The 101,201-nt window shown below is 42.0% G+C and overlaps 2 protein-coding genes across 3 annotated transcripts; one reads left to right on the top strand and one right to left on the bottom strand.

The window, feature by feature from the left end:
• Positions 1 to 27,205: 27,205 nt before the first annotated feature.
• Positions 27,206 to 51,288, bottom strand: MOGAT1 (monoacylglycerol O-acyltransferase 1). Its single transcript, XM_049803683.1, has 6 exons — positions 51,131 to 51,288; positions 40,126 to 40,304; positions 39,503 to 39,704; positions 36,689 to 36,863; positions 32,933 to 33,132; positions 27,206 to 29,833 (listed from the first exon to the last, which is right to left on the bottom strand). Exons 1-6 carry the CDS (start codon positions 51,222 to 51,224, stop codon positions 29,679 to 29,681), a joined length of 1,005 nt encoding a protein of 334 aa, XP_049659640.1. The 5' UTR covers positions 51,225 to 51,288; the 3' UTR covers positions 27,206 to 29,678.
• A 1,159-nt stretch (positions 51,289 to 52,447) lies between these two features.
• On the top strand, positions 52,448 to 93,643 carry FARSB (phenylalanyl-tRNA synthetase subunit beta). 2 transcript variants are annotated; one of them, XM_049803658.1, is made up of 17 exons: positions 52,448 to 52,542; positions 53,787 to 53,842; positions 55,030 to 55,184; positions 55,728 to 55,800; positions 56,287 to 56,402; positions 56,845 to 56,995; positions 58,232 to 58,340; positions 60,717 to 60,787; positions 62,113 to 62,174; positions 62,262 to 62,313; positions 63,828 to 63,889; positions 64,302 to 64,509; positions 64,933 to 65,013; positions 67,967 to 68,059; positions 70,209 to 70,326; positions 77,078 to 77,230; positions 93,370 to 93,643. In XM_049803658.1, exons 1-17 carry the CDS (start codon positions 52,485 to 52,487, stop codon positions 93,519 to 93,521), a joined length of 1,770 nt encoding a protein of 589 aa, XP_049659615.1. In that variant the 5' UTR covers positions 52,448 to 52,484; the 3' UTR covers positions 93,522 to 93,643. The 2 variants fall into 2 exon arrangements, with proteins under 2 accessions (XP_049659615.1, XP_049659617.1); XM_049803660.1 differs by lacking the exon at positions 77,078 to 77,230.
• Positions 93,644 to 101,201: the final 7,558 nt, after the last annotated feature.

Here is a 101,201-nt window from a genome sequence, read left to right as displayed (position 1 = left end):
CCTCACTGTGCCTGCGCGCCCTCCGCCCCGCTCTCCCGCCGCTCTGAGGCGCGGGGCCGCAGCCCGCGGGGCGGCTGTGGCCGTGGGGCGGCCTCCGGGGCTGGGCACGGCGACCGCGGTCACGGCCGTTAGAAGTCACCCGGTCTCCTCCTGCCTGAATCCGGGTGTCTGTCTTCCCTGTTAAAACGCCTGTTAATTACCTCTAGCCCGCCGTTAATTCCACTGCTTTGACAGGAGCTCCCGCAGCGACGGGTAGCTGCGGAGACGTGCGGGCGATGCGAAATGTTAATTTCTCCCTGGGCGCCGGAGCGTGCGCTGCTCCCTGATTCCGGCTGGAGCCCTGGTGCAGGGCCACACACCTTCTTCTGGCAAGCCTCCTGGCCAAAGTAGCTCATGCCGAGCGTTGAACTTGCAGCGCTCCTTCCCAAGAGTCGGTCAGAAGGGCAGCGGCGGCAGCGGGCCGGAGGCGTGCGCCTGGCCCGGGCCGGACCTCACCCGCGGCGCCGGCGGCGGGCCGCGCCGGAGGACGCAGGCCTGGGCCGAGCCCCAGCCCAAGCCCCAGCCCCAGCCCCAGCCCGCCCCTACCCCTGCGTGCTGGGACAGCCGTCCTCCTCCGCCTGGCTGGCTGCTTGGGTCCTTGTTTTAAACTGCTGCGAGAACGTCGGGGTTCGAGGCTGCCTGCCGTTAAGATTCTACCGAGTTGCAGGTTTTAAACAGAGGCGTCATTAGCGGCAGCTGCTGCAGCGGTTTGTTGCGTGGATCTCCGCTGACAGAACTGAACAAAGGCCGCTCGTTTCACCTCGACTGTCACCAAAGCTGGCGTCGCTTGGAGCAAGTTTTTGGTTAGTGCTGCTTAAGGCTAGGTTCCCTTTGAACAATTACCGAGGACCTCTTCTATCAATAACGGACTCATCCAGATCCTGCAAATATGCCTTCAGCATTAACAGTTTTAATTTAACCGGCGTAATACAATGCAGAAAGACAAAATAAATGAGCACCTGCCAAAGATAAGGAAAATGAAAACAATAAATGGGAAGGTTTCAAAGCCCAGGAGAAAGACGTAGTTACAGCAGGGTGTGCGGCTGTGTCTGCAGCGGTGGCAGCCGCCATTGCTAGCCAGGGTTAGGTTTGCTTCCCTCCATTCGTGCCCGTCAACTGCTCCTGTCACACAGCCCTTGGGGCCAAACAGCCCAGTGAGCTGAGTGGCACAGCACAAGGAAGGGGAGAGTAGGGTTGCAATGCTAAGGGCAGTAGTCCGAACATACCCTTACCTACAGATTATCAGGCAGCGAGTTACTTTGTACCATTTATGAACTGTGCAGCTGACCACTGCACCTGGCGTATCTCCCACAAACGGTCCTTCCTCCTTTCCCCTCACAGATAATGATGCTTCAGAGGAAGAAGCGCTGTTTGTGTCTGCAGCCATCTGCAGAGTCCTCGGGTGGCAGGGAATATACTGACTCTTACTAAAAGCAAATTAACAGGGTACATATTTCCAATCCAAAGACCAACTAAGTCAGTCACCTCGGTTACTGGAAAAAACGCTTCCAAGTGTTTAGAACTGGGACAGAAGAGATGGCCATTGACAGTGCTGAAAAGCAGGAAAACATCATCCACAGGAGTTATCTGAGCTACCCAAGCAAAAGTGATGCTAACCGAAATGTGGGTACGAGTATGGAGAGGTTATATTTAAAACAGTTTCACACTCGCTGGAAAAAGTGAAAAAGGATAAGCAGACGTGGAAGGAGAAGAAACTTATTTTTTAAAGCCGGAAAATGTGGGCTTTTCTGCAACAGGAGAGAATTCAGGTGGCTTTCTGCCAAAGGATTCACTTACATCGGTAGAGACAGAGTAAACTTAATAAATACAATGTGAACATTGGCACAAGGAAAGGAATCCTAGATTTGTGTCATGCAACCTTTCACGTTTCATTCAAGGCAAGGAAGTTTCAGGATAAAACTACAGAAGCGATTTTACATAAAGGAAGATGGGGAGATAAAGCACTGGACAGCTCAGAGCTCATCTGCTCAGTGTCAGATCTCTTGCTGAACTCCCTATTCTCTTGCTTGCTCCCAGGTAATCATCAGCAACTGAGCGGTAAAATACCTTGGCAAAAGCCTCACTTTCAGAAATGCATGGAATCCACAACTTGAAATTAAATGTGACCCTTAATAAACTGATGGATCTGAATACTATCAAGTTTTATGAGCAGGACATTCCAAAGAAACTTTAACTCCAAATATGGATTTCTTGTAAATGTTGTATTTCAGCCTTACGTTTATTACAGGGTGCATCAATGTACACGTTTTAAGTTTGCCTGAACTTTTGAGTTCCTTGAAATCCAAAAGCTAACTGTGTAACTAGCTATATTTATTCCAGATAGACATAGCTATTGGCTGTATCCCTAATAGTCTTCAGGGTAAATGAGGAGTTCATGATGACATATCACCCCAGCAAGACATTTTTTGAAGAATTGTAAGGCCTTTGCATGTTGATGTCCCCCCATTCTTACTGACTTTGTCTGGAATGAGGTAACGGCTATGTTATCCAAACTAGTATTCCATGCCTGTTACTGAGGAGCTTGCAGGCTTGTTACAGACACCAAAGCAGCTGAAGTACTTTCATTGCCCTGCAAATACCAGCCGTCCAAGCCCATCAGGATCTTCCTGTGTGCTGGTCGGCAAGTCAGACACTCCTCACAGAGCACTTGTTATGTCCCAAAAAAGCTATTCAGTGCATTCCATACCTTAAGATAATTTTAGATAAAAGTAAACTATTTAAATAACTACAAAAATACTGAGAACTAATAAATCCTAACAGGTTTTGAAGCTTTCATTCATTAGTGTTTAAACCAATTTCTAAGGAATTATGATTAAAAAGACTAAACTAAACAATCCATTAGTCTACAATGACATTTATTAAATTTTCCCTTGTACCATTTGGTGCTGGCGGCTCCTGGAGACAGTACCCCAGGCTGGATAGCCTGGTCCCTGGCAATCCCTGTGGCTCCTAATTCAGCTCAACATCCGAGGTAAAAGATTGTCTGCAGCCCACTCTGATTAAGCAACTTCCAATTTAGAGACACCTAAGGTTTAAAAACATATATATATGTACACAAAAGCCAACATACTGATTTAAAGAGATTCCTACATGTATTCAGTATTTTCTTGAGCTTCTTCATAGATTCCTGACATTGCATATAGCATAGGCAAAGCTTTTCATGATATCAGGGATTTTTACCACATCTTTTTGCTTAAATGTAGTTTTTTTACGGAGCAGGGCTTTGGAAGATACTGGTGTAATGTGTCATTTACACTGTAACACTTTTCTTATATGAGTCTCTGCTGAGTATCCATAAGGAAACCGATGGATTTGGGGATTTATAGCAGACACAACAGCCACCTATAAAATGATTGATAACCTATGTTTATAATTGGAAATTTAAACTGCACAAGACACATACTGTGGGAGACAGTGACCTTTCCTACACAAGTTATGCACAATGATAGGAAATGACAAGTTAAAATAGTAGCTGATTTATATTTTAAATAAAATGCACAATAGCACAATTAAAGGCAGGAAAGAAGTTCTTGTATCACCCTAGAGCATTCAGGTGGGGAAGGACTATCTGTGAAAACATTCCTGGCTCCTACTAACCACATTCATGTATTCACAAATGCTTGTTTATTGTTTTTTTAATTTCCAGAAGGAAAAGCTCATTAACTATTCTCACCTTCCCTTTTAAAAAGTTTCAGGCATCCAGTCAAGGGGGAAAAAAACACTGCCCAAGGGGGAAAAAAACCACTGCCATATGTTTTGATAAGCAACAGAGAATGAATAGCAAGTAGTGAATAGCAGGGAAGATTGCAAGTGATCTTATGAAAATACTGATTTGGAAGTACAGTCAACTGACTTACCAGGAAAGAAAACAGAAAGCCAATGTTATATTTGGCCAATTCTAACTAATATCCAGGGGGAATTAATAAAAACAAAATCACAAGCCACACTGAAAGAGGAGAGTCTATGAATGGGCAAATATGTGTGGAAGGTTGGCATTAATCTTTGATGAGCAGGCTGCTGCCTACTGATACTCAGGAAGAAGCTAGAGGGGGAAGCACCAACAGTGTCACAGATACAACAGATGTGAGAGCTTTTAGCTAAAAATCCCTGGAGGGACACAAACAAAATTAAGTGCTTCAGGAAGGTACATATGGTTAAACTAAAACCAAATTGACTTCTTATGTGAAATAAGAGAGACAATTAAAGAAGGGCTTAGGTTGGACAAAGCTCATGGTTTGCATAGAATATATTTCATTGTAGCCTTCAAACTTGTGAAAAATAAATGACTCTATAATTAGCAAACTTTCTCCATGACTCATTAAATAATTGAACACTACAATTTAATACATTTTTACTCTAAATTAAATTAACTTTAACTAAAAAGAAGATAACGTTTTTAAACTATTTGCTTAGAACTTATTTTGCTTTAGCTACAAACAATAACCAGTTCAACAAAGGCTCTTATGCCCCTGGACATTTTTAATGAAGCACCCAAACTGGCATTGTAGTATTCTATTTCTAAAGATATCCTGGTAGTGTGGCATTTTGAGTGCCCTCTTAAAACGTGGAGAGGGCTGAGCTAATAATGACAGGGCAGGGAGAGCCAGCTGGGATGCAGGTTCTGGCAGCAGAAACAGATTGTGTCCCAAAGTGATCATTCCCAGAACTGTTAATTTTGGGGCGTTGTTTTAAAAGATGGAAAAACATTTCTAGAGCAAGCAGCATGAGGTTTCAATGCTAAATAGTCTTCACGTACATATCAGTACATTTGACTCATTTTTATCCCTGAAGCTTTTTGTTTCCAAATAAAGGAACAAATGAGTATGTTGCTAAGATTAAATTGAAAAGCAGTGAACTGGCAACATGCTCCAAATGATTAATTATTTGGTAGAACATTTCGTAATATGGGCATGCCCAGAGTCACATTTCACAGAGAGAGATTGATGACATTCATAATAAGGTGATCAAGGGTATAATGTAAAATTTATCACCACTTGACACAGTTCAGCTTTGTTAAGGCTTGACTACTTCTTTAAATTCCTCGCTTGTATTTTCTCATACCACAGATGCATTGCCAACCTACTGCAATAAATCAGAGTGCCATTCAGGTATTAATGGTATGATAACCCCCAAACCTGAAATTTCCAACTAGGGGAAAGGATTTAAATGGGTTAGGATCTGTAAAACAATCTGCAAGGTGTACTCTGCAACACCGCCGCACCCTGGAACTGCCACGCTATGAGAAATTGTGTCACCTATGGAAAATCAGAGGCAGGATTAAAAATAGAATTTATTTCTGCTCTTGAACTTCCTTGCTCAAAAGCCGCCTGTCATTCTCTAGGCCAACAAAACATTACAGTGGAGCTGCCAACGTCAAAGGCAGCCAAGAGGAATCAAAAGCATCAAACAATGAACAGTGACTCGAGCCTGCAGAGAAAAGGTGATCCCTAATGAGTCCCAAAGACAGTGATGTCCTGAGCGACCAGTGTCTTACAACACAATTTAATAATCAAATAGGCCATAAAAACTTCCAAGCCCAAGTCCAAGTCCATGTCTGAGCCCTCCACACTGGCAGCCGCCCAGACTGGGCCCCCGGCACCTTGCTGTGTCCCCAGGTGTTATGCTGTGGGCATGGATGCTTTGGGTGTGCTGCAGCTCAGTCCACCAACACCCCTTCCAGCCTTGGATCTCCTGGGGACAGCACAGATTTAAGACTGTGTCTTCATTAAAGCAGCACCGGTCACAGTGCCCTTTTGCTTTTTATACCAACGTAGTAAGACTCACCAGGTTCATCTGGATCACCCTGTGTCCACCTGATATTCGAGAAGGAAGAAGGAAAAAAGCCACTTCCCAGGACAAATTGCTTTCTTCTGTAATTCTGAATAAACACACACAGTAAAGAAGTACTGTTACAGATAGAGCCCGTAGTTATAAACCCTATAATGTGATAGTGAGTGGCTAAAACAATGTAAGAGCTCTTTCGTGCTGTAGCAGGTGAAGGCTGAAAAGGCTTCTGATAGTTTGCTTTTATTTAATGGGTTTTGTTAAGTCAACTACTGTGCAATGTTTTCATAAAACAAAACCATTTTACTGTCTAAGACTTCAACCAGGAAACAAACGTGGCCAAGGGTTTCCAAAAAAGAAGCTTTAATTCAGGCTCTCGTGCAAGTCAGATGTTTGGGGTTATTTGAGAAATTTGAGGTAAGTTACCGAGTATTTGGCAGCTTGTGAAACACCATGACTTACTTAGGTGCCCAAATGTACCCAAGACGTGTTCTGGGAAAACGTCCCCCATTTATCCTGTCTCCTGTGCAAACTGCATTCGTGGTGGAACTTCTCCCTCACATTTACAATGTGCTTTTTTGTCTTGAGAGGGTCTTAGTCTGTTTAACAATTTCATTAAATAAGTCACTACTACTCCATTATATTTGTATAACATTACTTCCAGTATTTAAATCTGAGAATCCTAACCAGCAGGAAAATTTCCAAGCTGAGCAGCAGAAAGAGGGTGAATGAATGCATTTTCTTTCTCTGGGATATTAGGTGGAGATAAATAACAAAGATGCTTCAGAGCAGACCAAATTTCAGACACAAAGTTGAGACTAAGTGTAACAGTACTGTACTAATTTATACTGAACTTGGTTATACTGGAAATTAATACAGAAATATAAAAGTTAGGAGTGAAAGGATTTGGAGTCCTGCCTAAAGTATGAAGAAAGCTGTGAAATCATTCAAGCAATGGATGCATGCACTGCAGGTTCATTAGAAGATGAACCTCTAACTATAGACAAGTTATTCCAATAAAAACAAAGGTGAATTCTGTTCACAAACAGGCAGTTGGGATGTGCAAGAGCCAAAACTGTAGTATACATTTTGAAAAAAAAAGCTATTGCACTAAATCCCTGGTCTGGTGTGTAAAAATCAAGCGTTTTGCGAGTCACAGACACCAAGCTGCTGTTGGTCAATACAGTAAGAGATTGATTATTCAAACTGCATTATGCATTCATACATGAAATTGATTTTGGATCCAGCATTGTTTGAATCCTAACACCTGCATCTGATTTCATTTTGGCATAACAAATCAATCATTTTAACACCCGTGAACTTTAGTCCGCAAAACTTTAAGTTCATTGAATACACTTGCATTTCCTTTGTAGTGCAGTACAGCAATGCTTCAATAAAATTGTGAAACTTCAAAAGAATGGCTTTCAGTGTGCTTTGTATAGGAGGGAACAAGTCCTTTCACCCTGCCAGAGATATGCAAAGGAAGCCATCCCCCTGATTTCACTAAGCTCAACTAGGGAGTCCTTAAAAAAGTTAGGGATATGGCAGAGGTATCCAATTTTGCAGGCCATGCTGATCACTGCCAGGTTGACACCTGCAAGGCAATGGTTTGTTGTATTTAGTGTAATTTGTGCATCAGACTTCTGTAGAGCACTTTGGAGACACTGCAGCTACACAGCAGTGGAGTAGTAGACCTGAGACATGCTGGTAGCAGATGGGAGGGGAAAAAAGTTAACTATTTCCTTAAAGCCTCATTTATGACATTTGTACATGTGTAAAACCAGGGATTATTCAGGGGCTTACATGTCCACGGGTTCTTCTGGGCAATGCTGACCAGAATGTCAGATCTGCTCAATTATATATTTACAGCGTTCCTTACTGATTGCATCAGACAACCCATACAACCTACTGCTTAAGGGAACCTTCGCTCTTCGCGTTACTCCTCAGTAATGATAAGAGGAGGTTTATTTAAGTTTTGACTGATGGACATACTCCTTTGCTTCATAGCTATTACTTAATGACTAAAAATCTGGTATTTACAGAAACAGCAGACAATGAAGTAGAACTTCTCTAGCAGCTAGGTTTTATATGCTAAATAAAGTAATTGCAAAATTCAATAAATTTTAAGGCTATCCCACTGCAATACTAGAGAAGGGGATCACTGATTAAAAAAACACAAAGAAATAAATTCTAAATCAAATACTAATATGCTTACATACACTAACAGTCCATTCTATACTATAAAAGCATATTAGAAAACATATTAGAAAGCATATAGAAAGCATTAGAAAGCATACAGGACTGAGCACTCACAGTAACAAGTAAAATCAGAAAATATACAGAGAATAAAAAGAAAATATGCAGAGAATAAAGGCAGGAGGATTTAAGAGAAAGGTTTAATTCAAGAACTCATAGCTGAAGGTGCAGTAATGAAAGTATGATTTTATAATCCTCCTACGTCTTGGCATCATTCTGAAGTAAATCTATGAAGACATAAATAACTGAAACCAGTGTGATCTCTTTGATGATTGAAGTGATATACAACACTCTTGAGTTCAGATGTAGGGTGGTCTGGGTTTAGGGAAAATAGGCCAGTGATATCTGGGAGCACATGGAGCATTCATCCTCACCTGACACAGGAAAGGTCTAAGAATTAGAAGGATTAAGATTAAGGAAGACAGTTCATGCGTGAGGAAAATACAACTACTCTTGCTTAACAGCACACACAGAGGACATCTGCATACCATGATCTGCATCATTGCAAAATGTTTGCTTCACCAGCTAATGGATCATATGCATGTTCTTCAAAACAGTGCATTCTGTACTGCTTCACTCCTCTGGTATTTCAAAGACATAAGCATTTCTAAGAAATGAAAGTAGAATACATGCAAATGTGTATAAAAATTAGAAACAACAAATACTTTGTGTTTGCAGTGAATATTTTTAAGGGGTTGTCCCCCTGAATCTTTCCCATATGAGATCAAAACTCTATTACATTTGCAGGAGAACACCATAATTCAAGGAAGTCTTAAGTCCTGAAAGGGTGGTCCAGCTCAAACATGAGTAGTATTTCCTTCTGAATACTGTATGCTGGACCCCTCTGGAGACAACCCATGCCAAGAAGTTCGAATCCCAGTACAGATATCCATTACTGTTGGCAAGAAGACAACGAACATGAATTTTTCCTCTCAAACTACAAATCACTCACAAAATACACTTGGGGTTGGTCTTTGCTAGCCACTTAAGTTACTGAGCCAATATGCTCAGTGCGGACAGGGACCATTGCATTCCTCTGCAGCCAGCTGTCAGCCGACACCACCACAGTACAGGTATTCACAGAGACCTCCTATAAACAAAAAAAAATGTGTGTTTTTAATACATTAAGCTTTCATCCTTATACCAGCTTGGGAAAAACTGAACATACTTTAGCTAGTGATCACCTAGTTACTCACTGTAAAATTTTTGAATTGTATCTGCACTTTTTTTGGTGTTACTTGGGTTGTTTTTAAAGGCATTTTGTCTCATCTATTTCTCTAGTTGAGACAAAAGCCTGGAATTTTAAATCATAGTCATTAGCACAGCTCACCAAGGTCATGTTCTCACATAACTTGTTTTGCTCCTGGGAGACAGTTCTGAGAGCTCAATTGCATGTACTGAGTCAGATCCTTTTCTTCCAGAATAGGATGTTAACACAGGCAACAGCATTATTTTTGCTTGTAGCAAGGTATTGCTGTTTACTATGGGAGGGTTTGGCAATAATTGCTTCTTATGTAAACAAGTAGAAATGAATGATATTTTCTGGAGGCCTAAATAAAAGTCTTATTAATTTCTTGAAAATAGGCATGGGTGTAAAATCTTGGACCTGATAAATATTAAGTCATTATACACTTAAAGTTCTATTTCTTCTCTTATGTTGAAGTAATAAGAGCAATTAGTTTCGTAGTATGCTGACGTGTTAGAAATGTCTGCAAACTATAGGGCTGGTTTAGCGTACAGTATTCTTAGAATAAATTAGAGCACAGTTTTTTCAATATTTAAGTCTGTAATAGACAACCAGACTACTCTGGTTATACTGTAATTAACAGTGATGTAAATGTAACAGTGAATAATGAATGTAGTTACTGAAATTGTGGAATATCTAATCAATGTGTGAAATCTGGATGCCTTTAGGTATGATCAGCTAGTGGAACTGCTATTAGGTGTCATTTGCTTTGTTCCTGCCAAGGCAAAGAAAGCATGATACAAACCATTGAGAACTAATATTTATTAAGAAAGATATTTTAAAAAGCTCTAAACACTCCTTATTACCTCCTTATTTTTCTTGTGCAAGAAATACCAGATTTTATAGCAATATTAAGTTTCCTCTGACTATCTCAAAGAACAAAACTCCTGGAAAAAAACCTGATACGTCTTTATTTCTATCTTTAACAGTTTGCAACACCAATTCATTAAGCCCTTTATACTTTTTTACCACTCCATCCACCTCCTCCTCTGTACAGAGCACGGAAGGCAACGATCAACATCATAGTCATTATGCCATGAAAAGAGCAGGATTTTTTTAAGCGAGAAAAAAATCCAGCTTGCAGTTTGGTTTTAGAAATTGAGTAGTACTATTGTGCAAATATACAAAGAATCATGCAGCATGGAACAGATTGCACCCCATCACACTTATTTAATAGTTTGATACTATATTTAGCAATGTCTTTTGCCTGAAAGAATACTGAATAGCCACAGTCTTAATTCTAAGGCACCAAATGATCTCCCAACCTGCTGAAAAGCAGCACTCCCGAAGTGCTTCTAGCCCTCACAGTCAGCCTGTGGTTTTCCTACATTTAATTTACCAGAGTCAAGTACAAAAGAAAAACTAGTCTTCATCTAAAAAAACCCCAGCAAATAAGACATCAGTGCTTGTGTAAACAAAGCTTGAAATCTTGACAGGCTCTGAATCCAGAATGCAAAGGATACAATCTTAGATTTGCTATTAACATTTTTTAGATTTTCTGCAGTGCAAGTAAAGAGTTTTTAAAGAAATTTGTGCTTACAATGTGGCTTTTGAGAGACACTTATTCCCTACAGAACACAGTCTTGATTTAGGAAATACATATATGCTATGATATCATGGAACTTGGCTAACATAAGTCCCAAAGAAGTCACGTTTGAAGAGCCAGGTGCAGAGCAGCCCAGCTGTGCCCAGCTGGAAACGCAGGCAGGAGAGCTGCCACTAACATTTCAAGAGGAAGGTGTTATATTTCAATGACAGCAGTTTTAAAAGAGCACAACAAAACTGGTGCCAGGGAAGGAGAGGCCAACGTGCAGGTCACCCTCCTGTTGAACTAAACTTTTGGGTCCCCTGAAAATTCTAATTTTTCCCTTCCTGCAAGAACTGTAGTCGTCACGTACAACTTTATCTGGAGCAGGCTGTTCCCAGGACGTAACTCACATGCTCCGACTCAGCTGCTGTAACCCCTGCTCTGCATCACCTTTGCCCTTTTTCTCCATCTTCATCGCTTGTGGTACATGGAACACAGCCCTTGATCTTACAGCAGTTGCACTAGACTAGGATCAAAGTTTAGAGGCTGGCAAATTAGCATGGGAGACTCCAGCCACAAGGAAAAGGCCTTTTCATACTTGAAAAACAACATGCATACTTCTGCTGCCATGTAACTAAAAACATAGTTATGGTTAGACACATGAGGATGAGTAACAAGGATACAGATTACTAGCTCTTGAGCGCATGGAGATGTGTTCACGCCATCCAAAATGCTGACAGTACCAGGATTCATCGCTTGCTTTTAGTGACACCTCCCCCTACATGCTTTTATTTTTACATCACAAGCTAAAATTTCAAAATGTGACAGTAAGAGCTAGTTATAGATGTCCTGAACTGACAAACAAGTGGTTATCCGCAGAAAGCCAGATATATTTAAAAAACAGTGGGAAGTTCATGCATCTGTATCCATCTCCTCGGCACTAGTTGTGGTAATAGCCCCTCTTCATGACAGGTTTAACGATCACCTCTCGAGACCTGCATTCCCTGCCCCTTAGCTCGGCTAACCGGTGGCTGACCGCTTGTGCTGAAATGACACAGGGAGGGGAGTTAAAACCGAGTCCGGTTCTCCAGGTCTTGGTGGTTCAGAGCAGCTCTTGCTGTTGATTTTCATTCAGTCCTTCAATGGGTGACAGAAAAGATGGGATAGTGGGCCTTTGACGTCATTCTCGGTGGTAATTCTGGGACCTGCAGACAGTGTTGGCAGGAGGACACTGCTCGCTGGGATCAGCGGAGGCATTGCTGCTCCCCAAAGCCAGTTATTTTAAGTCCCATCTAAACAAGGAATTATCAGCTTAAGATCAGCCTTTCTCCCCTGCAGCAGGTTCAATTAGATGCAGTACTTGGTAACTAAAAAGCAAAATTACATCCCTCTCGCTTGAGCCAGACTCCTGTTGGCTTCGGTGGGTGTTGGCTCCTGCTGACCTGAAGAATTCACAGCCTGGCCATAGGTATGGGGGCAAATACCTGGGAGGGTGACGTGCCCTGTGCGCCTGTTTGCATAGCTGGATACCAGCCACGGAGGCACAGCAACCTCACTGCAGACGCTACTCTGTGTGCTAATTACTGACTTCCTCGCCTGCAGGAGGGTAGGTGACTTCGCACCATTTCTTCTGCCACCTGCCTGACACAACCTTGCTTTCTGGTGGTAGTTATTTGCCTTCTCTCTAGGTCATCCCCTGAGCAAAAATAAACAAACGCACCACCAAAAACTATCACTTAACGTTTTACGCTTCACAGCCTGCCCCATGCACGCTCATTTCCCTCCTTCCTGTCCATACCCTGCATTTTCAGTGGGTATTTGCTGCTCCAGCCATTGCGTATTTAGAGCCAGTGTATCTGCACCGGTGGTCTGCATGAGGTACACTGCTATAATCCAAGCAGAGGCTATAAGCCCACTGCAGGCAAGGTCTTAGAAACGTGAAGAGGCTTGCAGTAAGGAAAACAAAACAAACCAAAAATGCTCTGAACACATCTGTGGGGTTTTTTCTATGAAGCTATTTCATGGGGTTTTTTTTAAATCCATCACTAGGTTACCTATAGAGCATTACTGCCCATTAAATAAAAAGATTTACGTACCAAAACAAAAAGATGTATTGTATTTGCTTACAACCAAAGCATCTTTATTTTATCCCAACATCTTTATTTTTGCCAGGCCCAGCTCAGGAAACCTCTTGCTGGGCTGAACGAGTAAGCACCAACCAGGGCCCCCAACAGACATTTCTATTGTCGATACCACCGGATGGTGATGGCCAGCTCCAAATAGTGAAGCTAGACCCTCCTTTTCTCACCGCTGAATAAAAAAACACCATGGGTAAACCCCCTTCCCCCACAAGTCAGAGCACTTCTATTAACATTTCTATTAACACCAGTTGGGTGAAGACTTCACTCTATATCCAAATACCTCTGGAGTTCAGGCAGGTGCAGATCCAGGGGTGACACTCATGTCTTACTGACATCCATGGTAGCGCTCCTCAGCTTCCTTGCAGCTTTACCGGCCCACATCTGAGACTGCGGCTCCCCCGAGCATCTCCTCCAGCAAGGGACGCTCACCCCGAGCCCCCCTCCCAGCTGCTGTGCCCTCAGCCCCCGTGAACCCCCTCAGCTCCTCCAGCTCACTCTGGGTATGTCCGTCTTCTCCGCCAGATTTCTGAAATGACTCAGTTTAGGAAATAAACAAAATGGAGGCCCCCCCCTGGGGAGAGGCATGAGCAACAGGTGAGCACAAGAATACCAGCAACTCTCCGTCACAGCCTATTACCTTACGTTGCATGTAATTAAGGCCACGATTTAGCCTCGCTGAATTAATTTGTTCAGTCCTCATTCACTTGCTTTTATGTGGGGGGAATGATCTGAAAGCGGCTGAAATCACGGCATTGGATCACCGCATTCAACTACACATGGGCTTCAGCCGAGAAGTCAGGTTCCAGATTTGCACTCTTCAAACTGAAAAACCAGAAAACTCCCGTCCAGACTCCTCTCCTCTAGTTCTTTGTGCCAATTTTTTTAGTTGCAAAGATTTCTTTGAAACTGATGATGAACAAGGAAACTTCTGAAGAATCTGACCAGAACAGGAATCCAGGTGAATTTTGTATATATATACATTTTGAAAGATTTCACTTAATTTCATCAATATTGCTGTACTAAGCACAATACTTTTGAGAATTCAGGTATGCACTTCACGTAAAAAGGTGGAACAAGCCTAGGACTGATGATGAGAGTGTTTATGGAACTAATGCACATTTAAAACACAAACCCCTTCCCTTCACTATTAATTTGATCTGGGGTATAGTAGAGCAGAGCAATGACAACCCTCAGATTGCTTTCTACACCAGTGAGTTAGACTTCAAGTGCTTTACAAGAGAACTAAGAAAGCTCATGAAAAGAAAAGCCATCACTCAAAATTTCTAAGAGGGGTGGAAATTAGCTACAGAAAGTTCTACCATTTTATTACATACATGCACACATATGTATAGAAGTACATGTATGTGGAACTGCTTATTTACTCATTAATTAACTTTTTACATCTCCCATCCATTGTCGCTCCTTTGCTGCGAGCCCCTAACCAAAACTTAGGGGTGGCTGCAAAGCCCTTTTCAAACATTAACAGGACCCGGACATTAGGTTCTAATTCTTTTTATTTCAAATGTTTATAAATTATTAAAATAGAAGATCTAGCTAACTGTGCTGTAGGGAAATCATGTTTTACCTAAGCTCAGCCTGCTTTTTTAACAATACCATTTATTTCAATACCTGATGAATTCAAATGTATTGGCAATGAACACACACTGGAAAGCTATTTTTCTGTTGAAAATTTAATTGAAAGTTACCCCAAGTAATAATGAAAAACCACAGAAGCATTGGCATTACACCAAACGTCAGTCCTGGTGCATTAAAAATGTACCTCTGTACGGTTCGCCATCAGAGGAAAGATCAAACGATACAGAGGGTCGGCTGGTGGGTTTTTAATAACTTCTGGCAACTGAGTTACGGCTCTGGACAGTGGCCAAGAGTGCAGTTTTCACATGCAATCAAGGCTACAGCTTAAAACGGAGAAGGAATCAAATCCGCCTGTGCAGGCAGGGCTGGAGAGTGAACAAGCCAGCAGGTAGTCATGGCGGAGCCCAGGAACTGGGGGCTGGGGCCAGCTGTACCTTACACTCCAATTCATTTTCATATATTGTTTTAATGCAAGCGCTTAAAACCACAGCTGTCCACCTGCACGCCCCAATGACAGCTGGTTTTGCCGTCTCACAGATTAAGTAAAGCCAATCAGTCTCCATAACCCATTGCGACCACTGCCCATTGATGTCAGTGCCTGGCTCAGCCCCGTTCTCACTCCACCCGTTGGCTGTGAGCACAGGTGACTTCAGTGGGACACCAAGTGTGATCTAGATGCCTTTGTAGATAGGCCAAGCTGGGGAGGCTATGCCCGGCTGCTTCTCAGCCACCACAGGGCACAGCAGCCCTCCTGTTGCACAGATAGGGTCAGGAGTGGCATCAAGCTGAGCAGGAATTGTGAATGAAGCTGAAAACATCGTACCCAACAGCCTCGCCTTGGAGGAGCATCTTAAATCTCAGCACACAGCTAAAATTACGCCCTTTTACAAATACCACTTTGCCTTAAGCAAAGAAGCTGCATTTGTATCAGAAGATGTCACAAGGGCCCTGCAATACAAACCTTCATTGGAAGCAGAATCAGATGGGTTTTGATGCAACTGTGCAAAAAGTACAATGGCATGCGATTAGCAATTGTACATGGAAAGAGCCAATTTCAGGCTTTTCTCTATTTTTTCTACCTCTTACCACCTTGCACTGTGAAATCCAACACAGCAAACATAGCAATATAGTCAAGCATATCAGAAGAATATCCTTCCAATACTGAAAAGGATACATCGCGTACAATGTTAGCAAAATTGGTAGGAATACCATATAAATATGAAGTATGTCAACAGTACAGCTGCTGCTGTGAAGGACTGCAGACAAACAGTGTAACAAACATTTTTTAAACTGGGGATTTCCATGCAGGTATCCAAACCAGTAACCTTTTTCCCAAAGGTTTAGAGTGCCAGGCTATCGTCATACAAAATCAGGTGAAGAGATTCTTGTAGAAACAAGACATGGGGTTTAGGATTCCACTTCGTGAAAGAATTAGTTGAACTTCAAAGTAATTTTATGTTGTTACATTCATACCTTTGGTTTTGTTCGTTCAAGTGTGGATCATTTTCTTATGTACTTTTTTTTTTACTAATGGTTTCACTATAAATAATGTGTCCGTTTCATTTTCCCATCTCTTATAGAAAAGATCAATTATGGCATTTATACCAGCTTTTAAAACAAAAATTATTGTCTAAAGGAGGAATCTAGGAACTGTCTCTTCTGTGAAGGTAAACTTCAATGCTTAAAAAAGAAGACCCAAGTTGGTGACAATATCAGTTACTAGTTTTACCTCCACCGACAGCATGCCCAGCCTGATAAAAATCAGAGCTTTTCACACCCACAGGTGGCTTTCTTCAGAGGGAGATGAGCTTCTGAAGATACTCTTGGTAGGGCTACTCACCTTGCAGGGAGGGGCAGGTTTTCAGCACTGGATTTTGAGACACAAGGAAATTTAGCATTTGCTGAGATCGGGCCACTAAAGTACCTTATTCTCTTCCACTCTTTATGCCAGTGTTTGTACAGATCGGTTATTAGAAGTGGGGGTCCCAGGTGCCGCAGGGGGAGCAGCCTGTGACACAGCCGTACCCTCCAGTGAGTGCCAGCAGGCTTTGGTACCTAGCTACACTTCAGCAGTTTGCAGCAGTAAGACACCTGGGAAGCAGTAATGATGCTGTGGCCAAAGAGGTAAACCGAGGCACAGAGGACAAGGGCCCAGTCTGAATCCCAAGGCAATCAATTAATGAACTCTGATTTGTTTATTACAAAACGGTCAGCCCTTTGTGAACCCGTTTCCTGTTTGCCAACCCACTGTCCTGACTTGTGGACCACATTGAGACTACTGGATAAGACCCCCTTTTACCTGGTTGAAAGGACTAAGAAGCCAGCAGATCAATTTTCCCATTTGAATTTGGTCTTAAATGCACGAAGGAAGTTGTTGCACTGTCAGTACCTGTAAGTGGAATCCTCTTGAGCTGATTATCCATTGCCGCAAGTAACTTCTCCCAAGGTTACTACCAGTTTTCAAGACTGAGCTAGGACTCTCTGAAGTGCTTCATTCCCATAGGGTTTGCGGTGTAGCACTGAAGTCCATCGTACCTAAGGTTTCTGTTTACTTCAGCAGTATGCATTTTCTCAATGGTTCCTAAGACATCTGGAGTGGTCTGGGAGTATCTGGGTGATGAGAAAACTTCAAGTGCTTTGCTCTGAAACATCCAGTCTCCAAAGACAACACTTCCTGAGAGGCAAAAAGGTCTTGAGAACACATTCCTGTGAGGCTTGCAAGAGGACCCTGAGTCTGCAAGTCAAACAAACAAGAAACCCATGTGGTCTACGAGGCAGACTGGATCAGCCTTTTTCCTTAAGCCCTACAAATTTCAGATGACCTGCTGGTGACTCCTCACTTTTGCCTCATGTACAACTGAAACAAGCTTCACACGTAAGACCCAGGATAACATGCTGTCTATTGGGGGAGTGAAATCTTCTCAAGTTTTCCTGCTGACTTCAAGACCTTTCCCCTGGCACCGTATGTTTTCACAGAAAGAGAAAGTGCTACAGGCAAACGCAATTCAGCCTTCCCTGTTGTTCATCTGATTCAAAGCAGATCTGAATTAGCTGCATCAGATATGTTTAAGAGTTGCAGTACACCAGTGAAAAGACACGTTGCTTTGGACTTAGTTCTGTAGTGTTTCTCAGGATGGATGTCTTAAAGGCTACAGATGCTTGGTCACAGCAGAATCCAGAACCTGAGAATAGCAGCTGGCGGAGATTATTGACACGTCTACATAAGCATTTTAGTTTAGCTTAGGGATGCGCATTGAACTGAATCTCCCAAGCATAACAGTAATAATTAAAGGTACGATTTGTGGTGAGTAAACAATGTAAAAGTGAAGGAGTAAATCCCTAGGTAGACCTTCACTTCTCACCTGGGAGTAACACCTAACATAGGACTGGAAATGGAGCCATTTCTTCCACAGCTGTGTGGATTCAGTGAGAGCTATGGATACCAGTGCCCATACTGCCTTTTCAAGACACATGTAAGATATTCAGCATACCGTGACTCCTCAAAAAATGACAATGACTATTTCAGCTTGGCTGTGTGCGCTTTCTTTCTCCTTCTCACTGTTTGCGGCTGAAATTTCAGCTTCATTTTCTTCTCCCCAACTTCCCACCGTGCTGTTCCCACCTTACGGAGGCTCCGCACCACAATATACAGGACATGCTGCAATTCAAAGGCCAAAAGTTGCTAAAGCGCTTATGCAAGTTAATTACTGTGCCTGTTTAATCCCACGTAATGCAGATTAGCGCTGTCAGCTACTGTTCGGAGAGCAGTTGATGTAACAGGCTGGCCTGTCAGCCGGGAAACCGCTCTCTTCAAGAGCAGCAGAGTTGCTTCCAGCAGGGAAACGCTGACCAGCACTGGGAACAGAAACCTCCCACGCTGTTCCCCGGTTGCTGTCAGGATGCAGGAGGCAGACGCAAAAGCTAAATATGACAAACAGGCAGGTTTAAAGAAGGTATCGCACCCCTCATTTCAAGGAAAAATTGTCAGCTTTGACCCTGTGCACGTTCAGATGAAAAACCTGTAAGTTTAAGAGAACAGTCCCACAAAAGACATCCTTACGTCAAGCCACTAACCACAGTGAAGTCAAGCCACTAGCCTAGCCACTATTTTTATATCAAACTAAAAAACCTAATATGGGTTTCCATGAAAATGAATACCAATTGGCCGAAGAAAGCCGTCCAGTTTGAAGGGCCAGGCATCCCTATGGACAGGAGAAGGTGGAAAGCTGGAGGGCTTCCTGGGAACTTCAGCTTCTCGCGACTTGAGTCCAATCTAATTGGATTAATTTACAATCGTTACTTGGGTAAAATGCCCTTTGGCAGCAACGTATGTTTACATAGGGCCTGCTTATTCCCCAAAAGAGTGCAAATACAACATGTTCAGATGGCTCATTCCAGAAATTAATGGCATGTAGTATTTCAGGATTTCCAACAATGCTTTTCCTGTTCTGGAGGGGTAAATAATACCGGTTATCTTGATTTGTAAGTGGTAGCCAGGACTGCAGCGTTTCATACGACACCATTGGTAACTGAGCTACAGTAATAATGCCCATTTCCTCCACCCATGCGTTATACAAGAGTTAAGCAAATATTTTCCACCTCAGCAGATTTTATGGTCAAACTACAGACTTTTCTCTCTCTGGTTCGCAGCTGACAAAACTTTGTTTGATGGAGGTAATAATGACAGAATATGTGATAAGGCAGTCTACCGCTGGCTGAGAGTCAAGGCACGGGATACTATACTTGCATGTTTCTAACAGCCTTTCTTATTCCACGTGACTTATAGATGCAGTAAAATGGAATCATTATTAGAAAAAAAAAAAAGGATAATATAAATCACATCAATACCTTTTTTTACATTAGAAATCTAAGTCTTTCATATTCTAAGAAATGAGATTTTGCAAGCAAAAGAGACGCGAGATTAAAAGATGAACAAGCGTCTAGAAATTTTAACCTCACGCTCAGCGTGATTTGGCTGTTAGCCCCAATGCCTGCGCATGGACAGAAGTTTCTCTTAAACTTGCAGCCATCTACCTGGAGCTGAAGCTGGTTCCCTTAAAATCTGCCAGCAGGGACCCCCCCCCCCCCCGTGTGTGGCATCGCAGTGACGCTCTCCGGGGATGATGCTCACAGGTGAATAAGCACGAGTCTCAGTGGCAGCCAGGGACGTTCCTGCCCACACCTGCCTCTTCCAGTTGCTGCCAGCCTGGGTTTCAATGAAGACTTGAGGTAAGATGCCAGGCTGAGATGTGGACACGCATCTTGTCCTACCAGCTCTGCTAAGGGAGTGCTGACATCTGTCAGGGAGATGGGGCAGGCGGCAGAGGGGTGACGTCTCAAGCACCACGGCAAGACCAGCAGCAGCTCAGGTACCAGACACCCCTCTTCTCTCTGCTTGTCCCCAAGGACGGTGGGTATGCAAACAAAGAGGGGGGCTACCTCTGACTTCACAGGAAGGGCAGGCAGGCAAACGTATCAGTCAATCATTAGCCAGGTCACTCACTTCACAGGGCACAGGAACAGAAAGATGCAAATGAGGAAGGCAAGAGCATCTCGCAGAGGCGACGTGGCAAGCACGGGGCAGCAGAGCGGGGGCTGGGAGAGAGGCTCAAAAGGATGAACACACCGAAAAATAAACCCTGCTATAGGATAAACAAGTTTCCAGTTTGAGAATATTAAATATTTTTTCACAGGGTCTTTTTTTTTCGGCTGAAGATCAAAAAGCGATGATACCTTTCAAATAGCTTCCAGAGCAGCCGCAGTTGTGTTACCTTTTCTTTGCCCTCCTTCCTCCTCGCAGCCTCAGGACTAAAAACGTCAAGCTACGAAGTCACATAGAGCGCGAAATCTTTCAGGCAAAACACTGAGCCAGAAGGAAAAAAAGATGGAAGAAGACGAGCTAGTAGCAGGGAATGAAGGCATTAGAGCAGCAGCACCTTCCTCAGCACAGGAACAGAAACATGCCAAGTCCCAAGCCCTCCAGAGGCAGTCAGTGCATTTAAGTCTATAAAGCTTGAGCAAGCATCAGCCCCGCAGCTCGCCCAAGCAGGACGAGCAAGACCAGCTCGCTTCCTCCGCTGCTCCCTTTCATCCCAGCTGCCTTGGCTTCCTGCCCTGGAAGCGAGGAGAACAGGGAGTCACCCCGCAGCCACGCAGCGCAGCGCAGCGCAGCCCACGCGGGTGCGGCGCGGCCCAGAGCCCCGCCGGGGCACCCTTCCGTCCGCCTTTAGAAGCGTGAGCCGGTACGGGCCTGAATCGCGGTACCCAGGGACAGAAACCCAGGAGTATCCCACCCCCTCCTGTCCCTTGGCACCGAGGACTGGCCCTTGGCTAGGCTCAGCACCCCAGAGTACCTATTTGTGACGCTAGCGACCAGGTTAAAGCCAAACTTCGGCACCGTTTTGAAAATTCGCTCGCTGGTGTCGGAAAAACCACCACGCTGGGCTCGTGGGAAAAGCCGCCTGGCTTCTAGGTCTCGATCTCCACAGGTTCTGAGGAGTCGCACGTTACGCTGGCCTCACCCGGAGCTCGCTGCAGCGGGCGCTTCTGGAAGCCCGCCCGCCGCACTCGGCTAAAAACACCCGCCGGCGGAAGCCGGGCGAGCAGCGGACCGCGCCGGCAGGCGGGGCAAGGGCAGCACCTTAATCCTCCCGCCGCGGCCTCTGCCTCGCCTTTCGGCCAAAGCACCCACCTCCCAGCGACCTTCCGATTGCCTGCAACGGGCTGTGCACCCACAGTTAGGTGCCCGAAGGGTTCTTCCGGCCGCAAAATCCACGGCCGCGACGCGTGCCGCCCGTTGTCGGAGGCACGGGCGTGCGAGCGTCGGCCTTTCCCGGCGTTACGGGCCCTTCGCTGGGACTCGCCGCCGGCGGGAGGGGCTGTCCCCGCAAGCCGGCGGACAGCGGGGCTGATGCCCCCCCGCCCCGAGCGGGCTGCGAGCGGCCGGGGTCTCCCGCAGCCGGCGACGCCCGCCCCCGCGCCACCGGCCGCGGCGCGGCGGCGCCCCCGCGCGGCTCGGCCGGGCGGCGCCCGCGCTGCCCCCGCGGAGCCCCGGCGGCCGCGGGCTCGGGTGCCCCCCTCCCCCCCTGCCGCTCTCCCGCCGCGGGCTCCGGTGCCCCCCTCCCCCCCTGCCCCCCCTCCCTCCCGCCGCCGAGCCCGCGCAGACCCCGCGGGAACCGGCGGGCCCTCAGCGAGCCCTCAGCGAGCCCTCAGCGAGCCCTCAGCGAGCCCTCAGCGAGCCCTCAGCGAGCCCTCTCAGCGAGCCGCCGGGGCAGCTCCTTCCCTGGCTGCCCAGGGTTTCCTGCCTTTCCGGAAACGGCTAAAAAAAAGCCAGCACTACGTGACTTACCAAAACCAGCTACTTTTAAACGGTAAAGCCTTAGGCCGTTGTCTAGCAGTACACGTGCCTCGAGCGTATCGATCAAAACACGCGCGAGGAGGCAGGTAAGGCTCGCCACGTGCCCGCCGCGACGCCGAGCCCTCTCCCGCGGGCCGGCACCCAGGTGCGCGGCGCCGGTTGCCCCGGCCACCGCGGCCACCGGCTTCCCCTCGGGGCCAAGCCCCTGGGGTAGTGAGTAACGTCCTCGCCCGAAACGTGTTTTTCCGGAGCTGAACCGAGGTCACGCCTAAGTAGCTGCGCAAGCAAACCGGCACGGTTCGGCCCAGCCTACCTCGTCTTCTGCAAGAAGTACAGCCCTACAGGGTACGCCGGCTGCCCTGTTTTAACCGGACTCTTCGTTTAAAGAGGCTCCACTGGGCGGGAGTCATTTGGGAAAAGTAATGGGAAAAAGTGCTTGCTTTAAATAGAAAAAAGGGGGTTTACTCTGTACACAGGCAGCAAACAACTTTAGAGAAACGGCACAAATTTTAGCGACAAAGAAAACTCCTCCGTTCTGCTGTAGCGTGGACTTCTACGACGCCTTTTAAAGCACGTATATGTATGTATTATTATGTCTAAAAATTAGCCGTAAGCAATTTCCCCAGGAAAACACTATAATTCATGTCGCTGCAGGACAGTCTCTGCTCTACAAATAGTCAGAGAGAATGTGTTTTCAGTCAACAAACATATTATCTATATTTAAATACTGCTTGCTGACTGCAGAAGGAAAAGATTAGACTACTGTTGATTCACATTAGCCAAGAAAGGCTCACAGCCAATGTGCCAGGCTCGCTCTTTGTCTGGTTATTAAATTTCATCGTAGCTGTTCAAAAAGCAATGGGGCTCCATTCGTGTCAGTAGGAAATTTAACGAAATAAATTGCACAGACAGGTGTCACGTGGCTAACAGCTGTAATTTTACCACTGACCAAGATGGAAAAGAACCCCCGTTAGATGTTGGCCAAACCGAACATACAAAGGCCACAAGTGTTTCTTGATCGTAGCACGCTTTAAGGGAACCTCTTTCCCATTGTCCTGGTTTCGGCTGGGATGGAGTTAATTTTCTTCCTAGTAGCTGGTATAGTGTTTTATTTTGGATTCAATATGAGAAGAATGTTGATAACACACTGATGATTTCAGTTGTGGCTAAGTAGTGGTTATACCAAGTCAAGGATTTTTCAGCTCCTCATGCCCAGCCAGCAAGAAGGCTGGAGGGGCACAAGAAGTTGGGAGGGGACACAGCCAGGGCAGCTGACCCAAACTGGCCAAAGGGATATTCCATGCCATGGGATGTCACATCTAGTATAGGAACTGGGGAGTGGGGGTGGGAGGATCACCGCTTGGGAACTAACTGGGCATCAGTCGGTGGGTGGTGAGCAACCGCATTGTGCATCACTTGTTTTGTATATTCCAATCCTTTTATTATTATTGTAATTTTTTATTGTTATTATTATCAGTTTCTTCCTTTCTGTCCTATTAAACTGTTCTTATATCAACCCAAGAGTCTTACTTCCCACCCCCCCCCCCCCCCCCCGATTCTCTCCCCCATCCCACTGGGAGGGGAAGTGAGTGAGTAGCCGCGTGGTGCTTAGTTGCTGGCTGGGGTTAAACCACGACATCTACGCACTGCAAAAGGCTCTTGCCAAGCTTCTGCTATTTGTGAAACTTGCTGTTGGGGTATAGAAGGCAACCATAAAGGATATCGTTCCTCACTTTCTTTCTTTTAGCTACTTTTTTAGATGGATATATTTCTCCAGCATAGGAATACACTAAGGAAACAAATTTCCTCCTTTTTCTCTTCTCCTCTTCCTATTCTACAGCTCTATTCTGTCTGTTAAACTGAGAAAAGAGGAGGGACTGATGGGAATCTGCAATACAGGCACTGCCTCAGCAGTTCAGCTGACATGAAATTGGTATCAGCTTTAAGAAACATCAGCTGAAAAGCTGTCTACATCCTTCAGTCCACCCAATTCCCTTCAGAGTCAACTACTTGGGTACAGAGGTAACATCACTTACCTATCACAAGCAGCTGTGATCAGGGTTAGCATTGCTACAGCACTTCAAGAAGCATAAAGATTCAGTTGCTCTCCATTCCTCATTTTTCTCCACTTCTTGCTTTACGGGTATAACTTGCTTCTTTTTAGTATTTCAGCAAAACCAGGATGCAATGTTGATCCATTGATAAACCATGACACACCTCCCATTTACACACACGTGGGTATAATGAGACTATTTCAAAGCAATCCAAGGCCACTTTACTTTTTACCCATTTTTCCCCTTTGTACTATACTGAGATGCAAGGTGGGATTGCTCCATAAAGAAAGTATTAGAACAGTAACAAAACACAATTAGCCTTTCCCAGGCTTGGGAATTTGTACTTGTCACCGCAGCTGTTAGTATAAACATTGCCATACTTCTAAAAAAACCTAAAGTACATTAGTGTTCTAAGGTGGCTGGTTTTCCTCTTCCCAACAGACAAACGCAACACTTTTTTACTCCAAGCAGCTCTTCGGTTCCCTGGTTCCTAGAGTTAAGCAGAGCCTCTGCAGGGTTTGTTCTTCTTTCTAGGGTACAGATACTAAGACTTGGACTCCTTGATGCAAGTTTCACTTAAAATTCAAAAATTTAAACTTCAGTTGAATTCAGCTCCAAAAGCTATTATTGCACCAGTTCCTCAGAGGAGTTGCCCACCCTCCTGTGCTCTAGCTTCCCTGCTGTGCCCCCCGTTGGCACTGTGGTCCTGGGTGTGGGCTGCTGCAGCCCAGCCCTTCCCTGCCATGGATCACTTCTTCCTCAGACCCTTAGGGACTGCCAGCAGGAACCTGGCTTCACGTCATTCCCTCAGGAGACTGCAGCGAGCAATGCATCCATCTTCCCTGCCCCCCTGATTTCTGAGCATGTTATGACCATGGCCTTATAGCTAGTCTAATACGAGCTCTGGAGTTCAGTCAGGCTTCTAAGGTCTGAGGGGTGAAGCCCTTACCCAATAGCAGCGATTCATATTTGAATTCCAGTCAACACAAGCAAACTTTGGTACAAACCTTTATTATCTCACACCTCCTTGCTGCAGCTATCATTGAAACAACTGACATTCATATTTTACAGGTACCATAAAAAGTTACAAAGTGTAAAATATGCTTTGTAGTCCACAAAGTAAAAATCCTTGAGGATTGACTTTCTGTCCCCACAAGGGAACAGGCAGGCATCGTCATCGTGAGCACATTGGAGAGGCAGTGTTTGTATGATATACAGGCAGAGCATCTACCTTGTTAACAGATGACTAGCTTCCCTGGGATTACCTCTGTCATTAAAAGGCATGAAGAGAAACAGAGCACAAAGCAGGCCCCAGTAAGTGTGGACATCCCACCAGAAATCTGAGCACTGCCTGATTCCGCTCATCACAGCTGGAGGAGGGGGCTATCACCATTCCTACTAGCTGCTTGCTCTTGCTTTGTCCAGCATGAACTGCAGCTGAAAACTTGTCTTGATATTTACTCTAACAAATATGGGAAGCCTCCTCTTGGCTGCACCAGTGGTAGGATTAGTGCCTGCACCAGCCACAATGGGGCTACAGCTTCCAGGGGTCTTTAAGCTCAGTATTGCAGGCTGTTTTACAAATCCACCTACTAATACAGAGGTAAATGTCTCAGGTGACACCATGCCTATCAGGTTTAGAGACTGATATTCTCCTTTAAAATAGTCCTAGATATGCTAGACAATTTGTTAATAAAAGGTAGTTTGGAAGGACCATCAAAAGTAATATGCAGCAGTTACTGAGCAACAATATATAATTTAAGCAGCTTGGAGATTTTGTTTTCTTTTTTTTTTCCTCCATCTTCCTGTGTTATAAAGCAACGAAAATTTCAGTAGTCAGAGTAACACAATCCCTATTTGTTCTAACTGTGCCAGTTACGGATGATATTCAGACCCCACAGATAATTTTCTCATGGAATTCGGAGGTAAGCCTGTTTGTAGGTTACCCTATGGACCAGATATTGCCCCAAAATCAGTATCCACATATTCCCTAGAAGTTTTGGCTAATATGATCAACAACAATTCAGTGTTAGTTCCCATCCTCAGTCCAATGCTAATGCTTTTAAATTGATATCCTGAGCTTCTATATCATTAAGGTAATGGGAAAAGAGCAGACTGAGGAGAGGAAATCTCTCATTAGAGCAGATGATCTAGGAGAGAATGGTCTGACACAAATACCTCTTTCATGAATAATCAGCACTACTCATCAGGGCAGGCAGCCAAAAAAACAAATCCAAAGGAAATTTCACACAGCTGGCTAAGCAAAAATGACTACTGTGATGGGTTAACCCTGGCTGGACACCAGGTGCCCACCAAAGCCGTTCTATCACTCCCCCATCCTCAGCTGGACAGGGGAGAGAAAATATAACAAAAAGCTTGCGGGTCGAGATAAGGACAGGAGAGATCATTCACTAATTACCGTCACGGGCAAAACAGACTCAGTTTGGGGAAAATTAACTCAATTTTTTACAAATCAACCAGAGTAAGTTAATGAGAAATAAAACCAAATCTCAGAACACCTTCCCTCCACCCCACCCTTCCTTCCTGGGCACAACTTCACTCCCGGATTTCTCTACCAACCCCCCCCAGTGGCACAGGGGGACAGGGATGGGGTTTATGGTCATCACACGTTGTTTTCTGGTGCTTCATCCTCCTCAGGGGGAGGGCTCATCATACTCTTCCCCTGCTCCAGAGTGGGGTCCCACCCACAGGAGACAGTCCTCCATGAACTTCTCCAACGTGGGTCCTTCCCACGGGCTGCAGTTCTTCACGAACCGCTCCAGCATGGGGCCCTTCCACAGCGTGCAGTCCTTCAGGAGCACACTGCTCCAGCGTGCGTCCCGCACGGCATCACAAGTCCTGCCAGAAAACCTGCTCCAGTATGGGCTCCTCTCTCCACAGATCTGCAGGTCCTGCCAGGAGCCTGCTCCAGCGCTGGTTTCCCATGGGGTCACAGCCTCCTTTAGGAACCCACCTGCTCCAGCGTGGGGTCCTCCCCGGGCTGCAGGTGGATATCTGCTCCACCGTGGACCTCCATGGGCTGCAGGCGGACAGCCTGCCTCACCGTGGTCTTCCCCACGGGCTGCAGGGGAATCTCTGCTCCAGCGCCTAGAGCATCTCCTCCCCCTCCTTCTGCACTGACCTTGGTGTCCGCAAGGTTTTCTCTTACATGTTCTCACTCCTCTCTCCGGTGGCTGTTTTTCCTCCATCCCAACTTTTTTTTCCTTCTTAAAATGTTATCACAGAGGTGTTACCACTATCACTGATTGGCTCGGCCTTGGCTGGCGGCGGGTCCATCTTAGAGCCGGCTGGTATGGGCTCTCTCGAACACAGGGGAAGCTTCCAGCAACTTCTTACAGAAACCACCCCTGTAACCCCGCCCCGCTACCAAAACCTTGCCACACAAAGCCAATACAACTACTCGGGGCTCATCACCTACTATAATCCTCGGGACCCTACAGACCTCTTCCCAGCTATCAAACCAGCCATGTTTGACCTCCCTCGACACATGCCCTTCCAAGAGCTGAAACAATCCTGATCTTAAGCTCATGTTAAACATGCAAGTCACAGTGCTTCCTTTTCTCAAGCCCTGCTCCTAAGACCCATTTCTGCTGAACAATAAGCCACCACTCAATATTTTGTATGCATACACAGTCCTTCAGAGATCTTAACCCAGGGGAAGATGGACAGAGAGTGAGGAAGTAAGGTGTCTACACCACAGTGATCATCAGGCAGCAAAAGCATGGGAAGGGATGGCAAGCACACATGGTACCAAGAAAGCTCAAGTAGAAGTGAATTGCGGCCACACTGACGGCAGTCTGCCAGGGAAAAGGGGGCTACTTCTTCAGGCATCAAGAATTCCAGCCCTGGCTCCCAGAAAGACATCTGTCACCCTAGAGAAAGTGAGAGCAGGATTTACTGGCCCAGTGCTGGTCACCTCTGAATGACAGATAGGCACTAGAAGGCACAGGTCTCCTAAGAAAACCAACCTGTTGCTGGAGGTTTTTTTGGAGCACATCAGACCAACATACATCTGCTCTGTCTGGCAAATATTTACTTGGCTTTGGTTCATTAGGAGTCCCCTCCATAGGAGTCGAGATATTTCCACTCTTTTCTTTAAAGACCTTCACCTTGTTAAAACTCTGGAAAGAAAAGATCTTAGCTTTTCCCCAAAGTCCCAACTGCGTTTCTTCTAAGGAGATTCCAGCTCAGCAAGCACACAATGTGTCCACTGCCTTTGTGGAACAGTGCTGCTGTTCCTTGAGCACCCTAGTGCGGAACTGTCCCAGCAGCAGATGCCCCAGGCTGCCTAACAAGCCTGTGCGTGTCCTGTCAGAGCACCTAAGTGACATAAAATTCAGGCACCAAAACTGCTTAAAGCAAACCAAACTCTTCAATAAAACCAGATCTGCAAAGTCCATGTGCAGTCAGAAAACATTTACAAATACAAGGACTTACCTCGTAAAAAATTCAGTAATATGCTCTAATTCTCTTCACACACCATCAACTCCAAGACCTAGGCATTTTAACTGAAAAAGAGGTTAGCTAAGATTTTTTTTCTTTTCCTTTCTTAAATGGATATCCACATCTAGGATAAACCTGTCCAATTTAGGCACCTGGTTTATATACAAAGCACCCTCTAAACCTGCTGCACCCTAGAGCTGGGCTCACACTGCCTTGGCAATTACAGCTGTGTCACACTGCAGCACAGCTTTCCACATACTTCCCCACATCTATTAGTGGGGAAGAAAAGGCATATATCAAGTACACTTTCCTTGGTAAAGTTTCAGAACTAGACTGAACGAACAGAGCTCCCCTTCCTTCTGTGGAAGGGCTTGACATATGATCATTTTTAATTTGCACAAGTTGTAAAGTTCACATGATTCCCACACTAGCTTCCTTGGTACACTTCTCCTGTCCTGTGCCTGCCATGTCCTCCAAGGCTGGAACTACCAAACAAAGCTGCTTCATCCTCCAAACTGATGATCCAAAGCACAGCTTGTCCAAAAAAGTCACATTATTCAGCGCTTTCCACCACCCAGCATATACATGCACACAGAGGACTCAACATGCTGTTCTCCTACAGAGGGTTTGCTCTGCTCAATAACTTGGACAAATCACTTTTGCCGATACCCTATTCAGGGCAGAAAGCTCCTATTTATTCTTGAATTCACATGTAAATTGCTTATAATAGCCATCTGCTGAAAACATACACCTCCATTTCTATGAAAGAGCAGCAGGGTTTTCCGGTATTCAGAGAACAACCTGATGTCATGTTTGATACATGCCGGTAAGTCTCTCAACTTCTAATCAAAGACTTCTCTGGGTTTACACTCTTCCTGCTTGTGATCTCATGCTGGGGTTAGGTACCACAGTGGTAAGAACATCTGTGTGGAGCCTCTCACTAGCATTTCAGGTACGGATGAACATAAAAGGACAACTCAAAACAGCACTGGCTTTGAGGCTCACACCCTAAGGATTCCCCCCCACCCCCAAGAGTAAGATAAAAATCAATAAATTATCTAATAATCCCTTCTTAAAATTATTCCTTACACAAGGATAATTGCAGATTGCAAAATACAGATTGCAAGAAAGACATCTTTCAGCATACACTGGGTTTTTTTCCACGAGATTTGGAATTACAAATTGTAATTTGCTACTCGAAAATGAGAGATTTATGCTCAGGGATCCCATAATTTCTTTTGTGTTCTTCAAATAATTTTCTTAGTTTCTGTAAGTACAATGCATGTAGCTGTTCAATCTCTTCAGCGGTGGGGTTCAAGTTCCGTTTTACAGGGATAGGGCTTCCCACTGTAAATCAAACACAACAGTGGCATTAGCTTCATTGATATCTCTTTTTAAGTAGAACTGCTTTCCCTCCTGTAACAGCTCCACCACAGCTCCCAACGAGGTGGCAGAATCACAGCACAATTCTCTTGCCCTAGGGCCTGATCCTGCCTTTCACAAACCTGAGGCCTGGGTCTGGTTCCTTCCTTCTGCTCAAGTTCAGGTAAAATGAATTTAAAAACCCCATCATTTCAGTTTGGCAGCAAAAGAGCAAATGAGAAGGGGGTTAAGCTCTACCTTGAAGGAGCAGTTTAAACTTCAACATACAATTCCATAGGCTATGTGCTGTCTTGCCATTGGGGTAATATACCCCAAGTTCAAAACAGCATTTAAAAAAATGTACCGTCTCACCATCTTCTGTTCTGATTACTAAAGGTATCCAATGTGAGGGACATGCCTAAGAGGACAGTGGTACCCTCAACCACACAGCCACATGAACAGGACTGAAGGTATCTTCTGATTTATTCAAAATGGGTATCGCTGCACCAGTGCCAGAAATGTTGTTGGCTACCTCAGCCTAGGGAGTGGTAGCACGTAAAACCCCCAAACCTGTAAGGTGTCTCTGAACCATCCACTGCCCACAAATATCGTTCCAACTGAAATGTTCTCCAGGCACTGTGCAAAGCCTGCTACCTGCTCTGTTGGAGTGAGAGCATGGGAGGTAATTCCACAGAAGTCCAGAAGGCAGCCTCCTCCTCTGCAAAAAGCTATGGCGAAAAAGCCTGCAATATACTAAGAGAAGCTTCCCATGATCTCAGTCCTCCTTTTGTTGTTCAGTCACCACAAATTTTGACAGCTGTTCTTACACTGGAGGCACTGAGAGCTTAATAGACCTGACCAAGACTACAGAGGAAGTCTGTAGAAAAGCAGAGAGTTAAAAACAACCCCCACGAGCTTTTACAAAGGCACCTGAAAATCCCTTTCAACAGATGTGGCCACTTCAAATTGCATGGTGTTGGATAAAGGGAAGGGAAGTCTAGCCAGAACCACAAAGGGGCTGATTCTGCATGCTCCTGCTGCAGCTTCAGCTGCCAACAGCTCTCAGGCCCTGAATTTCAGTGCTGAAATTCAGACTTTACATGGCTAGGGGTGGGAACTCAGCCCTGGATTGAGCAATACCTTAGGGGGAGTGAAATCAATATACATCCAATACAAGATTTCCAGAAGCATGACTGGAAACACCAAACAACCCCCAAGCCTTTCTGCAGCAGTCTCTTCTCCTAAAAGTTGAGATTTCTTGTGGAATTGGAAACCATACTCATCTTTTTCATTTTCTGCGCAGCTTTAAGTAACCTACTTACTTGGATATTTTAGAGTTGATTCTATTTCTGAAAAGTAGTAACAATTTTCAGGAAAAACAAAAGTACTTCACTTGTCAAGCCCAAAACACTCAGACTTCACAGACCTCAGTTTTGCTGAATTGCACCTTGTTGCTTTAGGAACCGTGGCTTCTGAACCAGGAGGAAACTCATCGATACCCTGCCATGCTGTCAACAGGGCTAACCAGCTTGGTTGGAGCTCAACATGACTCTGTAGCTTTCAGGGGCTGAGCTAACACTTTCAAAGCCATGTTGAGCCATACTGAGACCCCCTCCAAGAATGCAGAGACATGGTGATAGTTTCCAAACATGAGGAAACAGAGACACCAAAGGTAAGGGATTTCTTGAGATCATACAGCAAATTCTATTGCAAGACTCTGGTCTTGCTGATTTGAAGCACTCCTGTGCTTTAGCCATGGACCACCTCTGTCCTTGCAGTAAATATTACAATGATGAAGATTTGCCTCCAAGTAAAAGACATTTTAAGCTTCAGAACAGTCTCGATGTCATCAGCCCAAGGAAAAACTGCAGGAAGATATGTTGCTTTCATTCCAATGCTTTGAAAACTTTTTGGCTTTAAAATAAGTGACATTTTTAGCCTGCCTGTGCACAATGTGGGCTTTAAAAATCCAATCTTTTCTAAAACATTTAACTATATGCACTGATAAGATACAGAGCTGCATGAAATTTAACATAAGAGCTACATTTGTCTTAAACATTTTTATTTGATCTGTACTAAAATCAAATCATCCCTCCATTAAAGAGAGGGCCTTCTTAAATGTCCCTTGTGAAATACCAGAAAAGCTCAATTTACTTTTCTGTAGAAATAGGCTTCGTTAGTCCAGTTGGCTCAGAACCTACCTAAAAATTATTTATCTAAAATGTATAGACAGCCAGCTATTCCCTTCATGTGATGTCCAGCACAACTTTTTTTAAGGGTGTGGCTGTCAATAGCACTAGTTAAAGCCATTAAAAATGAAAAGACATTCAGTCCTACACTCCAGTGAGAGTAGATGACCAGGGATGAAAGCTTTTGGGCAAAAAACTCTTTTCCAAACTGCCTGTCAACATGGCATGCATGCCCTCAATTAAGCATGGATATTTCCATGGGGAAAAAAAACAAAAGGGAAAGAAACACCCTAGGGAGCTGCAATGCCATCTAAGCAGCAGCCTGCTGAAGGGCTGCCAGAGAGCTGCTGCAAGGCACCCTCTCCCTTCCCTCCTCCATCTCTCCCCTGTCCCGATGAGCACTGGGTCAGGACTGCACCAGCTCCTCCCAGTAGCCTTGCTCTGGAGCACCGCTGTCGCGGCTGTGCATCAGCTGAAATACCCAACTGCTGCTTCTTTGCAGGACTAAGAAATTAAGGTGTCAGGCATCTTGCAAAATAACTGCAGCATCCAGAATCCACAACAACAGCTGCAGAGCTGTTGCAGCCCTCTGGTAGAGACTGGACAGCCCCTTGGGTTTGCTTGAGGATTGCTGAGGATAGAAGCCTGTGAATCACTGAAGAGTAAGATTTGGCCTGGGACAGAAAGGGGAATGGGAGAAAAGAATCCCCTCATTTAATTGGGAGAGGACAGGCCTTTTAAAAAAAAATAATTTAAACCTCACAGATTTGCTTTAGATGCACGGTAACCAATTGTTTCTGTTAGAACAGATTTATAAATTTACACAGATACTAGTAGCACACTTACGCATTTTTAAACATCTGCAAAAGCATTAGAAAAGGCACAGGGAACTTACCAACAGTATGAATAGGTTGCCTGTAAGGTATTAAGCCAAAACTGTATTGAAATACTCCTCTAGCATGAAATAGTGGTAAAGCAAAGCCCATTATCTTTTGCAACTTCTCCTGTACATTTCTGAGCCATGAACCTTTGGGGTTTGCAACTTGCTTGAATAGTTCATTTTCACCAAAGGAAAACACCGGGACCAGATGAGCACTGTAAAACAATGAACACACTGAGAATCCCACATCAGCCTGCACTTGCACTGCGGTTCACATCAGCAGCATGGAAACGGTTTTACAATAACCAGCACAGAAAGCTTTGGCAGCTCTAGACTTTATCAGCAACAGGCATTCAACTCTTCTGATATGCAGCTGCTTTGAGTTTTTTGGGTTTGCAAAAAAAAAAAAAAAAAAGTGATTGGCATATAACTAACAACTAGCTTTTGGGCAGTATTTAGCTGGTTGCTACCCACCGCAACTTTTTATGACTGCTCATAATCATAAAAAGGAATAATTGTATCTATCAAAATTATGATTATGATCTTATCCACCACTATTTCAGCAAGTCCACCCTTGTTCCACTGCATTTTCTCCCTTCGCAAGCAAAGAAGCCTCATTGCTAACCTTATAATGCTCCTAGGTGGGCGGTGTCAAAACCAGATCTTGGCTTTCCGCTCCCTTTTGACCAGAGTAATGCACGCACTTGCTTTCAGCACAAAAACCGTGATAAAAACCAGACATCCTCACAGACATGAGTACAATGCCAAATTCCTCTGCTGTCCAATTCCCAGTGAAATCCTGCTTCCTCCAGACTTCTTCGAAAACACTAGCCTTAATCTATTATTACCAGAGGTCAAATCCTACCCACAGAAATTACACTAACTCACTTTGGCTCCTGCACAGTCTAATGAATTCTTATTCAGTTCATGAATCGGCTTGGGAGGAAGGGCACTGACTAGCTCCTGGACAAACTACTTAGGCTAATGGAATCAGTGCAGTTGTCTCCAGCTGGCAAAAATGCCACTGTATTTAAAACCTTGACTGTAATATGCTTTTTGATTAACGCTTAGTTTCACTAAACAGTATTCTACACACTTTAAAGAAAAAAGACCAGGGTAATCCTAAGCAGTCTCTGAAGGATGCAGAGGTGTTTTATTTGCTTTACTTAAATCTTAGCTTCTATACCTTGGCTCCATTCAGCCCACACTATCTTTGAGAAAAACCTTACTGTAAAATAGCAGCATTGCTAGCTATAATATTGTCAGAATGAATTACTGTAGAGCTCTGAATGCCTGAGGAGGATGCACTAAGGACAGAGCTGGCTAGAAAGTACTGTGGACAATCAAAGCCCACCTGTATGGAAAAAACAACTGCTTCTACAGCTTCACAAGCCTGAGGATCCCCAAAGACTATCATTCCCACTCACGATTCTGACTGGTGTCTGCTCAATGGTTCTTTCTCAAATAGAGCATATATCACTCAGCCATCTGTAAAGGAAATATCAGAAAGCCTGGTACATACTGTGGCTGTGTAAATACTCTACTTCTTACTACAATACCAAGACAAACAGGAACATCTTGTGGTGCAATAGCACCCTGAGACTGTGGGATTTGTTTTAATCTGGTAAAGGCTCTTGCAAGATGCTCTGTAGGAGGTTCAGACAGAGAAATAAGTAACTTACGATTGTGAAACTAAAGATAAGTTAGCTGATTCATCATTTGTATCACATCTTTAGGATTTCTTCACTTCATATCAGATATCTGTACTACCTCGGACCAAAATGTCTTTTCCAGAAGTGCAGAGGACTTCTGCTGACATGTTCAGACCACAATTGACAAGTTTCTAGCTGAGGAACCACAGCTTCTCTGTGCTGGCAGTACAGGAGCCAGGGCCAGAGAGCACAGGGCTCCACATTGCCCCTTTCTCTCTTAGTATTTGATGCTGTAGATCAAAAGCACCAGAAACATAGGCAGGCACCGATAGCAGGTGGTTCTTCTCATCAGCCTCCTGCAAGCCTCTCTCGCCCTTTCATTTCTGCCTGAGTTGGAAGCTCATGTCACATTTTGTGAATTGTTAGAAACCAAATGTCAAAACCAGAAGCAATTACTGGATGCAGAGTCTTTGCACAAGAGCTCAGGACTGCTGACAGCGCTGCAAGAGCTGTAATGGCTAGAGTCATACTGTCCTACTGTCCCACAGCCCTGCTGTATAGAAATGAAGTCAGGATTCCTACGCTTCACATAGAAGCGTTTTTTCTTGCCAGTGCTCAGATCCAGAATGACTTGCAGCCTGGTGGTTAAGGTGACCATGTGTGAGGTGTAGTTTTCAAGTCACTCAGGCAGAGACAGGCATTATCACCCTAGTAGAGTGCTCCAGACAACTAAGCCTCTTTCTTAAAGAGGAGGACCATCATTTGAAACAAAGGACTTCATAAGGAAAGAAGTGGCCATTCCTGTGTTTTGTGTCCTGATCTTCTTCTTGTGTGTTGGGGATGCTTTTGAAATCAAGGCCATGAGAGGCACAGGTGTATCTGGTTTCTCAGTCCAAATCAGTTTAGATGAGAAATAAACACCAATCTTTGATCTGACAGATCAGACATCTATGGACATGCTCAAAAAAAAAGGCACCTAAATATTCTTCTAAACTTTATGGATAAAAAATAAAAGCTACTAATAGTGTTTAGGATCCCACTGGATTAATCAGCAGCTCAGCAGAAATTGAGTGAAGACTCATTTAGGCACTAAAGTCCTAATTTAAATAAGCAAGTGCTGTTTCTGGGTACAAATTAGACCAAAATGTTACTTTCTATTGGAGAACAGATCCTTTATGAGACTCCTAGTGATATGTATAAGAAAGCCTCTTGGAATTTTGATACAGAATAGTTTCTAGGAAAAAATGGACCTTAGCATCCTCTGTGAAAACAGAGCCCTTCTCAGAGACCACCTTTTTTTCCAGTTAATAGCTTAAAAAACTGTTACAAATTTCTCAAGACAAATATTTTTTTCTCATTGCTTTGCATATGAATATGCAATCGTGGGAACTGTTCAGAAAGCTTAGCAGAAACAAGTCACTAGTTCCAATATTTCTAGTATACAAGACATCTAGACCAGTCCAGAACAAATGCAATAGCTTATACTACGTAAATATCTCAAAAGATATTAATACCATCTCTGTTTAGTTACACACTGATGGCTGATAGTAAAAAAAGTAAGCTAGTTTTTCTTGATATTTTCACCAAAAATTCCCAGAAACTTACTTTTGCAAATAACAATCTTCAAAAGAAAGTATTTAGAATAAAGGTGAAAACGAGTCCTCCTAGACCACAGTTTTCAGAGATTTAATAAAACAGGGCATAGCTTTCTCTCTTTTCTTTTTTTTTTGTTTGCTTAAAATAAGAAAATTCTATCTTATTATAACTTAAATTTACAGAACAGAAAACAGAATGTCTGTTTAGTAAACCAGCCAAGGTTTACTAATATCGTTTCATAATTCCTACTCTTTGCTAGTGCAAAAAACAACTGAAACAAAACACCAAGATATGCTAATAACACCTACTCCTTATAAATTATGAAAGTCAAAGGGAGTTTGCAACACTCCCAGATTGGATCTGGGTGGACAGACTGGCTCCTATGCCAGACATCTGCACGTTCTTAGGCAAGTAACTCTTTCAAATTCTAATTATATGAGTTTACTATATAATATGAACTATATTTAAGAATCAATCTGTATTCAAAGCATGCTTACTACAGCAGCCCAAATGGGAAACCTACCCATGTTTCAAGGCCATTTTAATAAAGCCCTTCCTCTTGAGGATGTTCAAAGTTAAACTTCCAGGATGTGCATTCAGAGATTCCTCTGCTCCTCCGATCACAATGATGGATGCGTGGCCGCCTCCCTCGTTATTCAGCACGTACGAGACACTCTCCTTGGATGCAGAAACCATTCCTTCAGGAACAAACATTTTAAGAGTCACCACTGGATCTTCATGTGTAAGTACAGTGGAATTTAAGAAATATTTTTAAATATCTAAATGATGTTTCAAAATGATTACAGCACAGGACAGAGGTCAAAGATTTGGTTTCAACACCCTCACTCTGCAACTGATTTGGTCTTAGGTAAGTCCTTTGATTTCACTCTGATGAGCTAGATGCTGTTTGCCTATCACAGGGGTTTTGAGATCTTCAGGGAAGAGTGTGCTCTTCTGCCAGCTTAACTCCCCCTCAGTGAGATTCTGTGCTTGAGAACGGAAGAGTTGAATGGCAACAGATACTGTTGAGAGGCAGCAGCTAAAGCCATACAGCAGGTGCATATAAACACAGGCACAGAGGGTTTAACAGAATGAATAAAGGACTTGTGAACTCAAACATGGATCTACAGTGCCAAGCTGATCCCCTTCTTTCTTTTCAAAGCTATAAAGCAGCAGCACCATCTAAGGCAATGGCATGACAGCAGCAAAGAAGAAAAGGCTCACGTGTACCATTCCCAATGACTACATCAGCTCATTCTCTGGTAACGAGGACCTGGCACTCATCAGTCTATTTAGGCTAAAACAGCAGAATATATTAAGCTTTCCTGGTACTCCTAATACTTCTAATCAAAGGCACACTTCTGTACAAGCCTTTAACATCAACTTAGGCCTTGGCCTGAACTTGGTGCTTTGGAAAATCCCCTAACAGATATGCACCTGATCCCTCCAGAGTTCCTTTGTGCCCTAAGTTTTACTTCAAAGGCTGACAGTGGCCCATTTACCCAGAAGCCATGTTTAATTACATGTTGCATTAATATGGTCTAAATGACAATTTAGAGATCAAGTCTAGTCTGCGTTGTTGTTGGTTTTTACAGGGCTGGTATCAAAGCATGCTCTTTTGGGTGCTAAGCAAAGACTTCATCTCCTGTTACCTGTCTGCTTTTTTTCCTATTAGGGACATTACAACATGGATTATGAAAATCTCACAAGAAAGGCAAGATGATTGTGATCTAGTTTTGACAGCTGGCCACCAAGAGGAATTGCCTCCTACTGCAGCAAGTTCAGACCTCAGTAAAAAGCTACCTCCGTTTGCCACGTATGTCTTCACAATCACTGTTACTCTGAAAAACACAGCTGACCCGAGACTCACAAATAATTTGAGTGATGCTTTTTCACCCATCGGCATGCATTTTCTCTGGAAGAGAAAGCAAGAGCCACTGTCTTTCCCCAGGACAGATTTATCTCCCCACTGAAGCAGAGATGTCAGCCCACATGCAGGGCACTGTTCCCCACTCAGCAGCTCAGTAGTGCTGCAACTGCTCTTCCCAATGACAACAACTGCAGCCTGGCAGGCTTCGGAAACAGGAAGCAAAAGGCTAGCAGATGAAGCAATGTGCTAGGAGCACGGCTTTCAGTAGATGGAAGATTTTGCAAGTGTTTTATGATTTGACTGATAACCTGCATTATACCAAAGGTCCCCTCTGGTTTATCAGCTACATACCTGTGAAAAATGAGCTACAATGCTGACTATTCTTTAGCATGCTTTTTACTCAAATTGTTCCTCATCTAGCAGGTAAATATTTGTTCCTATGGGTCAAGATGCCAAAAACATGTAAACGTGACTTCCAGGCTAGGCAGTGTTTAAAACTCTCATCTTCCACCACTGCCAATTCCTTCACTTTACAAGCCTGAAAGAATCCCCTCAGAAATAATATTTGCATGGAAAGGCATTCTCTGGCATATTGAGTATACATGGATATGCAATTCTGATATTAACCTGAACAACATGCTAGGCATGTTTCTATGAATGGAGCAGTTGAATTGCTTATCTGAGATCACAGCGTCTGTGGTGCTGTCAGGAATAAGAGCTAGATCTGTCTCCCAAACCTAGTCTTGTGCACCAGACCATACTTACTTAAATGCTCTAGTTCAATGAATTTAAGTAAAATAACTCCTGTATTAAACCACTGGGGGGGAACACTAGTCCTGATTTCATTATACGTTCTTCTGTTCCCCAAACTTTACTGCTTGTTATTTTTATCTTTTATTACTGCAGTACCAGTCATGAATATCACCTCTTTATGCCAAGCGCTACTCAGAACAGAGAAAAAAGGTTCCATCTTTAGAGTTTCTATCTCTACTATAATTACACAAATTTGCAACATGAGACCTCAGTCAGAAGTAGGTAGTTAACTTCTGACTAGAAAGATATTTGTAATGAGTAGGACTTTAGGCCCTTCAGGTAAGAGATTATCCTCAATTTGTTTTACAAGTGTCTGTGCAATGACTAAATAACATTATAAATTATTATGTTCTTCTCATAAATAACTGGTACTCAGTACTGCTGTCTTGCAGGTCAAGGGAAAAACAGCAGTATTTTTTCAGAAAGAAAAAAAAGCTCAGTGATATAGTTTAACAAAACTATTAATAAAACCTTACAAATTGTTTTGCAACAACAGTTCATCATAAAACAGAGGTTTAATTTAGCATTAATGCTGATCTTTCTGAAGTGGAAGTACTTACCATTTATAGGCACAGGAATAGACCCTACATTTGAAGCAGAAGCTATAATACAGAGCAACAGCTGAGACATTCTGCTTTTACCTCTTTTACCTACCAGCACTCATTATGTATTCTCTGAAGAAAGGACAGCCAAACCAGATGGGCATGATATGAAGATATGGAGTAAGCCCAGGAAATAAATTTTTGAAACTTGGACCGGTGCAAAAGTTTCCAAAGGCTCCAGCTACAAGGACCCCATGAGGGTGAAAGCCAAGTAAGTAGTTGTGATTTGGATTCAGATCTGAAGTTTTTATAAGCTGAAAAATAGAGACAGTAGGGGACATTATAATACTTACCTCAGAAAGATTCTCAAAAAACAAGTATAGAGATTGCACATTGACAGGACACAGAACTGATGACAATTCATGTCCTTCTGAGCACTTTAAAGTACTGTCCTGTTTTACAGCTGAACAAAGTTTAAATAGATGTGTCTTAAGATACTGGGTCTAGCATTTACTGCACTGAGGCATTATCTTGTGATACAAGAGTCCAAGTAGAAAATCAGCCCCTGCCCATTTTTGTCACTAAATCTCAGACTTCCCATGTTTTAAGAAGTTCACCCTGGAGTAAGTATTAGAATTTTACAAAAGATGAGCCTTAGACATTTGTCCACGCTCATAGGTATTCAAGCTGTCTCTGTTCCAATGTTTACAGTTCTGTAAGAAAGCCTTTACTCACATGAATGGGAAAGTATTCCCTAAAGTACTTCCAAACAGTCCAGTTTCTGACCCACTGGGACCGTCTGCCCCCTGTGCATGGTGTTTCCCAGTCGAGGTAGAGCCACAGCAGGTACAGAACAGCGAGAAACCAGAAGTTGCCTAGGATCAGGATCACGAAGAATCCACAGCAGAACTCTGCTACAAGAAACAAAAAAGGAAACCATAGCAAGCATTAATCACACCTGTCTCCTTTTAAGACCTTGAATTCCCAGCCCTGATATTGTTATTACAGGTGCTACTCAAAATGCATACAAATTGAAGCTAGCTTATTCCACATTGTGTGAATGTTGTTACACTCAGAGTGAAACACCTACAAGGGTGTATCACCTCAGTTCATATTTCTTACTCTACTGCACAACTGGATGAATAAGCCTAAGATGATGCTGGTTTAATAAAACAAAAGCATGAGCTGAGGACCAACACAGCTGTCTTCTCCCCGTGGTGAGAGTGAACACTAGTGTTTGGTAGAGAGCATTTGGTTTACCTAAGGCAGAATAAAAGGAGACAGCAAGAGCTAACAGAGCTGTGATGCTTTAGTGAGCGAGAAGGGAGGAGAGCTGGGGAAGGAAAGAGGCGAAAGGGGGGCACAGCAAGATCTCTTTTCTAATGTGAGTAGTGTCAGGCAATCATTTTCCCTTTGTGTTTCTTAACTTCTCTACCTATAAAATAGGGATGGTAGTTCTACTCCCTGTGAAAAGTGCTCTGTGACTGGCCAAGAAGATGCACTAGACAAGACCAAACCATTAAGAGGTTCACTTCAGCCTAACGTGTCACTGTAAGTGGAAGCTCACCATTGCTATGGGAACCCATTAAGTCCTGATACTTTCAGACCCAGGTTAATAAGAATTGTATCATTACTGTAGTAAGATGTTACATAGGAAGTGTATTATACACAATTCAGAGCCAGAAAAAGTTGTTTGATTAAACACAATGTGTTACTTTTGGGCTCAACCCTGAAATAATTATTCAGAGAAACTCCCTATGGAAACTTGATCTTTCTAGGACTTGCAGAATTTTGCACTCTCGCTGCAACTCAAGCAGCTATGGATGGAGTTGGCTGAAGTGCAGTACAGCGGTACCTGCTGCTCTCCACACTGTAGTACACCCTGCAGTACACCCTGCAGCAGCCTGCTTGCTATCTCACGTCTTGTGAACAAAATGCATCAGGCTCGCAGATCAGCGTAACCCAGCAGATGCTGAATTCCAGGTTTGCAAGGGAGCCAGAGCTTTAACATCATGTATTTATCTGTTGGCAAGCAAAACAGGACCCAGACCTCACTGGAAGTCTCAACAGGCAGAGTTCTATGAAGCAGGTGCTTTTCTGTGGTATTTCATATGCCCTACAATTGACTGGCTTTCATGAGGGCAATATCCTGTTACCTCCTAAAAGGAGTGTCGTGGTTTAACTTCAGCCAGCAACGAAGCACCACACAGCCGCTCACTCACTCCCCCACCCAGTGGGATGGGGGAGAAAATTGGGAAAAAGAAGTAAAGCTCATGGGCTAAGAACGGTTTAATAGAACAGAAAAGAAGAAACTAATAATGATAATGATAACACTAATAAAATGACAACAGTAGTAATAAAAGGATTGGAATGTACAAATGATGCGCAGGGCAATTGCTCACCACCTGCCGACCGACACCCAGCCAGTCCCCGAGCGGCGATTCCCCCCCCCCCCCCCCACGTCCCAGTTCCTATACTAGATGGGAGGTCCCATGGTATGGAATACACCGTTGGCCAGTTGGGGTCAGGTGCCCTGGCTGTGTGCTGTGCCAACTTCTTGTGTGCCTCCAGCTTTCTCGCTGGCTGGGCATGAGAAGCTGAAAAATCCTTGACTTTAGTCTAAACACTACTTAGCAACAACTGAAAACATCAGTGTTATCAACATTCTTCTCATACTGAACTCAAAACATAGCACTGTACCAGCTGCTAGGAAGACAGTTAACTCTATCCCAGCTGAAACCAGGACAAGGAGTTACACCAGTGAAACACATTGAGCTAAATACATAAGTAAATAACAGAAGTACATCAGGCAATAATTTGGGTAACACAACGTAAATATTACCAGAACTGATAACTTTGAAATAAGCAGATGGACCAACAGTAAAAACCATTCATCCTAGTTAAGATCAGCTTGATTCAAGAGAGAGATTATTTGGGCATTGAAAACTCAGAGCAGATTCCCTATACCAAGCAGGTTTCAAGCTGCTGAAATTCAGAGCTTAACTTGGTCTATGGGTGCTCTTGTGTTTCCTCCAACCTGAATACTTCAGCCAACTTGCCCTTGTGCCTAGTTTGACTGTGCCTTAAGAGCAGAAATTGATACATTGTCATGGCATAACTGAGAACTACTGCAGAATCCAGTAGCAGACAGAGCAAGCAAAGCTGCTGGTTAGATTAAGTAGGAAAGAAAGGGATGAACATTCCCATTTCTGGCAGGGAAGGAGCAGAAAAATAAGGAATTGCATTTGCTCCAAGGAAGAGAGAAGGGAACAACCATAAACAAAACCAGAAGCAGGATCAAATCTACTTTTTTTAAGGATAGTCCATTCTTCAATACCATCAGTACAGAAGCTCATTGCTTCCTGCTTAAACAGGCAACCATGGTCTTGCACAGAGAAACACTTCACTAAGAGCCCTAGAAAAATACCACAGCTAACTGAGGCCCACAGACTTCCGAAGTCAATGTGGAAAACTCCCCAAAGCTGCAACAATGAGTTCTAGGGAACATCGTTATTGCAGCACAAGTAACACAGGTGAAAGATGACACTCAATTCCACTGCTTCAGAGGGAGAACTCACCGGGAATCCCACACCAGCAACACTTAAGATGGGGCACAGGAATATTTTGAGGAAAAGTCATTACTTGCTCTTTGAAGAAGAGATCCTGAAACTATAGACTTTTCTAGGAATGCTAATCTGGACAGGATGCCAAGGTTCACGGTCCAAGTTTGAATGAGTATTTATATTTCCTATCCTCCCTTTCAGAAGGACTTTTGGCTCAGTACAGAATCACGTGGTGTTTTACTATCAGTTTCCTAGCCAAATGGCTGAAAGGTGCTTTGGATCAAAGCATCCTTGCTGTGAGAGCTAATTAAATCAGCAGTGAGAAGTGCCAGATAGCAGTATTTAATACTACGCAGGGAAACATCCACAAGATCAACAAGCTCACTGCTTTGCTTTAGCTAGAACATGTTCCTGTGTGCATGTAAGTTATGGGGAGGTAAGTACGCTGTCAGCACTTCCTAAGGGGAGCTCAGCATCTTGTAGGACAAAGCCGATTTATTATTGCATTCACAACGAGACATGCAAAGCAAATTCCTTTTACCATACCTCCTCATTATTTCAACGCATTAACAGCCTGCAAGATGAGTTAAACACTGATGACTCAAAACCAACGAACCTATAAACACAAGCCCAGATTTTTCTCCTTCAGCGAAGACACTTTACCTAAATTCATAAAAAAATTCCAGGCAAAGGGTGAATATCTTGGAATTTGTCACTTTACTATATCATTGCCTTCTTAGATGTAGTTCCAGTCTACACTGTAAGCATAATTTTTTGCTTCAACTTGAATTAAAGCTTTGAAAATATTTCTGTGGTGTATTGGAACAGTGGGGGAAAAAGGAAACATGGATTGAAAGACAAATCCCCGCCATGGGACTCTGAACATCCTGTTTACCAGCTAACATTGGTGAGTCTCTTCCTCCATTTCCCCATTTACCACATGTAGATAATAACCTGTTGCAAGAAATCGATGAAAAATATTATATATAATGTTAGCTAGCAGCACAGGCAGCCATCCTGCCCAATTATGTTTGAACACCTCATGCTTTACTCAATAAATAGGCTCTGAGTTTGCAGCTCTGGACACCAAATTCATAAAATAGTTAAATACCACAGAGATAGGAAGTAGGAAAACAGCACACTGGGTGAGGAAATACAGGTGATCCCAGCAATTGGAAGCTCCAAATGCATTTGCGGTTACTAAGGAGTCAAAAATGTTTGAATAATATCTATCGTGAGCGCCACCAAATCTAAGACTCTCCACTAGAAGAAAAGCCTCCCATAACCCTCAGAGCAGTCACAGATCATGTCTGGCCAGTGCAGCGTATCCTAGGTGGCCAGGGTGCTCGTCTCAATCCAGCCAGCACTACAGGCTCTCCATAGTACCCCATAAAGCCATGCAAACCAGTTTGCACCGAGACCTCCAGACTGCTCAGCAATTCAGGTCTGAACTATGAGCCAGTTCCTGCTGTTTCCCACATGCTCTTAGCAAAGCTTTCTCTAAGCATGTTGTGCTGCTATGTCTTAAATGAACTGGAGGCTTTCAGAGTTCAGCAATTTGAACCTCATCCCACAAAGGACATGATAATCAGAACATCTTTATCGCACTGGCTTTCTAGTGAATACACAGGTAGAAATGCTATTTTTAATATTTATACTTCTCTGGGCTTTATGAGTGCATGTGCATAACAATACACAAAGCAAGCTGAAAAGCTCATTTCTTACATCTGTTGCCACAGGGGAAAAAAAATGAAAGATGGCATATTCAACAACCACAGCAATGTACCTACAACAGAAGAGTCCTTTCTTCACCTGTAGTCTTCAGAGCAGCAATGCCTCTGAGCTGGGTGCCTGAGGAACAGAACATTGGAGGCCACACACAAGGAGAATTGCACAGCGATGTTTTCATCCCTCATGAACATTTGCTCCTCTCTATCATCCCTCAAGGTACCACTGATAAGTTGATTTTGGCATTAAAAAAATGATTTTCCCCTGCTTGGTGGATTCTTTCATTAGAAGAAAAGAAAAAAAAAAAATCAGCCTTAATTTCTGGAAATGCTTTCTAAATTATTTATAAACGGTAAAGAAAGGGATAGAAATTTAAATTAAATATAACACATACAGCAAATGGACTCCAAGTGTCCCACCAAAGGAACACCTTGAGACAACAGGCAACACCTGAGAGGAGGCAATCTGCCAAGGCAACAGTAAGCAAGTTCATGCCTCTGCAGAGTATTGCTCTGCAGCTTCTATGTAGAAAGTCTCTTTTTAAAAAATGGAGTCATAATGTTAGAACTATCCTGTTTAGACCCTACTAGTCTGTGCTATTCTGTCAATATACAGATTTCCACCAGAAGCACAGGAACTTACTGCCACTTCTCACCCATGGCAGATATGGACTCCCCAGCAAACAATAAGCTAGGAATTTATTTAAACTAACTGGAAAACTGTTGAAGTCCACAGGAATTTGGTAGCCATCTTCAGGACTGAGGTGGTAAGGAGGTCAGCATTTGTTGAATACATATCAGTCTCCTGTAGAGGAGGTCCTATGTCAGTTTATTGGTCACAACTGGGAGCCCCAGTCACAAGGATATTTGAGCATTCCTATCAAAGGAGCTGTATTTCAACACTACTACAATAACAAATACAAACCCTTAGATGCCAAGGTTTGGAGGCTGGTTTAAAGGCTTGTTTACTCTGGAATTCGGTTCCGGCTCCCAAGCAAGCAGACCTTCCATTGGCAAATACTGATAAACTAGAGATACGGAGCATTAGGCTCTATTGACTTGTAGATAGAGCGGTCTGGATGCAGTAAATCCCCAAGTTACTAATTACCAAATCCTGAGACAGCATGACAAATTTAGGCTACATATTTCCTGTTTCTTTTATTTCTCCTTAGGTGTCCACGACCAGTTACGTTCACATACAGGCTGCCAAGCCAGGGCCTCTGGCCTGACACAGCACAGCCATTTTTCTCTTCTTATTCTTGAGAGATACAAACAAATATACACAGAGACATGGTTAAATTCCCTCCCCAAGATGTACGTAACAGAGGTAGCATTCCTAGAAAAACTAGTCAGTCAAGCATCTGTAAGTACCCTGTTATTCTCTGTGATCACACATCAGTCCCTGCCCATGAGCCAGCAATAAGCTTCATGGATAAATGAATACAGACTGGCAAAACCAAGGAGCAATCCCAGCCAGCTTGCTAGGAAAGGCTCATAGACCTTAGCTGAGTTTTCTTAGGTATCAAAAGAATGTTTTTTTAAAAATGAATTGAGGAAGAATGAGACCATTTTAGTTAGCCAGCTACAACTGATGAATTAAATCAGCACCAGATAACAAAACATTATGACATATTTGGGGAAAAGGTTATTTTTTGCTTTAGCACATTACACTGACACCTGCTTTCTCAACACTTGAGTCACTTATTACTCCGGCAGCAATATCTCACTCTGTGGCAAATGTTTCATCATTTCTATTATTTTGGGGAAGCCAGATCCACAACTCAAAACTGTCTCCAGCCAAGTTCAATTAACAGTGTGCTTTACCCTACATGCTACATGCACAGGAGTTTAATCACCAGAGAACAGGATGTACTTTAATACACACCAATGTCTTTAGCATATTATTTTGTGGCTCCACGCACATTAAAGTATACCTTTTATTATGTACTGATTTTGTATTATTAAGTATTTTGCAAATAAACACAGGGGTGCACGCACAACAGTCCCTTCCTAGGTCCCCAGTAAGGAGAAGACCAGCACGCCGCTGCTGGACCTAGAAAGTGAACCATAGAAGATGCATCATTCTCCCCTACCACCACCCTGCCTCAAAACAAAATCCTGGTATCCTTTTCATAGGGTTAAACTCTCTCTCATTTCCATCTCTCATTGTCTGCACCAAGACACCATCGCTCCACCCAAGTTACCTAGTTCTGCATTTGATTTTGTACATGCTCAAATTCCACTGTCCCTTTTCACATCAAATGCACAGAAGCTGGCAGGGGAGAAGCTCAGCAACTCACCGGCTAGTTTTATTTTCTCCAAAATGCTGTCCTTTGATTTGCGCAGATTAGAGAGGAAGAAAAACAAAAGGCTAAAGCACCTGCAAAGCAGCACTTAAACTGAATCTCATTGATTTTTCCTTGTTTAAATTGTTTTGGCTTAAAATGAGCCCTTTGATCTACCTCCTGCCTAGGTACTGATCACCTCCCGATACAAACTGAACTGCACTCACAGATGTGCAGTACCGCGGCACGCAGTTCACCCCTGCAGCATGCTTACATACCAAGGGTAAACTGCTGCTCAATTACTGTGCGAGAAACAGAAAACCTACACTGGTTTCTAACAGGAAGATATCAGACATACTACTAACTGCAGCAAAATTAATTCAAAGTTCTTAAGAAAAAGACAACAAAGATTTCATGCTAAACACCAGTGACACCTGTTGCATTCATTGACAGTCCCATTTTCTTTTGGGTATATGTACCATAAAACCTACAGTACAAAAACGGGAGTGATGTAACCTCTTTGCTCTTGCCTCCAGTCGGTCTAGCAGCACTTACAAGCTTGGAGATTACCTTTCTCCAGGTGACTTTCTGCCTGGGGTTGGCCTGGACAAGTGCACAGAGACATCACAAGCAGGTTATCAGCACATGGCTTCATGGGCAGACACGATGTGGGTGCTGCATGAGCCTGGAACAGGGCCAGACCTGCCCCCAGACTGTCAGCCCCTGGCCAAGCCGCTGAACCTCTAATTACAGGCATAAAACTACATCTACCAATATTGTCTGTTTCAGCTTTTTTTTACCGAAGTAGGTACTCTGAAATTGCAAAACTTCATATATTCGCTGTTTCAGCAGCAAAATGCTAATAACTTGAAATTATGCTTCAGCCTAAAGCTGTTTTGGATTTCTGCTTAATATGGCAAGAAACAGCATCATTTTAGCATTTCCTGTTTTTCAGTTTTCATAGCTTTATTCTTCTAGACTCCAGGCCAATACCACTCTTCTTTTAAAAGAAGGAAGCCTATTTAAAACACTTGCCTTTTTCATGGGACTTTACCTAAACTATTTTGGCCTGCTGCACTTAGAGCACATGAGATGGGAAACTACACGGCAGTTTCAGCTGGCACACGGTGGGAAACTGTTAGATGGGCATCTCTCTTGTCTAATCCAGAAGCTCTTAGATACAGATCACAGTGTTTCGGAACTTATTTTTGCTTCTGCTGTCATACCCCTGGATAACTAGCAGAAGAACCACTGCTACAACGAAAACTTGTCTTTTCCGCTTGAGGGCAAACTTTGGCAGCTTGCAGAACAGAGCAGGGAAGCACAGGAACTTACATCCAGAATTTTAAAGAGGTTCCTTTTGTATGTAATGAAATTCTGTGCACATCTGTACAGCTTTTTTTGAGGCAGAGGCATGTTTATTCTGCCTACCCTCTACAGAAAAAGCAATGTATCTGAGTGCAGACCCAGCCCATGCCAGCATGCTGTGCAAAGAAGCAGAACCTTCTTGTTTGCACCATGCAACTACTGCAGCTATTTTTTCAGTATCCGTTGACTGATTCGGTCTTTCTACAAGTGGCAGTGAGATTCACAGTCTACAACAACTATTGCATATATATATGTATTTCAGGGCAACTTGTGAGTAGCCTCTAGTCACACAAGCAAGAGGGCACTTTCAATCACGAATTCCACGGTCTCAGAAAACCACACCGCAATACGACAAAGCAAGCCTGGAGAGCAAGGGGCAAAGACCACCACAATATCCTTTTTACATTAAATTCAGCTACTCTTAAGGATCTCAGCCAGGAAGATAAAACCAATGCTTGATTTTCAGAGTCTTCTATCCAAGTCACATTATGGATTCTAAGTTGTAGTAGACTCATGTTTCCCCTTACGGCTTACTCTGTGTGCCAAATCATGTTTTCACATGTCACTTCCCAGATTTAAAGGATATCATTACCCAATTCAGCTTTTGTCTTTCAGGGCACTGATTTTTAGAATTATCTTACTTTATCTGTTAGTCCTATTGGTCCATTTTATTAAGCTATGGCATCTCACCATATACCTAGATGGACAACTTTGGGAACTGAGCCAGTACCCTATTTATTCACTCCTCTGAACAGAATCCCTATATCTATAATAATGAAACATTAGTTATCATATGGTGTTATCTGTTCATGTTTTCACTTGCAGACATTTTTACCTAAGAAAGACTGAATCTACAGATCTTGCTTGGTATAAACCAGTTCCAGCCATATACCAACTCCCAAACAACACCTACACCTCCAGCCAATCCTGTGATGAACTGACAACAATATTTCACTTGCACTGGGGCATGCCCTGCATAATTTCAAAGTGTCACTTCAGAGCTCAAGAGCTTACAAACAAACGATGTTTCCATACTTTGCTCAGCAGACCAAAAAAAGGCTGAAAAATCCAAACATAATGGCAATCCAGAATGTCAGAAAACAATCCATTTTTAACTACTTTAAAGTCATTTAGGATTCAGCCATCTGAATTTTCCTGGTGTTAAGTGAAACTTTTTGGCCAGATCACTCCGACTGTCCTATGACTGAAAGGGTACGCCTACAAAAATGACAAGGTCACCTTGGATAGCTCTAAAGATAAACATCCCCATGAAAGCACAAGCAGATGATTATTATTAGAATCAATTTGTCCACGAAAATTCAAGCACTCTTGCAAACAGATTTTTTTCATGTTCATGTACACTCACTATATTCAACATAACCAGCCATAAGACCAGTTCCTTGTTGATTTTCCTTGACATTTATTCCCAGGCAGTGCCAGCTGCAGAAGACAGCTGCCTACTTCTCCCACTGAACTCCAGCAAGAGTAGATTTTCTGCAGCCCAATCACTTCTAGTAAGCACAGAAGGATGTGATTTTCTGCAGCAGCATTGTTACCAACCAGGCTAGGATAAAAAAAAATTTTTTCCTTCCATTGCCACTGAACTTCTACTGCATTATCATTAGACTGGAATAATGGCACATGCCAAGATCTAACTCAATCACAGAAAATTAAAAGCACAGGCTATTTACAACATAGCCACAAACATGAACTGTTTATATAAGTCCAACCACATATAATTTGGAGGTTACAAAACAGCCAAGTGCTAGGGATAAATCTGTGAAGGTGCTTCACACTCTCCGTGCTTCCCCCACATACCCAAATCTTTCAGGTGTGGGCTAACAACCTAAAAAATTGTCTGAAAGACATCAGACCACCATCTGAATGGTACTGTATTTGCAAGATATACAAGGAAGAAATGCGCACATTCCTTTCCTCCTTGTAAGTCCTAAAGCATAGATGATTGTAAAGCATTCCAACGTTTCCAGTAATGCACAGGTAGTCAGTTGCTCTATACCTCGGAACAGTTTTGTTCCACTCTGTTCAATAGTCGCTTCCACTGATCTGGTCCCAGAGAGTTAAGGCTTAGCTTACCTGATCAAGTGACTCATTTTATCAAGTTCAACATAACCACCCATGAGAATAAGACTTGCTGCTGTGAACAGGTGTTTAGTGATAGGAGTCTATTAAGAAATTAGGAAAATTCACTAGAGAGGAATAATCAGAAGAAAAAGTTTACCAAGTAAAATTGTTAAGAACACTTTCTTAAAGCACGTGAAGACACTTTTCATAAACGTAAGGAAGTGGCTGCATTTAAGCCAGTTCACTGTCAATCCTTATTAATTTTTGTCACCTAGTTAAATGAGAATTTTATTGAACTGCAGCATATAAAGTTACTTTACAAAATTGATAATGAAAACAGCATTACTCATGTACCAGCCTTTACGCTCACGTTCAGTAAAAAGTTGTTAGTTGTCAGAAACCTACTGGGCCTCTCAATGAGAAGACGCAGTCACCAACTTTTTAAGATCATATTTGAAAAAGAACCCATAGAAAGAAATAGATCCCCCAAAAGAGAAAAAGCCACCCAGAGCTTCCAGGGAAGAGAAGGCCCAAGCCCAGAAGTGTGATGCTCTCGCCCGCCCAGGAACAGCCAGGGAGCCGCTCGCCACCTGGACACCTTTCCTCCCACGTGGAGTGACACAGACCGATGCCCACGGGTGACGCTGGTTAAGGAAAAAGCCGATTCTTTCCCTTGTCTCTCTGGGGCAAGGGCAAGAAGGAGGAAGGCTGTTACCCAGCAGGAGGAAGGAGAAGATCCACTGCAGCACGGCGATTGTCTGGATCCTCCTCTTTAGGGGGATGTTGATGGGGGCAAACTCGACCTTCATGCTGACGGCGGGACAGCAGCGCGGGGAAGCACGGACCCGCCAGCTCCGGCTCCAGCCCCAGCCCCAGCCCCAGCCCGCCGCACCTGCCCGCCGCCGCGCCGCTCTGCCGCCGGCAGCGGCGGCCCCGGCTTGCGGCGCAGGGACGCGCCCCCGCCCGCCGCCGGCGCTGCCCACGGCCCCGGCGCGGCTGCGGGCCCCTGGCGCGGCCCCGGCAGGCGGGGACGGGGAGGCGGCCGCCCCGGCGCAGCCCGCCCCGGCCGCAGGAAACCAGATCCCGAAGCAGGAGCGGGCCGACCCCCGCCGAGGACACCGGCCAGGCGAACGCCGCTACCCGCCCTCGCCCGCCCTTCTCACAGAAACATCCGAGGCCCCGGCGCCGCGCCGGCCCCCCGCTCAAATAAACGACACCGGGCAACGGGGGCGGAGGCGCCCGCGGCTTTATTAGTCCGAGCCGCGAGCCCGAGGAGCCAGGTTGCGCGAGGGGAGCCCTCCTCAGGCGGAACCGCCCGCCCTACGCGGGACGGGGAGCGTTGGCGCGTTTTTCTCCTCAGCGCGGCCAACGCCGCTCCCGCCTCACCCCCAGGCGCACCCCCGCGCTTAAAGCTCTTACAATTAAGGAGTTTATGGAAGCTGACCAAGAACTTAAGGCTCCTGTAGTATTGGGGTTTAACGCTTTCGTTTCGAATTAATCCAGCACGCGCACAACCTCCTCCCACCCCCGGCGCTTAACCCGGGGCGTCAGTGACAGGCATCGACCAAAAAAAAAATAAATCCAGCATGAAAAATCCCACCCCAAAACTTGCAAAAGCGCTGTCCCGGTCGCGCCCGCGCCCGCGCCCGCGCCCCGCTCGGGACAGCGGGAACGCGGCAGCTCGCCGTCCACCGCGGGCTGGTCCCGCCGCGGCCGGGCGACCCCTCTCGCCGCCTGCGCCGGCCGCCTCACGCCAGGAGGACGCCGCTGACGGGCGCGGCGGCTCCCGGCCCGCAGGGCTGCTGTGACCGCCGTAGCTGCCCGCCGCGCTGCCGGCGCTCGGCGCGCTGCCCGCCTCCTCCCTGGACGCAGGAGTCCGGCCGACCAGCTCCGAGGGCGTCCGGCCGGGCTGCCTCTGCGCCGTCGCACCGGGGAGCGAGGGGGGCGGCGGGCGCGGGCCGGAGGAAGGGCGGGCGGCCTTCAGGCAGCGCGGCGGAGGGCGCGACGCGGGGCGGCGGGGGCCTGGCGGGCCGCCGCGCAGGCGCGGGGCGGGGGAGCCGGGTGCCGCCATGCCGACCGTCAGCGTGAAGCGGGACCTGCTCTTCCAGGCGCTGGGCAGGACCTACAGTGAGTGGCGCGGGCGGGCCGGGGGCTGCGCGGGGCCGCGGCTCGCCTCACGCCGCCTCCCGGGCGGCCGGCTGGCCGGGGCGGCCCGTGCCCGCGGGGGGGCGGGCGGCGGCCGAGGCTGAGGCGGCGGCGGCGCGGTGCAGCCGTCCGCCGCGCATGCTGGCTGAAGCGTCCCGGGGATCCTCCGGTTGTGCTCCAGGAGGCGTCCGCGGCCCTGCTGGGCTGCTCCCTCCGGTCACGGCGGCCGCTGGGCTGCGATCGGCCGCGTCGCCTTCCGCCGGCTGCCCGCCCCGGGCAAACCCCTGACGGGCGGCGGAGATGAGGCAGTTCAGCCGTCCACCGGCAGCGCCCCTTCGCTCCTTGCTTATCCCGTCCCCACGGAGCTGAGCCAGCCCTCGGGGAAAGCCCGGGCTTCAGAGCAGCAGGGGTGGCCGTATCAGGGGTGCTCCACAGCCGCCGGCTCTTCGCAAGCCCACGGCGTGCCAGACAAAGCCGTGTATTCTCCCTGGACCCTTCAGCCTTTTGCCCAGATACACGCTGTTTGAGTCCAAATCACCCGGGAAATCAGAACCGTGCCTTTCCAAATCGCGGTTTCTGTTTGGAGTTTCGCTGCCTATTTTAGGAACCGGTTAAATCAAAAAGGAGAGGGAAGAGGTGGGAGCAGGCAAAGCAAACACTTAATACCGTGTTTTCACTCAGTTCTTCTGCCCTGCCTGGCTCTTTAGAAATGTGGCTTAAGAACTGTTTGTTTGGCTGAAGGGGCACTTGGGGACATGCAGCAGTTTATCTAGCCCACACTGGTGTTCATAAGCTCTTAAGACCCATGGGTGCAAATCTCAATTTTCAGATCAGGGTTGTGTTACTCACATGTCATAACACAGTTGATGCAACCTCTGTATGACAAGCTGACTGATTAAAAACCGTAGCTGTTGGCAGAAGCTGTCCAGTTACTCCCTCCTGTTTTCATTATCTGTTCAGTCCAGAGTTACTCTGACAAACTTGGCAGAGGAGCTGGTAGCAAAGCTAGGCTCCGAGGCACAGAAGTCCTTGCTGTGACTGTGAGAATAACATGTCAATAAACGCAATCTGTACTGAAGAAGCTGCTACTGACATGCAAATATAAGAAAATTCTTTAAATTACTTTTACCCTTTTTTTAAAAAATAGCATTTGTTATCTTGTTTGAAAACATTCAAAGCAAACCCAGGTCTGCTTATTAACTAAAATTCACCTTCTTTCTTCACAGCTGATGAAGAATTTAATGAGCTTTGCTTTGAGTTTGGTTTGGAGCTTGATGAAATTGTAAGCAACATTTTTGTTACTTTTTCAATAGGTGTAGTGTACTGACAGCATTTATATTTGGTAAGAGTTTGTACTGCATTATTTCTAGCATATTCCCTGGTACAGTCTTGGCCGCTGCCCTTTATCATGTACCAAAGAAATGTCTAGGCAAGGTTTGGAGGATACCATGCCCCAGGTATCCTCAAAAAACCAGCGTGGACAAGACTTGAAGGTCCCCTTGACCTGTACAATCTTTCAGCAGTACTGCAGCAGGCTTTTCATCCTGAAACATCCTCATATATCTCCATACCACAGGGCAGAACACGTAACACATACCTTTAGCTTCTCGTTATAAAATAATTTTGTAATAGACTGTATTAACACAGGTGGTTTGACTCTGAAAAAAAACCCAGACATACAAAAATTACCGTCTTGGAAGTAAGAGACCCCAAGATTGCATATTCCTATACTTCTCAGAGGTCAGCAGTCTGTGCTACTTGATCTTCAGTCTCTCGCCCCATTTTATTTAGCAGCTTACGCTAAATATGGCCACAGACCACGTATTGGAACATACTTTTACAAGATCTGTTTGGCTTTGTTTTGTATGCATTCTTCTGTGCAATATCCACAAAAATACATTTGTCCTGGACATTGTTACCTAAGTTGTAACTAGTTTATATTTAAAGTTTCAGTTTAGATTTTGTACTTGTGAAAATTTGCTAGCCCTGTTAACTGTATCCATGTAAATCTTGTTCAAGTAGACCTGTTTTGGTTTTGCTTTTTAATTTGAATTAATTGATCTTTTAATGATGTTTATCAAAAGACATCTGAACATCATATGTTATGCTTCATTTCAGAATAGACTTGATAAGACAAGTCATTTGCCAATTTATTGCCAAAAATAAGGTCTTCTTTCTCTACTGGGATCTGCTAGCCTGGCGACTCTTGCTGCTGTCGTCTCTTTTTTGAGAATTCAAATTCTAACAGTGAATTTTTCTTTTGGTATACTGCATTACAATCTCTGAATCTGAGAAAGGGTTAGATTTTATGTCATTTCTGGTATGTAGTGTGTCCATTTGCTGTATAAATCCAAATTACACTGTTAAAATTTTAATTAATACAATTTTTCCTATTATATTATCTCACTATCATACTCCTGTCAATGCTAAGATATTTCAGGTTAAAAACACATTTTTGCTTAATTTCAGACATCTGAGAAAGACATTATAAGTAAAGAAAAAGGCGAAGAAAAGGCAAAGGGTGCATCTGATGCTGTTCTCTATAAAATTGATGTTCCTGCCAACCGTTATGACCTTCTTTGCCTTGAAGGGTTGGTCCGAGGACTGCAGGTCTTTAAAGAAAGGTAATGCAAAGTTGTGAGATTTTTTTTGTTGTTTGTTATTTGTTTAAATATGAGTCCATTTCTGGTCAATAGACAAACTTGCCACTTGCTTGGGTTTTGAGTACGATCTTATGTATAGACCAGATTTGTCAGATGTTCCTCTGGAGAGAATCTATTCTATATTTTTAAAAGGCTAGACTAGAATGTTACTGGGGTTTGGATCTGTTCTAAAAATTTTTCAGCTGCTGTTCCATTTGAGACATCCTCTGTAAAGAGCTCCTGCAGAGGAACTTCCTTGTGATCCTCTCTAATAAATACCAAAACAAATAATTTATTTCACTTTTCTGCTATGAGTTTATCTTCTTGAGTCCTTCCTTTCTAGTTCAGTAACCTGTTTTAACTGAACAGGTTTTCAGTAAACAAGTTTTAAACAGTTAGCTAATTTACATGCCAAGAAATGTTACTAAGAAAGTTTTCTATATATGATTTTTGCCACATTTCTAAAGTTTCTTGCATTTGGGGAACTTTCTTTCAATTACAGACTTATTTCTTGTTTTATTCTAGGATAAATCTCCCTAGGTACGAAAAGATAATACCAGCTCAGGGTGAAGGTCAGAGGCTGATTATCACTGAAGAGGTAAAAGTGTTTACTGCACCTTTGCAAATTTATTGAGAGTTTCTGAACCAGCAAGATAGGTATCAGTACCAATTTTATAAGAGCAGTGAGACTGGAAATCTTAATTGCAGAACAAGAGCTAAAGAAATTGAAATATCTCTACTCATTGTGATTTATTTTTAGGGAAGGGGATGAGCAGGAACAATACACAAATTATTTTGGGTGAACCTAGTAGCAGATCAAATCAAAGTTTCAGATGCTCAGATTGCATTGACCTTCTGGGGCATTACACAGTATGTTGGAAACCTCCTTGTCTCTACCAGACCTGGAGTGGGTTTGTTTGGGGTTTTTTCCCCTTTGAGATTCTGATGTCTTCCCATGAATTTTCCTTTTGAATACTACTTTACAAAAGAAGATTTTATGAAAAAAAGTGCACATTTAATCAGTTTTAGTTTTGTATATTCTGTGTACTTGAAATTTACAATGTGTTGCTGTCGTAAATTGCAGACTGTCCAAGTCCGTCCTCATGCTGTAGCTGCAGTCCTTCGTAATATAAATTTTACCAAGGAACGTTATGATAGTTTTATTGACCTCCAAGAAAAACTACACCAAAATATTTGCAGGTTAGTGCTTAAATTTAAAGCAGTGTATAGTGTCTACGTGTATGATTTTATCACATGTTAAGACTGCATATCCCTGTTGCAGAGAGACTTTATATTTATGCTAAGGAAAAATCTTTTGTAGCAGCTCTCAATCCTTCTCATTTCCTTGCCTGTTTCTGTCTGCTCTCAATATTTTTCAATATAAATAGCTGTTAGAGCTCCTACAACATTTGAGAAAGAAGTGTTTCGCAACAGGCCCATTAGATTTGCCTTTGACTGTTGCATTGTTAACATTTGTTAAAATGTTATTTGTGAAAATAATTTTGAGGCTTCTCAAAATTGCCCTTCTACTTTTTCAGTAAGTTGTATGAATGCATAGGTGTACAGAGCATCATGATATACTATCTCAAAAGAACTCCAAGTATTACTAGTAAAATCATTATTTTGCCTTCTTTCTTTCTAGGAGAAGAGCATTAGTAGCAATAGGTACCCATGACTTGGACACCATCTCTGGTCCATTTACTTTTACAGCCAAAGCACCTTCTGAAATTAAATTCAAGCCCTTGAATCAATCCCAGGAGTACACAGCTTCACAAATTATGGATCTGTATAGGGTAAGTGGGATTTTTCAAACTTGTTGCATTAAATGCAGGAAGATAAATTTCCAAGGGTTAACATCTCTCGTATCCTTGTTATTAAGACTTGTTCTTACAAATAAAACACAGTTATCTTCTGTAGCTTCAGCCAGTGAACATTCCACATTTTGCTTATTCATGAGAAATGCATGGTAATATTTTATTACCCTTGAAAGATACATCGTGGTGTTTTGTGGCTAAGCACAACTCTTAGAATAGTGGGTTTGATATGAACCCTTTGATTTATCAACACGAAGACTGCTTTTCATGATGTTTTTAATAATACTGTAAAAGGCTTGTATATTTATCTATCCACACTGGTAAGATACTCAGTGTACAAAGCTGAGAAAATCTTGGGGTAAATAATATCAGATTTGTTAATGTTACTTTAGTTTGGCCAAATTTCTTGGGGAAGATATTGAATTATTTATCCAACTACATGTTAGGCAAGTGTAGCTGTGTAAAAGGCTCAGGTTAAGTCTGACACTGCTCTTGGCCCAGCATCCTGATGAAACTAGGTAAATGTTAGGAAAAGATTCTATCAGGTCTAATTTTACAATGTTTATATGAGCCACTTTAAATGTCAGCATTTGAAAACGATGCTATTATCACCAGCATTACAATATACAGCCTTGCTGGAGCACAGATACTGGTCATAGACATAAATAAATTCTTAAAGATCTCTGACTAAAGATGAGAGCTAGGAGACAAGTGATATCAGAGAGACTAAAAGTAAATGATGTTTTTGGTACAGCCTATACTTATGTCATCGGAACAGATACACATTTTAAATCAAGTTTAAGCATAAATGTGTCAGTATTCAGCAATTTATAATTAAAAGTATTGTAGTGCTAATTTTTATCACTTCTAAGGAAAGTTCCTGTAAACTAAGGATGTGTGCCCGTGGGTTTGGCTATGAAAGGTCTGCTGTGATGAACAAGAGCATTATTTGGACAGCATGGCCTATGCATCTTTGAGAGAATCCTTAAAGAAATAATTTTTAACACTTCTGAAGAAAGCCAAAAATCCAGTTCTCTCATTTCAAAGTTTTCTTGCTTCTGAGAGCAAACAGCTTTTGCTAGTGAAGTACCTAGCTCTAAGTCCAATCCTTCCCCCCTTTCAAAATTCTCGTTAATGTCTCAGCAAAGGATTATGGCACTATGGAAGTTCACTAGTGAGCTGATGTGAAATGTAGGTTGTGCTTTGTTTCTCCAGACTGACAGCCACCTTCGGCACTATTTACACCTAATTGAAAACAAGCCACTTTATCCTGTCATTTATGACAGCAACGGTGTTGTTCTGTCCATGCCACCAATCATCAATGGTAAGATTACTTATGACTAGTTTATACTGTCGCTGCTATTTTGTTAGTCAGATTGTCTAACAGAAACATTGATGTGTAATAAGAATTATTCTGTTTTCTTAAAATTGTTTAACTTATAATTTCATATAGTCTTCTTCCCTTCTTTCAGCTTAAATGCAGCCAAATTTTTTGCTCCCTCCCTAGACTGCTAGTGTTCCTCTTTTCTTATCCTCACCAAGAGGATGTAAAAGTCCCACTGCAAGCCTCTGCATTTAGCTTTTCATAACCTTCTAGAACTCAAGACAAGTTCTTTGTGTCAGGAACCTTTGTTAAGAAAGCATTTTGTTTGCATACATAAATATCGTTCATCAGACATTTAGCTAAAATAAGCATGTAAGAAATTATTTGGTAAACTGGTAACTGCTGTAAGATAACAGTCTGCTTTGTACTCAGTTTTATGTGGTCACAGTAGGGAACTTTTCACCTAGGTCTTAAGCCCAGTGTATTTAACAGCAGTGTGAACCAGTTCTTTTGGATCCTTTTGCCATCACACAAGTGATTCCAGAAGACTTTAATGGTTTAAGAAGAGTAAATTGGTCTAGACTTTTTTGCATTGTTTCTAACATGGGTTTCCTCTGAATGCAAAAGAAACTATGGGTGACTTTTGAGAACCATGTTTACTGAAGCCAATTAGTGACATGGCAAGAATTACTTCTTTAACAAAGATATTTCAGTATACCTATATATTTAGGTCAAGAATCAGTAACTTTCCCTTCACTGACCAATAAAATTTGCAGGGTAATCTCTTTGGATATATTTTTCCTAATTGACCTTATCCGTATCTTAGACAGCTAATCCAGATCTTAAAAGGCAGCTCAAACTCTGTGGCAGGGACTGGTAAGAACAACTGTTCTAAATTGAAGGTGGTGTCAACCACTGTGTCTGATTCTTCTTTGTTAGGCTTATTCCAACTTTGGAGTGTTCCATGTATAAATATTGCATATTGTTTACATTTTATCTATTTAAAAGGTTGAGCTATATTTAATACCTGTCTCTATTATAAAGAACAGTATTTGAGAGAAGTTTCCGGGGTAAAGGTACTTTTTTAAACAGATAATGAAATGTAAACATCTGTATTGTTTTTTTGGATTATCTACCAGCACTTAAGTGAAAGGTTATATTTGCTCTGAAGTAAGTCTAGAAATGCTGAATACATTTCCTTCTGCAAAGAGGTACAGCACAGCATCAAAGGGAAGGGCATACAACATCCCTCAGTCTTTAAGACCTTTCAGTCTAGCTGTGACCTAGTTTCTCAGGTAGGAAACTAAAACACAGAATCTGAATGACTCGCTCTGGGTCAAACAAAGGAAGCGAGAATGCCCATTTGTATCCAAGTGTGTGGTTCCCTTTGCCTCCTGTGGGGTGCCTCTGCATTAGTGAATGGTGCAATGAAAGGTGAGAAGGACAAAGAGGTTGGATTTGGCACATTCCCATACAATTCTAGGACTGTGTATGTCTGTGCTGCACAGTTATCAGCAATGAAATTCACTCAAGGTATGCACTGCACATCTATACCTAACAGGCAGTACGAGGCAGATTTCTGTACAGCTGCTCTAGATTGCTTGTGGCTTACTAACAGAACCCCACTTTTGTAGGGAACCAACTACTGGGGTACTTTGCATCCAATTTGCAAGAGAGACACTTCAGGTGATGCCCCTAAGTGTATGTTCTACTTTGCTTCTTCCAGATGAGAAACAGGTTTGAGTGTATCAGTGACCTGCTTGAGTGCACACTTCATGACTCCCAGTACAGACACAAAGCAAGTTCATGCCTAGATGGAACACATACTAGGACCTGAGTCACTAATGTAGACAAACTCATAGTGTATCAGCAGATGGTGTCCAGATATCTTGCTTATTCACAGAAGTAGCTATGGATATTAATCGGTCTAAATCACTTTTTAAAAACCATTTTATACATTCCTGTCCAAGGATGCTTTCTTGGGCACATCACACATCAAATCCAAATGTCTTACTAAAGCCAGGAGAGATGCTCTGGAAGTGCAGAACCACTTTGCAACCAGCAGATGGCCACTATTCTGCTAGTTTGCTTCTTCAGCTGGATACTGAGATACCTGTAGATTTGTGTCTTTCCATGTAAAGCATAACCTGGTCAGTGAGTCTGGTCTGTCTTTCTCCTCTTTTTGATTCATAAATTTAAAAATAATAAGAGCTGCTATTCTGGTAAGAATTGTGAATGTTGATGCAGTAGACAGTGGCTTTTTAAGCTGCAGAAGATGACAATGATCTTTCTGAATCACAAAAGAAGTCAGTATCAGTGTCATTGCAAGAAAAATAACAACATTTCTTAACATGTTTTTGTCTTCACATGTTTTAGGAGATCATACAAAAATAAGTGTAAACACCAGAAATGTGTTTGTTGAATGTACAGGCACAGATATTACAAAGGTAAATTAATCTTTCCTGCTTTTGATATGCTGTGATATCATTGTTTTCCCTTTGGTGATAGGGCTCCAGTACAAAGACCTACAATAGCCAGACATTTACTTTATGGAGCCAACCTCCCATTTCAATAGGACAGGATAAGTTGTAGGGCTATGTGGAATTCCCTCAACACAGTTTTAGGCTTGCTTTATAGACAGTGTTGTATTTCCATTGGATTTTGGTTTTACTCTGTCTTTACGTTGACACTAAGTGTTCAGTTTGTACGAGAAAGTAATTTAAGCATATTAGGGGCTTTTTTGTTGTTGAGCATTTTTTTTAAATCTGAAAGGCTTCAAAGAGAGTGAAATTCACTAAGACTGCCTATTTTGCCAGAATACTCTTTGTAAAGAATCATTTTGTCTCCTACTTAAAGTCTGGGCTGAGGGAATGAAGACAACTTTTTTTCTTCTTAGTTATCTTTTTCAAGCAGGGATGCTGTGCAAATAATTGTCAAATTGAAGTCTTTCCATATGCAAATTCTGTAACTCAAAGCCAAAGCATGAAAGCCTAGCTGTTATAATTGCCTGTTCTTACATATAGGTTGTGCATTCATTGATAGTTTCCCTGAAGTGTGTATCTTGACAATTAAAGAGCAAAACCACTTTTAATTTACCCTACTACACAATGACATGTTAACAACACAAATAAATTTGCACATTGGGGAGTGGCTTCTAAGCAAACTAATAAATAACTGCTTCTTGCTACTGCTTGCCTTGATAGTAAAAATAAAAACAGTGCTGTTCTGTTTACATGAAGGAAATTATACTGTGAGGCATCAAAAACCCGACCCTTGTAGATTAAGAAGTTGATCTGAATCTTATGATTATGTTCTGTTATATTAATCTCTTAAAATATTAACTGTAAAACAAAAGATTTTGCAGATGAGGTTATTTGGTAATGTATTACTAAACAATGCACTGTCCTTCAGCCTGTACATTTTCACTTGAACTTCAGTGAAATGACTAATTAGACTGAAGGTTGGGAAGACCCAGTTCCAACTGGTAATAAAGACCCTGTGTATCTTCAGAAAACATATACAATGCTTCAGAACCTTGAAAACCAAATATTTCAAGTTTTTGCATAAATGTCTCTGCAGCAGAAGAAAAACATTTTTTAAAATTAAATCTAGTCGTCTAGACGGCAAGGATTTTGGTTGTTAAGTTACTGAATAGAATAGAATGAAGAGACTATAACACAAGATTTTTTCCCCCTTTTTTGTTAAGATATTTTGTCTACTTCAGCACAAGTAGATGACAGATTTCAATGTGCTTATTATCTTTATTTTGTAGGCAAAAATTGTTCTTGATATTATAGTCACGATGTTTAGTGAATATTGTGAGAAGCCATTCAGGTGAGTATAAATCTCCAGTCAGAGAGACATTACATTTATACCATGTGTTAAAAAACATTTTTACTTCTGTTTTTCTTTCTCTCTAAGTGTTGAAGCAGCAGAAGTAGTTTATCCTAATGGGAAGACCCACATCTATCCGGTAAGCATAGTGATATGATATCTCAGTATCCTTGGGGAAAGGATTTTATTTACAGAAAGTCTGGTAAGAGTGTCATTGTCTTCTTTTTCTGCAGACACAGTATACACAGGTTCTGAGGCATAGTGTAAAAGCTCAGCTTGGCACTATCTGTATATTAGTGAGTCAGGGCTTTCTCTAGCCCCACAAAAAATAATTTATGATAAGGCTAAAATACAGTCTCACTGTCATAGCCCCATACTCCAAAAAGAAGGGTAGGGTTTAGAGTTACGAGTGGTAACCACTATTGTGGTTTAGAGTTCATGTGATATGAACTTTTTCAGGAACAAGTAAAGATTGTAATCAAAGGTCATAGTCTGTGTCTAAAGCCTTTAAAACCTGCATGTTCCAAATCAGGAAAAATGAATGCCAGGAAGAGGTCCTTCAGACTTAAACCAGTGGACAACTGAAATCAGCCTCAGCATAACTTACTTATCAGATCTGGAAGCTTTAATGCCCTTCAGTTAAAGTAACCTTGTAACACTGGATTTTTCAGTCTCTCACTTTATAGACTCCCAACTAAATAAAGGTCTATAAGGCAGGACGTTGACTTCAAGTGCAGGTTTGCCTGCATTCAGAGTCCCAGGCAGACTTCTTTGCAGTAGTGGAGTCTTACTTTTGTTCTCTTAATACGTGTAAAGAAAGCAATTCTTCCTGTTTCCTGAAAGTAACTGAAGACAAACAGAGATCTGGTTGAGTTCATAAAATCAGATGTATCAAGCAAGTACAAACTGTTTAGAGGGAAAGAAACTTATTTTAGTGAGAGTTTTTCTAGTGTATTTTAGCTTTTTCTTTTAGCTATGTCAGGTTTAATTAGCAGAGGAAGGACCTAGAATCTTGAAGAGAGATCCAACAAAACAAATCTCTGCAGTAACCAACGTAGCTCCCTAGATAAAATAGAGCAAAAAGTCCCTAAAGTTTTAGATGCTAAGGTTTTTAAGGATTTGTATATCTAGAAGTTTAGAAACACCTAAGTAAATCCATACAAAATAACTTTCTTAAATATGTTGCAAACTTTCTAAGTAAAATACCCGTAGATATTTCTGTGCCAATACAAAAACAGAAAGTTTTCTTTTCCTCCCGAAAGTCATTTGATCTGTACTAGACCATGAGATCTCATGCATGACCATTCACTGCTTTAGGGCTTTGACTTAGGATGAACTGGTGACTAGAAACTTTCAGCAACTCTGTTACTTGCATGTATCAGAAATTATCAGAAGTTTCCATAACAGGGATTTCATGCTGCATTCAGCCTTCTAACCAAGAACAGCTTTTGCATCACATGCTATAATATGTTTTCAAGAATCCTGTTACCTTAATATTTTAAGTTTAGCCTAATACTCCACAGTTGTCTTCTGTGGATGTCATTTCAGTATTGTAATTAGAAGAAGCTAGATTACTAAGATGTCAAAATTGAATCCTCTTAGGTAGAAATGGCAGGCATTTTGTACACTGAAAAGCTTTATCTTTCTTTTTAGGAACTGGCTTACCGAAAAGAGAAGGTGAAACCTGAGCTCATTAACAAGAAAATAGGAATCAGGTGTGTTACTGCAAATGAAAACAATTTCCATTAATAATGAAAAACGTACTAGACAACATTGATTATTGCATTGTTTTAAAAATGTTTACATCGTGAATATTTATTTCTTTAATTTATCAAGAATTCAGGAGTTATCTTGGTTAATTAGATCCACTCTGTAAGACTTCTGTTTTCAAGGAAAATGAATGATTCTTTATGGCCTCACACAACCGTTATGAAATAAAGAAAAATTACCATCTCAAGAGTCAGAATCTGAGCTGGTTCTGATTGAATACTAAGTCTATGTACAGTCCATAAAGCACTTGGAGATTCTTCAGGATATACGGCAATGCAGGGTAAACATTGATTACTTTAAAAAGCCAGTCGATATAGTGCAAGATCCATAAATTACTACTCTCTTGTTTTGTTTCAGTGAAACTCCATCAAGCCTTGCAAAGCTGCTGACTAGGATGTGTTTGAAGTCACACGTCACAGGGAATGGGAACAATATAGAGATTGAAATCCCTCCTACCAGAGCGGACATTATCCATGCATGTGATATCGTCGAAGATGCAGCAATCGCTTATGGTTATAACAACATTCAGATGACTATTCCGAAAACGTACACCATAGCTAATCAAGTAAGATTGCCCCTTCAAATAAATGCTCTGTTGTTGGTAAATGACTAGTGCATGCCAGAAGGGCTTTGGGGAAAACAGAACCTAGAAATTAAATATTTTGACATGCTTTGCCTTGAGAAGTATTTACCATGGGTAGGATACAAAACAGATGCTCCACTGATTTGAATAAGTCGAAGACCAGTGGTTGCTGGTACTTGAAAAAAGACAGGTTTTAAGTAGGGAGCCCATATTAAATCTCTAATTGGGAGATCCATATCCTCAGGCAAGCCTAAAGGCAACTGGTTGATGCTTTCAAAAATTTTAAGCACACAAGCATAGTACCTCCCTAGTGAATTCACCATAATGTAACAGGCAGAATCACCTTGGGAAAGAATAGAAAAATGTTTTTAGATGGAAGTTGAAAACTTATTTGTTTCATTTTAGCTCCCCCTCAATAAGCTCACAGAACTTCTGAGACTGGACTTGGCAGCTGCTGGATTCACTGAAGCACTGACTTTTGCCCTGGTATATTATATTGATTTCATATTTTTCTTAGTTGCATGTTGGAACAGTGATACAGCCAAAACTGCAGCGGATGGTCTGAGGATATGTTGTTGTATAAATGTACCAGTATTATCCGTTACTGTTTTGGCAGGTGATTGTTTGCTAGTGCTTTGGAATTATAGTATTTTGTGAGTTTGTATCTCAGAGAAATTGAATGAGTCACTGTTAATGTGGCATATAGTTCTAAGTATAGAAGCAAAAATAGCTGCTGAAGTACTGTTTTTAGTTTAACGTGATAGGATGAAATTGTAAGACAGCAAGTCTTTCTTGAGATTTTGATCACCAGATGTGAAATTCATCATAGTTTGATAATCTGGAAAACAAACATAAAGGTTTAGTACTTTCTGGTGGATATTACTACAGTTTAGAGATTACCCTGTTACCTCTTTTTAGTATGTCACTTTCTCATGATTCCTTGCATTAGCTGATATGTAGTTATGCAGTCAGCAAAGAGTTTATTTTAAGAATACCTGTAATGAAAGTTACAATGCATGCTAAGGGGACACAAATTCCTCTGTAAATTTCACCACAAGTGTTTTGGTTTGGGTTTTTTTTTTGCGTGGAAGAACAAATAAAAAAAGAGTAATTGTTAGTGGTTTCAGGTATTATTCATATTATTTGTTACAGCCATGCCAGTAGTCTTTTACCAAGAATTAGGACTCTGCAGCAGCATGTTCCACTCCAGTACTAACAGCTGGCATAATTTCTAATACTGAAATTTTGCAGCAGGGTTGTTTTGTTGAAATAAAATGTTTAGTAGGCCATCTTTGTGATGGCCACTCGTTCATACCCCTTTGCCATAGTTGTGAACTGGATCAGAGAACCTGATCTACTACTATTAAAAAAAAAAAAAAAGTTAAGTACACCCCTGTGCCCTCCAAATGTATGTGGTAACTGTCCATATGTGGAGATTGGCATAGTCAGCTACTGAAAATACACTATACATTTTAGAAAATCCTTTCTGTTGCAAGATCTGCTCAAAGCCTTTGCCTTAAAGTGTAATTTATGGGCATTTTAGCATATGGGGAGCTACCATCACATATTCTATTAAAACCTCTGCAGAATTTCTCAACCTTTTCCTGAACTTAAAACTTGCTAGATGGCCAGAAGTATACATCCCTGAAAGTACACAACCTTTTAAGAGGTAGCTATCTGATCACAGATCATTTTTTGATAACTTACACAAAGATTTTAAGATATAGTGATGCAGGCTCCTAAAACACTTCCACGCATTTGGAAAGTTCTGTTATTGCAACCAAAGTTAGTAATCCAAATGGATTGAATAAAATTTTGACACCTTCAGATTTCATGGAGCTTCAAAAGCAAAATTTGGACTAATTCTAAAGCCTGAAAAATATATTCCAGTTCTAATATTTTGTTATTAACTCAATTAAGTAACCAGGACAATAACTAGTATTACTTCCTGCCTTGCTAGTATTTGACAAAGATACTCATACTACCTGTGGTAGTACCATGTTGGGGAAATAATATGTATTACATGGTCAAACTTTTATAGATTTTCCTTATTCATTAATAAATATAATTCAATTTTTTCAGCACTGTATAGGTAATATGCTTAAAAACATTGAATATGTTACATCACTACAACTGAGGACCCTTATGAACTGCAACAGCAGAATTTTGTTAGATCATGAGTATATCATGGTATCACATTACATATTTATATTTCTGCTGTGGCATGATGAAACCCAGAGCCTGCTGTGTCACCAACACGGTATCAAAAGACCAATGTGAGGCCTATGACTGTGACAAATACCATTTAGGCTACAACATTCTGTAGCCTAGTGTTACAGGACAAATGCTGCTTATGTATTTGTGCATACAATCTGTTTCTTGGTTTGAGCCCCAAATTATACTTTTACACAATAACATTGCTTTCTATGAGGACCTCCAATGTAGCCAAAATGCATTTAGTTAAATCACAGTAACATACCATAGTTTAACTGTTAAACTGTGTTTAACTGTTTTAACACAGTTTTCTCTTCCTAAGGTCAGCATTAATTTAAGATTTTTTTATTATTATTCAATAATCCACTTTTTCAGATGGTATCATCTGCTCATTTTCCTCACATTTGGTCCATCAACACACTTTTTGGAGTGCTGACAGCGCAAAGGCAACACCTCTGGAAGACTGCAGTACACTAGCAAATCCTCAATTACATGCCCAGTCTGCTATTTGTTTCTTTAATACATTAATAAAGCTATAAATTCTGGAAATCTGTAGTGTGGATCTTATCAGTAGCATCTGTTGCTGTATATGCACAGACATCATCTGAGCCTGATAAAGTGCATGTGTATTGCTTTACTGACCAGCTTTAAAAATACACCTTGAGAATAAGGGCTTTAAAAATACTCCAACTCAAAAAAAATGAAATCAACAATGAACTATGAGAATCTTATGCAGCTGTGAAAATTGAAGGCTTGGCCATACGACCTGTTTTTCATAGACAGTACTTTACTTTCTGTAAGTAGCCCCTAAGGGATTGTTTTCTTTGTGAGAAAGCTTGGGTACCAGTCCCTTTACAAGTGCTGTTTTCAGAATAAAATACTTTACCCACTGCAAGTCAGGGGGCAGAATGCGAGCCTCTGTTTTTAAAACAGATGACAGCAATCCATGACAGAAGCCTAAACAAACATTTGTTTTTTGTTTTTTTTTTAACTAGCTTTATTTTTGTTAGTAATTAACATTTGTAGATAAACCAGTTTGCTTACTTAGTCTTAAGACTGGAGCTTAGTTTTTATTATGAGTAGGTGTTGCACATGAGAGCATAATATTATAGGGCCTTGGAGCAACTGCTACAATTGCATTGTTCATTCTTGATATCAAATTTTATCATTGGCTTACTGTCTTTTAACTACTTGACCTTGCTGGTTTTTTGTCTCTTCTTCTCAGTGTTCTCAAGAAGACATTGCAGATAAACTTGGCATGGATATCTCTGCAACAAAAGCAGTGCGCATAGCAAACCCCAAAACTGCAGAATTTCAGGTGAGATAATTCTGGTCAAATTTTGAGAGCAACATTGTCACAGATTCTATATTTAAAGAGGAGAGAAAGGAACCAACAGGAAATAAAATTTATAAAATATAGAGCTACTTTTCATGCATTGAAGAGGATATGCAGATTTATGTGCTAAACTTGGTAGTTGTCTTCTATTACTCCTTCACTGAGAAATACCTTATTCAGTGTGAAATACTACTAGCTTTTCAATAATGTAAAATACCATGCTCTGTAGGACAGCAAGTGGCAAAATTGAGCTGTCTTATTACAGAAAATCCCAGGTGATTGATCAACTTCTGCATTTAGAAAAGCCATTCAATATAAGTGGAACTACTAGAACTGGCAACCTCTAAACTTTGTGAGCTCTGGATATGTTTTTTTAAAAATTATTAACTATTATTACTCTTCCTTTTTTTTTTTTAATTCTGTTTTGCTCTTTAAGTATTTTAATACCCATTTCTAGCTCATTTCATCTTCGCTAGAGCAGAGGGTGAGAGCTCAAGTACAGTATTGTCAGCAGTTCTGAAAATACCTGAAAGTATACCCATAGTTTTTTTATTTCTTGTAGAGAATGTTTTTTTAAAAAGGTGCTTTCTTTACTTTACAGGGAAGGTAAATTTAGAGGCTTTTTTGTTTCTAACCTAAGAAATACAAAGGTAAACACACTTTAGAAAGGTTTAGAAAAGTTTCACCAGTTTGTGGGTATTAGTGTTTTGTGATATGTTGGGTTTTTTCCCCTCAAGGTCTTCTTCAGTAAGTCTGATTTCTCTGAGCATCTAAAATACCTTTCTGGATCTTATCTCTAATGCTAAAAACAGTCTTCTGCTGCTTTGAGACTGAAGAACAGAATTTTGGGTTACCTTCATGTATTTTCTGTTCTATTTGGTACCATAAATAAACAGTCATGCAAGACACTGTTGTAATCTGTTTAGGCTATTATCACCTGTTTATATATATCATTTGGCATGGTGATTACAACTGAGCAATACAGAATGTACCACAAACAAATAATACTGAGTGTGAACAAAACAAGAAAAAGTTGCAGCCCCTCTAGCCAGGTACAATTTCAGATTCCTGTTCTTCAAAGACTGCAGGCCTTTGCAGTAGAAATGCTGCTAAGCTGTTATATTATTGGCTGAACATTCCTTGTGGCAAAAATAGCCTCAGTCTTTCAAAATCTGTAGGCCTCCCTGAAAATTGGGAAGGATTACTCTTTGTGATGCACTATAAACTTTCAGCTTTAGATGTTAACTGTGACAGCATTCTCAGGATGGCTTTTTCCCCATCCCCTATTCTCTGCTGGGAGAGGGCAGGATGATGCCAGGGACCCTATTCCAGCTAAGTGTGCAGCTGGAACTCTTTATTGGTTAGGAAAAGGTAAATAGACAGAAACACTGCATGACCAATGATAAGAAGTAACTGTGGCTGAGCACATGGTAACTTTTTATCTGCAGTCAAGCAGCAGAGAGTCACTCCCATCCCTTTTCCATTAGATTTACTGAATCAGACTCTTCCAGTTAGAAAAAAAAAATGAAAATGGTGCACTTCTAAGGAGGTATTTGAATGGAGAACACAGGAAATATATGTGAATGTATTTGTAAGAACAGTAATATGATTGCCTCTTGCTTGGTTCTTTGCATACGTTTTCTATGTATTTCATGTGGTCCACAACTGCAGTCTGAATATTTATGTTTCTGTTACTTAGGTTCTTCCTATATCATTGACTGATGTCAGGAGTTATCAAGATAATATTTCAGATAGCACTTAATATTTCCAAAATAACACTTAATACCTTTTGCATAAGTGAGATTAAATTTATGGGAATTTTTTTGCACTTCTTTCTATATTATTTGTTTTTCTACCCTGCACTGTAGCTCAAGCATCTGCGAAACGATACCTATTCTTAAGCTCACATATATGCTCTTTCAAAAATGCAGTATAAAGAACATGCAGAGAATGTACATTTTCAAGTTTAATAATTCTAAAGCAAAGATGCATAAACAGAAGAGATAAGTGCAGTATTTACACCTGACTCTCTTAAACTCTTTTTACAAATGAGCAAAACAAAAAATAAAGAAACCTAACATTATCTATTTTGGAAAGTATTTCACTTGCAGCATCCATGTCTGTCCTGCAGGTGGCACGTACAACCCTCCTTCCCGGGCTACTGAAAACTATTGCTGCTAACCGAAAGATGCCCTTGCCTCTCAAACTCTTTGAGATTTCTGACATTGTAGTAAAAGATCCTAATACAGGTAAGAGAAGGTTCCTCAAAATCTTTGATAATGGAAATATGTTTACATACAAAATGGTAATAGTAAGTAAATCTGTATTTCTTTAAAAACATAATAATCATTACTTACTACATAGGTTTATTTATGTGTATAGCACAAGAGTTAAGAGACTGGCATAAGAGGCTACATTTTAGAGTGGCTAGAGATATGGTTCCATTTTAAATGCTCTCACAAAAGTGCAAGTAGGTACGTTGCAAAAATTTTTAGGCACCTAAATATCCCTTAAAATCTGTTAAGAATACTGCAAGACTGCAAGGATACATGCAAGACAATTTTGCACCAAAAAACCCTGCTCTAAATTGCTTATGTTGATGCACCCATTTTTACTTGTTCTTAATGTAGTGCTCCTTTGTATTCTTATCAGGGGTGTGACTCATGAGAGAAGCTACCTGCTGGTAATGTTATTGGCACAAACCTTGGAAAGTAGTAAATATTGAGGGCATGCTGCTATTACAGTACTAGAGCCTGCTTAAAATGCTGCAGTCTCAAAGATGTGCAGTGCTGTGCCAACTGAAAAGCAGTATGTCTTGACCCTGGGAATAGCAGGTTGTATTTGTAGACAGATTCTATTCTGGACAGCTGTAATTCAGAGGAAAATTTTGGGGTCAGTGTGTCTCAACATGAATCCGTTTTCCATTTTTTCCATCCTCTTTAAACAGGATTGCTTGTATTTGTTCTCCAAAATTATCTTCTGGAAAACTGACAACCAATATGAAAAAATAGATTGGTAGCACAGATACAGGGTAAAGAATGGAGCAAGTCTGTGTATAAAAATGTATACTTAAATAAAAAGCTCGACAGTATAAAATTTCCTCTCTCATCTATAAAAGATTTTCCTTATCTTTCCACTTCATCCAACTATGCTAAGAAAGCATGGCTGCCTTTGAATTGTTCTGTGACCTTAAATTGTTTTACATGAAACAGCCAAAGCAGCTAGTTCACTTTTCAAAAGCTTCAGTGAAATCCTTCCTGTGTTTCGGGGCCTCTTTGCACTGATTTCACTTTACAGGATCAAAATTTCAAATTATCTTTTTTATCTAGAAAAATGTATCAAAGTAAAATGAACTGTAAAAATGGATTTTAAAATGTCAATTATTTTTTTTTAAATTTACTGATTAATTTCTTTCTATATGGTGTATTAGGGGAAAAGGAGCGCACAAGCTACAGCTTTTGGGAAAAGTGCATATACACTGAGTTACAACTCTGAATGAAGTTTTGCCTCAGTGAAGAAGGCTGGCATTACTTTAAATTCAGCAGCAGAAATGGTTCTGTTGTTTCATTATCTGGTTTCAGATTTTAGTGGTTGTGTTTAAAGGTATCTGGGATCTGCAAAACAAAGGTTTATATAAAGCATAAACAAAATGGCAAGTAAATTGCTTTGGTGATGAATTTAATTTGTAGATTACTTTAAAAAAAAAAAAAGAAAGAAAGAAAAAAAGCCTTGCCAAGCAAAATAAGCAGTTTTAGCAAACGATGTAGACTTTTTTTTATTAAATACAGACAGTTTGGTGGTGCAGCTCATTCCTTGTTGGGCATGCAGCTAGCTAGAATGCAAAAAACATGGTACAGATGGCAGAATAGCATCAGCATTCTTCAGAACCAAGAGTGGGGCTATTTAGCTTGGACTAAAGAGTGTGTTTATTCTGATTTATAAAATTTGCAAGTTAAATTGTTACTTTTATTTTGTGTGTGTTAATTGTAGCTCTTGAAAGCATTTATGTGGATGGCTGCTTAACAGTTTTATAAAGACTGATTTTGTAGTGTACTTCATTTTGATAGTAATCATTGCAATAGATGAAATAATGCTGAATAAAGACTTCTGAGGCAGCAGGTTTGTGCCCTATGCTCTTGGGCAGCCCTCTCATGGGTTGAGCACTTGCAGACTGTAAACAGTATCTGAAATTGTTTTTAATGTTGTGTTTAGTACAACTACTGTCTTTCCCAAATTTATTTTCAAAATTAAACTTGCCTGACAAACAGTTTGAAAGGGGCGGGGAGAAAGAAACAACTGGTAACTCTGCGACCACTGAAAAATGCGGGGTTGTCCTCTCACATATGGAATGAGATTTCCTGCAGAACGCTTATGTCATCAGACTGACTAATTTAATTTTATTATTTCATGATTTTGGCATGCAGGATTTCCAATTAATAATTTAAAAAGTATGGGTCAAAGAGTACTGACATTAACTGTATTTGAAATGGCATCTTGTAGTCATTCGTGTGTGAATGAACCTAGCTCTTTCAAACACACTGGGTTTTAATAAAATACCTTCTTACACAGAACTCATGCTTACCAAGGTGAACTGAACATATTTTTCTTCAGACATATCTGGCAGAAAGGTTTGATGTACTAAATTAGCAAAACATGTGCCAGATTTAATACAAATAAATGGAACCAAATCTGAGCAGAAAAGTTTCTTCTCAAGGCAGGAGGAAATGTGCTTATTTTGAATATGTTACACAGCATCTGTGTGGTTAACTTGTAACACTAGATAGTCACTTCTGGTAGGATAGTTACACTAGTTCAGCATATAAATCATCACTTTATACCACCAGTCCTAATGAAGAATACCCTTTCTCTCCCTTACCACAACAAAATAAATTAATCCATTAGAAAATCACCTCTGACCAGTTATCTTGGAGAATCTGGCAAACTTATGGTAGCACACATTTCAGCACAATGTACACATTTGTGAGTAGAGCTGCTGCCATAATTTGAAGCATTTTCCCAAACTGTCTGAAAGTGGTGGTTATATGCAGAAAATAGTTCTGGATTTTTGTGAGGCTAAGATACAAGTTTAAATGAGCAGGTGCCCCCTTTCAGTTCACCAAGTCATTTTTCTGAAGCATCTCTAATCTGGAAGAGGGCAGCATACAACACTGTTTTATCTTCCTCTGCACTCTTTTGGCTCACATATTCCTAACCAGCTGCCCATCCTTTGGATCGTTTTTCAGCAGCATCCCCAGGAAGTGCTTTGAAGTCTCGGAAATATATATGTGTGTGCATATATATATAATCTAGGTTGACATATTTGGCAGGCTCATTTAAAAAATAGAAATGTTTCATGGCATGACACAAGAGATCTCTTAAGTGAGTTATAAAGAACTGAAGCATTTCTAACATCCACCAGCTTTTGCCTACAGTTCCTAATACTTTCTTTTTTTCTTCCTGTCGCCTATAGTGAATGAACTTCTTGTGTTGTAATACAACTTTGTAAAGGAGTAACTTCTATAACACAGCTTTTTTGAATACTTGAAAATGCATCCTTTCCTTTACCAAGGATTTCTACAGTTGAAAACACTAGGTATAAAAATTGTTTTGTATGTTTTATTTCTCATGGTTTAGTTAAGAACAGTGATCTGAAGACACCATTGATTATCTGAATAATAATGAAATTAAAATTCGGATAGTTGTCACAAATTCTGCTAGCATAGTGACTCACGGAAAAAAAAGGAAATCATTCTACTGAATGTCTAGCCCAAAGAACGTGCTGTCTTAGGGAAGGGAAAAACATTTTCTTCTTTTCTGTTGCTCAATAGAACATGAAAATAAATTAACCACCATTCATGACTGTATTACTGATTAGTATCTTAGTAGAGCTGGGAAGCAGAGATAGATATGATGGGGCTGAACAGCCAGCATGCGCAGACCAGAAATCAGATGTTGGATTTATTGCTATTTTCTCTGTAGCCTTTACTTTTCTGTGTTGCCATTTTAACTTCAGGATCGGATTCTCCAGCATTAATTAACCCTGCAAATTATTACAATGACAGGAAAAAGATCCTGAGTGACAAATGCAGACTTAACTGCCACAGTAAGTTCAGCTTTCAGTGACTGATGAAAGAACTTACAGCTGTATTGCCAAGTTGCTGCCCTAGAAGTTTTGAATAACTCTTGGCTCAAAAAGGCTGTGCTCTCATCTTTTGTGTAGGCTCTTGCTCCTGCATTTTGCAGTCCTTTTTAATCCATGTATTTCTAGTCACTTGGTAAATTTTTTCCCATTTAGTTTTTGACAGATATTTTATTACTAGATGGTTAGTTGGAGCAAATAAACAAGATGTAAATTTAATTCAAAATAATCTCTAATTTCTTATGTGGTAGATATTAACAGTTCAGGGAGCACTCAATGAGTGCTAAAGTTTCTGCTTGTATTTAAGCTCACTGTACATCAAGCACAAAGATCAGCCATGGCGGGTCAGACCAAAGGCTCATTTAGCCCAATAACCTGTCTGTAACACTAGCTGAAAGTGGTTGACAAGGGAGAAGCACAAGACCGGGGACACATATATAATACTTTCAGAGTGCTCCCTTATTCTCCAGCCATGAATAGCTCAGGGATTTCCCAACTCAAATATGGTTCTTTGTCTGTAGTAAGAAGTAATAAATTTATCTCCTATGAACTTCCTCTGTGTCCTCAGAGCCATGTAAACTTCTAGCATTCACAAAATCCTGTGGTGAAGAAGTTTCACTACTTAACTCCATGCTGCCTGAAGAATCCCCTCCTTTTCTTGTTTTGAGCTTAGCTCCTGTTATTTTGATGTCCCTTATTTCTTGTATTGAATGCAGCAGCAAACAATTGATGCCTGTAGAAAAGAACTGTCTCTTGAGGTCTGAGGTGCTCAGTTCTGATACTTATATCCAGAACTATGTCGAAGTACAGTTCAGACCACAGGTGCAGCTGTAACTGCCATGAAGTCACTAACCATATAGGGATCTTTAACCACACTTTCTATGAGCAGTATGCAGTGCAGTGCCTTTTTTCCTGGGGACACTAAGTCCAGCTGAGATGTTTCATGACCAGAGGTCCTGACATGCTCAGCATGAACACAGGTTGACTGTGTAAAGAACCTAGTTCACCCTGGCATATACCTGATTTCATGTGCCTTTCTTTTGGGTAGTTTCTGGAAAGAAATATTAAATCCCTATGCATACAACTATGTCACATGGTGCTGCCCTACTTTAACTTGCAGATCAGACAGATTTGCTCTTTTTACTTATTCCTTCTTCATTCCTTGATGACCACTGAAGAAGTTCTTACTCCCTCTTTCACCTCAAACATTACAAGTATTTATAGGTTAGAAGGATTTTTGTTTGTGGGTTTTTTGTATTAAAGGGAATTCAATTGCTGTCAGTAAATACATTTCCTCCCTATATCTAACCACAGTTAAGTGGAAGAGAAAGATGAGAATGTCCATCTAGACATGAGCAACTAGGAGACTACAGGAGCCAGAGGACTCTCTAGAAAGGGAAGAAATCTATGCGTGAAAATCTGGCTGTAACTTGTTGCGCTATGTGTCAATATTATGAAGCAGTGCAGTACAGAAGGAGTTCAGCTGATGACTTGCAGTCCATGCTATATGCATGTAAGCTGTCCTTTTGACTAGCTCTAGTCTGATGATGTATGCTGAATGCCCTTGAGTGGTTGAAGCTATTCAGGTGCCCTTCTGGAACACCTGCGCTGACAGAATTGCAGGTGAAAGGAGTCTGGTTTATATGCTGCAGGGTTGCTTTACAGTGTGAACAGGAGCACAGTAAGTGGGGATGACCAGGAGATTTCCTTCAGAAGTCCAGGTCTGGTCCAAACTGAAATGCAATGTATATACTTAACATGCTGGCAAAGCATGTCAATGTCTAGAAGAAGAGGACAGTCACATAAAGAGTCCTTCCCTGGTTTCAGCAAACTTTGCCCTTGTATACGCCAGCCTTGCTGAACACATGCTTGCACTTTAACCTTGAGAAGGTAAAGACCTGAAGGCAATAAACAAGTACACATTAATCAGTATTTTGAATTTCACTGCTACTAATTGGCAGCTGCGACAATAGACTTGTTACGCTATTCCTAGATTGTTCCTCTCAAAAAGTGAAAATGTTGAAACCCATAATTGGTAAAGCTTTGAAGTAGGCCACAGTAGTCCTAGAGAGTGCAATGGTGTAGCCTACAGGTACAAGTATAACAACATGCTACCACATACTCATTTTTAAAGTTTAAAAAAGAAAAACATATTTTGATTAAATCAATAATGTAAGAGAACTTAGAGCAGGGAGAAGGCAGGGTTTTGACTTAAGGAACTGTCCAAAGTGGGAGACACTTGTGTCACAGTCTTGAGTTTGTGCAATGTAGCACATTTTTCGTAGTCACTTGGTTGTGGGGATGTCCAAGATGATCATGAAAAGCATCAGTTGTGATTTGGAAACCCAGGTGAATTTAGATTTTTCATAGATCATCATGTTAATGTTATTACTCATTTCAAGTTGTGGGCTAGTTGTTTTGTACTGGTAGTTATTCTGCAGCTGAGTTCTATAAATATTTAGCTTTCCCACCAGCATCACAAGTTTCTTGATGCTTACTGTGTGTTTACATTTTGGCTAGTCTGTTTTTAATTTCTTTAACACTGAACTGTATGCTTGGTACCTGTCACTGTGTAGAAGATGCTTGTATGTAACAACCTTGTTTCCTGCCCAAGGCACAGGCCCTTCTTTCTTTACATTTCTTTCTTTACATTTCTGACTGTGAGAGTCTAGTGGGTTAAAGAAATCCCATTGTTTCCTCAGATTATATGGCAGATGTGTCAGAGAAGCCATTTTGCATACTCATTTCTCCTTTCAGCCACAAGTGCCTCGTAGTACAGCAGCAGCAAACTGCTACAAAAGGCAAGGTTGAAAGTGTGATAAAAGTTTCCCAGATAACATAATTGTTTCCTTCTTCTTCAGATGTAGGTGCAAGAAACTACAGGCATTTCTGTGCAGTTTATTACAATAAGAGCCCAGGGTTTGAGATTATCCATGGTTTGCTGGACAGGGTCATGCAGCTTCTTGAAGTACCACCAAATGAAGAGAATGGCTACACAATCAAGGCAACTGAAGGTAAGGAAGACAGAGCTGCAGCATACAGCAGAGGTTGTTCTGGAGCTCAAATGTTCTCCTACAATTTGAGGTGAATTTTTGGTTGTTCTCAGCAGTAGGCACTAAGGATTAATATTATTATATATGCTATCATACTGCGGTATGATGAAATGACAATGAAAAGGCATTAACTGCATTCACTGATTGTAAAATGGGATTGCTGTCCTTCTGTGAGCTATTCTGAGTAGTTTTACATAAATTGTGAGTTGACAGCTTTTTAAGGAGACTTATAGTAAAGCATATGCCATGAGCTTCATGGACTGTTCATAATGAATTAATCTGCTGATTGCAAGGGTAAGTAGGAATTCACTGAATTGATGAGTATGCCAGATATCCACTGTATTCTCTTTGGCCAACAGTGCCTGGAAAAGACAACTTCTTACACCTGATCTTTTAGTTTATAGCTTTATATACAGCTTTTATTCATATATACCTTTTATTTACATAGTCATAGGAAGATGTATATGTCTTATATATCTTTTATTCAAAGACCTGCTGTCTTTGATACTGAACCTGCTGCTTAGACAAGTAGTTGTATAACAGCCCTCTTCATTCTCCTTACAGGGTGAGCTGCACATGAATTAAAAATAACATCCTTAAGTGCAAAATCTCCTCTGAGTATGTGCATATTCATGTAAGAGAGAAAGCAAGCAAGTTGATCCCATTACTTCATTGAGACAGCATAGGTTGATGCAAGAGAGCAAGCATCAGCATCCAATCTATTATGCTACCTAAAATAACAGTGTAGTAAATACAGTATAGAAAAGCAAGACTGCAGGGATAGCAGCTATGATTTACTTATGCCATGCATTGGTGTTCAGAGATATGAGACACTGACTCAGATTGACTCAGCTTGAAGAAGTGCCTCCATTCTGCACTTACTGGAACAAGTGGCACTGACAGAGAGTCCCTGACAGCCTGACCGAGCTCGCCTATTCACAGAACTTTAATGAAAAATTGTTAGATGTCTCCCTGTTTTGCAGTGCCCTGCCAAGATGCCAAACACAACACTTCAACTAAGTGGTCTCCTAGCACTTTACTGCATGTTTGTGTCATATATATTGACGCTTTTTTTTCCTCCTGTTTTTTGACAAAGTACTATTTTGCTCAGTATTATTTAGGCAGACTTTCAAAGGGTTTATTAGAATACTGTTAATAGGATGGCCAGGTTGACCAGAGGAATTCTGCCAAGCACAGAACAAGTAATAGCAAAGCTTCTTATTTGGAAGGGGGGTGCAGTGGGGAGGTTGGAAGAGCCTCTGGCAGTTGGGTACTCACTCAGCTGTCATTGAAGTCAAACCAAACTGTTAAATTCCTTTTCAAAATTCTTCTGTAGCTCATTTTTGAATAGACGTATCAAGAGTTTGCTTTAGTAGTGACAATATTTGAAAGTCTTTTCTATCTTGTATGGTAGCATTTCAATGATGTATGGCTGGCTTCAAGAAACTGGAAAAAAGACCTCAAAAAATAATCCAAACACAGTGAAGAAGTTATTTCTAGATACTAGTACTGTTTAGTATTCCTGATGCTGTGGGATTTGTAATGCCCATTCAAAATCCCTACATTCCCATGACGTTACTCTACGATGCATTTAGTGTAAAGGACGGATTATGCCTTGTCATATGCAATATATTACAAGCAGTTTGTGGCTTTTGGCTATAGACAAATTAAAAAGTACCTACTACTTTCTGTTTCACTAGTGATTCAGAAACTCTCCTGGGATGGCATGTAGACTGCTTGCAGTTCTCTTGACATTGGAATTTAACCTTGGTAACAATGCAGATGGCTGATACTCTAGTGCCATAGTGAATGCAGTATCACTGCACCAACCTACTTAAAAGACCTTCACTTCAGACAGAGATGGTTGGAAGTCAAAGTAGTTTGGGGTATTTTGTTTGGTTTTGGGTTTTTGTTGTTCTGTTGGGCTTTTTTAAACTTGCATTGTAATCTGTTAGTTAAGCTTGTGTGAGAGAGAAAGTGTCAGCGGATGATGGAGTAAGGTCAATTGCTGAGTGAAAAAAAAATATCCTGTAACATCTTAAGAGACTGCAGGATCCTGAAATAATTCAGACAAACAGTGCAAGTTACTTCAGAGGTTTTAAATCAGGACATTACCCACGGCATGGATTTTTAGATGTATGTTTATGAGGCATGCTTTTTTTTTATTGCCTGTGCCAAATTAAAATTTGTACAGCGAGAAATGGGTTTATCCTACAACTCTGATTTAGAAAGATCCTAGATACTTTTTCTGTATGTGATCTTAAGCAAAACTTGAGACTAGTAAACAACACAGTGTAAAGGTAGGGGTTTAGTCCAGTTGTTTTTATTCCTTGTGTAACTGATTAAAATAGTTCCAGTGATTATTCCAGTGATTATTGGAAAACAATACAGGGAAAAAGTGTTGGTTTAAATGACCAATAAAGAATAGAGAGAGATGTATTTGGCACATATTTGCCTCTTTTCCAAATTAACTTTGAAAAATGAAATGCCCGTACTGTAAGTCCTGTTTGGTCCATATGTGCAAATCACGGTTATTTAAGCTCCTTCTGTTCCACCAACACCTAAGTGCCTTGTGATGTGACCTTAAGGTCAGAGCCTGTTTGCCTTTATAGCAACACCTGTGAAAAAATTACAGATGCTAGAAAATATGGGTGAAATTGTGATGTTCCCCTGGCCTTTGCGCTACGCTTTGGTGTAATCTGAGCTAAGTAAGAAATGGAGAAGAGCTGTTTAGAGCAGCCTTAAGGAAGAGGGGTTTGAGTGACTGAATTCAAAGATTTCAACGTATATTTGGCACTCAATGCTTTTCAGTTTCTTAAAGTTACTAACTGAACCATTTTTTTTTTCATATTACCCCTAAATATACAAAATTATAAAGTTTGAAAGACAGAACTCTGAAATGCTCTCCATTGTCTTAAAATGCACAGAAAGGACTTTCTGATATGTAGTGAATCCCATAATTACTGGCCTAGAAAAGCATTTTGTTTTTTTCATTGTTTGTTTTTTCATTGTTTCATTGTTTATTTTATAGCATAGGCATCCATAATCAAACATAGATAGAAAAGAGTATGATTGTCGCATAAAACTCCTCAGATTTTAGCCAGTTCCATACCATTAATAAAATTTAAAGATCAGTATGGATATGTATGAATAGGAGGTAAACAAAATAAAATCAAATCAAACTTTTTAAACAATAAAAGTATGGGTAGAAAGAACCAACAAATTTGGTCATGTTTTGTCAGGTAATTTAATAAAATTTTTATTTTTAAATTCACTTTCATTGGTTTCAGTTCCCTTGAATTGAAAACTAGAGGCATTCTGAAAATTATATTGGAAAGTATTCTTTGTTTCAAGTTTCAATCTCTGCAGGAATGGGTATGTTTTCTGCAACATTTTGGTCATTTTGTACTTCTGGATGACCATCTGAGATAAGTATTTTCTTCCAGAAATCCAGACCATCATCACAGGAGGTAATGTTAATCATGGGATTTGGGTCCACAGTAAAGTCTTACTTAGGCTAAAAAGAATAAAAAAAGGCTTAGTAAGTACTGACAGTGGATCCTATATCACCGTCTTCAAAGGAGTGGTATGAAGTGTAAGGTATAATTATCCTCACTCACATTGTAACATTTAGAATGCCTGTCCCTTATTTCAGGAAAGAAACCCTAGTTTTGCAGTACCTTCCGAGAGTCTCTGTACTTTGCAAATGGAAGTTAATTGGACACAAGCTGTTTGAAAAGGGAAAATAATATCCAGATTTTATGAAAATGAAGCAATTTGACAGTTTCACAGAAAATGTTAATGGTAAATCCGTTCACTGATACTGCTTCACTGTTTGCCCCACTAACTTCCATGACAAAATTGGTATTTGATGAAGTAGCATTCATTCATGTGAAAACAAACAGTCCCTGAATAGCATGAGCTTGTGACATGAGCCACTTTTTTGTACATTATTGATTCCTGTGAATTTCAGCTAACTCTGGGATTATTTTTTTTACTTTGTTTTTAAGTAAATGTTCATGCCATTCATTCTTTTAGGGTAATCAACAGCTTAGTAAAGCTGGGAAGTCAGCCTGTTTGTTCAACATGTGTACTTAATAAATGCATACTAAGTCTTGCTTCCTTCAGTAACTGACAGTTGTCTTTCAAAAAAAAAAAAAAAAGGAGAAATTGTACTCCTTTCTTTTTACTGCCCTTATTTAATTAAATGAAAGGTGTGGTAAAGTGTAGAAAATTTTAATTCCACAGTAAATCATAGTAATAGCTTCTCATTTGGTAAGGTTTAGCTGTGAAATTAGAGGTGTAATAGTTACCTCCATAACTAAGAATACCAATAAACATTTGCTTTTATAATAATAATTATGCAACAAACAACTTTAAAAGAAGATTTAGATTGTGAACCTCAATTCACAAGACAAGAGGAGGGAAGTCTGGGACTAACTCTGAGTTACATGTATAGAATTGAACCCCGGCATCTATCTCTGGTGATCAGTTTAAATTGGGAGACTGTAATATACACAGATGTTTAGTACCCGTGTTGAACTTGGCATTGTTAATACCTGTTTTATTTTAAGGAACTGTAGCTTGATTTCTCTTAATGGCAATCTTGGCCTTTCAGTTGCCTGTCTTGGCAGCCATTGCATTGTTCATGAATGTCAATAACTAGATAACTAAAGGAAATGTGCCAATTTTACTATGAAGCCTCCAAATATCATTTGGGGCATACTAGAAGATACCAGTCAAGTCTTAATCCATTTAAGTGGCATTCAAGAATAGATATTTTATAGGTGCTATTTCATCCCTGTAATTGCATTTATCGTTTCAAATTACCAGTTTGGTAGATAATCAGATTTGTTTGACAACATCCATTTTCAATAAAAACATATCAGCTGGTAATTGACTGTATTCAGGTCCTCTGAATTTCACATTTGCTAATTCCCAAATAATTTTTTTCTCACCCAGGATCAGTCTGGATCATCTACCTTGGAATACTGACACCACATTAACATTTTTCTAGTATTACAGAATCCCCAGTGTCTTACTGTAAGTTAACAGCAGCAGGCAGGATATTTGCTTTGAGAGTTGCACCATAATTCTGGTGCCTGAGACTCCTAGCATCTCAGAAACATCCTAGTCCTGGCAGACTTAACCAAACATATTCTTCACCTTTTCAGTGGACTGGAAGACACATTATTATAGTCAAGAATACCTTTTTTTTTTCCCCAGATGAAAAGAAATATTTATTAAAAACTTATATATTTCTGTCTCACATAAAATGTTCAACCAGTCTTGTTAGCAGATGAAAGTACTCTACCTACAATTTGTTTCGAATAGCCCTAAAAATCTTTCTAATGCTGTGTTGCTGCCAGTCATTAATCTTTCCTAATTTATTCAGTTTCCGTGGTGAATTTTCAGCCACTGTTATTAATCACATTTTATGTAGTGCGATTAATTTCTCTCATTTTTGTCTGTAAGTAGCTTTTCTGATTTTTTATCACTTTCACCTCAGCACTAAATATGGATACTGTTTTAGCCAAAAATGTTCCCAGTTTTTGTTGTGAAACTAGTACTACTCATTGATCAAATAAATGTTCTTGAAGATCACCCGATCTTCCACTCCTATTTTTCTGTTTAGTACCCCAGCCTACCCCCCTCCTAGTCAGCTTCATGAATTAACAACACTAAGAGGCAAGGACAGGTTTTTTAGATCTGACTGATTTTAGTCCTTTTACATGTATTACCCAAATTCTCCAAGGGGTTTCAGGAGTTCCAGCACTGATCATTACAACAGCTTAATTATAAGGCATCTTGCACAATTGGATGTTTGTCACTAGTTCTTGTGGCTTTTCCAGAGTTGGCCACTATTTTGAGATCTAATGAATTTCAAATCAATTTCTCATCCTTTTCTCTTGAGCAATTTTTCCTGCAGCATCAAGGGAGCTTAGTTACGTGAAGAACTACAGTTCTAACAACTCAAAATTAAATTATCTAATAAAGTGGGTGTGGCTGCTCACTTAATGTCCCTTTAATTGTCTATTATCTCTGCTCTTTATTTCCTTCCTGTAAATACAGGCCTTCAGATTTATGGGAACTGAATCCCTACAAACTTAGGCCAAGTTTGTTTCTGTCTTATAAAGTATCTTCCCACAGTAGTGCTGATGACTCAAATTTGGTTGTAACTGCATTAAGACCCAAGGAGGTACCTGGCAAAGATATGAACCCGCGCAGTTGCTTATGTTATTTAATTAGCCAAAGTGTGAGTCTACAGTGTTTGGAGTTTCTCCAGGTAAACCTGGTTTATCAAAAACTTGACATCATGTGTGCGCTAGACATCTTGGAGGTCTCTTGCTGTTGCAAGTGATGCAGTTAGGGCAGGCACACAAAGAGTCTGTGGCAAAACCCATAGTTTGGTTCTGGAAATAAGTCTCATTTTATTAGCTTTGTGTTAGACAATTGATTTTTATTATGAAAAAAAGAGGCTATCAGAAGTGAGTTTGAGGAGGGCTTTTTCCATTCCTATGGTCATTTCAGCTCTCTTCTGAAAGTTTTTGAATGTTCGTTTCCGATACCCTTGAAGTATAATCTGCTTGCACAACCCTTATCCTCAAAAAAGGTGTATCAGTTAGAGGAAAATTACATTATTTTAGCACAGCATGGGTTAATAAAAGGTTTGATGGATTTAGACTTCTTTGTCTTTTAAACTTTCATCACCAAATGACGTTTGACACACTTTTCCCCCACATATGAAATGAGTTCAATAAGAGAACAAAGGAAATATTTGTTTCTCAAATTCAGAAGATTATTTCAGAAGAGAAACTCCTTTGAAATGACTCATTTAGAAGTATGTTTCCTGTAGTGTAATAATGGGAAGAAAAAAAAAATCTGTGGTAATTGCAAAAATATTCTGGGGAGGGCTGTCAAGTAACTTGTAAAGAGACACAAACTATCTTCTCTTACCTTCCCCTTTTACAAGCACTAACTAACAAAGATTACAATGTTTTTCTTCCCATTACATTTTATTCTGACAGATTAGGGATGCTCCCAGAAGTAGTAGCATTTCTCCCGACAGTTAGACTTTTTATTTTCTACCAGTTTTTGTCAACTCCCAGAACCATCTAAATCATTGGCATTTGTGTTCCTGAGCTCAAGGTGTTAGTTTCTTCTTGACATTAAGTCTTTGCTCTTCTGCTGTTCCTTGAATGGGGAGGCCTCTTCAGAGTTTAATTCTTCCCCCCCACTCTGCCCCCACCCCCACAAAGACAACTATTTTTTTAATCATACATCATAACAAGTCTAACAGATAAGAGTCTTCCTTGCATTAAGTTTTAAACATCTGGCACAGTTTACATTATATAATATAGAACTAGCTAATTTCTATTTTTTTCTGTCTCCTTACATTTTGAAATAGAAAATTATTTATTATTATTAATTATTTCTTATTTATTAATCATAAACTATATTTTCAATTTTGCAAAGCCTTCTCTAGAGAAGAAATGATTAATCCAAGCCAGTAGCACAAATAGCAGCAAATTGCACATCTCCTTTCTCAGTGAACAGGGGCAGTGATCTAAGTAAGTGGTGATGGTCAGGGTGCAGGTCTGGTTCCACCAGCTTCTCTGGTGAAGTGCTACACTTGACCAGTGCCACAGTTTCATCCTTCAATTCTGTTTTCACCTCCTGCCCAGCCTGCTATGGCTAGAGGCCAACTAAGTGTCTGCATGCCTTCATTTTCACTATATTAATGCTAGCAATTGTGATCCTGTCAAATTTATAGCTTGTAGTTAAGCAGTTCTCTGATCTGGTTTGACTTTTGAACTGTGATACGGAGGCCGAGGGGCAGTGCTTCAAATTTAATCTTGCATGCATTTTCTAACATTTATTTATGCAATAAAATTTTAAATGGGAATTTGTAAGATTTTAGCTCAAACTTTTAGATCAACGTGAATGCAGGAGGATCCCAAGATTAATATTTCTGTTGCCCATGGTGGAGGAATTGACTTTACCTTTGCTTGTGGTATTAGAAAACAGTAGATAAGCAAAGAAATGCTGAGCTAGTGCAGACTCAATCCAGTACATGTGCTGGGCACAGACCTTACTTGCTTAGGTCCAGGAACAGAATAGCCATATTTGTTGGAGACCCAGTCTTGCTTCTGGTCCTGGGCTGGCTCATGCTCAGCCAGTTCAAGCATTTCTGTTCCTCATGGTGCAGCCGTGTGCTTTAGGCACGAGGCGTTGGTTTGCAACAGAAATCTTAGTTGCTAAAACTAAGTGATTAACAGTTCCAGTGACTGCTAAGATTCATTGTTTAATTATATATTACTCCATGCTAGTTTGTCAAGTCATTTTCTGAAAGGCATGAAATGTGGTAGCATAACATCATGTGGCTGTTATTTATCTCAGCAAGTAATGTCAAGTCATTGGGAGGGGAGGATGGCTTGGTCTAGGACATGAAGTGAATAAACAACATGCAAACTAAATATGACATACTAAAGTAGGCTTGCAGACTGACTTGGTGCTGGTTCTTGTTATTCTCTAATGCTTGTATGAAAGCAGAGCCTAAAAGCTAAAATCTGCTGCCTTACTGTGCATACATAGAATATGTTATACCCCCTGCCATAAAGAATATGGTTTATTGTTTCCTAGTTTCTGACAGATTCTGATGTTTGCAAGGATGAATTATTCCTTTAGATATTTAAAGACGGATAAAAACAGTCATGGAACAGGAAGAAATTAAGTTTTTTAATATTCAAAGCTTTGTGTTCTCTAACTCAAGTGAACTAGCAAGACGTCATAAAAAAAAAAAGCTCTTTATTTGGGATTAGGAATTCTCTAGTTTTATAAATAGCTGTGACACAATATCAGCTTAGGTTTGTGACTTTTAGGCAGGTCAAAGTATAATGTTTCAGATAAATCTGGATAAATCAGATAAAACTGGCCTAAAAAGCAAAGATTAGCTATGTAATGGTAACTCTACAGTAGAGCTGAACTCCAGTGTAGAATTGCTGTTTCTCACAACTGCCACACAAATGTAAATTTATGGAGCTTTATACACAAATACTGATTTCTAGAAAAAAACACAGAATTTGATAGAATTTTTTTTCTAGGTTTCCTACTTTCCTGTGTTTTTCTGTACACATTATTTAAGCAGCTACCCTGGTACTCCAGCACTGAAATACCTGAAATCCGGTTACCCAGATTGGTGACCCAAAATGTCTGCTTTCCCTGGCCTCAGCAGCCACCCAAATATTACATTCCATTAGGAAAGGCAGGAACACAATGATTTTACCCAAATAATCCTAAGTGTCTGACATTGCTGTAATCCTGAGAATAACACAGGTGAATAAAGAGGAGCACCAAACCTATTACATTCCTGAACCACTTCCTGACATCCAGCAACACCAAACACCTCTGTTAAAGGTCCTGGGATGCTCTTTAGCAAGAATGAAAAATAAATCTAGCCTAAAAGTCTGTGTCAGTCTCTGTTCTCAACGCAAATGAAGGAAAGAGATTGCTAGCTACACCAGTCCCCCGTTCATCACTGCAACACACTTTAACATGACTAACAACAGTTGACTCTGGACCCAAGCAGTATTATGATTATTTCCACACTGCTTGCAGTGTACTGTAGGTTTGTATTTGTAAACAATATCATTGATCCCTGAATAGTCTTAAATATAGGCAAATACAGAATAGAATATATTCAGTTGTAGAGTTTTATATAAGGGCTCTTATGAAATAGAAGAACTAGTTTTTCTCACACCCTCCCTAAGATACAAATTAATAAAAATGCACCCATTGACTTAGTTGTAACTTGAGAAGATGACTGACTGACCACTGCAAATTTGTGGATGATTCTCCATATTCCCTAGCCTCCCTGTCTGCACAAGGACTCTAATATTCAACTCTATTTTTGGATATCCAGTGTACCAGTCAGGTAAATAATTGATTGTCCCTTTACCCTCTTCTGCTATGCCCTCTACGTGGAGGCTTTTGAAAAAACGTAGGAAAAAATCAGAATGAAAGATGTCCTTTAGATGGAGGACATATTCATTCATATCATACAGATATTTCTTCTGTCACCTTTTCAAGCGTTAATTATTTTCTTGGGGGCGGGAATAAATCTAAGGTGCTTGCCTTAATCTTGATTGTACTCATTTGAAGTTCCTGACATGTCATTACAGTTAGGTGTGATCTGGGGAGTGGAGATTGTTCTGGCACAGCTTTAGTCAGGACTTGCAAACCAGGAAACTAAAGTTAATAAATATCCCACTAATCCCAAAGTAAGTTTTTTCTGGGCACGAGAGTATATGGGGGAAGAACTGCTGACAATGTGCAACTTAAGAGCCATTGGTGTCTCAATATGTTCCAGAAATCACCCAAGATTTGGAATGTCTGTGGTTTTAAAAATTAGCTGAAGGTAAATCATTCTATGACACGATATGATTTTGAGGTCGCTGTTGCTTTGCATAAGGTTCTGGGAGCCTGACTGCACTGTGTACATGGGCAAGAAAACGTAGCTGCCTTTTAAAATATTGACTGGTCTGATAGTGTCCTGTGACTTTGCATTTAAGCATTATCTGCCAAAAGAAGGAATTAGTCAAAAATTTGAAGAACCTGATCCTTAAAAGGAAAGCAACATCTAGCTTCACAAAACTAAATTCCGTCCAATGTAGCACAGGTAAAATACTTCACCAGGTGAGTCAGGATGAGGTAGTGAAAGGGCAGCTGGAATGACTAAGGGGATGGAGAATTAAGATGAAAGACTTCGGAGGCCAGATAAGCTCTGCTCTATTACCTTCTTAAGCTTCAGCTTCCGATGTTTCTTCAAATTATAGGAACAAACGAGCAGGTTTGAAGGCTTAGTGCAACTGTAGGCCTATAATACTACTTTAATCTATTTCTTTTTGAAAAGGAGGGAGAGTAAGGTAGAGAAAAGAAACTGTGCAAGGTGTTTGACAACAAAGAGTGCAGGGAACTCAGAGCTCTTTGAGGGTCAATTAGCCAGAAAATGTGCTAAAGACTACATGCTCTATTGGATTATTGGCCAAAGAATTACCCCAAAGCAATCAAAGTGGCCCTGTTGCCTGAATACAGAGAGGCAATTACAGATTTTGTGGACATGCTACAGAAGCTTTAATTAAAGGTATTATTTCTACATCACTGAACACTGGAAATTAAATTCTTAGTTGCAGCCATGAGAAGCAGCTTTTGTCTTTCTCTTGCGTGTAGTATGTCAGCATAAGACATGGCTGGCTTTGGCATCTCTTCTTTAAGAACGCATATTGTATTTCACCCCACCCCTTCTCGTAACTACCAATTATAATGTTGACATATTAAGAGGTGGATTTCCATTGCTAGACCTTCTGGCTTCCTCTGGCATTGTATATGTCTCTATCAGCAAGGACAATACAATGTCTGACTAGATTTCAAGGTGAAGTTTATGAAATACTGTTTGTGCGCAGAGCAGAAAGGATTAACTATATCAGGAGAGATAAATCTGTTATCCTTAAAATGGATAGTATAGTAAACTACAATTTTTAAATTAATTTTGGCTCTCGATATACTTGATGGTACAACCAACCAGACCTACAAGCGCAGTCTTCCAATATAATTGCACCAGCAGCAAATGCAGTCCCTTCCTAGCGCACCTACTGATAATGGTGCCTCCAGGTGTGCTTTGGTAACTGCTTGACAAGTGAAAGCTTTCTTCAGGAAGACCATGCTCTTCACACTCATACCATTCTTGATGATATTACATACACAGATAAGACAAACTCGATCGTCAACTTTGAACTCCTGCTCAAAAGCTGCAGGTCACAGCTGCTAATTTTTCTGGGCAGGCACCCTTTGGACTCCTTTTGGCATCAAAACTTTATTGACGCTTAAGAGCACTGGGCTTCAGCTTACAGTGTGATTTATTCAAACGAGATAACAATGCACGCATTTTTTGCTGATTCCCCATATGTACAAGTAGCATAAGCACATGTCTTTCATACAGCCTTGACTCTCACTCTGAAGTTTTATACTTCAAGAGTTGACATGATAGTCCAGTCCATAAGAGAAGCTTTGCTAGAAATCTAAACCACCATTGCTATTTACTTGATAATACAAGAAACACACAAATTGGGGGGGAAAAAAATCCTTACCTTTGTTTCCTGGTTATTTGGATGAATTCTCTGGTTTGCTGTCCTGCTCTGTGGGTTGCTTTGGTCCTCCCACAACCCGTGACTTGTCCGCAGCACAGCGAGGTTCTGCTAGCTCAGATCTCCTTTCCTAGTCGTGGTTGGTCCCTCAGGCAAAGCACTGCCCGCCACTGCAAAATGCTTGTTTCTCTTTCCCCCGCTTTCTGCTCAGATTTTTCATGTTTCTTTTGATTATTTTTTTTCTTTCTTTGTGTACTTCCCTTTCGATGTCTGAATCTTTTTGATCTGAAATTTACATTTGCTCCAAATTCTGGTGCCCTAGCAGACATACATGGACCAACAACACCCCATCTCAGGCGTGAGCCAACCTTGTTCCCTTAACATGTGTGTGGTCAAAGGAAGAGTCACTAAGATGAGGAAGCCTTAGATCCCCCATCTGTGGGATGCAGTCTGGAGGCCCTTTTGGCAGGCAGGAATATACTTTGAAGCATTCTGTAGTGCAGCCAGTTATCATAATAATAGTTTCATTATTAACAGGAGTTCATAAATTCTCTGTAAACCTATTCCTCAGCTCATGTTTCTTTGGTACAAGAGCCAAGTATTAGCTGGACAGATGGGGATCCTAAAGCTTTTAACAGGTTCTTTCATTTTTATTTGCTTATTGTCTGATCTCTTCCCGTCACAGAATTATACCCTGCAGGTGCCATGTCTGCAAAGCACTGGGCACACTAGGCACTGCACTGTGAAGTAACCAACATTGCAGGGTTGGCTAAACTAGAAATGGAGGGGTGATTTGAAGGTTCTGCTTCCTGCACTTTGGGGAGCTAAATGTTCCCCCTTAATATTAATTATATATTTACCTCCTCACTGCAAGGAAGCACAAAGAAATGTAACATCACGGTCCAGCATCAGTTGCTGCATATGAGATGGTATATATGGCTGAATGCCTAACCCATAGCCTAGAACGGCATATTCAGAGCCACACTAAGCATATAGTTTCATTGTACAGGTTTCAGCCAAATCAGCTTGTCCCGCTCTCCTCCCCTCTCCAGGTGGAGAGCCACCACCTCCACCTCCCTTTTGGTGGTGGTGATTCATTGATTCAGTTCACTTGTGTTGTGAAGCTGTGCTGTAAGCTCACGGTAAGAAGGGATAAATTTTATTGGTGTTAAGATTCTAGCTAACATAACTCTTCACTTTATGCCATAATCATTAAGCCATTTCATAGTTTCTAATATATTGTCATGAATTGCCATCAGTTTTCAAAGTTTATCATAAATGCATTTGATTTAATTAAATGCAAGAGAACTTGTACTGAAGTTAACCTTCTAGGGAAAGTCACTAGTGGTGGATGTCAGGGTCGGGTAAGGCTTCAAGTCACCCCCACTGCCTGTCCACCTTCTGCCTAACTTCTGACTGACAGACTGACAATTGGTGATGCCCGGATAGCAGAGCATTTCTTGCGCCTGAAAACATAAAATTGTTTCACACAATGGGAAACGGCACAGATCTTTGAAACTGCCTTTGATAGACTGACTGAGTGCAGTATTGTTTTAGACCCCCATCCAGATGTCTACAAGAAGTTTAGAAACAGTTAAGTCTCATCATATAATTGGGTCTAGATGTGCAAGAAGATAAAGTAACTTTCCCAAGGCTACACACAGGGCAGCTCAGAAGAACAGACAAGTCAGACTCACAGTTTTTTAACTAACCATATTGTCAAAGCTCTTTTTTCCTATAGTTTTATAGTGGGGTACTACGCCAACGTTATTAACTTCTGCTTGGTTCTTGCTCTTGTGCCAGTTGAAGCTTACAGTCAAGTTTCTAAAAGAAATCACTGTGTGCTGCTCACATCTTTGGTACAATACCAGCTTTATTCACAAAGAGGAAAGCCTTTGCCGCTAACTACAAGGCTACTTTATTTTTAGGTTATGTTTTCACCCACAATCTGCAAAGTGATCTGTATGTGTGGCATTTGTTTCTTTTCTAAATTTGTTCTGTCAAGTTTTATTTTAACACTTGTTTTGAATAGTGCAGCTTAGCAGTGGCAAGTGTCTGTTTGGCTAGAGTCACGTGCCAGTAACATCCAGGGGCTAGATAATTTCACTTTTGTACATCCAGTGTAAGTTGTTGGTTTGCGCTAGTAGCTAAGACTGGAACCGGATGATTTGAAAGATAGTGGTTCCGAATATTTTTTAAAACAGCCTTTAGGTAATGTTACTGTGATCATTTACCACTGCCATCAGATTTCACAAGGCAGCCAAAATTGAAGTACACGTTTAAGTTAATTTGCACTTGCAGCATGTTAGACAAGAAAAAGACCTAATTGCTGTTCTTATTCTTGTAGCTGCAAATTATGACTACAAACCTCATAGGGGACACTTCTTCAATGAAATTTCCATTGGGGAGCTTACAAAGAATATATCTCTGGGCCTGACCACTAGTGATCAGAGTGTCGTGAAAATATTCCTGAGGTTTGAGGTTAATTTCGCTGCTTACCGCCTTTTTTAAATAGCTCTTTGTAAATGCAGTAAAATGTTCTGGGCTGATCCTGAAACTTAAATAGCATTTGGAGCAACCAGAGAGTAAATTGCCATTAGGAAATTCTTGCAATCCTGTTGCAGGATGCAGAGGATGCTGAAGGGCTGAGTGCCATGGTCAGGAGCAGGCAGGGAACAGGACTGGAAGCAGCTCTTCAGCTGTTGTCTTCAAACTGGCGCAGAAGCAAGTAGAGCAGGGATGTTTCTCATCTGCACTGATGCAACCCCATGCATACCCAATAACCAGCTCTTCTTGTAGAAGATGCTTTCTTGGATTTTAGCCTATTGAGATAAAGTTGCAGAGCAAGGAGTGAGGGCAAGGAAGCTGACTGGTCCCTGATGCTGTCCCTGCTGACGTGTTTAACTTCTGAGTGGAAATCTAGTAAAGGACCCTTCTCTGCAAAGGCAGTGACATTAAAAACATGGCGGAGGCAGCCTTCTACAGGAGGATCTGTAGGATTCAGTGGCCTTGTTTCATCCTCTCCCCTTTCCTCCTTTGAGTTCACAGCATCATCTGCAGCACTACTCACTGGAGGTCCTGCGCACTGTGCCTTGCTTCCACACACTTGCTAGAGGTGGCTTCAGAAGGAGCACCTTGCTGGTTTCATTTGGTTTTGTCTTTTGAAGGGCTATCTGGTCAAAATGCCACTCACCTCAGGACAGAGACAAAAAAAAAAATGCAAGCGTAGCTGCTACAGACAAGCTTGAAGATATTGCTGGTATAGCCACCATGCATAGATAAGTTCCCAGGTAGGAAAGGCTTTCCATGAAAAAGTCTGCACAGCTCCTCCAAGTTCTTCATTGCCAATTCAACTACTTTGGTTTTCTCTTTGTTTCTACTTTAAACACCCAAATAACATTTAAAACTTGGGGCTTGGCTTGAGGTAAGAGGAAGATAATCTTCAAGTTTTTGATTGTTCCACAGTTTTACAGTGTATATGAAACTGCTTAAAAGCCCATCTCCAGATGAGGAATGTAGGTTGTTTCTAATTACATGACATATAATCAAGCATGACATGCCTACTTACCCCATAGGTGACAGCAAGCTTTATTTCCTTAAACAGAGTAAGGTGGGAAACATTCAGGTGTTAAATAGCCTAAAGCCTGCAAAAGTTAATTTCGGTAGCCCTCTGGGTCGACTTAACTGTGCTAACTTCTATTATGGGAGTAACTTAGTCAAAACAACTGGAGTGTGAAAAATGCCCACGCTTTAAGCTACACATTTTATTTTTAACTAAAAGCATTTCCTCATTCTATTATCAATCATGACAACTGTTAACGCAAGAAAGCGAGAGCCCCTTCTTAGCATCTCAGCACAGAGAGTGGTTTAATACTGAGAGCTTTGTTCCCCATATGAAATGCCTATTGACTTCTTTGGCCCAGAGAAATATTGATTTTTCTCTCACTTTCTTTACAGGCTCTGCTTTCTTTCCTGGTCGCTGCGCTGAGATCTTTGCCAAAGGTCAAAGCATTGGGAAACTTGGAGTCCTACACCCCGATGTTATCACCAAGTTTGAGCTCACCATGCCATGCTCTGCCCTAGAGATCAATATTGAGCCGTTTGTGTGAAGATGGGACTTTTATCCTCCTACAGCCGTCCACTGTGACACGCAGCACCCTCTGCTCTTTTGCGTTCCTCTGTGGGGGACATCCGCTTATGCTTTTATGTTCCAATAAACTAGAAAAACAGAGCCTGGCTCCCTGGGTAAATATGTTCCTTACAGTGCAATTTGGCTAGCTTCTGCGGGGTAAGAATGTGGCATCTCGGACTAGACCGTGCACTCAATATTTTTAAAGGCGGGGGGGGGGGGGGGGGAGAAACAAGTTGGGTAAAAGCCCAGTGTTTTACAAGAGAAATGTAATGGCAGAGCACATGATTAGTTTTCAAAATCAGAAATGTTCCACAGACACAGCTTCATCCTGTAACTGATTATGGCTGCATAACAGGAATCTCATTCTTTTCTTATTGCATGAAATAAGATAATTGATTAGAGCAAATGTTGAGTGAATGTGAGCAGAACTAAGGAGTTGAGCTTTTATTCTGTACGGTTGTCATGTGCTCATCAATGGCTGGGGGAGGAAAATAAACTTGTTTCATGAAAACCAGAGCTATTTTGTAAGCAAGATGTGTGTCATATCTGCTTCCCTACTCCAGACATAACTGTTGATCCTTTATCATTCTAAATTCAGAAAGGGGAGGGGGTGGAATTAAATTTTTTCATGGTTGATGTAAGCCTAGTGGTTTTTGAAGCTCCAAACCAAATTGGGGAAATGCATTTAAGAGCATATGCCAGTGGTCTTTTGCACGAGGAGCTGAAAAATATCAAAGCCTTTGTCCGACTGAGGCTGGCGTATTTGTCTGCAGAAGTTAGCGTGGTCCCACTGCATTCACACAGCCCCACCAGTGGCTTTCTGTACCCCAGCTGCACAGCAGGGACCACGCAGCGTTCAGTTTTACTTTTCTTGCAGTTTTGCCCCTGACAATAGATGAGAACCTCTCACAGGTCAGGTTTTTTCCTTCTAGGTGGCTTTCTGGCGGCAGCTATGCTACAGCCAGGCACATTGTGCCTCTGCTGTCTGGGAAACTGAGAAGCTCCATCCAGCACGGCGATGCCAGATACATCCTTTCTGGTGTAATGCCACTGAGTGGGTGGCCAGCTCAATACACTGAAGCAGGCTCTTTACTGGCTTGCTAATGGAGCTTGCTATCCCTCATTTGCAATATTATAACCATTGCTAATGTTACAGGCTAACAATAGCGAGTATTTTGCATTAGGCCAATACGCTGTGGCTTGTTTTCGTTGCTAGGGCCAGATAGCCCCTGATCCCAGGAGGGGCCTGTCCAAGAGTGGACATCTGGGTGATGCTGGAAAAGGGTGTTGCAATTACTATCTCATCAAGAAGAGAGATATGCAGTGGTGAAGGTGAGGTTTTGAAGCTCATAGTTTTGAGCCGCGTGCCTGTGCAGACCCCTATCACTGGGCCCATGATGGCTTTTCAATGGCAGCCCTGTCTGTAATCTTAACAGGTGGGAGGGCAACAGGCAAGGCTTTTTGGTGCAAGTGATAATCCAGTATGAAAAATGCACTACAGTTACCCATCTGGAAACCCTACAGTTCCCCTCAGATGGAAGTGTAGATTTTAATTATCTCTGCGTGACAGACGTGAAATGAGAATATAGCTATTGCCATACGTTGCACGACTGACTCCAGTGCCCACGGAGAGTGAGAAAACTGCAGCTCACATTTTACAGTCTCCCAAGGGATTAGCCAGCTTCTCGTTCACGGGATACATCTCTCCGCGATGCCTACACAACTGTAACCAAGCAAGCTCACAGTGTGGGAAGCAATCTGTAACGCAGATGGTAAGTATTAAACCCCCCTGTTTATTAGTGTGTCATGCATGGGGCTTAGGATGACAATCAGGCAGATTTGCATTTCAGCAGGGTACAGGCATATTTGCATGCACTAAATATATCTCTCTACACAAGATTTTCTGACTCTTCGGGTGTCCCAATTCTCCTGTGAATTTACTGTCCTTTGAGTGTAAAGACCAGATTACGCTGGGACTAAGGGCTTGAGCTGCAGTGGTATGTGTTGTGAGGCTTTTAGGGATCACTTCTCCTTTTTCATACCATTTGCCCATGTGGTGGTAGCTAAGTGCTCCCCAAGCGGGACGTCAGCTCTGTCCCAGGAAGTAGCATTACTTGCTAGAAGTAGAGGAGGAGAAATCAAGAGAAAGGTTAAAAAGCCTCTTCAGAGCCACCGACCCCTCTCACAGCTAGATGCGGTGCCAGCAGCCTTGCAAAGGCCGCTGTAGCTCTGAAATTCAACCTTTGCTGTAGTGCTGTGGTTAGGATTAGCTGTGAATCCCAACGAGTGGGACACTTCATACAAGTCTAGCGTATTTATTGCAGGGCGTTGTCTTTCATAGCCCAAACCCACTTACCTGATATTTACAGCTTGCTCATAGCTGTACTCAATAATCAAGGTGTCTAACACACAGCTTCATGCTAGAGAAAGCCACCACAAGCATTACAATTTTGCTTTTATGCTTTGCTGTAGCTGCGATCTCTGGCAAAAGAAACATTGTCTGCTGATGCCGGTGGCTTTTGAGCAATTTTTTAACATCTTTTGAACTTTGATTTTTTTTAAGGAAGAGTTGGAAGTTGGATTTTTCGCTAGCGGTCCCCAATCACGAGTTACTTTTGGCCTGCTCCTGCTGGCTGTGGGTACTGGGTCATCACTCACTCAGGATCTGAACAGGAGCACAAAAAGCTGGAGAGACGGCGACAGAGAAGTCAAAGGCCATTTTAACGTGCTGTCTGGGTGACGGCTGGGTTCCGTTCAGGTGGACACGAGCACTGACTTCTGGGTTTGTCCTTGCTCTGCTTCGGTCCCACAAAGGTGTTTTCCAAGCAGCAGTGCCCCTGAGGCAGCCTGGCTCCCGCTCCCAGCCGCAGGCCTCTGCGCTTGCGGGTCACCGATGCTGCTGCACAAGAGCATTGATGTCAAGGTAACGCTTGGGACCGTTTCCACCTCCCGGCTGGTAGCGGGCTTGCTTGCAATTTACATCATTCTGGGTTTGGCAGGCGAGTATGGAATAGGCCGAGCAAAAGCAACGGGTGCTGCCAGGAGGCTGCCGCGGGGATCGCGGCCTCGGGCACACGCGACACCTCTGACCGCCCGGAGACCTCGAAACCGAGCCCGGCGCGAGGGAGGGCGGCAGCGGGGAGGGCAGGCCGGCCGTCGCTGCCGGCCAGACTGCCAGCGTGGTCCCGTGCAGGCAGCGGGGAAGCGACGCGCTCCGTCCGACAGGAGCAGGAGCTCGGCGGCAGGCAACGAGGGTCACGCTTTACGCGAATGTGCAAGTTCCCACCCGCTGCGGAGCTGCACCTCCACCCTGTTCAGAGTTGTAACCACGTTTCCGAACTTGCTCTTGCAGCACACGTTCAAAGGGTTAAAACTGAAACTGAGACCGTTTTCTTTTCTTCCGTCCCCTAAGTTAAATCACCTGTATCCAGAAAAGCAAGGCACAAGCTTGCTTGCAGTTTTACATAGAAATCTGGATGGATTAGGCGACTGGGGTCATGACAAAGTTACTGCTGGAAAATTAAACCAGACAAATTCGGTGCTTGCTGGTTTGGTTTTTAATCCCTGCCAAGGGGTGCAATAACATTCGGCTGCTGCCAGAGTAGCTGGATCTGTGCTGGGGGACCGGCACACAGAGATGCCCCGCGATGGGAGGAAGCCTGGATCGGCACCGCGCGCCCGGAAAGCGGTTTGCAGACTGAGCACCTCAGGAGGAGGCAGCCTCGAGGCAGGACAGAGAGGACTAAGCTGAGGGTGAGGTGCCTGCTACATTCCTCTCGACAGCACAACAAAGGAAATTTAGAGTAGCGCTGGGCCAGGATGTATGGGGCAGTGCTGAGGAGAAGTCAACAGCCCAGGCTCCATGGCTGATGCTCCATATCTGGAAGTTATCTCCTACCCTGTCCAAATCAAAGGCAGCGTTTTACTCTAAAAACCGAGCATGCCTATTCAAGAGGATCCAGCTGATGCCTTTGTGTTACTGACTACCGAACATGACTGGCAAACTGGCCACAAAACCCCATTTTCTACCATCACACTGGAGATGCAGAGACACCCGAACTGCAGGGATGAAGAGGTGGAGAGCATTTCCAAAGGCAACAGAGACACACATGGGTTTGCAGTGAGGACCTGCAGGTTAATGAAATACAGAACAGGTGACGCATCTTACCTTGTCAGAGGAATTGCCTCTTCAAGCGTGGGCCCGTGGGAATGGCTGCGGTCCCGTGAGCATCCCACAAGCACAGCCACAACATGAAGCCCAGCTGAAAGCCTTGCCTGGTCCCAGCAGCCCAGAGATGCTGCAGCAATCGGGGCTCACCCCAATCAGCTATGGGGGGCCATAGGCACACTGCTTCCAGGCAGGATGTGATGCTGACAGGAGGACACGGCTCTACCTGGTTTCAAATACACATCCTTGACAACAAAACCTCATTAGGCTCCTTAGTGAACACAAATAATCTGCAGTTTATGGGACGTCATGCTATAATTGCATATATTAATTTAAAATAAAATTTGGCTTCCAATTAACTGTTTAGTCTGTTAGAGGTAGATATTGCCGGTGAAGGAGATTCCAGGTGCCCAAGTGTCCGCCATCAGTAACGACACAGCAACTCTCACATTTCCATTTGCAAAGGACATGACAAATAGTTGTGAGTAGATCAGTAGTCTTCTTTTATGTTTTAAAAGAAGCAGGATGTTGCTGCTGAGCCCAGAGGAGCCAAAGCTCACAGCTAGACTGAACAGGGAACAAGGGGCCACAAGCAGGCCATCTTGGGAAGAGAGGTGGGTGGCTGCATTTGAGAAGCTTTTTAAACTGCAACTCATTCCCCTTACATGAATCATTTACAAGTAGCAATAGAGGACACAAAATTAATGGAGAAACACCAAATTTTGCAAAATAGGTATATTTTAAAATTTGAACCAAATACAGTTTGAATGTATTGCATGAGTTACATGCAGGTGAATGCTATAAAAGATAAAAATACCTGTGCGCGTACTTCATAAATCCAAGCATTTATATATAATTCATAAAATATTCATAGCATAAAACAGCTGTGATTCAGAACAGAAATTTTACACGTAAAACTGCATGAATGTCCCTGTCAAACCGTGCCTTTCTTGGGACTGATTCAACCCCACAGCTTAAACCCTCAGCTTGCTGCCAAGTATTTTCCCCAATTTTGGACCCATCCACTGTGATGTGGCACCTCCCCAGGGCTTCAGCTCTGCCATGCAGCTGTACATCATAAAGCACTCTTAACAGAAGGTATTTTAAAGGTGTTTTAAAGCCTGATGGCAGCGCTTCTGTGGTGGGTGGGAGGGAGGGACACTAAGGACTGGAGCCCGTGGCTTTGGTGGCCTGAATCCGGCGCTCACCAAAGGGCATGTGTGAGTGGGCACATGCCCTGCTTACTCATTGAAGCCATTTGCATGCACATGTAAAGTCCACGCAGCCTGATTTAGAACAGTTTATCCACAGCCTGGGAAAATCTAAAAATGGTTAAAGTTTCTGCTTGCATTTCTTCTGGAGACTACTGAACTGGTTTTAAAATCGCACAGCTCTTTCCATGTGCACGCCTCCCATGTCTCAGCCAAAACTCCCAGCTATGTTTTTGGAACTTGGTTATATTTATCCAAGCAGTCAATTGATGGCAAAGCACCTCTACATTCTTCAAGTTAATTTTTCTTGAAGCCAAGAAGACAAGCATACATGGTTAAAAAGCGGGCTTTCACTGCACATTCTGCCAGGAAATGCACAGGGGCCATGCTTGAAGCCCTGTGGTCATAGCGTGTTACATTTTTCTAGCCAAGCAGACCACGTTCACCACTGTATTTCTCAACAGCTCATTGGTCCAACAGCTGATATATATTTTTTTAAAATAAGCAGCCTGAGTTATAGTGACCCTCCTATGAACACTCCTCAACTGCTACTCCACGAGTGTACACACAGTATTGCAAGATGCATGGAAGACCAACTGTAATGCTGTGCAGCACCAGAAAATGATGGCATCTTATCATCGCCACACGTTGTAGTCACTGGAGACCCCACTCAGCTCCTTCCACAATGCAGTTTAAGGACACTACTTGTCACTCCTGCATGATAGGAAGGACTCTGTCCCATCCCCTAGACAGGGAAGCTAAATCAGAGTTAAACAGTTTGAACACAAGCCTCAACATTGCAGTAACAACTCTGCTCGGCTGTACGTAGGCAAAGGTTCTTTAGTGGAGGCTTTCTTACCAATATCCAAGATAAATTTGTTACATATCACTTAAAATGTTTTGTGTTGGATTTTTTCTTTCTTCTGTTCTACTTTTTTGTTTGGTTTGTTGGGTTTTTTTGAGGAATTGCAGTGCATAAGACCATACACACAGAATTAGCCAGGTCTGGCAATGCCATCAGAAGACCCTATGACAAGCGACAAGTACAACGATTATCAGATTTCTTTAGGGAAATGCTCAGCTGTATCCAAGTGTGACCATCTCTGACCTCTGCCAATGCTTGTTACTGAAGAAACCTGCCGTCTTGGCCAGCAGGATGCTCCACCAAAGCCCAACAGCGCGAAGGTGCCAGCAGTTGAAGAGCTTCCACCTCCACATCACCTTCCCATCTTCAGCCACTCTTCCTTCGCCCCCAGTCCCCAGGGGATAGCGGAGCACAGACAGAGCTCTGCATGCCCCAAGGACGGTACTTGGTTCTTGGCTGGTTGTCTCTTCCCCCACCCCACCAGCTGCTTGGTCCCCCGTGCCCCAAATGCAAGCCCTTCTTTGGCTTGCTGTCCTGCTTCAGCAGGAGCAACCCCATGGCCAAGTAGGCCATTTCGCAGCCCACAGAGCCACAGGGCTAGTGTTCCACAGACACAGCCATGCTTCCTGACACCCCTGACCCCATGGCAAAATAGCTGCTGCTGCTGCTCCAGCAGGGATTTGGGCTTTGTATGCTGTGCTTGTCATCTTTAGTCATCTGGGCCAGGGGTCTCTAATTATGGGACACAGTGGGGTCAGTGATTTCTGACCCAAAGTTATTTGTGTACAGCGATTCCCATGACTCCTCCAAATCAGGTATTTTAGGCCAGTTGTATTGGGTTTGCATAGCAAGCTTTTGGTAGCAGAGGTCTACAGGGGTGGCTTCTGTGAGAAGCTACTAGAAGCTTTCCCTGTGTCAAACAGAGCCAATGACAGCCAGCTCCAAGATGGACCCACTGCTGGCCAAGACTTAAGCCCAACAGCAATGGTGGCAGAACCTCTGGGATAGCAGATTTAAGAAGGGCAAAAAAGTTGCAGGGCACACAGAGACTGCAGCTGGAGAGAGGAGTGAGAACATGTGAGAGAAACAGCCCTGCAGACACCCAGGTCAGTGAAGGAGGAGGGGGAGGAGATGCTCCAGGCACCGGAGCAGAGATTCCCCTGCAGCCCGTGGGGAAGACCCTGGTGAGGCAGGCTGTCCCCCTGCAGCCCAGGGAGGTCCACGGTGGAGCAGATCTCCACCTGCAGCCTGGGGACGACCCCAGCCAGAGCAGGGGGATGCCCAAAGGAGGCTGTGAACCCGTGGGAAACCCATGCTGGAGCAGGCTCCTGGCAGGACCTGCGGATCTGTGGAGAGGAGCCCATACTGGAGCAGGTTTTCTGGCAGGACTTGTGACCCCGTGGGGGACCCACG

Source organism: Accipiter gentilis, chromosome 6 (genome assembly GCF_929443795.1).
Source record: "Accipiter gentilis chromosome 6, bAccGen1.1, whole genome shotgun sequence".
Classification (NCBI taxonomy): domain Eukaryota; kingdom Metazoa; phylum Chordata; class Aves; order Accipitriformes; family Accipitridae; genus Astur; species Astur gentilis.
Note: the sequence above shows the minus strand (reverse complement) of the source record. Positions and strands in the feature narration are given on the sequence as shown.

What these genes read in the sequence shown, in the direction of transcription:
- FARSB (XM_049803658.1), top strand. Translation starts at nt 52,485, where the DNA reads ATGCCGACCGTCAGCGTGAAGCGGGACCTGCTCTTCCAGGCGCTGGGC. An exon ending in GGCGCTGGGCAGGACCTACA is followed by an intron (nt 52,543 to 53,786) that starts GTGAGTGGCGCG and finishes CTTTCTTCACAG; the next exon opens with CTGATGAAGAATTTAATGAG. An exon ending in AAGCACTGACTTTTGCCCTG is followed by an intron (nt 65,014 to 67,966) that starts GTATATTATATT and finishes TCTTCTTCTCAG; the next exon opens with TGTTCTCAAGAAGACATTGC.
- MOGAT1 (XM_049803683.1), bottom strand. Translation starts at nt 51,224, where the DNA reads ATGAAGGTCGAGTTTGCCCCCATCAACATCCCCCTAAAGAGGAGGATC. An exon ending in CTTCTCCTTCCTCCTGCTGG is followed by an intron (nt 40,305 to 51,130) that starts GTAACAGCCTTC and finishes TGTTTCTTGTAG; the next exon opens with CAGAGTTCTGCTGTGGATTC. An exon ending in GGGAATACTTTCCCATTCAT is followed by an intron (nt 39,705 to 40,125) that starts GTGAGTAAAGGC and finishes TCTATTTTTCAG; the next exon opens with CTTATAAAAACTTCAGATCT.